This window comes from Tiliqua scincoides, chromosome 8, assembly GCF_035046505.1.
Source record: "Tiliqua scincoides isolate rTilSci1 chromosome 8, rTilSci1.hap2, whole genome shotgun sequence".
NCBI classification, from domain to species: domain Eukaryota; kingdom Metazoa; phylum Chordata; class Lepidosauria; order Squamata; family Scincidae; genus Tiliqua; species Tiliqua scincoides.
The window spans coordinates 60040141-60158810 of record NC_089828.1 but is presented as its reverse complement, the minus strand read 5'-3'; the positions used below and the strand labels follow the sequence as shown (position 1 = coordinate 60158810).

At 57.8% G+C, this 118670-nt stretch overlaps 7 protein-coding genes, 1 long non-coding RNA gene and 1 pseudogene across 15 annotated transcripts in view; 2 read left to right on the top strand and 7 right to left on the bottom strand.

Annotated features, from left to right (window-relative positions):
* Positions 1-2012: 2012 nt before the first annotated feature.
* FSIP2 (fibrous sheath interacting protein 2) lies at positions 2013-48947 on the top strand. Its single transcript, XM_066636497.1, has 29 exons — positions 2013-2120; positions 3121-3246; positions 4123-4284; positions 5714-5803; positions 6400-6539; positions 7410-7554; positions 8136-8246; positions 9348-9489; positions 10257-10358; positions 11363-11493; positions 12641-12701; positions 15542-16216; positions 16486-16857; positions 17995-17999; positions 18473-18542; positions 19084-19165; positions 19271-19307; positions 20804-22670; positions 22710-24335; positions 24402-25483; positions 25550-27617; positions 29291-37590; positions 38426-38674; positions 45121-45330; positions 45855-45949; positions 46613-46641; positions 46885-46940; positions 47644-47701; positions 48731-48947. Exons 1-29 carry the CDS (start codon positions 2013-2015, stop codon positions 48898-48900), a joined length of 18369 nt encoding a protein of 6122 aa, XP_066492594.1. The 3' UTR covers positions 48901-48947.
* A 3353-nt stretch (positions 48948-52300) lies between these two features.
* On the bottom strand, positions 52301-56176 carry LOC136659357 (protein maestro-like). Its single transcript, XM_066636496.1, has 7 exons — positions 55997-56176; positions 54863-55036; positions 54023-54169; positions 53688-53825; positions 53361-53463; positions 52922-52990; positions 52301-52500 (listed from the first exon to the last, which is right to left on the bottom strand). Exons 1-7 carry the CDS (start codon positions 56174-56176, stop codon positions 52316-52318), a joined length of 996 nt encoding a protein of 331 aa, XP_066492593.1. The 3' UTR covers positions 52301-52315.
* Positions 56177-56316: 140 nt separating this feature from the next.
* LOC136658416 (uncharacterized) lies at positions 56317-57833 on the bottom strand. The gene is made up of 3 exons (XR_010794789.1): positions 57740-57833; positions 56918-57052; positions 56317-56403 (listed from the first exon to the last, which is right to left on the bottom strand). It is a non-coding gene; the product is annotated as an uncharacterized lncRNA (long non-coding RNA).
* A 13920-nt stretch (positions 57834-71753) lies between these two features.
* On the bottom strand, positions 71754-71870 carry LOC136659509 (5S ribosomal RNA; annotated as a pseudogene).
* Positions 71871-79467: 7597 nt separating this feature from the next.
* MKS1 (MKS transition zone complex subunit 1) lies at positions 79468-91814 on the bottom strand. Of its 7 annotated transcripts, none has more exons than XM_066636097.1 (18): positions 91684-91814; positions 90645-90769; positions 89372-89439; positions 88038-88193; positions 87003-87100; positions 86734-86862; positions 86009-86113; positions 85801-85909; positions 85336-85392; positions 85157-85199; positions 84598-84660; positions 83913-83983; positions 83627-83696; positions 82247-82354; positions 81637-81770; positions 81396-81478; positions 80568-80665; positions 79468-80086 (listed from the first exon to the last, which is right to left on the bottom strand). In XM_066636097.1, exons 1-18 carry the CDS (start codon positions 91761-91763, stop codon positions 79989-79991), a joined length of 1695 nt encoding a protein of 564 aa, XP_066492194.1. In that variant the 5' UTR covers positions 91764-91814; the 3' UTR covers positions 79468-79988. The 7 variants fall into 7 exon arrangements, with proteins under 7 accessions (XP_066492194.1, XP_066492193.1, XP_066492200.1 ...); XM_066636096.1 differs by lacking the exon at positions 91684-91814 and adding an exon at positions 91098-91575; XM_066636103.1 differs by lacking the exon at positions 81396-81478.
* Positions 91815-92358: 544 nt separating this feature from the next.
* On the bottom strand, positions 92359-95404 carry BCL7B (BAF chromatin remodeling complex subunit BCL7B). The gene is made up of 6 exons (XM_066635847.1): positions 95239-95404; positions 94556-94631; positions 94349-94445; positions 94069-94239; positions 93765-93844; positions 92359-93335 (listed from the first exon to the last, which is right to left on the bottom strand). Exons 1-6 carry the CDS (start codon positions 95394-95396, stop codon positions 93243-93245), a joined length of 675 nt encoding a protein of 224 aa, XP_066491944.1. The 5' UTR covers positions 95397-95404; the 3' UTR covers positions 92359-93242.
* Positions 95405-98733: 3329 nt separating this feature from the next.
* TBL2 (transducin beta like 2) lies at positions 98734-104845 on the bottom strand. Its single transcript, XM_066635664.1, has 7 exons — positions 104662-104845; positions 103747-103877; positions 102051-102235; positions 101116-101267; positions 100820-100946; positions 100144-100296; positions 98734-99255 (listed from the first exon to the last, which is right to left on the bottom strand). The coding sequence occupies exons 1-7, from the start codon at positions 104768-104770 to the stop codon at positions 98799-98801; spliced, it is 1314 nt and encodes a 437-aa protein (XP_066491761.1). The 5' UTR covers positions 104771-104845; the 3' UTR covers positions 98734-98798.
* LOC136658788 (probable 18S rRNA (guanine-N(7))-methyltransferase) lies at positions 104671-112736 on the top strand. The gene is made up of 12 exons (XM_066635663.1): positions 104671-105132; positions 105614-105651; positions 106644-106739; positions 107862-107944; positions 108047-108143; positions 108261-108357; positions 109368-109418; positions 110188-110273; positions 110925-110970; positions 111446-111504; positions 112215-112304; positions 112419-112736. The coding sequence occupies exons 1-12, from the start codon at positions 105085-105087 to the stop codon at positions 112471-112473; spliced, it is 846 nt and encodes a 281-aa protein (XP_066491760.1). The 5' UTR covers positions 104671-105084; the 3' UTR covers positions 112474-112736.
* A 1898-nt stretch (positions 112737-114634) lies between these two features.
* The window catches only part of STX1A (syntaxin 1A), a 23827-nt gene continuing 19791 nt past the window's right edge, over positions 114635-118670 (bottom strand). Inside the window, exons 9-10 of one of the 2 annotated variants that reach the window (XM_066634960.1) lie at positions 115930-116040; positions 114635-115480 (exon numbers count right to left, since the gene is read on the bottom strand). In XM_066634960.1, the coding sequence (XP_066491057.1) occupies positions 115403-115480; positions 115930-116040 (189 nt within the window). In that variant the 3' untranslated portion in view covers positions 114635-115402. Of the gene's footprint in view, positions 115481-115929; positions 116160-118670 lie in introns of those variants that run through there. The other variant, XM_066634959.1, reaches the window with a different exon arrangement.

Genomic DNA, 118670 nt, shown 5'->3' with positions numbered 1-118670 from the left:
TTCCAGGGGCATCTGCTTTGGTGGCTTTGGCAGCTTCCAGTTCATAGAGCCTGTTTCTAGCCTGCTGCCCTTCCTTCCTCCCAGTGTGCCAGCCCCGCTCCCCTCATTACAACAGTTCCTTGAGATAGAGCTGGGCTGGGAGAGAGGAGGTATCCTTTTCAAGGGCCAAGTGTGACCTGCAGCAGCAGCTGTTCCTGGGCTAAGTCTTCTGCTGCACTGTGTTGGCATCACGTGTGTCACCCTCTGTGAGGTGTGGGGGTACATAGTGGACTAGAAAACTGGAGGAGAGTCTGTGGTCCAGAGATTTGGATTGGGAGCAAAGAGTCCTGGGTTTGAGTCCTCCCATGCTAGCCATGAATTTGAGACCTGACTGAAGACCCGATCCTGTGGTTGCCCTGTGCTGCCAGAGCACGTTTCAGAGACATGAAAGCTGGGCTGCATCTGTGCGCGGCCAGGCCAGGCCAGAACCCTGGCACAAATGGGCCATGGTGTGGTGCAGGAAGCTGTGGCTCCTGAAGCCTCCATTGGCATCAGTAAATGGGTGATGGAGATGTGTTTTGGGTGGGGAGGGCAAGGGGTTTTTTGGTGGGGAGGTGTATACTCCAGGGGTTTTGGCGTGCTCAGAGTTCTTGGTTCTCGAACCCTAGGGCCCTCAAGGACCCCTGTTCGGTAGTACTGCTACCACCCTGTATGTGCCAGTGTCTCAGTCCAAGGACACTGAGACCCTCTAGGCTTAATCCTATCCCTTGCAGGCACTGAGCACTTTCTTTACTTAAAGCCTCAGTCCTCAAGTTACTAGTCCTCAATGAGTATTTGGTAGCTTGCTGAACAGCTAGGCAGGATTCTGAACCCTTGTCCCCAACAGACAATGAAACAACTTAATAAAAGGATTTTTACTTTATTAAATACATAGGGTTACATAAAGTCACAAAAGGCAGCAAATGCTAGAGGCATAAAACTTCTAAGAAACATATCAGCATTAAAATAACAAAGCTAACTGGCTATCTCTATTATTCCCTAACTGTAGATCTGTAGGCTCCAGGTTACCTATGAGGCCACATGGTCCTAGTGGACCAGGCTCTCAACCTGCAGGATGTTGCACCCACAACCTTTTCCACCAAAAGACACAGACACACCCCTTGGGCTTTGTTCTTATACCTCTCAGGCTAACAGGATGGAGGTGACTCTGTACTTATTTAAACTGTCCAATCAGAAACTCTTGGGGACAAAATCTTCCTGAAGTGGGGCTGGATGCTAGCCCATTTAGTTCTCCCCTCCCCACTGGAGGTCCACAGCTGCATTCCCTCCTTGATGGGTGCCTTTCTGTCTGCATAGGTGCTACATTATTACCTCCCATTGAGTTGTTAATTTCGTTGGCTGTTGTTACTCACATCCTTGCAGCTAGGAACTGCAAGCCACTTCTCTGTTACTGGTTTAGTTGGGTTCAGGCTCTGCATGCTACTAGGCCTAAACTGTACATATCCATGACAGGAGGGCAGGAGGCTTGCGTCAGACCCGACCCCCTCTTTCCCAGGACATCCTGCCCCCTTTCTCTCCTTGGACCTACACCAGCAAAATGACTGGGACAGGTTGAGGAGACCCACAGAGTCCAAGCATCCCCTCCCACCATTGGCTGTGGTGTGTGCTCCATCTGTGCAGGTGCATCCGTGCCAGGATGGGGAGGCCCAGCTGTTTTCTGTCTGGAGCAGGCGAAGAATAGCCAGCACCCTCACCAGCGGATGAGGAGGGTGAAGCTTGGTTAAAGGTTTATTTCCCAGTCACGCAGACCCCACAGGGCTGTGCAAGCCTCTCTGGACCAAGGGGTGGGAGGGGGCTGTGCATTGCAAAGTTGTGTGTGAGAGGCTTGCCCGGAATGGAATGCCCAAGGTGTGGATCCACAGAGGTCTCCTTGGCAACTGCACCTGGAGGGTTCTAGAAGGGCCACGTGGTGGTGGCAGCGGCAGTTAGAGGCCAGGACCTCTGGAGGCAGCTACGGAGGCTGAGTCCTCAGGATGGCATACCCCAACCGAGGGCTGCTCAAGGCAGCCATGGGGCACTACCTGACCGAAAGTGCCCGAACGGCCCTGGAGGCCTTGGAGCCAAGCGAGGGTGTGGTGGAGGTGCGTGCTGAGCAGAGGCAGAGTGCCCTCTTGGAGCTGGAGGGGAGAGGGCTTCTCTCTGGCCTGGGCTCAGAGCAGATGGCGCTGGGAAGCAAGCACAGCCCTTGGCGGGGGGGGGGCCTTGGTCACTTGGAACCAGTCCGCCTCTGTATGTGGCTTTTGGTTCCCACCAGCCCAGCGGGTTGGCCAAACGACCAAACTGGATGACAGGTGTACCCTGTCCCACCAGGGACCAGCACCTGAGCAGCACCTGGCCCAGCCATGAGGCCAACTGAAGCAGGAGCCTCAGACAGTGGATGGGAGGGAGGTGCCGGTCTCTCCCTGCCTACTCACCTCCAGTGCTCCATCCACTCCCTGGATTGGGAAAGGAAGAGGGGCACAGAGAGGAGGAGGAAGAGCAGGGGGCTGAGCTGGAGCATTGGGGAGGGGGGGCAGCGCCTGGCCTGCTGCCTCAGGCGTCCAGGGCTCTTGGGCTGGCCCTGTGCAGCAGAGAGACCCCCAGTGTTCCTATGGTGGGACCAGCCGTTCCTTTCTACATGCCTGGGCTGCTTTGTCATGTGATTCTGGTCCCTCTCCAGGCCTTGCCACCAAGGGAGGCTACTTTCAACCGGAGAACACACAGGCTGGCCCCAACCAGGAAAAAAGCATTGGGGGGGGGCTTTCACCAAGTTTGCAGGGGCCGCACCTCCCCATTGGCCTTCTCTTCCACTGGAGATGCAAACTGAAATAACTGACCTTTGGTGGCCAAAGAAAGGGTGAACCTATGGAGACAGCATTGTGTAGTGGTTGGCTTGTTCGACTAGGGCCTGGGTGCAAATCCCACTCAGTCATAGAGCTTCTGCGGTGACTAGCTTCCCTCGCAGAGTTGTTGTGAGATTAAATGGGGAGGAAGGTGAGCCCAGTGGAAGAAAGAGGCGGGGCTGGCCACAGAGATCTCACAAAGGCTTCTGCGAGCCCCCCCTCCCCCCAGACCTGGTGGTGAGTGTGCAGTCTCTTCCAGGCGGGTCCTGGGAGGCAGATGCCAGCCGTGGGGCCCAACCAGATCCTGGACATGCCACTCTTCGCCAAGATGCCCTTTCTGCCAGGCTCCAACACCATGTTCTATACAACCAATCTGGGTGAAAAGGTAAACACTCCTGCAGGCTTGCAAGAAAAAAGGGGAAAGGCCACTTTCCCTGAGGGTCACCCACACTCTCCAGTACTGTGCCGGGAGCTCTGTCTTCCCACAGCGAGATCCTGGTTCTTACCGGGTGTGATTTTCAGAACATGCAGCACGTGCGCACCGGAGGGGAATCCGGGGTGGGAGCAGGGACCGAGTGTGCGGCCAGGGGTTTGGCGAATGAGGCAGCGGGAGGCAAGGCAGGGTGTTCCCTGCCCTTAGAAGGGCAAATCCTCGCCCCTTCCAGCGGCCAAGTGCTGCTGGGATACCTGCGGGCACAGGAGGTCTGCTGCAGTGCGACTGGCAGCACAGGGAAGAAGCACTGCAGCTCTTCCCATGGGAAAACCGCTGGACTGAAATGGATGTGTGGTTGCAAAACCCATGCGGGTGGCAATTCAGAGATGTGCTTTTTCACAGAACAACGGCCAGGCTGGTGCAGGCCAAGGTCCTGAGCATAGGAGGAAAGAAAGGGGCCCCAGTGGCTCCAGCAGGGAGGTGGAAAGGATGGGGTGCAGTCAGGAGGCTTGCCGTGGGGGGGGGGGACGGGACTGGGCTGGAGAAATGGGACTCTGGTGATGGCAGGAGGGGAAAAGGAGGAGAGAGGTACTCAGGGGCACGTGACAGGCAGGGGGCAGCTGCCTTCAGGCCAGCAGGGCTGCCATGTCCAGGGGGCTGGAGGAAGAAGGCGGGGGGGGGGCTCTGTGCTCTTCTCTCTTTCCTCCCTCCTCCTCACCACCTGGGGTGCCACAGCCATGCATCAGAGGCAAGAACGGGCTAGTCTGGATGCTGCGGCTTCCTGCTCCTGCTTTCAGCGTGGCTGCTGTGTGTGTGTGTGTTTTCCAGCTTTATCAGCCCTCTGCCACTTTTGATCTGAGCGATCCCTACTGCAAAATCATGGCACCCAAATACAAGAGCCTCCATGATCCACACTTGCGAGCCTACTACAAGCGCAAGGACAATTTGCGGAGGCTGAAGAAGGCTGGCCATATCACCGACAAAAACAAAGTAAGCCCTCTTTCTTTCTTTCTTTCTTTCTTTCTTTCTTTCTTTCTTTTCACCTGGATCTAAATATTTAAGAAGGCAACAAACAACATCAAAGAACAGCAAGAAAACCTTTAAAAAAGCACCCACAGGATTAAAATTCTCTTACAAAACCTCCAAAACCACCAGTCGTGTTTAAAAGCAGCAGCGGACACACTCTCAAAAGACAGCACTGCACAAGTGTCCACAGACAAAAGCTGTGTGCTTGCTGGAAAGCAAGGAAAGGAGTGGGGCGGAGCCTCCTTGGGGGAGGGCAAGCCAGAGTCTGGGTGCTACCTCTGATGAAGCCTTGCAAAGGGTAAGCGGAGGTTGGTGGAGACACATTGGAGGAACATGAATTTCACAGGGACTGGCTGGGGTCATGAGTCTCTTTAGAGGCTCAGCAGCCCTTTCGGAGGATCAAATGGGCTCTCTGGAGCTCTGATGCAGGTTTCCCTGCCTACTGCAGGAGGGCTGAACTGCTTCCCCTGGTACTCTGATCACATATCTGTAAGTGGGGCAGAAATTGCAGCACCAGCCTCTGGTGCAGATGGGAGCGTAGATGCTGGAACCTGAGATGGATGGAGCTGGGGGAGGATGGTGGGAGATCTTGCTACAGGTTGTGTACCCCTTGTCCAGAATTCTGAAATACAAAATATTGCAAAGTAAGGAACTTTTTTGAGTGCCAACCTGACTTTTTAAACTTTTTTGCCTAAAGAAATGAGATCAGAAATTGCGTTTCATGCACAAAATTATTTAAAATATAGTATAAAATGACCTTCAGGGTATGTGTAAAAGAGGTATATGAAACATAAATGAATGTTGTGTTGAGACTTGGGTCCCATCCCCAAGGTTATGTGTATGCAAGTATTCAGAACAATTCAAAACCCAAAGCATTTCTGGTTGCAAGCACTTCAGATAAAGGATGCCCAACCCTTCATTAACCATGCAGCTTGTCAGTGTTGAAGTGAAAGTGGGAGGCTGTGTCAAGCAGGGGCAGGCGCAGATGATAAGATAGTATTTAGAGCAAATGGTTTCTTCTGTATTGCGAGGTGAGCAATTTGCACTGCAACCCAATTCATGTTTTTACTCAGAAGTTCCCATTTATTCAGTAGTGCTTATTCTCAGGAAAGTGTATATAATATTGCAGCCCTAAGGTGGAACAAGTTTGGGATTGTAATTCTGTTTGATATGTATTGCACATATTGCGTTCGTTTTATTAACAAAACAAAGGATGCTGTCTTAGCAGATTTACTAGGCCTTGAGGAATTGCACTGAACTCCTTGAGGCTTGGTTTTGAGTAGGTACGGACAGGATCTGTTATTCCAGTGTTGTTTTCAGGCATGAAAGTGGCGTGGTTGGAAATGGATTTGGCATCACCTCATGACTTGGGTGTCTGATGTTTGTCGCTTAGGTTGTGTGTACCCTGAAGGAATTCAACGAATACAGACAGTACTTGACTTCCCTCAAGCTAGAGTTTGAGAAGCATTACATACGAGAACAAGTAAGTCCTGGACCAGAAACGGGGGGGCGGGCTGCTGGGGGGGTATCCTCCCCCATTCTGTAGTTTGGAGCCTCCAGTGACGCTCCAAACAGCCTGCCCAGAGCATGTCAGCTTCTTCTTCAAAATCCAGGGAATTCTGGTTCAGTGCTGGTGATTTAGGGGCCTTTGGCTCGCAGCAAATGATTCATGTGTCTTACCATCAAATAATAAAACAGGACATGAAAACCATACAGCAGCCATCTGCAGAAATAAAAATGTGAAAGCAACAGACTTCCCAAGGGGGTGATGCCACGGCCACCTAGACGCCATGCTTTATACCTGGTTCCCAAAGGCGGGGGACGGAAGAGTTCAGTCAGGTTTCCTAGGATGGTGTATACCATCACTTGCGGGGGCCACCACTGAGAAGACCCCACCTGGTGTCCTCACGATTCCTCAGGCAGTGGAGGAGTGTGAAGCAGGGCCTGCTAGTTTGTGCAGTGACAGGCTTTGGAGGCAGGTCTTGAGATAGCCTGGTCCTTGTGTGGTGAGTCTGCCCATCTAATGGTTGCCTGGGGACCCTGAAATCTCACCCTCTCTCCTTGCTCTCTGATGACCAGAAAATGCTGGAGAAACAAATCACGAAGCTCCAAGATGGCCGAGTACTTCCCGAGGCCGCTGACACCTCTAAATATCGCGACTGGCTGCTGAAGGAAGAGCGGCCAACCATCCAAGAGCAGGAGAATGTGATGCGGAACAGGTACTGCCTGGCTGGCGGGCTGCCCTTCCCAGCCAAGCACGAAAGCAGCACTTGCAAGACAGGTGCAGATCCAGCCTTGGCTGGGCTGCTCAGTCACTGTAAGCAAACACCTTTCCCACCCATCTTCTCTTCCACCTGAGGATGTGTGCGGAGGAGCCACTGCAACTCCTGCACTTGGTCCCTGCCGCAGCCCAGAGCTCTGCTTCAGATCCCCGGTCTGGAGGGCTGCCCTCAGTGCAGATGACTCCTTGCTCCTCACACCTGCAGGTCATGGGAAGACAGGGGTCACTCACTGGCTACACTTCCCCAAACCGCACTTTTGCTCCAGTTGGTGGGCACCTCTGCCCACTCCCCGGGGGGTGTGCCCAAGAGCAGCAGGCAGGGTGATGAACACGATCCTCAGCCACACACCTTGGCACAGTGCAAATGAGCCCGAGGGTGCCCATCTCGTCTTGCCCATGGAGTCCCTGAAAAGGCGGCAGCATAGCCCAAAGTGACTGTGGCTTCCTTGGCAGCTAGGCCAGGCCTGGAGGTCAAGGTGTGTGGGAACAGGCGGTGCTTTGCCCCTGCTCACCACAAAGGTGCCCCCAGGGAGGAAGCCTTCCTTTCTGTGGCAGGGCCAGGCTGGGTTGGTGGGGGCTGGTTGCCTACGCCTGCTCTGCTTCACTGTTTCTTGTAGAATTCAGGGAGCAGCAGCAGCCGTGGCTGATGTGCCACGGGGGGGGGGGGAGGACCACATTTGGTGAGTTGCCCCAGGTCTGGGTCTGGGCTGGCATCGCTCCAGATGGCCTGCCCCTTCCTGGCAAGGGCTGTGGCCCCAGCGATCCGGGCGACGCTCTGACTGGCTCCTCTGTCTCTTCTTCCTGACAGATATTTGGAGTTGATCAATCAGGAGCTGGAAAAATTGGAGCAACTGGCAGAAGAGAACCAGCGCCTGGCCTTGGCGCAGGATGACAAGAAGAAGCAGGGGCTGGAGAAGAGGAAGCAGCTCCTCCTTCGGAAGAAGATGGAGGAGGTAGGGGCAGGAAGGGGTGCTGGAGGAGGAGGTTCCGGCCAGCTCAGCCACTGCTCCCTTTCTGGAGCGGGGAGCCTCCTGGTGCCCAGCCCTTGAGGAGTGAGTGCAGCGAGGCTCCCTGCGCCCCAGTTCCAAGGGAGCAGTGCCAGAACCCTTCCTAATGACATCTGGTCTGGTGGTGCCTTCACCTGAAGGAAAAATGGCTTCTTGTTCTGCAGCGCACAGGGCTGGCCGGGTGGTGGGCAGACATTTCCCTGTGTGCTTCCTCTGCTTCTGCCCCCCATCCCCTGGAGTCAAACAGGAGGAGGGAACAAGGTGGGAGACCCTTGAGCCCCCTCCCCTCTGCTCCACACTTCCTTTCCATGCTGCTCCCAAGTGGGTGAGGGTGGCTGCTGAGGACATGCTCTGGGCGTGGGGGGTTAGTGGTGGCATCTGGGGACTGGGAGGGGTCAGGCACGTTTGCCCGGGCGCGTGGTGCGTGCCCAGTTTCAGCTGTGCCTCGAAGTGGCACAGAAGTACAGCTGGCCCAGCACAGCAGACCTGCCGGGGGGGGAGTGGCCTGGCATCTCTTGTCTTCCCAGGAGTGGCGTAAAAAGGAAGTGATGCTGCTGATGAAAATCGGTGCTGACGTCAAGCGAGAAGCGCGGATCGAGGAGCAGCGGCGGAAGAGCAAGGAGGACAAGCTGAAGAGGGTACGCAGGAGCCAGAGGTGCCTGCCCTCCTGCGGGAGTGGCCGTCAGCTCAGGGACCCAGCAAGCCACACGGGGCAACCCCAGTTCTGCTCCCTGGGGATGAGGGTGCTCTTCCCCCCTGGCTGGAGCTGCTCCCCAGCCCACCCCACAGTGGCCAGCCAGGTGTCCTCAGGTAGCCACAAGCAGGGAAGGAAGGGCCAGAAGCCTCCCTTGTCCCTTGTCCCTGGCTCTGGCCATTTGGAGGCAGACTGCGCTGGAGACGGGAGCTTCCTGGCAAGTCCAGTCGTGATCTCTGGATGTTTCTGAGCCAGGGCTCCAGGGCTGGGCCAGGGTTTCCACTGCTAGAGCTCTGCTGGAGGAGATGTGAAGAGAGTGTCAGTGGAGTAGCCAGAGGCATCCTCGGCAGCCCCAGAACGTCAGGCACTGGCCCCACTGATCCGAGTGTGCATCCACAGACGCGTCAGGCTCAGCTTTTGCTGACTGTGGTGTGGCCCATTCAGCACTGCAGCCCTAAAGCCGAGCGCAGCCCAGGACACGCAGTGCCTCCGAGCAAAGCAGGCAGGAAGTCACACTCTGGAGCAGCCCCAAGTGCAATCCCACCCAGGCCAGCGAGGCAGCTGTGAAGTGCCCAGGTCCTGAATGGCCCCCAGCGCCTGCCTCAAGAAGTGGATGCTGAGGGGCTCACGAGTGGGGCACGCCTGCTGAGAACCCTCTCTCCCTGCCCCTGCCCCTAGAGAGAGAGAGAGAGAGAGCTGGGGCAGCAGAGGGGAGGGCTTGGGCCAGGGCCTCTCTGCCCAACCTGGCTGCAGCCGTGGACTCCCCGGGTGGCCTTGGGCTGGCTAGTTCCTCTCCACCTCAGGGACAATGGAGGAGGCCAGTATTCCCCATGTCAGGGTTGTGCATGTGAAGCACTTGATGCACTTGGGAGCTCTGCAGAAAGGATGGTGGGGAGGCTGAGGACCTTCGGGGGGGGGGAGTGTTCTGCAGAAGAAACAGCGGCCTTGGCCGGGGTCCCAACTGGTGCCTGCCCTTGCGGCCCTGCTGCATGTGATGGGCCTTCCTTGGAAGAGCCGGCAGCCACTTCTGCCCTCTGCCCCGCAGAAACAAGCCGTGCTGGAGAAGAAGATGGCCCACCACCTGCGGAAGCTGCAGGAGCGGTTCCAGGGGGAGGGGCTCCTGCCCCCTGGCAGCACTTTCCCTGCAGACACCCTGGAGGACCAGGGACCAGAGGCTAAAAGGCGAGGTATGGGCACTGGGCTGGCCTGGCAAAGTGCCTCCTGTCCCGCCCCCCCAGCCCCTCACATCATTTCTCTCCCCTGCTGATGTGCCAGCATTTGGGGGAGGTTGATTAAAATGCGGGTGCTCAGCTTGCCTCTTGAGTGCTGAATGAATTGGATCCCCTTTGGCTTCTGATCCCTCTTCAAACCCCTGTGGAGGCCTTTGGCACACAGGCTGCGGCTACGTCTAAGTGCGTGTCACTGAACCAACGGCCCCCTTTCCTTCCGGTTCCCCTTCCCTTCCTCTGCTGTCTCTCCTGTGCTCACTCCTTCGGTCAGGGACCTCCCAGTTCTAGAGGTAGCCAATCTCTGCATTCAAGGGAGTGGCACCAGGACACAGGTCTTGCACGCTCCCGGAGGCATCTGGTGGGCCCCTGAGAGATGTAGGAAGCTGGACCAGGTGGGCTTTTGGCCTGACTCAGCAGGCCAAATGCTCTTCCAATGTTCTTATGACCTGTCCTGTTGTACTGCGTAAAGACGGGCCTGCTTCAGGGCAGCCTTGAAGATTCAGAGCCCAGTCCTATGCGTATCTACTCAAAAGCAAGTCCCATTATAGTAATTGGGACTTACAGGTATGTGTGGATAGGATTGCAGCCTCACAGCCCAATCCTATGCATGTCTACTCAGAAGTAAGTCCCATTAGAGTCAATGGGGCTTGCTCCCAGGAAAGTGTGGATAGGATTGGGCTGTCACTCAGCTGTTTCAGAAGCTGATTGTGTCTTTATTCTTCAAGCTTCCCTGCCCAAGAAGACCGCAGGAGGGAGTAACAGGTCCTTAGAGGTGGAGAAGAAGTCCTCTGTTCACATTGACAGCAAAGACACGGACTTTCCAAAAGGTAGGTAGTGTTGTTGGCTGTGTGGTGTAGGAGGAAATGGTGCTGGGAGCTCAGCTCAGAGGCCACTCAGGACAGAGTCATCATGGAGCTGCCGCTCTGTAGCCATGTCAACAGAGGCTGGTCTCCAGTGGGAGATGGGGGTGTTCCTCAGAAAAGGTGTCAGCCACGGGACGCATTTCCAAGGCTGGGCCGCCATGAAGCAGCTTCACTCCAGAACTGCCCAAACCACAGCAGGTTTTGTTGTCAAAGCTGGCAGTCTTGTCCACCGCGACACCCTGATGCGAATCGCGGTAGAAGCCGGCAGCCACAGCACGCTTTGTCCAGGCGTTCTCTGGAATTCTTTTTGGAGACTCCAGTTAGTGCAGTTGCCAGACTGGTGCACTCTAGACTTTTTGGTCTTGTTTTTAGATTTGATGTGACAATTTTGTTTTGTTTTGTTTCCTGGCAATGAAATTGCGTGGCCACGCAGCGGAAGCTTTTCAGGGCCTTTCCATTAAAAGCTTCTTCCTGGGCATCTTTTCCTCATCCAGTTGCTTTCTGTTCAGGGGCAGCTGTGGGGATTCATTGCCAGTTAACTGAGAGCCCAATCCTCTGCATGTCTACTCAGAAGTAAGACCCATTAAAGTCAGTGAGGCTTGCTCGCAGGAAAGTGCGGATAGGATTGGGCTGTCAGTCAGCTCTTTTCCCATAGGGCCAACTTCTTTTCACTCTATAAAATAGCACTATTTAGGTATCAGAGAGAGAAAAGAAACAAAAGAGTGAAACAAGGGATTCTCTTCTCCCCCAGGAAACAGAGGTGGACTCATGATTGACTGTTCTGGAACAGGAAACCATAAAAATGAGCTGAACGGGGAGGGAGCATGGAAAGGGGTTTTGCCTCTATTCTGCTTGCAGTTAATTGTGGAGAGGTGATGCCTGCAGGGCAGTCCGGTAGAGGCCGCTCCAGAACAGGGTGCTTGATATGTCTTGCCTCTGCTTCTCCTCTCTCACCCCTCCCTCCACAGATGGCGTTGCTGAACATGGGAGCCAGGGGTCCCTGGCCAAAGCTGGGAAGAGCCAGAGCCAGAGCCGGAGCAGACAGCTGCTGGGGTCAAAGACCAGCTGGGATCCTGTGCCAAGCAAGGGTTCCCTGGAGGTGAGCGTACCCCAGTCCGGCTGAGCAGTCAGCAGTGGTGCTGTGTGAAGGGGGGCTGTGTCTCAGTAGCAGTGCCCCTGCTTGCATGCAGGGGGCCTCCCAGGTTCAAAAGCCCCGGCAGCATCTCCAAGTGGGGCCGAGAAAAGTTCCTGCAAGGGAAGCCCCAGAGAGGAACTCATGGTCTGTCATGGCAGAAAGCAGCTCTCTCTCTCTCTCTCTCTCTCTCTCTCTCTCTCTCTCTCTCTCTCTCGCGTGCATACTTGCACAGCCCCCCCCCCCGCCCGTGCAGGAGCCAGGCGGGGAGTTGCAGCTGGGCACGAGGGGCCAGGCATCCCCCCCCTTCCAGACAGAGTCTCCAGGACAGGAAGGCTGAGCTGGCCCCAGCACTTGCTGGCCGCTCCACCAGCAGTCCTTCCACGTCATGGACGTGGGCGGGAGCTGCGCGGTTGGGGTGTCCTGGCTCGCCGCGTCCTTCCCTGTGAGGAGAGGGAATGTGAAAGGGGTGCAAGTGGGGCACATCAGGTGGCCTCTGGCATGGAGAATGCAGGCTGTGCTTTCTTCCTCTGGCCACTGCACTGGAGGGGGGGCCTGGGTGAGATGGAGGAGGTGCAGGAGGGGGTCCTTCATCACACAGAGCTGTCTCGTGGGGGAGATGACTCCTGGTTCAGAAGGCTTTGAAAAGGAACCAGGCAAATTTGGGGAGGGGGAGGAGAGCTTGATCCCCAGGCGTTAGCCGTGGCTGCTCCCACACGTCACCCTTTTAACCTTGCATTCTGGGAGTGGGAGGGATCGCGGTGCCTCTGCCGTCTTCTTGCCCTCCTAGAAGGAGGGAGAGGAAAGTGCTTAGAGACCCCTCCCCACCTTTCTGCAGCAGGGTTGCTTTGCCCTGATCCTGCACCTTCTCACCGTCAGCAGGGCAGAGATGCTGGAGAGAGGCAGTAGGGAGCTGCGGGCATCAGCTTACCCCCCGCCCAGTCCACTGCTTGCCGTGTCATTCTGCCGCCTGGTTTGGCCAGATGGTCCAGGCACAGTTCAGCAACCAGGTGCTTTGGGTGTTCAGAAAGGAAGACTTTGGTCTGGGAACAGCCTGGCCTGAAGTCAAGTTTCTCCAGTGAAAGGCCTCCTCCCCTCTTTTCTTTGACCGCAGCGAAAAGCTGTTCTAGGCGAGAAGAATCTGAGCAGAAAAGCAAGCCGAGACTCGGAAGCCGGTGAGTGGTGGGTTCCCCCTCGCTTCCCGCCAGCACTCCTGTCCCTGTGCAGGTTCTGTCCTTCCACTGGGCCTCCGCCTCCCTCCAAGTGCCTCCCGCACACACGTACCCGGGCTTGTCCCAGCTGTGCGCCTCATGTGCTGCGCCTTCCTGCATTGCTCCTCTGCACTGTGGTCAGTCTCGGCCAGTGCCCGGAATTGGAGCACCTTCCAGAGGAGTGGCAGCTGTGCGGCCTCTGCAGCAATGGGAACATCAGGCCCCTCAGGGCACTTCAGCCGATTGCAGCAGAAGACGTCCTGGCCCCGGGCCCGAAGGGGGAGCCTCTTCATCCAGCAGGCATGAGATCCTTTTGAAGAGAAGGTGGGATCAGTTGCATGATGAGAGGCATCGGGTTGGATCTCATCACAAGCTTAGAAGCGCTCAGATAAACATGGCAACAACTCACAGTTGGTGATAACGGCCTCCTAGCAATGCTGAGTTCAGAGAGGGCCCAGTCCTGTCCAACTGCCCAGCCCCAGTGCAGCTGCAATGCAGCCCCTTGGCGAGAGAACAAAGGTCCCCTTACCCTCTGGAGGCCTCCAAAACTACCCTCCCACCACAGGATGCAGAGCACACCCCAATGGCATGGCTGCAGCAGGGCAGGAAAGTTGGACAGGATTTGGTCCTAACTCTGTTATGTGATTCAACCCCCCAGTCTCAAGGAAGACCTCCTGGGATGGTGGCGAGTCTTCTTGCGCTCTGATTCCCCTGGCTCTAAGAGGTCACATCTGTTGGAAGTTTTTCTGCTAAAGAATTGCCCCCAGAATTTAGGGTCTGCAGCAGAATCTCCTTCAATCAGAAAGTGTGGAAGCTGAGTGCAGAAGCGTCACGAGGCTTTGTGTCACCCTGTACAAGAGCGTCACCCCATGATGAACCTCTTCCCATACCATACAGAATACATTCCATTGTCAAATGCAGTGACACCACTAGGGTTGGTGTCACACACACACACACACACCCTTAACTTTATTTATTTTAATATATAACAGTACAGGTCACCCAACAAACTAGTAACCAACAAAAAACCAGTGGCCCATTTGATGACATTAACACAGCTGAACAAGACTTCTAGTATTAACTCTAATACATGGAAATGACAGCTGACTCAGACTAACATCTGATTGGTTCCCTGCTGTGTCATAATATCACCTCATTGGCTCTTTGAACAATCAGTCTTACTTGTCAGTTTTGAGTTAAGAAAATCCACTTTTTGTTGCTTAAGGCAGTTGAGATTTCTTTTACTGGTGAATTGGCCATAACATCTGATAGATGTGTAACATAATGTCCATTGAGGCAAAAAATCAGAACTTCACATATAGGCTACTGGGTTCTGAGGTGTCTGCGACAGATAAGGAGAGAGATCTTGGAGAGCTGGAGGACAGCTTGATGAAAGTGCTGACGTAATGTGCGGCAGCAGCAAAGAAGGCCAATTCCATGCTAGGGATCATTAAAAAGGGGATGAGATTAAAACAGCTCATATTATAGTGCCATTGTGCAAATCAATGGTATGGCCACACCTGGAGTATTGTGTTCTGGTCACCACATTTTAAGAAGTGGAACTGGAAAAGGTGCAGATGAGAGCTGATTACTGGGCTGGGGCACCTCCCTTATGAGGAAAGGCTGCAGTGTTTGAGACTTATCAGTCTAGGAAAGAGGCACTTAAGGAGGTACATGATTGAGACATGTATGCACTGCTGAAACAGAGACGCCTGCGTTGGCTCGGTCATGTCGTGAGAATGGATGATGGCCGGATCCCAAAGGATCTCCTCTATGGAGAACTCGTGCAAGGAAAGCGCCCTATAGGTAGACCACAGCTGCGATACAAGGACATCTGCAAGAGGGATCTGAAGGCCTTAGGAATGGACCTCAACAAGTGGGAAACCCTGGCCTCTGAGCGGCCTGCTTGGAGGCAGGCTGTGCAGCATGGCCTTTCCCAGTTTGAAGAGACACTTGGCCAACAGGCAAAGAAGGAAGGCCCATAGCCAGGGAGACAGACCAGGGACAGACTGCACTTGCTCCTGGTGTGGAAGGGATTGTCACTGCCGGATTGGCCTTTTCAGCCACACTAGACGCTGTGCCAGAACCACCTTTCAGAGCGCGATACCATAGTCTTTCAAGACTGAAGGTTGCCAATATATATATATATATGATTGAGACATACAAAATTATGCAGGGGTTGGACAGAGTGGATAGGGGGATGCTTTTCCCTTTACATCACACCAGAACCAGGGGACATCCACTAAAATTAAGTGTTGAGAAAGGTAGGAGAGACAAAAGAAAATATTTCTTTACCCAGCATGTCATTAGTCTGTGGAACTCCTTCCCACTGGATGTAGTGATGGCATCTGGCTTAGAGGCCTTTAAAAGGGAAATGGACAGATTTCTGGAGGAAAACTCCATTACAGGTCACCAGCCATGATGTGTATATACAGTTTAAGATTAGCTGGTTGCTCATCATGAGGGCCGGGTAGGAATTTTTTTCTGTCATCAGAATTGGCAGTGGATGGCAGTTTCTTTGCCTACCCCAGGCCGTTGAATAATATAGAACACGATGGCGTTATTCACAAATGCACATTTTCCAAAAGGTATCCACAATTCTGGCCACTGGTGGTGCAGCCCCCTGAGGGCGTCACCAGGTGCGCTTCACAGCCCCAGTGATGCCACTGGCCTTGTTGATGGTTCTCCTTCTTCACCCCAAAGGCATTCCCAGGGTGAGAAGGGAACGTGCAGTGCAGCAGTCGGGCCCCTTTCCTTTCCCTGAGCTGTTCTGACTCCAGCACTGCTCTTGTCCTCCACTGCAGGCGAGTCTCTCCTGCCGTCCAGCAAAATGTCCTTCCCCTCCGCCAAGGAGGCAGTCTCCGTGGCTGGCACCGACAGCAGTGGCAACCAGGCAGCAGTCGTGGGCTCTGGTGAGGGGAGCAATACCACCAAAGTCACAGACGGAGGGGGAGCGTCAGCCTGTGGGTCTGCTGGGGGTGAGAGCAAGGCCTCCTATGGTGGATCTGCTGGGGGCGGTAGCAAAACCTCCTGCGGTGGACCTGGTGGCTGTGGCAGCAAGACCTCCTGCGGTGGACCTGGTGGCTGTGGCAGCAAGACCTCCTGCGGTGGACCTGGTGGCTGTGGCAGCAAGACCTCCTGCGGTGGACCTGGTGGCTGTGGCAGCAAGACCTCCTGCTGTGGCTCAACTGGCTGTGGCAGCAAGACCTCCTGTGGTGGACCTGGTGGCTGTGGCAGCAAGACCTCCTGCTGTGGCTCAGGCGGCTGTGGCAGCAAGACCTCCTGCTGTGGCTCAGGTGGCTGTGGCAGCAAGACCTCCTGCTGTGGGTCAGCCGAGGATGGGAGCAGGACTTCCTGCTGTGGCTCAGGCGGGTGCTGCAGCCAGAGTGGAAAAGGAGCTGGTGGCTACGAGTCCAGTGGCAGCAGCAGGCACGGAAACAGCAGCTGCACGGGCAAGGGCCCCCCCTCGATGTCGGCAGGTGAGTGAGCCTCAGAGGAGGTGACCCAGAGCTCCAGTCGTGGCATCTCAGCTGCGCGGCTCGCAGGGTCCAGCCTCTCCATGGGGCAGGTGCTGCAGAGGGGCTCAGCCCCAGCTGCGGGGGAGCTTGAGCCGTTCTGCTCAGAGAAGAGTGTGCTGGCACAGCTGCAGGGGAGCCCCTCTTGTCCCAGGAGGGGCCTCAGGGGTCAGGCTGGGAAGGACCATCCACTGGGGGCTGCACACTTTCCCTCCCTCCCTGCTTCGCTCCAGGAGGAGATCCACTGCACCGCAGCACAGTCCAGACGACCACTCAGCTGGCCACGTCCTCGGCCGTCTCCCAGCACACTGGCAGCGAGGGCTGCAGCAAGGCCAAGCACAAGAAGAGGGCCACCTTCCTGGTACGATCCTGCTTGGGTGCGGTGGGGCTGTGGACCGAAGGGCTAGGTAGTGTTCTGGTCAGTGCCAAGAACCTGGCTGGGCAGCAGCGAGGAAGGGGTGCTCTGGGAGACGGGCAGGCCCAGCAACCAGCGCACACAGCCCGCCCGCCTCACCCTGAAACCAGTTTCAGACTGGGCGGGGAGTTCCTGCTGCCACCACCCACAGCCATTGGCAGCAGGCTGAAGGAGGCTGCCTTCCTCCTCGGTGAGCCCTGAAATCGAGGGCTGGGGTGTCTGTCTCTTAGGTCAGATGGTAGCAGCAGGCTGATGGACCGGGAAGGTGCCTCTCCCGTGACCTGAGAGCAGGCGGGCAAAGCAGGCAGATGGAGGCTGAGAAGCCGCATTTCACAAAGCAGCAGAAAGAAAACATGGGGGGTGGGAGAGCTGGACGAGGGGGGAGCAGCCGCCCAGGCAGCCCATGCCTCGTCCTTCTCTGGGAGAACCCGGAGGTGATGTCACGTGATGTCCTGATGACACTGGCACTGCCCCCACTGGACATGACTGTGCTCTTCAGATACCTGAAGGGTCTCCTATATGTGCAGAAGAAGGAACAAATTTGTTCTCAGTTGCCGCTAAGAGTAGAACTAGAACGGCAAGAGAGGCGGTTTTGGTTGGACCTCAGGAAGAACTTGGTGGCAGTCGGGGCAGTGCAGAAGTGCACCAGGCGGCCAAGGGAGGGGACAGATACTCCCTCACCAAAAGCCTTCAGGCCGAGGCTCCACGGGCACCTGCTGGAGGTGGCCTGAAGGGCTTCGTACTACAGGCAGGGGCTGGACCTCGCCGGTCCCTCCCAACGCTAGAATTCTGTGACAAGGGCAAATACCAGCGTGACTCACTGGCTGCGGCCCCTGCCACAAGTCCAGGCTCTGGACCCTCACACCACTCCTGGCCAGCAGGACAGCAGCCTTCCCCTGGGTGTCCAGTGCTGGAACGAGAGACCAGGGAGAAGGCGCAAGGGGTGCCTGAGCCTGTTTCTTCCAGGCGTGTTGAGGGCCACTCTTGGGAATCGAGCAGGCTTTGCGGGCCGCCAGACAGGCTGAAAGCTCTGCTCCTGGTCTGCCAGTCAGCTGAGGAGGAGGAGGAGGAGGAAGGAGGGCCAATGATGGGCTGCAAGGACTAGAGCAGAGCTTGCTTGGCGGCGGCTGCTTCAGAGAGACCAGCAGCCTCTCCAGGGAGCTGAGGCAGCACAGGAGCCTTTGGGGGCAAGGAAAGCAGGGACACCCGAGAGCTGCCCCACAGCTTGGCTTTGGCTTTAGGCAGGGCTTCCACCCTTCCAGGAAGGGAGACTGGACTCCTGCAGGGACAGAGTTCCAACTGTGATTCTGCCTCCCGTGTCCTGCAGGCACAGTAGGTTGCTGCCCAGCCCCGCACAGCCCGTCGTCCTGCTGGTGCTCGTTACATAGGGGCTCGGCCCAGAGACTGCCCTCCCGCCATCCTCTTCCTCTGCTGCTGCTGCTGCAGAAGCTGTGGAGGCGGAGCCGAGGCTGGCAGGCCTCCCCAACCCCCTCCTGCCCACTTTCCCAGCGCATGAGGGGTGGGCAGAGGCAGGGCCTGGGCCTCCTTCCTTCCCAGCCCTCTGCCTGAGGTGAGAGGGGTTCAGCTGGCCTTGTGGCCAGGGCAGCCCTGTGCAAATAGGTCCCTGCCTCGAGGGGCTTGCAATCCAAAAGGTGACCCAAGGGAGGCTGGGGGTGCAGGGAAATAGCGGCAGAAGCACGTCTCTGGTAGGAACTGTGTCTCTGGTCCGCAAGTGTCAATTTTGTGGCTGTGGCTGCTGCGGCCAGAAAGGCTGCCAAGGGACACTCCTGTCTTAGTTTTGCCAGGGCGAGGCGGAGGGTCTTGCAAAGGAGAGGAGCTCAAGCAAGAAAAGGCGTGTCGACAGGGCCAAGACAGGTACAAACTGGACAGTCCAGTGAGTCGGGGGGGGGGGGACATGGGCAGCAGAGGGGCACAGCAGGCGCTTGCCTGGCGAGAGAGAGCCGAGGAGGAAGCTTCTCTGCTCTCTCGTAACACCACGGCTGGACTCGCCCACTGGGATGGGAGGGGGAGGCCTCTTTTCACCATGCGGAGTGTCTGGGATGGTGACAGCCACGGGGCTCCACACAGTCATGGAGGTCAATGGGTGGCACCCAGTCATGGGAGCCAAGTGGAGCCTCTGTGTTCAGAGGCAGTCTACCTCTGCGGGAGTTGCTGGAGGGGGCTCTTGCCCACGTGCCCTTTCTGTGGCTGCTGGTTCTTGAGGACTGGCTGCTGGGCTGGGTGGACCTGCTGCAGCTCTTCTCATGGTCCCCAGATAGCCCTGCGCCTCGGCGTCAGCGTGCAGCAGGGTCCCTCAATCTGACTGGGGGAGAGCTTGGGGGGTTAAATGGGGAGGGGCTTCAGCCCGAGTCCCTGACTCCCCCTCAGCCTCCATGATTTGTCTGTCCCCCTGCAGAGCACGGGGCCTCCACCTCGCAGGACAACGAAGACTCGGAGTCCTCCTACTCAGCCTACCTGCACCGCCTGCTCTCCAACTCGTAAGTCAGGATGCGCCAGTCAGTCCAAGTGCAGACCAGGAGCAGGGCCTGCTTCCGCCCGGCCTCAGCCTGACTCCGGCTTCTGTCTTCTCTTTTGGCTTTCAGAGACCAGTCGGTGATCCGAGAGAGCCTGAAGGGAAAAGTAGGTCCCCGTGTCACTCTCCGCAGAGCTGCTCACCCCCTGCCAGGGTGCTGATGGGTGGGGCGGGGGCCAGCAGCTCAGACTCCTGTGCAGGAGGGGTTCTCTGCAAAGCTAGTGGGTTGAGGAAAGCCCAGATTGAGGTTCTCCTACATGCTTGAAGCTGTGGGGGGGGGGAATATGGCGGTGAGCTGAATCGGGAGAGGAGGGTGGCTCTGGGTGAAGGGGCAGTTGATTCTCCCCTCATCTGAGATGTTTCCCCCATTAAGTCACCCCCTGAGTGCAGAATGTGCAAACAACTCGACATGCAGATAGACCGACCACCTGTGGACAATGTCGTGTGTGAACGGCCTGGAAGCCTCCCATCATGACCCGAACATCACAAGGCCTGGGCTCCATCGTGCCCCTGAAATCCCTCAAGTTCTGCCTTGGGGTTGCTGAGGCAGCACAATGGGGTGTTCTTTCCTCTCAAGGAAACACTCCCACCTTTGAAACAACAGCAGGTGGCTTGTTGGCGGCACGGCTGATCCAGAGGTGGCTGATCCAGGCGTGGTCCTCCTTTTCTCGAGGAGGCCTCCCAGGGCCAAAACGCCCCTGACTCAAAGGTCTTTGTCACTGTCCCTGAACCAGCCCCCAAACAGGTCACCCAAGGCAGAGCTTTAGGTACTAAAGACTGTTGCATGAGGCGATGTACCTGGTCGCTTTGAGAAGCCAGGATGTCCCTCTTTGGGTTACGCCTGTGCGCATGGGGGGATCCTGGTTTGCACAGTATCCAGCCCAGGGGTTTAAAGTGTTGAAGTCAGAATTGTTGCAGCCCTCAGAGTTTCAAAGGCAATTGGCTATTCTGGAAGCAAGGGCCCAGTCTTTACCTGTTGCTCCGCCAACATACTGTGCTTTGGGCTGTCGCAAACCCGACTCTGCCAGAGAGCGCGGCCTGCCTGCCTCTGGAAGCAACAAGTGGCCAGGTCCCCGTGGTGACAGATGTCAGCCTCCTGCCACTGCAGCTAAGGCTGCGCAAGGGCCGAGAGGGTGGAACAGGACAAGACGCCTGAACTTGGTTCAACGTCTTCTGCCACCAAAACAAAACTTTTCCAGTATCAGCACTTGCGCCTTGAGCCTGATCCAGTGGCAGTGACCTTGGAAAAGGCCTGGCCTGACCACCTCTGGCCCAGCCCCCCAGCCACACTGTGATGGGGGAGGCCTGGCCTGACGTCTTTCACAATGCCCCACAATAAAGACCGGGCATTTGTGCAGCGCCTTGGAGTATACAACACACTTCACACATGTTGTCTTGACACTGTCCTCACAGCCACGCTGAGAGGTGCGCCAGCATTCTTCTCCCATATTGTGGCTGAAGCTGGGAGGGAGCAGAATTAGTTTCCTCAGGCCACCAAGTGTATTCATGGCAGGGGTGAGCTTTGGCCTGGAAGAACCCTGCCTTGCAGCACTGTCTCTCTGCCCCACCCCACTAAATGTGGCCCCTCCTTGCTCTGCCCCAGGTGTCTGCTTCGGAGCTGAACAGCATCATCCAGAACATCATGACCTGGGTGGTGTCGGCAGTGACCAGCATCCTCTACCCAGCCCTCACAAAGTTTGAAGAGCGAGTCCGCACTAAAGCTTACACCATTTCCGAGGAGTCAGTGCTCTCTTCGGACAACTTCAGCAGCTGCAGCACCTGCAACGAGGACCTGCCCGAGACCTTCAGCAGCCTCCCTGTGGCATCCACGCGGAAGGCCAGCTGCACTGACACAAGCCTGAAGCCCACCACCAGTTCCCCCAGTGACCTACAGACCACCCTTGGGAAACCCTCTGCCAAGTCCTCGGTCACCTCCTTCACGAAGAGCATGCACGTGTCTCTGGAGGGCGACCCCTTCAAAGGGGTGTTCAAGAGGGGAAAGACGGCTGTCTTCCTGTCCCCGTCCAAGCACAGCGGGCTCCTCTCCACCACATCCAGCATGCGGAGTTCCAAGTCGGACAGCCACATCTGCCAACTGCAGAAGGGCAGTGCGGAGGCCCCCGAGAAACCAGCCACGTCCCACCACAGCAGGCACCGACACGCACAGCCAAAAGGGCTTCTTTCCAAGACAGAGACCATGACCACTGATACGGAAGGGGTGCCTTTCGGGGGAGGGGAATACAAGCCCCCCCACGGTCCCCGAGATCTGGGAGAGACCATCTGCCTGCGGGATCTCAGGAGCGTGCTGGATGACCTGAAATCTCACCTGACCCAAATGACAGCCGTTGTTCTAGAAGACATCTTCAAAAGGATACTAGGGGACTTCGGCTTCTCAGCCTGTTCCGTCTCCATCAGCCTGGATGTCCTTTTGGAAGCCGTCTCTGACAGCCTCCTTGGCAGCCCCCCCGGGGGATTGCCCGTGGGCACTTCTGTCTCACGAATCGCCAGTTTTGTGGCCAGTGACCTGGTTGAAAAAGTGCTCAACACGCTACACTCAACGGCTCAGAAGAAGTACTCTGAGACCATTTCCAAGGACGAGTTCTCGGCAGGGTGCAAGGCCATGTGCATTGTGGCGGCAGGGAAGCACCCCGCTCCAGACCTGGGCTTCTGGAGGGCACGGATCCCCCTCTCCTTTGAGGCCGTGTACGGCATTGCAGAGGAGATTGTCCACGCCATCATCGAGAAGCTGAAGGTGTTTGCAACATCGAGCCGCACAAAACTCTCCCAGTTTGAACTGTGTGCCAAAATCAAGGCTATTGGCATCCCTCTGGAGCAGGTCTATGCTGCAATCCCACCACACACAGTGGAATCGGAAGCAGCAAACGCTATTGTGAAGGACACCATCCGCAAGATAGTCTCCAAAACGGTGGCGTCTTCAGAGACTCACATTGTCCAGTATGTGGAGGAGATGATCACCAGTGTCTTGAGCTACATCCAGAGGAAGGCGAGTCAGGAGGGGATCCTCCCAGCCAGAGAGAGCTCGATTCTCCTCCAGCTCATCAATGACGTCTTCAATGATTTGAGTGTGGAAAACCTCCGGGTCCTCTCTCCTTCTGCAAAAGCCAGAGCGAGTCCTGATGCACCAGGTGGTCTCCCTGCCAGACAAGAGACGAAACCAGGTCCAGTCACCATCACCACGCTGCACATGTCTGAGAAGCTGCTGAAGAAGCCGTTTCCTCCTGTTAACGTCCCTGGAATGGTACTTTATTCAGAAGCTGAAATTGAGGGGAAAGAGAAGAAGGGCGTGGAAGGGGCTCAAGAGAAAGTGAGAAATGAAGGCTTTGGCCTGGAGTCCCAGCAGAGAAGCAGGCCTGGCCCCAAAGCAGCCTTGCAAGGTGAAGGGGCGGAACGGAAGACAGAAGGCGGTTTGGACAGTTTGGTCCAGGAGGCGATTTTCTGCTCTTTTGAGGGTCAAGGCAGTGCCAAGTTTCCCGCTGGCCAAACTCCAGGGAGAGAGCAGTCAACGACCGACGGACGGTGGACTTTGGAGCTGGCTCTGAAAAAACTGGAGGAAGACTTGAGGGACGGCGAACACTCTCCAGTCACCCAGACCGTGCGGAATCTCCTAAACGAAGTTTTCCAGCATATTTGGACCGAGCACCCAATCTGGCCACCCGCAGCACCTCCTCCCTCTCTGGTCCACATGGGCATCACCAAACAGCAGCTGGATGAGCAGCCAGCCCCCAAAGGCCAGCGTGGCAGTCCAGCTCCCGTCTCTGATGCAGATGTCATCATGTTGACAGGGGATCTGGTGAAAACCATCTTCCAGAAGCTGTCGAGCGCCACTCTGACAGACACACCCGAGGCCAGAAGCAGGCGGTCCAGCGTCATCATCGCCGACGACTTCCCACCGAGTCGGCCCACGGAAGCAGCCAAGGGCCAACCAGTGGTGCATTTCAGGAGCCCAGAGATGTCCTTTGAGTCAGGACCCACCAAAGAGGGTGCCACAGAAGAGCCCCCCGGGCCCAGTCAGCCTGACCTACACAACCCACCATCCAAACCAGAGCTGGCTGGTGATCTGGTGCAGACCTGCTTAGAAAAACTGGAGGCTTTTATCACCTCCAAAGTGGAATCTCAGTTTTGCTCAGACATGCAGAACCTGAAATCCTCCAGCAGCGCTCAGTTTCCGGCTGCCATCCACCAGGATCTGAGGCAGCTCCTGGCCACTCCTCAGGGGTCCCTGCCCAGCTGCTTGGAAGAAATGTTTAACTCCTATCACAGTCTGCTTGTCGCTGAAAAGGAGAAGACTGAGCAAGCCCTGCCCTTGTCTTACTCCAGCCTGAAAACATACGCCCAGGAAGTGGCCAAGAGGATGCTAAGAAGCCTCAAGCATGGGCTGGACAAGGAGGTGGAGAAGATTTTAATCTCTCCAATCGTATTCTCTGAAAGTATCGCCGCCAGCCAGATCGTCAACATGGTGCTGGCCGTCTTCAGTCCCCACGAACGCCTGGCAGACCTGCAGCAGGCTCTGCTGCCAAAGGAGAGTGTCTTGGAGAAACTCTTCCGGAAGAACCCGGCCTACAAAAGAGACATTCAGGGGCAAATCCATAACACGGTCGAAACCTTTCTGAATGAAATCTACCAGACCATCTTGCTGGAGTTGGGCACTTCTCCGTCTGTCTCTGGCCCAGTGAAATGCCCCAGCCCTGGAGTGGGAGAATCCCCTGCTCTCAGGACAGGAGGCGACTCCAGGAAAAAAGGCCCCTCCAGGCCCGCCGTCGCCCAGTCCGACGTCTCGCTGGTCTCCAATGACTTGGTGGATGTCTTGCTGGAGGATCTGCGTTCAGGCCTGGCCGCTGGCTTGAACACCAAGGGGGTGCTCTCTGGCCAGCTCCAGTCTCTACTCTATGATCTTCTTCAGAAGGCAGTTCAGCCTCTCAAGTATCTGATTGGCAGGCATCACTCTCAGGCCCCATCAAAAGCCGAAAAGGCCCATGGCAGAACAATGGCTGGACTTGATGCCAAGGAGCTTTTGGGTGGCCAGGAGTTCTCCCCAGGACGCCTCACAAAATGCTTAGTCAACGATGTTCTCCATCGGCTTGAGTCATTTGCGGAAGACAAAATGGAATCTGAACTGACTTGGCAGGAAAAGCAGCCCCTGCCTGAAGGCAGATATCCAGGTCTGCCCCCTGGGCAGGGCACTGCGGAGGCCAAGGCTGGCAGCTGCCGTGAAAAAGCCAAGCTAGCTGTGCAAAGCTCCCAGTGCAATCTGCGGCTGTGTGCGGAGAAGCTGACCTGCACCCTTCTGAAACTCTTCCAGAGAGACTTGGAACAGGAGATGCTGTCCTGTCAAAACATCCTCCCCTATGAGGAAAATGCCTCTGCAAATGAAATTGTGAATGACCTCCTCAAGATCTTATCTGTCCAGATCGCTTTAACAGAAAACGAAGTTCAGAAAAGGGTTGTGAAGAGGATTTTTAGGAGGAAGCCGCCTGGCCAGAAGGAGGGGGCCCCACTCTTGGCAAGAGTGGAAGACGTTCTCCATCAGTTGAGCCAGAGAATCTTGGGAGACCTGGGACATCTGCCCTCTTTTCAGAATGACTCCATATTTCTCAGTTCCGAGTCGAAGTCCTCCACTTACGGGGTGACGGAGGCCGTCTCTCAGGTGCATACTGGCAATTTCGCTGGTGAGATTGTTGACGGAGTGCTTGATAAGATGTACTCGGTCGTAGTGGATACCCTGTTTAGCTCCAGTGACTCAAAGCCAGAAGTGGAAAGGTCAAATAGCAAAAAAGACCCGTTGCCAGGTCAGGCGCCTGGTGCTGCGGGCAAATCAGACATCCAGAAGTTGACGCTGGCCCTGTCCCAGCTGCAGCCCCCACCGCGGACCTTGGGCGAAGAGCTGGTCCAAAACGTTCTGAACAAGATTGCCTGTTTTGCGGCGTCCAGTCTGGAGGAGGTGCTTCCCTTGTCCATGAAACAAAGACCACACGCAGTGTTTCAGAATGATCTGCAAGCTGGTGATGGCACCACATGCCGGCCAAGGGCCTTCTTGGATGATTCGGACAACTCGCTCATGCGGGTGAGCCTCTCTCGGTCTGACTTGACGGTGTACGCAAAGGACGTTGTCAACAAAGTGCTGGGCTCCATCATCGATGACTTAAGAAATGAAGACTATCATAGGGCAATCCTGCGGATCAACACCTTGTCCTCAGAGCAGATCTCCATCGCCAGCAGCCTGGTCCACTCTGTCGTGCAAGATCTGCACGTGGATGATGGGCCCGTGTCCCAGTTGCACAAGCAGACCTCCACCAGGCGCTACAAGCTGGACGGCCTTCCTTCCACTCAGATGTACTTTCAGTGGGAATCGACCACAAGAGACGGCCGAGGGCGACGCAACAGTCTGTTCTATGAGGACTTTGCCAACTACCTCAGGCAGGTGCTTCCCAAAGAAGGCATCTTGAGAGACATCTTTGAACAGCAGCCGCTGACGGACGCCAACATCAACGAGAACCTGAAGATGCTGCAAGTGTCGGAGAATATCGTCAGCGAAGTGTTGATGAGGATCCGCGATCTGGAGCCGTCGGTGTGCATCCTGAAGAGGACTTCTGGCGAGTTGAGCGAGAGACTCTTCTGCTGCGGTTTCAAACGGACTGAACCTTCCGGACTGTTCCATAGTGACTCCCAGGCAGAGATTGGCTCGGTTGCCAGAGATATTGTTGCCAGCGTGTTTGAAAATGTGCACAAATGTTTAGTGTGCAGCTTTCCTCGGACGCAGGACAAGGATGGCTTCTGGGGAAGGAGAGACTGGGCAGTCTCCAGAGGGCCTGGCAGGCTGCCCAAATACCGATTCACCCAGCCAGACTTTCCCTTCTACAACGTTTCACTCAAAGGGTCCACGGACATCATTGATAAAATAGCCAAGGAGACGGTGGAGTGCACCCTCCTCACCCTGGAGACCTTTGTTGCCCGGCACTTCAGGAGGGACTTTAAGTGCAACTTCTTGGAAATAGTGAAGTTCCCCCTGGAGAGCCTTTCTTTCGCACAGCTGACCCGCTCCTTGGACTCCCTTTCGACCCACGTCAGGAGCACCACCGAAACGACCGCAGAGACATTCCGCATCCAGGTGGGGGTTGTGGAGAGAGGGGGAGGGCTGCCCACCTTGGGGTCCACCCAGAACTTCCTGGACACGTCCAGGCTCGGCAGCAGCATCACCAGGGAGTGCATTGAGACGGCCATCCGGCAGGTGCAGGTGCTGCACTCCGAGCTGAGCGTCTACGCCAACAATGCCGTCAGCGGCATCCTGGAGATCATCAAGCGGACCCTGGACCGAGAGCTGATCCACAAGGAGGCGACCCTCTTCAGCAGCTCTTCCGAAAGTCTGGCACTGAGCGAGACCATCAGCGCCATGCTGGATCGGTGCAATGAAAGCCTGACTGAGATCACCTCTGAGCTGATGGTGGAGAACCTCCAGCTAGAAATGGCGGGGCGAGCCATGCCAAAAGACCAAAGCCTCATTCAGGACCTGGTGGCGTCGCCCGCGGTGAAAACCACCTCCAAGAGGTACCGCAGAATAGACACGAGGGACAGCTTCCCCCCGATCAACGTGCCCGGCATGGTGATTTACTCGGAGGAAGAGACCGAAGTGCGAGAGGAGGCTCCGTCCAAGTTCCCGTCTGTGCTGAAGTTTTCGGACTGGAGCGCTCGCGGCGTGCCAGAGAGGAACAAAGGGGTGCCCCCGCGGTCCAGGCCCCCTGGGAGGCGCCGGCAGGACCGGCGTCCCAGCAAGTTCAAGCTTGATTGGCTGGAGGAGGACTGGCTTCCCCGGCAAAGCTCCATTCCCGAGGGCAGCATTCTGGAGAAGCTCTTCAAGAAAGCGGCCGAGGCAGAGGGTGTGCCCAGGCCGCCAGGGCCCGCGACCAAGGCAGGGCTCCTCCACTGCCGCCCCTTCTCGCAGAGCCCCCCACACCCCGGTCCAGAGGGCACCTGCTGTTCCGAGCTCTGCCCCCTGAAGCTGGGCCACACCGCGGAGACCATCGTCAACATGCTCCTGTGCGAGTTTGGCCTGGAGAACGACCCCGTGGTGCACGCCGGGCACTGTGAGGCGCCTGGGCAGTGCTCCCCCCTGAAGGGCACCGCAGAGCCACAGCGGAGGAGGCACAGCCTGCTGAACCTCTGGGAGAAGAGGATGGCCAGCCTGTGGGCGGAGGACGGCTGCCTCTTCCCCCGGGGTGGGAGCACCTTGCTTTCCAGGTGGGAGAGCAAGCACTGCCTCTTTGGGGACCGGAGCCCTGAGCGGCTCAAGGAGCTGGAGCTCCTGGGCTATGCGCCCGCGCCAGACCCCTACGAGATCCAGCTGCTGGCCAACCACATTGTGCTGAGCGTCATCAAGGAGCTGCTCGCCCTGCAGCCCAGAGGTGAGTCTGGCTGTTCCTTGACACATCACATCATTGTGCCCCCCACAAGTGTGAACAGCGGGAGCGGGGGCTGGCAAAGGCCATGGACGCAGCCCTTCCTAGCTGGCCTCTGATTTTGTGTGGGGAACGTGGCCCTTCCCAAAGCGACGGGCCAGTGGTGCTGCCGCCTTACAGCTTGCTGGGGCATCTTTGGGCCCAGAGCCCTCTTCCCACAGCAGTCTCTGGTCTCAGTCCTTTGGACAGGAGAGGCGACCAGGCGGGGGAGGATCTGGGGAGCCTTTGGCATGCAAAGCAGGTGTGGTTCCTTCGCAGAGCTGTGACCCCCTCCCCAGATCCCTGCAGCCCAATCTTGCTAAGAACTGCCCTGCAAGGCCTCAGGCAGAGAGAGGTCTGTTCTAGCTCTGCTGTTCAAACGTCTTAAACTGTCGCTGCCGCCAGCCAGAGCCTGAACCCGGGACCTTCGACACGCACAGAGGAAGGGCCTCTCCCTGCTGCCAGCCACACTGTTCAATTGCAACCCACTGTGCCCAGCCCCTCCCCCGGGCCGGTCCACTCTCTAGGGAGGGGAGGGGGCTCGTGAGGCAGCTGGCGGGGGAGGTGGCGGGCTGGGGATTGCGCCCTGCAGCCCAGGCCTCTTGCCACCTCCCCACCCACTGCCCAGCTTGCCGCTTCACCCTGCACTCTGCCTGCTTGCTGAGCTGGAGCGACAGGAGTGTGGGGAGCGGCAGCCCCCTTTCCCTGGGTCCTGGTGGCCTGGAGGGTCATGGCAGGGCTTACGAGAGAAGTGCTGTCAGGGACACAACGCTTCTTTGGGCCTCTTCCCCTCGCCAATGGGTCGGTTTCCACGAATTCCGATCTCCCTGTACTGACACAAAATGTGAATGATCTTCACACAATATACGCAAACATTTTCTGAGATCCCAGGAAATTCTGGCTCTCCTTCTTTGGCTCCTGCCCCTGTTTTGACCCTGGGCCCAGGTACATTGTACTCCCTGCACCCCCTCTCATGGGCCTCAGGTCATGGCAAGGCGTGGAAGGCTGCCCTCCTAGAAAAGCACGCAAAACGGGTTTGGTTCACCTTCCCAACCTCCTTCCAGCCCATCTGGCCGTTTCTGCAATAGACTGGCGGGGTGGATCATAATGCAGAAGGGGGTGCAGAGGCAAGAAAGAGGCAGCATTGGGGCTGGGATGCTACCGCTCCCCCCCCCCCGCTTACCTGGCTGCTTCCTTATCCAGACTGGGCAGGCAGGCTTGGAGCCCAGCCTGTTCTGCGGAGACGGCTGGGTGGGCAAGGGGGAGGAAGAGGTGCCTGTGCACTGATGAACTCACAAAACAAAGCAAGGGGGTAGGCAATTAGGGGCCGCTCTGGGCTGGGGAGAGCACCCTGCAGAGATCAGGAAATGCCTCTCCTTCAGGAGTTACAGCACAGCAGCTTCCTCCAAGGCCTGCCTGTGTTTCAGTGACACTCGGCCCCCTACAGAAGGGCCATGGCTCCGGGGGCGCAGTCATCACTGGCTGGCATGCTGGAGGCCCCTCCAGGCAGGGCTAGAGGAGACCCTGCAGGTGCCACTGCCAGCACCAGCATCACAGCCGGGCTCCACAGCAAGCCAGCTGCACCTGGCGCTCTCGGCAACTGGGGAAGCTCACCTGCCTCTCTGTTCTTGCTTCTCCAGACTCTTTGGACTCCCTGCCAAGCTGGAGACAAGAGCTGCTGCAGTCAGAATCCAAATGGCTGCAGGAGCGGATCTGGCGAAGCGCCTGCCTGTCCTCCAGCCGGAAGCCCTCCTCCTGCCTGGACCTGTGCTGGGAGCCCCTGACCCAGGCGGTCGTCTCCAGCCTGCTCTCAGGCATCTCGGACCCCAGTGGAAGGCAGAAGGTCCGGGGCGAGTTCTTTGAGGGCGGCCTCATGGACATAGGCTGCCCCGAACATGGGCTGAGGGGCCCCCCAGGCCTCCCCTCAAACACGGAAGAGCTGGCCTCCCACATTGCGGACGGGATCCTCATCATCCTTTGCGAGAGGAACGTCCTGCAGGAGACGACCACCAGGAAACGGTTTTCAGGGAGGAAAGTCAAGTCCATCCACGTGCCGCCTCTCTGCCTGGCCAACTTTGATGAGGTGTATCAGCCGCTGGTGAGGGAAGTGGACACCCTGCTGGCCCTGGAGTTTGGGGCCAGGTCCAGGTCTGGGAGCAGAGGGAAGGCTGGGGGCACCCTGTCTGCTCACCAGCAGGTTGTGCCCCGTCCATTCAGTGGGGCTTCCAGGGGCGACTGCCGGGGCCCCGGAGACCTCAAGGGGATGACCTGCCTGTCCATGATGGGCCCTCTGGCCCAGAAAAGCCAGCGGCTCAGCTGCGTGGCCTCCAACCTGGACCACTTCATCCGCAGCCTGAAGACCAGCGAGTCGAAGCAACTGGTCAACAAGGTTCTGCGCATCATCTTGGACTCCCTGTGGCCCAGTCAGTCCCAGGGCAGCTTCATGGGGCCGTATCCTGACGCTGCCTCCCGGAATGTGATGCCTTACCGGGACGTGGACCTGACCTCGAAAAGGCACCTCCTCTCTTCCTCGGCATGCCCGCATGCATACCGGCTCGGTAACAACACGCTGGGCAGCAGCCTCGGCCTCTCCCCGAAATCTGTTGTCCTCCTGGACGTGGTCAGCGAGAAGCTCATCCGCACGCTGCTGGACAAATGCCTCATGACGGAGCAGTTCACAGGCACCTTTGCGTTTGACGAGTTCCAAGAAAACGAGCAGATCGGCGCAGTTGGGAAGTGCCTCAGTGAGGAAGGAGCCCTGGAGCCTCCCGGCAGGGGAATGAGGGCCCACAAGGTGGACTCCAGCTCTTCTGTGTTCTCCTACCACCTCAAGTACGCGGAGGAGCCTGAGGAGGAGCTTCTGGCAGCACCCGCTTCCTACGAATCGGCCCTGGACGTCTTGGCCCACACCCTGGTCAAGCCTGTGATGACAGAGCTTTCCCTCAGCATAGAGCATCCGGAGCACGTGGCGTACTCCAGGAAGTCCGTCGGATTCACGCACCCGTCCTCCAGAAAGCCGTACGGAGCCTCGTTTGGCAGAAGGCATGCGCGGCACGGCCGGGGCGAGAGCTATTCCTCACTGGCCAGGAGCAGGAGGCCGGAGCCTCTCGTGCCCATCCCAGGGAGGCACCCCAGCCGGAAGGGCATGCGTGGCAGGAACAGGACAGTGCTGGACACGGCCATGCAGCACAGGACCTCCAGCGGCCGAGCGGGGGCGGCCCCTGCTGGCAGGTCTCTGGGAGGAAGGGCCTTCTCCTCGACGACCTCCAGGAAGTCCTATCACAGGGAAGTGGTGCTTGCAGCAGGGCATGGGGACCAGCCAGCCTTTTCCACCGTTTATTCTGCCACCTTTCTGGAGGAGGTGATTTGTCAGCTCCTGATCAAGATCTTCTCTTCGCTCTGCACCAAGTATGACAGCGAGTCCTGCATTGACCTAAACGAGATGAACAGGCTCTTTGTGGACGCCCTGGTGGGGGAGCTCAACAGGGCTGGCGTGGGGGTCCTGCAGAGGGCCGAGGAGAAGGCCCACCTGCCCCGGGTGGATGGCCAGACCGTGCAGAGAGTTGTGGACTCAATTTTGCAAGAGTTTGGGTTCCAGCTGGCTGCTGACAGAGGTGTCGGGAGGGACATTGAGGCTTTGGCAGGGCGGGCGGCTGAAGTCATCCTGATGGAGATCCTGGATTACCAGCTGCCCCCACCCTTGTGCCGGAGGTTGCCCCAGAGTGCCTGCAGGCCAGTCAAAGCTGAAAGAATCATCCACAGGATTGAAGGCTGCCTCTGCTTCCCTGCAGCGCCAAGGAAAAGGCCGCCGCCTCCCACGTACATCACTGTTTTGTCCCAGAAGTACCTGGAGAGGGTGATAAACCGCCTGGTGGGTCAGCTCTTCCCGTCCTGTGACAGCGACAGCGTCAGTGCGCAGGAGCAGGACAAGGTGGAGCCAGGGGGGGTCAATCCGGATGAGCTCTGCTCTTACCTGATGAGAGAAGTGATGAAGTCCATTTCGAAGCACAAAATATGGGTGGCCCGGAAGGATGACCAGTGCCGCCTGCACTCTGAGAAAGAGACACAGCGCATGGTTGACTCCCTCTACCAGAGCATGCTAAAAAGGTCTGGCTCACAGCTGGCTATGCAGAAGGATGTGAAGAACCGAAGAAACTCCTTTGTGGACTCCATGACCAGCTTTATCATTCAGGAGATCACCCGCCATCACCTCCAGACCTTTCTCTCCAAAGAGGAGCAGCCCCCTGGAACCCCCGACGCTGACGCCTTGTCCGAGACCATCGTCAGGACTGTCCTGAGCAGCATCGGTGACCCCTCCGCATCTTGCGCGGGAGTTTTTCCAGCCAAGTTCTTGGAGGAAATGGTTTCCCGAGTTCTGTCCAAAATCCTCGGCACTTCTGGGAGCAGAAAGGCGGCAGGCAAAGGGCAGCCCGAGGACGAGCTGTGCAAGGTGGTGAAAAAGCTGGCCAGCTCCATCAACCTGCAGTTTGGCAAGACAGCAGGCCCCCCGGGGTCACCCAAAGGGGAGGAGCAGAGTCTGGCGGCTCCCTTGACCACGGTCATGGACGACGTGGTGGACTCTGTTTGCAGCAAGATATCGCGCCAACGAGAGGTGGTCCCGGAGGAGGACCTGGGCGCCCTGAGTGACAGCACGGTCTTTGACAGCGTCAAGAGGCTGATTGGGAAGGGCATTTCAGACTGCCTTCTCCACCCCTTGTTTTCGGGAGACTTGCCCAGCAGGGTTTCCCCCTCATCCCCAAGCGAGGAGGACGAGCTCCAAGATGCCCACGAGGAGGACGAGAGTCAGCCTCCCTTCAGCACTTTCCTGTCGTCAGGATTCTTAAGGGACATCATCACTGGGCTGCTGTCCAAGATCTTCCCTTCCGTGCCTCCCAGAGAGGCGACATCTGCTGGGGAGATCAAAAGGCTCCCTTCAGATTCGGACCTCGGCAAGCTCTCCAGCCAACTGCTTGACGATGTTCGGATGAAACTTTTAAAGCATGAAATTAGAGTCACCAAAGATGCCCCTGTGGACCAGTACGAATACTCGGAGGAAGATGTTCGGCATATGACCGACTCTCTTTGCAGCAAGATCATACAGAAGTCTGGCTCCCTGGAGGCCGTCCAGACTGAAGTGAGGAAGAAGAGTAACTCACTGATTGACAGGATTGCCGGCTTTCTTGTTGGAGAGCTCCTCCAGAAGCACGTTCAGCCTTTCGTGTCGGAACCGGAGGCCCCCACCTGGGACAGGGCTGCTGCGGGGGACTCCATGAGAGAGCTGGATGTGTGCAGAATGGCTATCAAGCCATGGGATCTAAGGCAGGCAGCCCAGGAGAGTAGGGGAAGTCCAACTCCCTCTTCATCCCTTGTCCAGATAATTCAGGAATTATTTTCAAGCATCTCTAATCGTTTTTCCGACGTTCCGCTTGGAGCAGCCAGGGACAATTTGGGGGACACGGCCATCAGGGTAGCGAAGTCAGTTGCCAACGTTCTGAGCAGAACTCAGCTCAGCGTCCAGGAGAGCCCTGTGGAGGACCTTGGCTCTCCACCTCCAGAGGGCCAAGTTTCGGCGGCTTGGAAGTTGCCTGACAAGGATGCATCGGGCATGTTGTCGGAGGATGGGAGGGATTCTTCGTCTTGCCAGATGACCACTCTGACTTTTGAGGAACCTGCAGACCACCCCCTTCAGGCAGCAGGCCCCCCAAATTTTGCAGAAGCGAAGTGTCTCATTCAGAAGAGGCTAATGATCGGCCCAGCTGGTCCCCTGGCAAGAGCACCGGTCCCCTACATCACAGTGCTGTCCTACCCAGTGCTGGAGGCCATCGTGGAGCGACTGCTGTCCCGGATTTTCCCATCTCCCCCAGATGACAAAGATTGCTCTTTTGGACCTGAGCAGAGCGAGAGGCTGGCTCAGCTCAAGAAGGCCATCGTGGTGGCGGTGCTGAAGCAGGCCATCTGGATCAGCGCGTACGGCAGCGAGGCCAGCATCCCGGAAGAGGCGGTGGAGAGCATGGTGGAGTCTGTGTATTGCGATGTGATCCACGAAGTCCTCTTGCAGCAGCCCTTGCAGGAGGACAGAGAGAGCCTGAGCAACCTGTACGTTACCAAGATAGCTTGTTTCATTGTGAACGAGATGTTCAAGTATCACCTTCGGTCAGAAGAGGAAGCGCCTCCCGTGGCTGCCCCTCTCGGGGACCTCCCCGCTTCCCGTGTGACGGTTTTCCCTTGCAGGTTCCTGGAGGTGCTGCTCTGCCAGCTTCTGATGAAAATCTTCCCTGACCCAGAGAGCATCGCGGCTGAGGCAGGGGGCTTGGCCGACTTCTCCGATGCAGACTTCGTGGAGATGGCCATGAACCTGAAGAGCTACGTCATCACTGAGATTTCGGCACACGAGATCAAGCTGGAGGACGTCTCGAGGCGAGTCCCAGACATGGACCAGGAAACGGAGGAGGACATTGCCAGCTCTGTCTACAACCAGATTTTGGAGAAGTCCGCTTCCCAGAGTGAGCTTCAGGAGTCTCTTGCTGGCCAAGGGAACGCTACCGTCTCCCAGCTGGCCAATCTGCTCATCAGAGAAATTTTGAACTTCCACCTCCACCCGTTCTTGAGTGGCAACGACACTGCTTCCAGCGGTGAGACCACCCCGCGCCACCAGGAACGCCAGCCATTTTCTCACCACATCTACTCGGCCATGTTTTTGGAAGACGTGGTGGTTGCTTTCTTCTGCAAAATGTTGTCTTCCCCAGATATTTTGGCCTATTCCAAAGACGCCAAGTTATCCGAAAGTGAAATGAGGGACACAGTCGTTGAACTGGTCAGTGCTTTAGTCAGTGAACTGAAAGCCTTAGAGGTCAAGGTCATTCAGAGTGGGGAGGAGGACCTGCCCTTTCCCCAGGTCCCAGCCGAAGAAGTGGTTGAGATCAGTAACTCCATTTACGAGAAGCTGGCTCAAGAGTTCGGCTCCGAGCTTGACGTCTTCAGAGCTTTTCAGACTGATGGCCCCCTGTTGGCAGAGAGGCTGGCCCCCTTGATTGTGAGCAGAGTCTCCAGGTACCAGTTCCAGCCTCTGTTCACTGGGGACACCTCCTCCTACTTGTTCTCATTTTTGGAAGCTGAGACCATTGTGGACAGAGTGGAAACCATCCTTCCGGAGACAACCGCGTCCTCCTCCAGCGGCACGTTCAGAGAGATGTTTTCCAAGATCCTGCACAGAATATTTCCATCGTGGTCCCCCCAACGTCCATCAGAGGAACTTGACCCGGGGAGCAGAAGTTCCCCCATGGAGCCCATGCAGGAGGAGCCAGCTTTTGAGGCAGACCACAGCATTCAAAGCCTTGTGGAAAACATTTGCAAAAATATCTGCCCCAAGTCCGGGCCTCTGAGGAGGAAGCGTGGGAGCGGCACAGCTGACGAGTTTGCGAACTTCACTGGTAAGTTGATAGCAGATCGCTGCACTCTGGAATCCCCCTCCCCTCCCAGCCAAACTCTCCCTTCTTCAAGGCTTAGCCCCAAACCAGCTGGATGGACCGTGCACCGCGTGAAACTGGGCGATGCAGAACTGCAGACTGCGCAGGCGGAGAGCAGGGGGGACGTTTATTCATCCTCCTTCTTGAAGGACATCTTTAGCGGCCTGGTGAGCAAGTTGCTGTCCTCGACTGCTAGCGTCTGCCTGCTGGAGAAGAGAGAGGAGCCTGAAGCTGAGCCCCCTGTGAAAACATTGGTAGAATCCATCCTGAAGGCCTTTGCCAGGTCTCCCGTGAAGGTCCTGCAGGTGCCCGAAGGAGGGCAGATGTCCCCAGCCGTGGGCCAAACAGAGATCGCCAAGATTATTCACGCTTCTTTGTGTGGCATCTTGCAAGATCGGGGTGGTGGAACCCCTGTCTGCACAGACAAAGAAAGTGACTCTGCATTAGCGGAGAGGTTAGCCAGCTCCATCAAGAAAGAGATTTTAGGCTACCAGATCCAGGGAACTGCAGCAAGGCCACCCCACGCCTCAGCCTCTAAGCCTTTCGAATTTGGAGAGATGGCCAGAAAGGTGTTGACAGAGGTGAGGAAAAGCAGCGCTCCATCCCAGGCAACTCGACCGCATCCACTTCTGGTGTCTCAGAGATTCATCCATGACGTTCTTGATGCCCTGTTAACAAATATCCTTCCTCTGCCTGCTGAAGCTCCTGCATCTCCCAACTCAGAGGACCAGTTTGCTGAATTTGATTTCATTCACATGAAGCTCCTGAGCAAAGTGATGGCGGAAATTGGAAAGGACAGGAACACCAAGGTCCAGTACCTTGAGAGGTGCCAGCCAAACCCCGTTGCCAGCCGGACTGTAGCCAACTCCGTCTACGGGAACCTTTTGCCAGAATTTGGGGACGTATCTGCCCTTGAGAAGTGCATCAAAGCAGGCTGCACTATCCTTTTTGAGAGGATTGCCGATTTTGTGATCAAAGAGATCTCTGGGAATCAGATGCAAGCGTACTTTTCGGAGGAGCTGAACCGGCAGCAAGAAGCCGAAGCGGAGCGGTCTCTTGTGGATGACTACAGGGGCGGCACAGAGTCGCCAGAGGGTGAGACTGTCTTGCGCTCCCACCTCAGGGGCTTGTCGTCCATAGTCATTGAGGAAGTTGCAGCCAAGCTGCTTTCCAAGATGTTCCATGCCATTCCTCTGGACAACATTGAGGCCAGCAGCATTTCCGCTATGAAGGAGGTGGCCAAAAAGATCCTTGACTCCTTGCAAGGGCTCATCTCGAAGAAGAGGCTGCGGGTCTGGCAGCAGGAGGATTTGGAGGACTTGGGCCTGGAGGACAGCCGTGCAGTTGGGGAGGTAGTCGATTCGGTTTACACGGACATCATAAAGCATTCGGGCTCGGAGACCTCTCTGTACGATGAACTGACCAACGAGAATGAGGACTTTGTCAAGCGCGTGGCCTGCGTCATGGTGAGTGAAATCTCCCGCCATGACTTCCAGTCATTCCCAGACTTGGAGGATGAGCTGCCCCGCCCCAGCACGGCCATCAAGCTGGAGACAGAGAAGATCATTCAGAAATTTCTGAACGACATGGAGATGGAGAAGGCCAAGAAGGAGCAGTTGGCTGCCCAGAGCCCCACCATTCCTGTGCTATTCATGGAGGAGATCCTCAGCCGGTTCCTGAGCAAAATTGTCCTTGCACAACAAGAGTTGGCCACAGCCATAAACAAACCTTGGTCCAGAATGGAAGTGAATGACATGGCTGACCAGCTGAAGGCCTCTGTGGAGAAGGAGATGTCAAGGAACAGGATGAGCCTAGTGGCTCCTGAGGACCAGGGAGCAAAGCTGGACCCAGAGGACGAAGAGCAGGTTGACCGGGTCGTCCACTCCGTCTTCAGCAATGTCCTGGAGATCTCAGGCTCCCACCAGGAGATGTGCAAAGACGTGACCAGCACCAAGGCCATCTTCCCTGAGCAGGTGGCCAGCATTATCATCAGCGAGGTCTCCAGCTGCAAAATCAGCAACCCTTACACCGAGAACATTGAGAACGAGACACTCAGTGCGCTGGAGCTGGACCGCATTGTCAGTAAGGTGCTCGCCCAGGTCAGCTCCCACACGGAGCCCGGGGAGGAGGCCTCCCTGTCCGAGCTGCCATTCCTTGCTGAAGATGCGCCCCTCCTGCCAGAGACAGGGGAAGTGCCTGTGAAAATTGTTCCGTACATCGGCCACAAGCCCCTGAGGATTGACCCGGAAATCCTATCCGACCACTTAGCTGTGCTGTCCATTAAAACGGAGCCGCTGGAGAAGCTGGAGAGGGCCTGCCTGTCCAAGATGGGCATGAGCCTCGTGGAGCTGAGAAGAGCCTCTGCCTCTGGGAAGAGTCTCACGGTGGACCTGGGGACTGTGGATCCACACAAGAAGAAGGAGCGGCGGCCTTCCCTGGACATGGCCGGGCGCCTGGACGTGAAGCCGCGGGAGGTGAGTGGGGGGGGCACGTCCACACCCATGCTGGCTTCAGGGCCGCATCCAGTTCTTCTGGCGCACTCTCCGCCAGAGGCCTCTTCCTGTGTGATGCAGACCCAAAGGCACCCCACATCAGCCCTTTCTCCGCTTGTGGTGGTTCTGTCTCATGTGCCTCCCTCCCCCCTTCCTCTTATCCTCACAACCACTCTGAGAGGTAGCTGGCCCGAGAAGGAGCCTGGGGAGCCTTGTGTGGGTGGCTGTCTCCCGGGCCGGGCTCTCACACTCACCGCTCGCCATGCCGGGCTGGTGTCCACCCCTTCCTTGTGCTCTTCTGGACTCGGTTCCAGATGCCAGTTTTCTTGCCTTGTGCCAGTTTTGGTGCCTTAAGACACAGCAGCAGAGCCAGCCTGCTCAGGAGGACTGGCAAAGCCCCCTGGCGGCCTCTCAGGGTCACAGGCCTTGGGACAGTAGCCCCCTCCCTCCCTCCCTCCCTCCCGCTCACAGCTTCTGCCTCTTCCACAGCTTCCTGCTCCACATGGGGACAGGGTCATAACCGGACACTTGCTCAGTTCGCCGGGGCCAGTTCCCTGTGGCACTGGCGGGAGGAGGGCTCTTTAAAGATGAACTAGTTGTAGAAGTCCCAGCTGAGAGCAGGAGACATTCTGGTGGGGACTCCTCTGGGACTCCCGGTCAGTGCTCTGCCTGGAAGCTGCCTGAGCACTCGCAGCCTCCCACTGCCCGCTTGGGGCTGTCCTGGAGGGAGTGGGACTGTCCCTTTCAAGGGTGCGGCTGGTGAGAAAACCGGCAGGGGACGCGTCTCAGAGGCCCGCTGTTCCCTCCTCCGGCTCAGGCTGTCTGCAGAAACTCCTTCCAATGCCTGACAAGGCCGGACATCACGAAGGTGGAGCTCCTGCGGGACGTGGAGAGCAAGCAGGACCTGATTGTCCGCCTGGTGGCGCATGACATCAGCAACCCCTACCACCGGGTGCGGTCTCTGGAGGAGCCAGACGGCGAGGAGCTGGTGCTGCGGGAGGACCGCTCCTTCTTCTTCGAGGTCCCTTCCGTCGTGGCGGCCCCCGAGGAAGGCAGAGTGCCTGAGGTAAGCAAAGGGCTGGGAAGGAAGAGCCTGTGTGGCATGTCCTATGCCCCCTCCGGCCAAGGGAGGCCTGCCAAGGCAGGGCTTCAGGTGGCTTTGCAGTGCCTGGGGAGAGTGCCTGCAAAGTCCCCCCAGGCCCAGCATCTCCAGGTGAAAAGGGTAGGAGGCAGTCGGGCTGGAAGGGCCTCTCCCTACCCAAGAGCCTGGCCCCTGCTTCTCGGCTGAAAGCAGCTTCCTTCCGCATCTCCAGAAGGCACCACGAGGGCTGAGCTGCAGGTGGTGGCCAGAGCAGGCAGGTGCTTGAACAGCTGTGTGGGAAGCTTTGCAAGCAGGGCCTGTCTGCGACCCACTGGTGAGCAGCCAGGAGTTGAAAGACATTTGCTCTCTGGCCAGGCAGGAGGTGCAGGAGCCAGCAGGACTCAGTGGGGAAGAGCGGAGAGTGGTTCTTGGGCCCAGGAGAGCCCCTTCAGAGGAGCAGCGGCTTCGGGGGCTGGAGGCGTGCTAGCCACGTGCTATTCATTGCCATACTGAGACAATGGCATACCCAGGGGGTAGTGGAGGCAAATGCTCCAGGTGCCAGGGTTGGGGGTTGTCGCCGTGATTCACTCCCCCCACCACTGGTTCTTTTGCGCGGTCGGGAACTCTGCTGACTGTAGCTGCAGGAGCGCAACCGCCATCGGCATGCTTCTGGGCCTCTGAGAGCCGCCCTCCTCTCTTCCCCTTTCTTTAAAGACGAGGAGAGGGGGCGGCCCTCTGATCGGTGGGGAACCACCCCGATAGAGGCTGCGCTCCTGCAGTCACTGTTGGTGTGGTTCCCAACTGTGTTTGAGGGCCACCCTCCTCCCCTTTAAAGAAGGCAGAGGAGAAGAGGGCAGCCCTCAGAATGGCCAGGTAGCCAGCCAGAAGCCAGAAGCGGTGCTTGGCTGCTCTGATTTTGGACAAGGTGCCCGCCACTTCTAGCTCCGATGGGACCTTTCGCACCGCTGCTAAGCAGCGCAAAAGGCTCCATTGAAACTTTTTGGTGCTGCTTGAAGCGGCACCCAGTAGGCAAGCACCACTTCCTGTAGTGCCAAGAAGCTCCAATGGAGCCTTTGCGCCACTCAGCAGAGGTGCAAAAGGCTCCATCGAAGCCTGGGCTGCCTCCTTTCTCCCCCCCCCTTTTCTTAAAGGAGGAAAGGAGGAGGCAGCACAGAATTGCAGTGATGTCTTCAGTGCAGTGATGGGGGGGGGGGCTGTGGCAGGGAAATTGCCAGGACTACCAGTGTGCTGAGATTCGTCCAGAGCAGTCAGTGTGGACAACGCCTACTGTCTTCGTCTGAATTCTCACTTCCCCTCCTCCTGGTGTTGCACACACTCTGGGAACTCTCCTGAGTCCTGAGTCCTGGGCCATGCCAGAAGGTCGGGGGGGGGGATCCAGGGGGTCATGGGAGGGCCCCACCTTTTCTTAGAACTGCAAGGTGGTTGCAACGTGGAGAGCAGGTAGCCAAGCATCACAGCAGGCTTAAGTCTTCCATAAGCCTAAATCATCCCCCCACCTCAGTCTGTTTACATCTCAGAGCAACAGGAAGGACCCCCGAGTCATTTTTCACTGTCCCTCTGTTCACTTCCGTGCTACAGGCAGATAATTCACAAGAACTTGTGTACCCACAAATATCCATGATGGTTGCAATGCAGCATGAATGTGCTTCATAGCTTCTCCCCCCTCCCCCCCAAAAAATCCCATTTCTAAACAAGAGCACATCATATGTGTGTCGGATTCAACACATTACAACACCAGCATTTAGTTTCTTTTAACTGGAGGCCCTTTACAGACGATACTGCTGTCCAGAATGCCCTTTTGTTATGCAAGCAGGTCTAAGCCTTCCAGGAATCCAGAATATGTTGCTTAGAGTCTAAGGATTTGAGTGACATCAAATAATGTTTGATTATTAATCAAACATTATAACATAATTATTAATGTTATAAACAAATCTCGGAGGCTTCTTTTTCCTTGTTGACCCTCAAAGAGCTTCTATCAGCAAAGGGGTTTCAGAAGCAGATGAAGTTGCTGGGCTGGATGAGTCAGTTTGTGGCGCGTGTCTGGCCAGAGGTCGCCCAGGGAACTTTGCACCCAAGCAGAGACTTGAACCCAGGTCTCCTCGGCCCAGTCTTCTTGATTCACTGCAAGACACTCAGGACACAGTCCTAACCCACTTTCCAGCACCGACATCAGGGCAATGCATCTCTGAGGTAAGGGAACAAACATTGCCTAACCTTGAGGAGACCACTGTGACTGCCCCCCAACTGCAAGATGCAGCACATGCCCCTCTGGCACAGCTTTGTCAGTGCTGGAAAGTGGGTTAGGCTTGCGTTCAGATCTTTACCAGCAGGTCCTGATCCACATTCTGCCACCTGGTCCAATCTCTTTCACAGCCCCACCCTACCCTTTCCCCCACTATAGCTGGAAGCCAGTCCAGGACAGCACTCTGCATGCTATGGTGGGGAGGGGGTGGTGTTCTCACAAAAACCCTGGACTGCCGACAAGCGGACTTCCCTCAGATGAGGAGGCTGGTTAGAAGGAGGTTGAAAGGGAAGGTAAAAAGAGTCCAGTCTTTACAGAGAGCAGGGAGGTTGCTCAAATCAACAGTAATAGAGGCCCAGCAGAACTGTATACCGCAAAGGAAGAAGGGCTCCACTAAATCCAGGAGGTGCCCGCATGGCTAACCAGCCAAGTTAGAGAGGCTGTAAAGGGCAAGGAAGCTTCCTTCCGTAAATGGAAGTCTTGCCCTAATGAGGAGAATAAAAAGGAACATAAACTGTGGCAAAAGAAATGTAAGAAGGTGATACGGGAGGCCAAGCGAGACTATGAGGAACGCATGGCCAGCAACATTAAGGGGAATAATAAAAGCTTCTTCAAATATGTTAGAAGCAGGAAGCCCGCCAGAGAAGCGGTTGGCCCTCTGGATGGTGAGGGAGGGAAAGGGGAAGTAAAAGGAGACTTAGAGATGGCAGAGAAATTGAATGAGTTCTTTGCATCTGTCTTCACGGCAGAAGACCTCGGGCAGATACCGCTGCCCGAACGGCCCCTCCTGACCGAGGAGTTAAGTCAGATAGAGGTTAAAAGAGATCTTTCAAACCTCATTGATAAATTAAAGATCAATAAGTCACCGGGCCCGGATGGCATCCACCCAAGAGTTATTAAGGAATTAAGAATGAAGTTGAAGTGAAGTGAGACACTTGGCCAACAGTCTGAGGCTAAGAGGCAAAGAAGGAAGGCCCATAGCCAGGGAGACAGACCAGGGACAGACTGCACTTGCTCCCGGTGCGGAAGGGATTGTCACTCCCGGATTGGCCTTTTCAGCCACACTAGACACTGTTCCAGAACCACCTTTCAGAGCGCGATACCATAGTCTTTTGAGACTGAAGGTTGCCAACTATCTAAGAATGAAGTTGCTGATCTCTTGACTAAAATATGCAACTTGTCCCTCAAAACGGCCACAGTGCCAGAGGATTGGAGGATAGCAAATGTCATACCAATCTTTAAAAAGGGAAAGAGGGGGGACCTGGGAAGGTATAGGCCAGTCAGCCTAACATCTATAACTGGGTAAGATGGTGGAATGCCTCATCAAAGATAGAATCTCAAAACACACAGACGAACAGGCCTTGCTGAGGGAGAATCAACCTGGCTTCTGTAAGGGTAAGTCTTGCCTCACAAACCTTTTAGAATTCTTTGAAAAGGTCAACAGGCATGTGGATGTGGGAGAACCCGTGGGCATTATATATCTGAACTTTCAGAAGGCGTTCGACACGGTCCCTCACCAAAGGCTACTGAAAAAACTCCACAGTCAGGGAATTAGAGAGCAGGTCCTCTCCTGGTTTGAGACCTGGTTGAAGACCAGGAAACAGAGAGTGGGTGTCAATGGGAAATTTTCACGATGGAGAGAGGTGAAAAGCGGTGTGCCCCAAGGATCTGTCCTGGGACCAGTGCTTTTCAACCTCTTCATAAATGACCTGGAGACAGGGGTGAGCAGTGAGGTGGCTAAGTTTGCAGACGACACCAAACTTTTACAAGTGCTGAAGACCAGAAGTGATTGTGAGGAGCTCCAGAAGGATCTCTCCAAACTGGCAGAATGGGCAGCAAAATGGCAGATGCGCTTCAATGTCAGTAAGTGTAAGGTCATGCACATTGGGGCAAAAAATCAAAACTTCACATATAGGCTAATGGGTTCTGAACTGTCTGTGACAGATCAGGAGAGAGATCTTGGGGTGGTGGTGGACAGGTCGATGAAAGTGTCGACCCAATGTGCAGCAGCAGTAAAGAAGGCCAATTCTATGTTTGGTATCATTAGAAAAGGTATTGAGAACAAAATGGCTAATATTATAATGCCGTTGTACAAATCGATGGTAAGGCCACACCTGGAATATTGTGTCCAGTTCTGGTCACTGCCTCTCAAAAAAGACATAGTGGAAATGGAAAAGGTGCAAAAGAGAGCGACTAAGATGATTACTGGGCTGGGGCACCTTCCTTATGAGGAAAGGCTACGGCGTTTGGGCCTCTTCAGCCTAGAAAAGAGACGCCTGAGGGGGGACATGATTGAGACATACAAAATTATGCAGGGGATGGACAGAGTGGGTAGAGAGATGCTCTTTACACTCTCACATAACACCAGAACCAGAGGACATCCACTAAAATTGAGTGTTGGGAGAGTTAGGACAGACAAAAGAAAATATTTCTTTACTCAGCGTGTGGTTGGTCTGTGGAACTCCTTGCCACAGGATGTGGTGATGGCGACTGGCCTGGGCACCTTTAAAAGGGGATTGGACAAGTTTCTGGAGGAAAAATCCATTACAGTTACAAGCCATGATGTGTATGTGCAACCTCCCCATTTCAGAAATGGGCTATGTCAGATGCAAGGGAGGGCACCAGGATGAGCTCTCTTGTTATCTGGTGTGCTCCCTGGGGCATTTGGTGGGCGGCTGTGAGATACAGGAAGCTGGACTAGATGGGCCTATGGCCTGATCCAGTGGGGCTGTTCTTATGTTCTTAACTACAATTCCCAGGAAGCCTTGCAGGTCTCTTGTTATCTGGTGTGCTCCCTGGGGCATTTGGTGGGCGACTGTGAGATACAGGAAGCTGGACTAGATGGGCCTATGGCCTGATCCAGTAGGGCTGTTCTTATGTTCTTAGGAGGCTTGGGAGAGGTAAGGGGAAACATTTTTTGTTACCGCTCTGCAAGACCACAATTGCCAATGGGTCTCCTCAGGTGTGCCAGCTCTTCAGCTGGTCTTTAGCTAGCGCAAGATGAAAGAGACAAAGGCCGTATGTGTTAAGGTTATGTTTGTATGGGATGGTTGGTGTAGGATCCCTGCTTTGTCCCAATGTGAGCAGGTTGCAAGAAAAACAGCGAATACAGCAGAGTACTTTCAGCAGATGTATTAGAGGAAGGGATATCACAAGTAGAGTAGTCGGTTAGCAGTCCAAGAGTCAGCACGAAGAGCAGTCAATCCAAGTATAACAAATCCAAATCAGTTTCCAACAATACACAGTCAAAGGTTCAGTCCCTAAGTCACTGTACTGTATTGGCAACCTTCAGTCTCGAAAGACTATGGTATCGCGCTCTGAAAGGTGGTTCTGGCACAGCGTCTAGTGTGGCTGAAAAGGCCAACATATACATGCAGTATCCAGCCTCCTCAGTCACTGGCAGCGGTTCCACAGTTATCTCCAACTACTCCCCACTGCTGCACTGGAAGCTCCGACAGACTAACCTTATGTAGTCAGCTTAGCCAATCAGCGCTGGCTCGGTCACACCCAGGGTGCCTGCTGGTTCTGCTGACTCCGCAATCTGCACCTGCTCCCTGAACCAGCTTGTAAGCTGTGGTTCTGCTTCCCTCAGAACTCGAAGCTGACAGTATGCTGCCTGGCTGGTTCTGGAGGCAATGGCATCCAGTGCAAGTTGCTCATGCAGGTGCCACCTCCAATACACCCCTAGCCCTTCCCCATGACCCCCACCCCCACCCCGCTTATCAGTGTCAGCAGGACTCCTCTTTGCCACCACTGTGTGTTGCCTTCTCCCCACTGCCTGTGACAGTAGCTAAGAAGCACAGGCTACGTGCGCTTGTGAACTGGCGTTTATGATGCTGGAAGCGTACGCTGCCACCAGAACCCTAGTTCTGGCAGTGGTAGCGCCACGTAGGATTGGGCCGCTAGGCTGCCCTGCAGCTGTTCCTCTCTGCCTTGAGACAGCCACAGACTGAGGCCTCCTTGGCATCTTCCACCCCTGCCCAGCCTGAACCAGAGAGCTGTGATGCCCCAAGCACGCTCACCACTTTGCAGCCTTGGGTTGCTCCGAACTGCGGCTTCTACCACCTACAGCTGTGGGTGGCAAATGGCCTGGCAGGCACCTGAGCAGCCCAGCCCAGCCCAGTGCAGCTGCCTTGAGGTGCCCCTTCATTTCCCTGCACTCCCACAGCAGCCCCCCAGCGAGCCTCACCTGCCCAAGGCCTCCAGCAGCACCAGCCGGAAACGGAGCCTCTCCCTGAGCAAGTGTTGCCCAGCCCTGACCTCCTCCAGCACCACCACTGGCCTGGCCCTCAAGGGGAAGCCCAGCCTGCCACCCCTGCCGCAGATTGAGGTCACCTCTCTGAGCCGGACACCGTCCACCAGGGACAAGGAGGCCACGGTAAGCTGTGCTGCAGGGCAGTGGGTTGGCTCCCTGGCAACAGCTGTCTGTCAGGGTGACCCTTTCGGTGGCCTTTGGCCTGCCTGTCACTGTGGCTGTCTTTGGTCACAGCAAGCAGCAGGAAGTGGCGCCTTTCTCCTGCCTGCAGTGCTGCCTCTGAGTCCATGGGTGGGAACTGACAGCAGCCACTGGCAGATGGGGCCCCGAGGAAGGGGCTCATCCTCACGCCAAGTCCTGTGGCAGGGTGTGTGGTGCCCAGAGTGCCACATGGCGCTCCCAGTGTGGGTGCACCACAGGTCCACGTGGGCTTTGTTGCGCCTCATTCTTTGGCGGTCCCCGTAGGTGCTCACAACAGAAGGCGCAAGCGTTCCATCACCTGTCAAGGTGGCCGACCGTTCATGGAAGGGGGGGGTCACCCTGCATTGCCCTCCTTGAGCCAGTTCACATAAGTCAGTCCCAGCCCCAGGGATTTTCTTTGCTGGTCGGTCCCTGTCATTGGGTGCTGATGATGCTTCCTCTTTCAGCCTGCCTCACAGGCCTCGCCAGCCACCTCTGTCACTGCCCAGCCGGCACAGACTAGCTCCTGGACTGAGGTGCCCCCAGCACTGACCACGGAGAGGTAAGTAAGGGCTGGAGCGTGCCTGGCATCACTGCTGCCTATTCTCAGGAGCAGACCCTCTTGATCCAGGCCTGGGCTGACCCCCACTGGTTTTCATGGGAGAGGAGAAGCCCAGGGCAGCTGGGGGGCTGCAAATGGAGGGGAGGTGCAGTGCGGTCCCTTCAGTGCCAGGTGCTCTGGGGCCACCGAGATTGGAAGAGTAGGCACAGTGGATCTCGCGGTGTAGGCAGATGTGCGAACAGCATGGTTAGGAAGTGTGCTTGCCGGCTGTGCCCAGACCGTTGATTCATGTGTGATTGATATGTTTGTTCATTATAATCTTTTTATTCTCCTCCACAACAGCTATTAATAATTAGATAAAATTATAGGCATTAAAATCCAGCAGCTGAATTGGGGTAAAGACACGAGTGTGAACACAGACCGGCCTTTGCCAGGTGGGGACTTGCTCCAGGGTGTAGGTTCCTGTGGGCTCTGGGCCCCCCCTTTGGGGTTGGTGACAGCAGAGTGTAGCGATGAGGGCTGTGCCAGAGGCCCCATGGAAAATGGGGGCCTTGAGGGAGAGGTTTGGAGGTAGGAAGGGGGCCACCCTACATGCAGGAGGTCCAAGGGAACCTCAGGGCTGCCCCGGACCACTCACCAGTCTTGGCCCTCTTTCCTTTGCAGTGAGGAGCCTGAGAAGACACTGGAAGAAGGTGACTGTGCGAGCCCTGCCTGGGGGTGGGGACTGAGGCGCACTCTCGGTGTCAAGGGACTGCTGGGTGCATGTCTCTTAAAGAGGGGCCCCCTCTGGAGCAGCCTTGCTGTTCACTTGCGTCCCTGAGGCAGGTGGCTGTGTGGACAGAGGAGCCCAGGACTGCTTTGCTGGAGTGACAGAGGGGGGCGTCCCCACACCCTGGGCACATAATGAACTGTTCCCCTCCCCCCTTTTTCTCCAGCTGCGGTCGACATGCATCTCACCCGTGACACAGAGACCATGTCAGGCCCCTTCGAGGTAAAGGGATTTTGATTTTCAGTTGCTGTGGCCCAGCAAAGAGGGACAAACACGGGCACAAGAACATCAGACGAGCCCTTCAGGTGGCAGGATCGGGCCCAAAGGGCCCCCTTCCCAGTCCAGCATCCTGGCTCCCACGGTGGCCCCCGTGGGGAGCCTGCAAGCAGGGCATGAACAGAGGAGCCTGGAACTGCTTGGGCTCTCCTGCTGCTTGTTCCCAGCCACGGCTTCTCTGAAGCACACTGCCCCTGTGTACAGAAGCTCCGTTTTAACTGCTTGACTGTACTGGACCAAAGTGAGTCTGTGGGGCCCCTTCCGGCCTGCTACACTAGCCCATCAGTTCCAGCCACGGCTGCCTTGGTAATTCAGAGGCAGCCTGTTAACGGAGCCTGGAGGTGGTGCTCAGTCACCTTGCACACTGGCCGGGAACAGACCTCTGGGCAGCTACAAATCTGTCTGAGCCCCCTAGAAAGCCATCAAAACCAGTGGCAGGAGGCATCACATCTCATGGCTGTGCTCTGACGCAGGGCAAGGTGGCTTCCTCTGGAAGGAAGCGTCTGCCTGGTCCCCTGCGAGCACGGCTGGCAAGGTCTGCTGTTCCTGGCACCAACAGGGCTTTCTGGGCACAGTGGTGGGCCGGCTACTGTGTCTGGGGGGGGGAAGGGGCTCCCATGATCCACAGGCTGTTCTTATCCCTCTGCAGATCACCTCGGTTTATCAGGACAAAAAAGTGAAGGATGCCATGTCAGGAGACACCACAGGTTGGTGGCCTGCCCCCCCCATCCACCCCCTTTCTTTAGTGCTGACCCAAGGCAGGAAGTGCCGCCCTCCTTCGTGGGGGCAAAGGTGACAGGGTGGAAGTCCAGGCTGGGTGACTTGGCCCAGAATAAGCAGCACTTCCCAGTGCAGCACTAATTCCAGATTCTTGTTCTGCCGCTGGACAAGTCACTGCATTGGGTGAGCCTCCTTCTCATCTGGGTGCACTCAGCATCCAGCAACCGGGGGGGGGGGGCGTATGTGCTCCTTGGGGAGGGAAACAGTCTGAAAGGCAAGCCCTGGGACTAGCAGAGCGAAGTGCAAAGTGCTCACTCCTGTGCAGAAAAAGGCATCCCTCCGCCACCAGTGGCCTTGCTGTGGTGTTAATGTGGACTAGAATCACAGCAACTGGAATTCATGAAAGGAGGTGGGCAAGAAAAAGCCCAACAGCCCAGCCCATCCCCGGGCATTGGAGTGGCAAGCCTTGCTTTCAGAACTTGTGTCTTTTGGGGGCTGCAAAGTAGAAAGCCGCAGGACTTTCCATAACAACTGATGCCATAAAAGACGCTGAAGATTTCAAGGGTTATTCAATCCTAGACCTTCAACCTGGTTTGCATCCAGAGGAGTCATGGGGTGGGGGGTGGGGGTCTGGAACATGCTGCTTCTGCTCTCGTGGTCTCACTAGTTGCTTCTGGCCATCAGTCACCCCTGCTGTGCTGAGCCCCCCCCCCACATCAAGGAGGGCACTTTCGTCACACAGGTAGCAAGAATCGGCCACAGTTTGCTCCCCAGAAGCGTGGCAGCCCCCAGGCCAGCTAGTGATGCGCAGCATTCCAGTGTGCACAGCTGAGAAAGGAGTGGGGGCTGGAACCCGTTTGGGAGGGGCACAGCTCCTGGTCTGTGGGCAGGCAGAGGCACAACCGCAGGGGACAGCTCGTGTTGGGCTGCCCTTCATTTAACCCCTTGGAGCAGGAGCACTGATGAGGGCACACCCTCATGCGGGGCCCTGATGTACACTCTGTTGGCCTCCGCAGAAGATGAGGAAGGAGAGGGCGGGAAGGTCGTCAAGTCCACCAGCTCAGAGGCCCCCGTGCCCACCCAGCACCGGTCGTCGGTCCTGGAGAAAGTCTCCAGCGCTTTGTCCAGAGTCTTCTCACGCACCTCCACGAGCAGCCTGACCAAAAGTGCACCCGCTCCAGACTAAGAGTCTGGGGATTCCCTTTCATGTAAGAGATTCTTCTTTGTGTATCTGAGAGAATAAATATTTTCATCACAAGTAAGGACTGGCTGTCATCACTCGCACAGCAAGGCGGGTTCCCAGGTTGGCACTCTTGGAACTGGTGGACTCTGTTCCCTGTGCCTGCTGGACGCCGTGGCCAGAGTGGGGGTGCTCCACCCCCTCTCATGGGGCATGTCTCAACACTGATCGAGTGTGTCTGGTGCGCATATGCAAGCCAGCCTCCAACAGATCAGCGGGTGCCAACATTTCCCCACCTGTTCACAGCCAGCGACAGATCTGCAAGTCTCCAGGTGAAATAATGTCTTCTCCAGAACTGTGTCCAGACATTTCTGCTCCAGCACCACCCTTGTGCACCTGTTCTTGGGGACCAGAAGAGAAAGGGATAAACACGCGGTCTCCCCAACTGTCTGGCCTGGAGGAGCTCCAGCAGGTCCCATCTGGTTGCCAACAAAGCTTGGTGTATGAACCGGGCCCAAATCCAGGGAATGAGGCTGAACAGGGCCAGATTAAAACCCATTTTTGCCCAGCCCACAGCTGTATATATCTGGTCCCTGTTGCATATACAGGTAGAAATAGCTTAATCTGGTAGCACAGGTAGCGTATGCAACGGGCCCACAGCTGTCTCCAGCGAAATCTGCAGCTCATGCTCTGATAACCCTGCTATTCACGTGTCAAGGGAGCAGCTGCACGGTTTGTACTCAAGAGTAACATGACACGAGCAAACAATTCCCAATTTAACTTTGCTGCGGACACAACCATTGGTGTCTCAGTGCTGGATGTTGCAAATGTGCCACAAAAGCATGTGGCGACAGTGGGGTGCACAAGGCATGCACGGCATGAAGACCCGCCCCAGCTTGCCGGAGAAGTGTGCACACTGGCACAAGTAAGTGCTCCAAGGGAGGGCAGAACAGGGTGGGCAGTTCAGGAAGGGTGGCAGCATAAATAAGTTTTGTGTATTGTACATATTTGTGTATTTTTTAAAATTTAGCACACACACACACCCCATAACGTATGTGACAGGCTGAGCCTGGCCCTGGGGCTGGACTGCTCTGGGTTTCAGCACAAACTCTAAGCACTGGCTGAACATTCCTTCCAGACAGTCACTCTGCAGTGAGCCTGGCCACCTCGTACAGCTGGGGCTCTCCACGGCTGCAAGTCTCAGCAGAGATTGGGCAGCCACTCACCGGGCTGTGGCAGTGGTGGGCAGCCTGTGTTGGCAGGGGCTGGACGATGTCGTTGCAGGTCCCTCCTACAGCCTGTGCGTCTGTGAAGGCCCTGGGCAGACAGCCTCCCAGACCCAAACTGCCAGCCAGTGTTCACGCTGGAGCATGTCTAAGGTGATGGCGCTGCTGCTGGGTTTGGCACCATGCCAGTGTGTGTGTGTCTGGGGTTTTGGAAGCGACCGGAGCCCAGGGAGGGCATTAAGTGTCCAAGGTGAAGCTGCATTTAACTCTGGGCCAGATGGCACCTCCTGCCCCAAGGGAGGCCCTGAGAGGGGCAGTGCCAGTCCCACTCCTAACATGCTGCGGGTAAAGCTTTCCTCTCACCTCCGGCTTGCACAAGGCTTGCCTCCAGTCAGAGCACCCCTCCCCCCCCACCTGGGAATGCCCACAACCTTCCTTCTACAGCTCCACAAGAGGTGGGGGAGCATGTCAAAGGGGCTCTGCCAGAGGGCCACTTCCTTCCAGACAACCTTGGATGGCTCTGTCTGCTGCCTCCACACCTGCCCGTTCCTCTGACCGATAAACCAACCATCAAGGCCTGAGGGGGATGGTAGACCCCCCCCCGGGTAGGGTCACTTTCCCTCACTTGTCCTGTAGGTGTTGAGACCACCCTCCCTGCCTGCCTCCAGTGGAGACAGCCACTGTTGAGGCCAGTGCTGCTCCCAGGGTGCCCGTGAGTGGGATCTTAGCAGGTGCTGGCACCAGCTGGACAGGGCCAAAGTCTGCTTGCTGTGTGCGGGGGACGGGCTCTCCCAAACATGCCAGGAAGTAAAGCTGTTGGGGTGGAACACCTGAGCGGAAAATGGATGTTTCCCTTGACATCAGAATAAGCAGACCAGTGGGGGGGGGGCGGCTTCAGCCACTGCAGCCAGAGTCCACCCAAGGCTTCTGCTGCCAGGGCAAAGGACAAGAAGGTGCCCTTCCCCAGGCACTGCCAGGTCTCTGAGGCCTGGCTGTTTCCATGGCACCCTGCCTCCCCCACCCCAAAGCAGGTGGGTCACATGATTACAGCCCAGGCAAAACTCCAAGCTCCCAAAACCCAGGTAGGGATGTTTGTGGTATTCTGGACCATCATATCCTCAATAACTCCAAATAAACCCCTCTGGCAAGGGCTGCCGGGGGGGGGGGGGGCTGATGGTGCCACTTTGCATGCCTACTCAGATGTAGGGGCCACGATGCTCAACAGGGCTTACTCCCAGGCAAGCGTTAGAGGACAGCACCCTTCACGTGCATAGGGGAGACATGTTCACACCAACAGCGCTCCTACCACCTCCTCCAAAGGCAAGCACAGGGACAGGCAGAGCACTAAGCGTGAGCTGCTGCTGCATAATGGCTGGTCCCCGAGTGGGGGGGGAGGGGAGGCACAGTGCAGGCCTTGAGAGATGCAGGTGCCTGGTGAGAAGTCGACTGTGCAGCTTTATTGCTCCTGCAGCTCCGCTCCCAGGGCTGCCTGCAATCGCAGCTGTGGGGCACACTGGGACATCCCCGCAGTCACCACACTTCCTGCTTTAGCAGGGTGGCAAGGAAGGAGCTGGGTCAGTGCTGTTCCTGCACCCCCTTTCCTCTTAGAGGAGTGTGTGAATGTGGAATGTGAAAGGCACCACGTCCTCCCACAATGCCCACGGGCACTGGGCCCCTTCCCCAGGCGGATGGCCTTTTCGGTGTCCAAGGCAGAGGCCTGCTCTCCTAACTATTTATGTTGGGTGTTGTCACTTCCTGTCCAGACCTCGCCTGGGCAAGAGAGCAGGAAGGGAGCAGCACAGCCCCGGCTGCATTTTGGAGCCTGCCCTTCCAAGGTCTGGAGCTGGAGCCACCTCGGCCGCTTTCTGTGGCATGCTGGCTTGTCCCTTATATGGCATCACGGCTAGGAGGGCCCAGGTGGATCAGGATGTGTGGGGGATGGTAGATGGTCATCCCTTTTGACCAGATGGCCACTGGCAGACCTGCAATTCGTCTACCGTCAGACGCCAGCTCCACAGCCGGCCAAGCAGGCTCTTTCAGTCCATATGTGACATAAGCCCACCCTTCCCTTGGCTGTCATCGTCAAGGCAGCAACGCTCTCTCCCTCCCTGCCCCGAGGGACCAAGACTTTTCCTGCTGGCAGCGCCAAGGCCTGTATTTGATTTCCAGACATCCTCATTCCCACTGCTTGCTCTTCAGGCAGGCCTGGGGCTCCCTTGGTGCCGCCAGATGAAGAACCAGCCAGGAAGCAGAGACCTCCCCTGGTGCCCAGTGGCCAGGCTCCCCAGGGTCTCCTTCCCTCTCTGCTGGGCGAGCTGGAGAGCTTCAGTGGCAGCCATCTTGACAGCAGTGCAGGGGCTGCCACACAGGGAGTGGAGAGCTGTGGGGAGAGGAGGCAGTGTTGGGGCGGGGACAGCTCAGCCCTGCTGCCCACCACACAACCACCAGGGCCATCTGGCATTCTTACCCTATCCCACCCCAGTTCATCCTGGAAATTGGGGGTGGGCTGGGGGTTTGGGAACTCTGGTGGAAAATCCTCCACATCACCCCACATGCTCAGGATTCTTTGCAGGCAGCCAGGTCAGCAAAGTTTGTTCAAGACCCACCCGGCTACGTGACCCAGAGATGCCCGCCAAGAGTTCATTCACCTCCCATTCCCAGAGTAACCTGAGGCCTGCTGCACAAGGCGGTCTCAGGAACGCGCTGGGTTTTCCCAGGACTCTCACCCACAGGAAGCCTCCGTTGGGCTCCTCCACCTCCCCCCCCTCCACTGGCATGCAGGGTTTGCCCCCCACACTCACACTGCAGGAGAGGGTCCAGAGGGTCCTGCTGCCCAAGGCACGGTGCTCCCACCATCTCCAGAAGCGCTCCTTGTGGGAGTAAAGAAGGGAAAGGCTTTGTCTGTCAGGGCCTCCCACCCAGCTTTAGAACAGGGACTGCAAAAGGGGTCAGATGAAAGAGGGGTGGAGCAGGGGGACACCTGAGTCAGAGAGCATCCACCTCAGCATGCCAGCGGCCAGGGCCAAACCACGGGGGAGAGGGCAGTCTGCTTTCATGCCATGCTTGGGGGCCTCACGGATGCATCTGGCTGGCTGGCTGCAGGACTAGGTGGCTCTTTTGGGACTGGTCCTGCAGAGTCTATGACGCCCCAAGAGGCAGAGCCTGCCACACCCAGCAGCTCAAGAGGAGCCAAAGCCGGGCGGGCTGGCCCCCTCTCCTTCCCCCTCCCTGCAAGCATACCTGAGAGCTTGCAAGCTGCCAGTCGGATCCCATCCCAGGCGCAGTGCAGGTAGCTGGGCATCTCCACAGTGAGTGCCTCCAGCAGTGCGGGATCCGTGTGGACCTAGAGATGTTTCAGAAATAAATGTGGCTGCTGGAGGGGCTGCGGCTCCTGCTGAGCAGAGCCTTGGGACAGGGAACAACGGAGGGAGTGATGGTGGGTGGGGAAGGGCCGCTCCTCAGCAGGGTGGGCAGGAGGTCCCTGGCAGCCCACAGCACTTTGGGACAGGCTGCCTGGCAGTGACCAAAGGTGGTGCCGTCGCATTCCCGTCTTGCACACTCACTCACCAGCTGGTGGCAAACCCTGCCCAGCAGGCCAGAGTGCTGCGCTCCAGACACCTCCTTGCATAGCGCCACACTCACATCATTCACGAGATCCTGCAGTCCCAGGAACGGGGCACAGGCGAGGAAGGCAGCGAGGCAGGCCTGGGGGGTGAGAAGGGGGGAGGACTGCTCTGGGGCGTGGCGTGCTGTGGGCCTTCCCACCCGCAACTCTGCAGCAGCCACTCCGCCCTGCCACCTGCAGCCCTCCAAAGCACTCACTAGCCCAGATACGCAAAATCACGCCTTCCAAGAGTACAGGACAACGCAGGGACTTCCCCCACACCACCCCCAGGTCCTACCTCGGCCACGGTGGGGCTTGGATCGCGCAAGTGCAGCAGGAGTGGGGCTAAAGCCTCCCTGGTCCAGGCCTTGCCCTGCTTGTGCGGAGTGGCCTTGGCTAGCTGGCCAAAGAGCTCAAAGGCCGCCGTGCGGACGGCATCGTCTGCCTGCAACAGAGAGGTGCTGAGAGCAGAGCGAGCGTCAGGGAGGAGCCTCCACTGACAGGGACACCCTGCCCAGGAATGTCCCAGATACAAGGGGGAAACTGTACCCAAGCCCAGGGCCGAAAAACAGGGCCAGAGCCAAAGGTGGGGAGTCAGAAGTTTCCTGGGATCTCAGAAAAAGTTTGCATTTTTGCACTGCGTGAAGCCCCAACTCAACTTTTGTGTAAGGCATATAGAGTGTTGCTTTCACCACTGCATGAGGTCTGCATTTGTGGCTGCCTTGACATGCATCCAGCGAGCAGGAAGCCAGGAAGAAGATACCCCAAAGCTCCCTTATTAAACCCAGAAAGCAAGCAGAGCGCAAGGCATCTCTGGTCAGGCCCGTCACAGAGAGTGGGCATCCCACACGCGCTGGAGTGGAAGAAACAAACTGTGCCCAGACATTGGCATTTCGGTTTGTTACCACCTTGTTTGCTTATTTTTGCCAGTCAAATATATTTTCCACACGTGTCGGTTCTCCTGAGCAACAATCAGAGACAGCCAGAGACGAGCCGGGGCAGGTGGAAAGAGAGGAGATGTGGGAATGCCTGTTGCAAAGGGCGGCTGGCTTGGGGGGCCCCCAGCAGGTCTCTGCTGAGACCCTGTGGCTCAAGAGCAGGAGGATCAAAAAGGGAGCAGCCCAAGGGGGGAACTCACGTGCCGGAGATATGCCCGGGCCTGGCCAGCCACAGCCCGGAGATCACGGGGTCTCCCAAGGTGCCCGCACACCTTTCTCAGGGCCCGCAGGCTCTCACAGACCACCTCGGGGTTGGCAGCATCACCTGCCGCTTGGAGCAGAGCGGCCAGCAGAGCTCTGCGTTGCTTCTTCACCTGCAGAGGAGCCAGCCAGCCAGGGTGACCCCTCCATGCCAGACTCTGGCGAGTGCTAGAGCAAAGACAACCCGCAGCTCCTGCCTGGGTGCCCCTCCCTCCCTGTCCCACTGCACCCCAGCACCCCCTCCCTCCCCCAGCGGCATCCACTGATCTCCCCTTCCTTCTGACCCACTGCCAAGCCCTCCTTTCACCCTTTTCTGCTGTTCCAGGCAGGAAGTGGCAAGTGATGGGGGGGGAGTGTCCGCCCGCCTATTGAGCTTCTCTCTTCCTCCCATGATACTAGGACTTGGGGGCTCCTGAGGAAATGGACTGGTGGCAGATTTAGAGCGGACCAAAGGAAAGGCTGCAGGGTTAGTGGTGGAGAACAGGTCTAGCCCACCTTCCCAATAAAAAAAAAAGTAGGGGGAAAGAACAATGAAAGCAGCTATTAAAACAACCAATAAAACAGAAAAAAAGAAAGAATGAGAAGAACAAATAGCTGTAAAATTACATTTTACAACCACCACCAAGTGCCAGGGAGGGCACCCACAGGGCCTCCTCAGGGAGCTTCAGAGGCAGGGCCCCACCACAAAGCGGGGCCCTGACCCTGGCAAAGGGGTGTGTGTCCCTGGCAGGATAGAGAGCAGGGCCTGTGAGGCTCAGTACAAGTTCTGGGCAGACAGAGATGGTCTTGAGGATGATTCAGGGGTGACTCAGCAAGAAGTCATCTTGATGTCTACACACAATGACAGCTCAAATGGAGCCTCCCTATACCTCTACAGTCTACCACTCCGGAGCAGGTGCTGGTCACAAAGCAGCCATGAACAGCCATTCCTTTCCTACCAGAACTCCTTGCTGCTAGGCTGGATGCCAGGCTCCTCTACTGTGGTCATGACGCTTTTACACAAAGGCAGGCATCTGGCACCTGCCCCTCCCCACAGGCTGCAACCGCCCTCCACGCAGTTCTCCCAGGCCTACCTCTTGCGGCGCTCCCTCTGCCACAGTGCCCAGTCCACGCACGGCCAGGGTGCGCAGGGTTGCATTACTGGCGTGGGCTGCAGCCAGCAGTCGTTGCAGGAGGAGGCCCCGCAGCTCTGGCTTATGCAGCAGCGGGTGGCCTGTCAGCTGGGGCAGAAAGGAGGACTGGGAATGTGGCATGGCAAAGGGGGAGCTATGTGGACTGTGGAGCACAGGCAGGCACGGGGTGGGGTGTGCCCACGTCGCCACCCATTCCATTTGTTTTGTAGCTGCCCCTCGCTCTGCGTCTCACCTCTGTGCAGAAGACCAGACTCAGGTCCCTGCGGGCGACGCTGGGGGAGTGCAGAGCAGGCAGGAGGCGGCGTAGGAGCCCATCAAGGATGGGGCTGTCGCAGTGTGCCAGGGCCCTGGGAGGGACAGGTGAGACAACCACGTGGCAGCTGAGGCATCTGCCCCCCTTCCCTGGACTGCTCCACACCCCTGCCTCTTTCACTGCACCCAAAGCAGACTCCAAATCTCCCACTCCTAGTTTTGAGCCTACTCCCACCCTCCCCCATTCAGAAGTCCCTGCTGCCCCCTTCCTCAGTGATGGTTTCAGAACAAGCATCTTTGGAGTGTCAAAGCTTCGCCAGACGAAAAGCAACAGGCGAGGGTTTGGCCCCTGCGCAAGCGCTGCAATGCTTCAGGTCCGCGGCAAAGCTGTTCCAAACCTGAGCTGCCGGCCAGCTCTGACCTAAGGCCTTGTGAACAGACCCTCCACTGGCTCGCAAGCTCTGCACGAGGTGTCCAGATCAGAACAGAAACAGCCACCCTGGTTGTGCTTCCCTGAGGGGTGCAGACTGCGGGAACTTCAGCAGTCGGGGAAAGAAGCATCATCCAACCCTCTGGGAGTTTTGCAGCGTGAGTGGGAAAGACCCTCACCTGGCCAGCAGGGAGGCACCCTTGAGGCAGCTGCTTGGCTGGGCCAGAAGATCCCAGGCGCCTCCTGTGTCCAGCTCCTTGGCCGCCTCTGGCACTGCTTTGCTGAACACAGCCTGCAAGACTGCAGCAGCTGCCCTGGAAGACAGCAGAGACCACGGCAAGGTCAGGGGCCACTGCAGCTTCCCGGGGTGCGGTGGCAGAGAGCAGGCGGCTCTGCTGAGGTGAGGAGGCTCCCAGCAACAGCAGGGAAGATTGAATGAATGGTGGGTCAGGGAAGCCAATGGGGGGGGGCTGGTGTTGGACGCTTGCTCTGCGCATACGTGGAGCCCCCAGGATAAAAGAGGGTTTCTGTGCAGCTCCCTGGCAGGATCTCTTCGAAAGGGGGGCTGAAGGGGAGAGTGCCCAGTTAATTCCCCCGAGGCCTGGCAATGAGGACGCCCAGCTCTGCTGTTACTGGGCACGCTCTGGAGCTGGACAATCTGCCAATGGCCCTGTCCCCTAAACAGAGAATGCGCTGGCACAAAACCACTTTGCAACAGGGGCTGGAGAAGTCTGCCAGCTGCTCGTTCTGGGAGCTGCACAGGAACTACTAGAACGACTCCACATTCAGGTGCAGCCTATCTATCTCTGAGCAGCACAGGCCGGGGAGCAGGGTGGGGACTGGTGCATTCGGGGGGGCTCTCGGCTTTGAGGCAGGGCCGGGGCTTGTTCCTTGCTGGTCCAACAATCCAGCAAGACTTTGCCGACATTCCTCACGTTCGCCACTGGGAAACCAGGAGGACGTCAGGACCCAAAGGAAGGGGAGGAGACGGGAGTCATCACCTGCCAGCTGCCCCGAGTCCAGTCCCAGGATCGCCATCCAGAACAGAAGCTGGCAGCTGCCCCTCGGTGCCTTGGTCCTCCTGGCCGAGTTGCATCAGCAGCATGTGCCCCACTTCTGCCAGCAGCGGAAGCAGGCAGGCACAGCTGACAAGCCCCCAGATCACCTCTCGGAGGGCAGCAAACACCTGGCAAAGAAAGCCAGTGGAGAGGCCAGGGCTGCTGGGGCCCATCTGAGGTCTTCTGGCTGCAGACTCATGGTGTTCAGCCATCTGGGGCAACTTTTGCCCCAAGATCGAAGCCCCATAAGTCCCTGGAAGCAGTGCAGGCCAAGTCACGGGTGGAAAAACAGTTTGGAGTGCTCCTCCAGTGGCCCTCCAGGGGCCCAACTCTGTTCTCTCTGGGGTTTGGAGACCCCATTCTCCCCCCCAACCCATCTGCCTCCCAACCTTGGATCCCCCGCAAAGGGAGCAGGGGTGGCTGCAGGCGCAGAGTGTCCCCACTTCCCCCGGCCAGAGGGCTCTCTCACCACCACGCGGCTGGGCCTTGCGCCCACCTCTTCCGCCCAGCTCAGCAGAAGCTTCAGAGTGGGAGAACCACGAGCCGTGCCGTGGGCTTTGAGTGTTGCCAGAGCTGCCCAGACGTCCCTCCAGGTCCTGGAAGCAGCACAGGTGGTGGTGACCGACTCAGAGGGGCAGAGAGTCTTGCTCTAGCAGCGCGTTGCGGGTGTGAGCCATCCAAGTCCCTGGCCTTTCCAAACGGCAGAAGAAAGTCCCTGCCTCCACAGAACTTACAATCCAAGGAGCAGACCCGCTGCTCCTCCAGGCAGGTGTCCTTCGCCCCACTCACAGGACAGCAGCACGAAGGCCACAGCCACCTCCTGCTCCCTCCCCCTCAGTGGCCCCTTGACAGCAGCCATCACAGCTCATAGCCTTCCAGGCGTGCATGTGCTGCCCTTCTTGCAAGAGCCTCCGTATTTGCTCCTCACCACAACCCTGTGAGGCTGTACTGAGAAACATCAACTGGTCTGAAATCAGTCAGTCAGTTTTATGGCTAAACTGAAGCCAGGTTCACCCCAACAGTGCCCAGCTGCCCATCCACCGCCCCCATCAGCTCCCAACACCAAGCAAGAGAACCACAAACTTCTGAGGAGCCGTTTCCTTTACCTCCACAGCCAGCGAGCTGTTTGAGAGTGACTACTGGAAGCAACTGTTACCCTGCACATGCCTGATCTCGGAAGCTAAGCAAGGTCAGGCCTGGTCAGTACTTGGATGGGAGACCGCCTGGGAATACCGGCTGCTGCAGGCTTATACCACGATCTCGGAAGCTAAGCAGGGTCAAGCCTGGTTAGTACCTGGATGGGAGACCGCCTGGGAATACCGGGTGCTGTAGGCAGGCTTCTACCATAGTCTTTCCAGACTGCAGGTTGCCAACCACTGGAAGCCAGGCAGGGCGGTGGTGGAAGTGACTGCCCCCCTCAACTGCCCCAGGCCTCCTCTGCCAGAAAGAGCTTCCAGGTGTTGTGGTCCTTGACACCAGTGCTCAGGAGGACAAGAGACCCACCCTTGGGGGAGCAGAACATTCCAGGGGGGCTCCCAATCTGGGGGGAGCAGAGCCGTAAGCTGGGGTGGTGTCAGGGGCCCACAGCCCACCACTCTTGCCCAGTGGTCTGCCACAGACCTGTCTTGGAGCAGAGGCTGGTCCAGGAGGGAGGTACAGACTGCCCGGTGGTGGTGCTGTGCCAAGACGCAGACAGCCCGGGCCAGGAGCAGGCGCTGAGCGGGGTTCTCCAAAGTTTGCAGGCAGGAGCAGGCAGTGGCCACCAGGACCGGGACCTGGACGAGGCAGAGGCGACAGGAGCTGCGCACGTCCTCGCAAGCACGTGACGCAAAAGCTAAATCAAGTCCCTCATCCCTTGGCGCTCAACATCTGGGGACTGACGCTTATCAGCAGACAAGCCCCACAGGGAGCCGCAGCAGGAGACAGGCCAGGCCCAGCCCTCCTCCCCCCCACCCTACCTTGTCCCGCAGCTTCAGGCCCTGCAGCCGCACAGCCACCTCCAGCCACAGAAGGGCGGTTGGGCCACAGGCACTCGCAGTCCCCAGGCGCTCCACCAAGGAGCACAGGAAAGGCAGCACCTCCTGCGGGGGCAGAGCACGGCTGACCACCTGAGAAGACAGGAGAGACTGCCTGACCTGGGGCCAGAGGGGCCTTCCACAGCTGCCGACCCCCCCGGGAGGATGTGGGGAGCAGCACTTCTATTCTGTTTCGGGGGGGGGAACAGAACTGGAAAGAAAGGGTCTTGCACTGCTAGCAGAAGGAAGAGGAGAACAGGACTGCCAATGCAGGCATTCCAAAGATGCAGTGAGCGTATAGGTCCCCCAGAAGAGGAATGCATGAGGCTCCCTCCCCCTGAGGAACTGCTGGTTGCCCCCCCCCCCCAGTGGCTTGGGCTGAGAAGTGCCTCTTCCCCCACAGAAGCTGCCAGGGTCCAACTGTGGCCTTGGCTCTGAGCTGCAGGCACACACCAAGCACCTGTTGCCAACTTCCACGAGGCTCTTGAGTGCTGAGAAACCCTGAACCCACCTATCGAAAGGCTTCAGGTCTGACTCTCTGGTGTGTGGTCAAATGCCCCCCCCCCGTGCAAGTGGCCCCACACACCGGCACAAAGGCAAGAGGACAGATTGCAAGAGCCTCCCCACCACAGCTTCCCTCTTACCTTGCCCAGTCTGGAAGAGGCTGTGTGCACCTCCCTGGCACTCTCACTCTGAAGCCCCTGCCAAATGCGATGCAGCCTCCACTCCAGGTCGTTGCTGGTTGGGACTGGGGGGGGCACAGCATTCAGTTCAGAAGAATAGTGATCAAGAACGACCTCACCTGGAGAGGTGCCCCCCCAGGAGGAGGCAGCAACAGGTGGGCAGCACCAGAGTTGGGCCCAAGGCAGGGCCAGAGGGAGGGGCACCACAGTCCTCACTTGTGAGCAAGGCTGTTGGGCTGGGGGGGGCGGGAGTCGTGAGAGTAGACCTGATGGGAGGCCACCCTTTGCTTGCACTTGGCAGTAGAGAAGGTGGGACCTTGACCCCCCATCCAAAGCATTCTGCCTCCCTCTTGGAGTGTCTCTGCCAGGGAGGGTCCAAGTCCCTCAACACCAAAACCGAACCCTGAGGACGTTACAGGGATTCACACAAGGGACACCTGGAGACAACCTGCCAGTGCACAGAAGCCCAGCCAGGGAGAGCCCCTCTGGCACTGCCTGCCCATCTTGCTGGCACCTGCTCACCTTGGAGGCTCCTCAGCAGGACGCTGATGCAGTCCGCAGCACCTTGGCGGACGGTGCCCAGCGCGTCGCCAGTGAGTGGTCCCAGAGCCCCAGCCAGGCAGCAGAACTGGCCGGAGGGGATCCTGGGCTGCAGAGTGGCGGCAGTGGCTGAGTCTCCAGGCTGGACTCTGCACTCCTGCCCCTTCCAGGAGGGAGCCACGCGTCCCAGCGCCACTACAGTGCCAGGCCCTGCTCACCAGGGAGCTGCTCCTCTGGCAACGAGACTGCAGTAGGTGGGCGCTCAGCTCCACAGCCCGGGCCCGGGCCCACTCCCGCTCCGACACCAGCCAGGAGCCCAAGAGCTGCCAACAAGGGAGGGAGGCCGTCAGTCCCTGCAGGACACCCCAGGAAAGCCCCTGCCTGCCCTCCCAGCGGGCCAGGCCAGGAGGGACCGCCCAGCTGTCCTCTCCCAGCTCAGTGGAGGTGCTCCTGCAGGCTGGAGGAAGCCCTGCTCCTGGGAAGCAGCTGCTGTTCTGCCCCGTGACCTGGCAGCGAGGCAGCTGCAGCTGGGCGGGGGTCCACTCGCCAATGAGGGTGGGAGGCGGGCAGGACCACCCCAGGAGCCCCTTTTGCGAAGCAGCCCAGCCACCCAGCGAGGCGAGAGCTTTCGCGGTGCGAAGGTGCTGCGGAGGCTCACCTGGAAGACGTCCTGGAACCAGGTGGGGGCGGCCAGCTCTCCGTCCTCCTCCTCCAGCAAGGTCTCCACCAGGGCGGCCAGGGCGCTCGCGGCACCGGCATGCAGGGCCTGGAAGGCGGCAAGCGGGCTCCGGTGCTGCTCCCAGGCCCAGCGGGGCGGCCGGGGCTGGGGGCGGCTGCTGCTTACCTGACCCGCCTCTCCAGGGCGCTCCGCGGGCGGCAGGGCAAAGGCGCGGCTCACGCAGGTCTCCGCCACGTCCAGACGCTCCCGGCGGCTCAGCCCCGCTGACACTGCGCTGTGGGCACGGGGCGCGCAGGGCTCACCACGCCCGCCGCGCAGGCCCCTCCCTCTCCGCCCCGGAGCCTGGCGCGCCTCCCCGTTCCGGGGGGAGAACTGCTGCCCCGCGGCCGCCTGCCCTCCATCCACCCCCCCCCCCGATCGGGGCAGTGAGGAGGAGGAGGAGGAGGCGGCCTGGCTGCCGGGGGGCTCCCGAGAGGGCGCGCCCGCAGGCGGGGGGAGGACCGCTCGACGGGCAGCACTGCCGGGGGAGCGGGAGGCCGGGCCGAGACCCACCTCAGGTGCCGGAGGGCAGTCAGCGCCTGCTGGCTGACGGGCGAGGCGGGGGCGTCCCGGGGCTCCGGCGTGACAAGGTCCTGGAAGGGAGACGGCGGCGCGTCCGGCTGGCTGGCTGCAGCCGGGCCCCGGGCAGGAGGGGGCGGGGCGGGGCGGAACACGCGCACGGCCCCTCGACGGTCCGCGGAGGGCCCCGCGACCCCCGCGCCCCGTCCCCTCAGCGTCTCCGGGCACGGCCGGGAAGGGCTCTCAACGCGTCCCCGTGGCCGCCCCGCCCCGCACTCACCAGCAGGCGGTGCAGCAGCGCCCGCGTCTGGGTCGGCTGGAAGCGCGCGCCGGCGCCGCCCCCTCGCCGGACGGAGCAGCTGAGCTCGCACACGCAGCGGGCGAAGCGCAAGGCCGGCTCGGCGTCCTGGGGGGGATCCGGGGGCGTCGGGCGCTCCGGGCACCGCGGGCTCCCCGTCGGCTCGCTGCTGCCGCGACGGCCCTGCGGTGGGAAGGAGCCCGGGCGCGGAGGGGTCCCTTGTTATTATTAGGATTATTATACTTTATTTTTACCCCGCCTTTCTCCCCGAAGGGACTCAAGTCAGCTTACAAAACAAGGTTAAAACAGTTAGAAACATAATTTAAAGGCAGATAAAAACATAACATATCATAAGAACAGTAGTCTGATAAAAACTAGTCAGGTAAGAGCATAGGGCAGCAAATTAGAAAAGGAGCAGGCCTGTGAACAGATGTTAAAATGTTAAGAGATGTTAAAAGATGTTAAAAAGGCCAGGAACTCAGAAGGCTTGTCTAAACAGAAGGGTCTTCAGTCCTCGCGGAAAAGTCTCAAGAGAGGGAGCAGTTATTAAGTCAAGGGGAAGGGAATTCCATAGCGTTGGTGCCACTACTGAGAAGGCCCTATTTCTTGCCGCCGCCCCATGTACCTCCCTAAGCGGCGGCACTTGCAAAAAGGCCTTCTCTGATGACCTAAGAGGACGAGCCGGATTGTACGGGAGTAGGCGATCTCTAAGATACCCTGGCCCAGAACAGTATAGGGCTTTAAAGGTAAAAACCAGCACCTTGAATTGGGCCCGGAAACGAATGGGCAGCCAGTGCAGCTGCTGGAGAAGTGGACTGACAGAGTCAAACCGCCTAGCTCCAGTAACTACACAGGCCGCTGCATTCTGCACTAGTTGCAGTTTCCGAACCGTCTTCTAGGGCAGCCCCACATAGAGCGCGTTACAGTAATCTAGCCTCGATGTCACCGTGGCATGGATCACCGTGGTCAGGTCTGCACGATCCAAGTACAGCCGCAGCTGGCGCCCCAGCCGAAGCTGAGCAAAGGCCCCCCTGGCCACAGCAGCCACCTGGGAATCCAGGAGCAGCTGCGAGTACAGGTGGACCCCCAAGCTGCGGACCTGCTCCTTCAGGGGGAGTGCAACCCCATTCAGAGCAAGTCGATAATCCAGCACCTGCATCGAGGATTTCCGAACCAGGAGAGCCTCTGTCTGATCCGGATTTAATTTCAGCTTATTAGCCCCCATCCAGATCCTCACTGCCTCCAGACAGCACTCCAGGACCTCAACCGCCACCCTGGAGTCTGGAGGAAAGGAGAGATAGAGCTGGGTGTCATATTGATGGCACCCTACTCCAAACCCCCAGATGACCTCTCCCAGCGGTTTCATGTAGATGTTAAATAGCATGGGGGACAGAATTGAACCCTGTGGCACCCGCACCTCAAGGGCCAGGGTGTCGAACAGGCATCCCCCAGTACCACCATCTGGGACTGATCCTCCAAGTAGGAGCGGAAGCACTGCAAAACAGTGCCTCCAACTCCCAGCTCAGCCAATCGGCCCAGTAGGATACCATGGTCGATGGTATCAAAAGCCACTGAGAGATCCAGCAGGACCAACAGGGACGCACTCCCCCTGTCCACTCCCTGGCGTAGGTCATCCACCAAGGCGACCAAGGCGGTTTCCGTCCCAAAGCCCGGCCTGAAACCAGATTGAAAAGGATCCAGATAATCCGCTTCATCCAAGACACTCTGGAGTTGAGATGCCACCAACCGCTCAATTACCTTGCCCAGAAACAGGATGTTTGAGACTGGTTGGTAGTTGTCTAATACAGTGGAATCCAGGGAGGGCCTCTTCAGGAGGGGGCGAACCACCGCCCGTTTCAAAGCATGTGGCAATGTCCCCTTCATCAAGGAAGAGTTGACCACCCTCCCTGTCCACTCAGCCAGTCCACCCCGGGCAGCTCTTATCAGCCAAGCTGGGCAAGGTCAAGAAGGCAGGCAGATGGCTTCACACTCCAAAGGGGTCTGTTCACATCCTCAGGCTGTACAAGCTGAAAACAATCCTGAAAAGAAGCTGAAAAGAATTGTTGGCTCTGCAGAGGGGGGGGGGGTTGGCGGCCCCGCCCACTTCGAAAGAGCCCTGCGTGGAATGTCTTCCTGCCCCCAGGAGGACCTCATTGCCGGCCCGGCACCCATGAGGAGCCAAGCGGCCAGCAAACCCAGACACCCAGTGCAGTGCAGTGCCCTGCCTGGGAAACGGGGGGCCTGGAGCTCCCTCCCCAGCCCGGGAGCTTCCCAGTTTCGCCAGGCACTGAGGGCCAGACCGGGAGGCCTGCCAGGCCAGCCGCGTGTCCTGCTCCCAAGGAGGCGCGGAGCCAGGCGGCACTCGGATTGCAGCTGGGAAGGGGGGCAGGAGCCAGACCAGCTGGGACCACTCTGGGTGAGGACACCGCTTCCAGCCCTGACCCCCACCCGTCACAGGGCTGTCCCGACCGGGCGGTTCTGGAGTCTGTGTGCACCGCTGCCCAGCTCACCTCCGGAGGCCTGCAGAGAACGTCGTAGTGGTCCAGGATCCGGGGCACGATCGCGCCTTCCAGCTGGGGCCGCAGTTGCTCCCAGGGGGCACGGAGGGTCACGCTGCTGTAGAGCAGGAGGAGGGCGCTCCTCACCTCCACCCTCCCTGACTGGGGCAGGCCCTGCGAGGGGGAGAGGCCAGCTGTCTCCCTGGGCAGCCCCGTGTCCGCAGAAGGGCGACTGCACCCCGTTCCCCGGACCACCTGTTGGAACTCAGGGGTGTGGGTGTCTTTTACTCTGGAGGCCCCTTTTCCTGCAGAACGTGTCTTCAATGCCCTTTTCTTGGAGCCACGCTCAGCTCTGACCCCCCTCCTGGAAGGAGCCCTGGGGGCTGTGAACCTGGCTGGATGGGTGGAGTACCAGTCTCTCCCCCTCCAAGATCTCCTGCTCAAAGCTCCTCAGGGCCTTCAGCGTGGCCATCAGTTGCCCCTCAGCACAGTGGCTCAGGCACCAGCAAGCACCCTGCATGAAAATGAGGAGGGTGAAGTGGCAGGACTAGTCACCCCAGCTGGGCTCCGCCAGCCCCCATTCTTCCCCCTCCCTCTAGCTCTTCCTCCCAGCTCTCTTGGCCTCTCTGCACAACATGCTTGTACCCATTTAATGCTGTGATCTTATATCCCACCCTGCCCAAGAATCCTGGGAACTCGCACTGAGCGAGGGTGCCATGGGAAGTTCTTTGCTCGCTACCCTGGCTCCTCCTCCTAAGAGCATGACGGTTCCCAGGGTTTCCTGCACAGAAGGGGTGGATACTGAAACTTGTTTCAGTCTGCCTGCTTCCTTGTCCACTGGTTTCATCCAGGATTATTCCAGAGTCACAACCGTTTTGATGCACAATTATTGTGTGGTTGCAGGGAGGCCCTGATACTTCCCCAAGCCCCGCTGGAATGACCCCTGCCACAAGCCTGCAGCCTGCCCTGTACAGTATCTGGTGGCTGGGGAAATGCTGCCCCCCTGCAACGCCCAGTTGAACCCCCTCTTGCAGTCAGAAGTGGGGGGGCGGGGCTGGCGGCAGGTTGCCTTTGGAGCTCATCATTTACTTCAAGAGACTGAGCTGCCCGTCCGCAGGGCAGCTGCCTTTGGTCCTCAGCCTCCCCTGCCCTTGGAACTGCAGGGTCCTCCAAGGCTCTGGCGGAGAAAGCCAGGCGCAGGGAGGAGGAGGGCGCAGGTCAAGGAAGGAGGCCCCTCACCTCTCGCTGGGCTCTGTCTGCGTAATCTGTGTGCAGCAGCAGGTCTCGGAGCTGCAGCACCGCCCCGGCCGCGTCCCCTGCAGCTGACAAGGCTGCGCCCCAGGCCTTGTAGAGGAACGCCTGGAGAGGGAAAGGCCAGAGAGTTGGCGACTGCGTCGAGACCAGGCCTGCAGTCGCCAGGCAGAGGAAGAGGGGGGGGGGCAAGTCCAGAAACCAGGCCACCCCCAAGTATATTCAGCAAGCACCTTTGGCAGCTGGAATGAGTTCTGTAAACGGCCCCCATTTGCATTCAGGCGGACTCTGCTGCCCTCATCTGGAGTTTATTTTAACCCCTACTCATTTCTATAGACTAGGAAAAAGAGAGGGAGCAACACCCTGATGTGTGCTCAGAACCCGGAGGCCCTCCTGGCACACGGGGGCTCCATCGCTGACCTGAGGACTGCACGTGCAAGGCCGTCCGAGGAGACCAGCTGCCAGGCAGGGAGTCACCTGGGCCAACATCCTCTTCCCAGACAGTAGTGCAGGAGGGCCTACCCCAGCATAAGGAGAGCTCCACTGGATCAGGCCAAAGGCCCACCTAGCCCAGTTCGCTGTATCATTGTAGCCCACCAGATGCCTCTGAGCACACAAGACAACAAGAGACCTGCATCCGTTCCCTTGCATCTGGCCCGAGCATCCTCAGGTAGGCTGCTTTGGCACAGGAAGGTTCCACTGCTGCCTCTCGTGGCTAACAGATGTCTAAGGACAGCCAGAAGGGCCCAGCTGGGGAGGGGGGATGACCCTGGATCCCAGCGTCCCATTTCCGACAGCGGCAGGGTGGGTGGTTCCTTTTGGGAAGCCCGGAAGCGATAGTGGTTGTCGACCCCCATGCACATTGCTGGCACCGACAGCATGCCTGGGCAGGCTGCTGATGGGAGACCTGAGTGTCCTCTTGCCCACACTGACCCTCTCCAGAGAGGAACCAGGGTAGAGGTCCATCTGCGTGCTCAGCTCCTGCCCCAGGGCCAGGCTCCAGCCAGCCTCCCGATTCCTCTGCAAGGACTTTTTCAGGAACTGTGGACACACACACAGGCGGGCGGGCGGTCACTGCAGGGCCTCCCAGGCGAGGAGGGCTTCCTCCTTGCGCTGCCTCTGGTGTTACCTCCAGGAGCCGGCCTTCCCATGCTGCCAGTTCCAGAGTGTACTGGCTGTGTCCTGCAGGGGGCAGAGAGGAGGCCCTGTGTCACCTAGGGGACTCGGCACCCACTTCGGACCCCCAGGCCGCTGCCAGAGTTTGCTGAGCGGTCCTGGAAAGGGGGGCGGCTGAGCGGATCCTTCTTATTTTGTGGAGCAAACTGTGCTGGGGCGTTTGGGGCCCAAAGTGGGAAACCGACTGCAGTTGATCATGAAAGTGAACAAAGGAGGGCAGAACACGCCCCAGGCTGAGAGCCCAAAGGCCGGGGGAGGTGGGCAGGGTTTAACCTCTTCCAGCCTCACCTTCCAGATACTGAAGCAAGGCAGGCACCTGCACCCCCCAGTCCTCAGCCACATCCCTGAAGACCTCTGGGTACAAGGCCTGGAGCAGGAGCAATGCCGCTGCCCCTCGCCCTGCCCCTGCAAAGGGGGAGACTGCCAGGCCCTGCGAGCGAGAAGGGACAGTATCTCCAGCACGGAAAAGTCCTGGCCGAATCGGGCCGGAAGACTCCCCTGGCCCAGTAGCCGGCTGCCCACGAATGCCCCAGGACGGGAAACCCACCCACAGGGCAGGGAGGGAACAGCCCTCCCAGCAAGTGGGGCTTTAAGGTAGACTGCCTCTGAACGTGGAGGCCTTGCAGACGAGTACTGAGCAAGTGTGCCCCCTCCTGGGGCCCTCAAAGGGGCAAGTCCCTCCCCAGCTCCACTTGTACCTACCAGGAGCCGGGCCAGCAACTCTGTGGCCTCTGGAGAATCCACTGGGAAGGGAGAGAAGAGAGCAGAGGCAGGAAGCCCCATAATTCGGGCCTGCTGCAGAAGCAGGAACTGCAGATCCAGAGCGCTTCCTGGGCTGCGTGCCTGCCCTTCCTGCATCCCAAGGCCTCGCTGAGCGTGCTGCCAAGCCAGCTTGGCCTGGCACACCAGGACTGGCACTCTGGCAGGGCCTCCTGGCAGCTTCACAGGGGGGAGGGGACAGCCCGGCTCCAGCAGCCACGGCCCACCTGCACGAGGAGAGGGGCCCCCAGAACCCACTGCATAGTGGCAGAGGACCACGGGACAGGCAGCTTGGGGGGCCCTCCTTCCCTGTGGGCTGCCAGGCACCCCAGGACCCACCTGTCTCCAGGCCGCCCTGCTCCTGAGCCGCCCGCTGCAGCCGCTGCTGAGACAGCAGGCACAGGGCACGGCACAGTGGGGCAGCAGAGCTGGTGTAGTGGGGCTGCATGAGATAGCGGACCATCTTCATCCACAGCTCCTGCGGGGGGCACAAGGGGCAGGGCTTGTTCCCTGAGGCTGGAGCGGGGAGGGGGGCCTGGCCTTCTGCATGCAGGCCGCTCCCTCGCCCCAGTCACCCATGAAGCTGCGAGGGTGGGTGAAGGCAGCTGCAGGGGCTGCGTGGAGAGGGTACACGTGAGGGGAGAACACCAGGCAGATGTGCAGTGCGGCCCTTTGGTTGCTGACTCTGACCACCCGCTCGGACTGCTGCCTCTCTCCAGAGGATTCCCAACTGCAGGTGCTGGAAGCAAGGCCGGTGCTCCAGCCACTGAGCCAGTGGCCCTTCCCCTTCCTCCTCTGCTATCTGTGCCCCCCCCCCAGGCCTTCCTTTGCCAGCCATCAGCCTCTTCCCCCCAGCTTCAGCAAGCTGCCTGGTCCACCCCATGACACCTTCTAGCCCCCCGGGGTCTGCAAGGCTGCCGCTGGAACAGAGAAATGCCGCAGTTCCAGGGAGAGGCAGTCGCTTTGCTGCCCAAAAGGGCTTATGCTTGTTCCCCCCCCCAGCAAGGGCCCTGGCCTCCCATGAGCTCCTGACCTGGCTGGTGCCCCTCCCCAGAGCAACTGCTGCCCGCAGCACCTCCAGGCTGGCTGCCTCCACAACCTTCTCCTCCAGTCCGCCCAAGGGGAGCCTCCGCACCGGGTGGCTCTGAGGGGGAGAGATAAAGCGGAGCTCTCTCCGTGAGTCTGGAGGAGTCGGGATTGCAGCTCCAAGACTTGCCAGCCCCCCCCCCCCGGCACAGAGGGGGCTCCTTCCCAGGTTGGGTCACAAGCCCAGGAGGGTCTGTTCACTTTGGTTCTGGGCAGGATTTCACTGCCAGGGATTGCATGAGGGGGGAACCTCTGCATGCCAAAGAGAAGTTCTACCCGCTGCACTGCAGCCCCCTGCCCATCACACCCAGGCTGGCAGCATCCTTACCAGTCGGTGGGCTGACATGGCCAGCTGCAGGGAGAGGTAGCTCAGGGGCCATCCTTCCACCCGCTCCAGGTAGCCGGCCTCCAGCAGCTTTCCAATGGCCTGGAGTGTCACCAGACGGACCTGGCAGCCAGAGGAGGGCGAGTGGGCCTCCTTGCAGCAAGCAGGGGCGAGCACCCCATCTGAGGGGGGCAGTTCACCATTCCCAGGGCAGGGGGATCCTTCCAGCTAAGCAGGCAGGACAAGGGCTGTTCTTGGCCAGTCCTGGAGACAAGCTGACAAGTCCTTTGGTCAAACCCCTGTCCTGGCACACAGTTGGGTCACCGGGCCGAACCCAGTCGGAAGTCTGAGCACCTGCAGAGCGCAGGCTGGTGACCCCCGTTTTGTCAGGAGACTGGCACATTTGCATGCAGGGGGTGAGTCAACCTCCTATGCTGAGTGCTGCAGCTGTCACAGAACAGTGGGAAGGGACCTGTTAGACCAGGGGTCTACAAACCCCGGCCCGGGGGCCAGATGCGGCCCGCAACAAGCCTCTACCCGGCCCGCAGCCAGCCTCTTGTCCCCTGAAAGCCTCTGGCCCACTCAGCTGTACATGACCAGAGCTGTGCTATGTCTGGTTGTGTCTGGAGGGTGTTCTGAGGGCCGGAGAGGCTGAGTGAATGAGCCCACTCATTCATTTATTCATGCATCAAAGTTCCATCTCTAATTTATTTATTTAAATTTTATATTTACATTTTTTTTCCGGCCCTCAACACCATGCCAGATATTTGATGCGGCCCTCGGCCAAAAAGTTTGGAGACCCCTGTGTTAGACCATTGAATTTAGCCCCTCCACCAAAACTGGCTGTCCACAGCTACCTCATCCCCAACTGATGCCTCTGCAGCAAGGGAGAGCCCCCCCCCCCACCTTTCAAGGCAGGCTCTTCTGCTCCAAATAGTTCAGACAGCCAGAGACAACTTCCTTGTGTCTCTCCACAATCTCCCTTGTAATTTCAGTGCAACGTACAGAGGTGCCTCCTACTAAGTTTGGTGCCCTCAGCCCAGCTCTGCCTACCTGAAATGGAAGAGGCCCTCCAGGGGTCCTCCGAGTCCTGTCCTGTCCTGGGGATGCTGCCTGAGGCCGAACCTGGGCTTTTGGCAGGCAGAGCAGGGCTGGCTGTGGAGGCTCCTGATCACCAGATGAAGCTACCCTTCTGACTGACCGACCAAGCCAGGCTTGTCTCCTGTGCCAGGCAGGGGCTCTCCTCCACAGCTGGGCTGGAGCTGCCGGGTCTCCAGGGATTCAACCAAGGCCCTTCTGCCATGCACAGCAGCCGCCTCCCCCACTCCCCACTGGGCATTAGCAGAATCCGCTCAACAGGGTGCTCTGGGGATGGGAGGTGCTCCAGAGCTTATCATAGGGGCACAAAAGCTGCTGGCCTCCCAGTCGCCAGAAGCTGTCCCTAGATTGGAGAAGGGCGCAAGAGGTGGCAACCAGGAGATGGGAAGCAGCTCTGGCCTTGTGGGCAAGGCCAAGAACTGACATGGAAGGGGCAACAGACTGGGGACAACGACGACTATGGACAGCTCTGATGACATGCTCTTGACTTTAGGCAGCCAACTTGGGCACCCGTGGTTGCAGGAGGTACGTGGGGCACAAGTGCATCCCTTCAAGACATTACCAGTCTCCAGCTGGCAGGTTTTCCTTACCTTGGCGCTGGCATTTCCCAGCACTGCTTTCACGGCCCGCAGGCAGAGGTGCCTCTTGCTCCAGAGCTCAGGCACTGTGGGGAGGAATTGAGGCACTCAGGGGGAGCTGGAGAGGGGCTGGCTTTTGGGTGCAGAGAAGGTGCCAGCCAGCATCAAGCCCCAGAGGGGCACTGTCAGTGCCACTGCTGAACACGTTACTGGACACCTGGCCTATAATTGGGGGGGGGGGGGCTTGAAAAAGCAGCAGCAGGCCTCAGACCCCCGAGCCAGGCCATGCATATGCCTGTGCCCCTCACCCCAGCAGGTATAGGGCAGGCCTACAGCACCCGGTATTCCCAGGCGGTCTCCCATCCAAGTACTAACCAGGCCTGACCCTGCTTAGCTTCCGAGATCATGATATAAGCCTACAGCACCAGGTATTCCCAGGCGGTCTCCCATCCAAGTACTAACCAGGCCTGACCCTGCTTAGCTTCCGAGATCAGACGAGATCGGGCATGTGCAGGGGGCAGCTGCCAGGCCAGAGTACCCTCCCCCCCCCAAGCTCACAGTGGGCGTCGATGATCTCAGACAGCAAGAGCAGCAGCTCCACCTGTACTGCATCCTCTTGGCTGCCTGTCAGTTTCTCCTGGAAGAATTCCATCAGCCTGGCGGGGTGCAGGCGAGCTGGGGAGAGAGAGGTGCAGATGCTGCATGTGGCTTCTGCCCCTTCCCAGGCTGCCCGGCCTCCCCCTCCAGTCCATACCCAGGCACAAGAAAATGGGAGCGACCTCCGCGTGGTCTTCTCTCCGGTCGCAAACAGGGGGCTGCCTCCATCCTTTTGGGCAGACCTGTGGGGAAAAGGGGGTGCCAGAAGAGGGCTCCCCGTCACTGCAAGCAGACAAGATGGGGTCTAGCCCCAGAAGCAGGTAGGCTGCAATGTCCTGCTCCGTTAAGTGTGGGCAGCCAGGAAGGGATTGCTCAGCTGCCTCCCTCCATGGCCAAAGAGCCAAACCTTTTGGGATTCTGCAGCTCCTGCAGCACCCCACTGCCAGTGTCCCAGTCATACCTGGCAGGTCAGAGCACCTGCAATGGGCTCCACGTGTCTCCTGGGGACGGAGTTGTTGCTCACAAGAGACACTTCCAGAATTTGGCCCAGAATCTGCAACCAGCACCAGAAACAGACCCTTCCTTTGGCAAGTGCCTCTGGTGTCTGGAAAGGCAGCCCCCCACTTGGGGTGAAACTGGGAAAGGGAAGGCAAAGCAGAGAGAGAGGCGAGCCAGGCCAGGCTGAGGAGCAGGCAGCCAGGCGGCTTCCCTGGGGTGGGGGGCAGAGGTGGGCATTTTCCAGCACACCTTCATCTTATTTCTCCTGCAAGATGAGATGAAGCTGGCTGGCTTGTTTCCTTATCCGTGGCCTGAAGACAGATCCCTGCAGGCTCTGGGCCAGCGAAGAGAAGCCACTCCTGGGTTCGGCATCCACATACTAGGCAGAACCTGCAGCAGCAGCCGGCCGGGGAACCCTTCCAGAGCCAGGCGACAGCGCAGGGGAGACCTGGCCACTCCAAGCCCCCTCACCTTTGTGATGCGAAAGGCCTCGGTGGTGACGCTTTGGTACTGCTCCAAGAACAGTGGGATGTCCTCGTGGATCTGGGCCTGGAGCTCTGCCCTGGGCAGCAGGAGGCTCAGCATGGGGTGCAGCACCCTCAGGACCGCCAGCTTGACCTGCCAGGGGGAGGGAGGGGAAGGGGGCAGAAGCAGAGGGGCGCCAGGCTCCAGAACGCTCCTCCCGCCAAAGAGGCAGGTTTCTTTCTACCAGGACCCTCAGGCTCGCTCCCCCCACGTGCCCCACAGCCCCTCTTCAGAGCCAGATACGGTCCCAGCACAGGGTCCGGCAAGCCCCCCTGGCTGGCGCCTCACCTGGACATCACTTTCGGGCAGCCAGGTGCGGGTGATGCTGACGTAGAGTGGGAAGAGGTAGGCAGAGAATTGCTGGGTGCTGATGCGGGGATAGGAGCTCCTCTCCCAGCTCCGCAAGTAGACCTGAATCGCCCCACACATCTGCTCCAGGGCTGGGGGGTACATGGGGGCAGCAGGGGGAGAGACAAACGAGGAGGGGGCTTGTTAGCGCCGGGCAGGACTAGCAAGCCAGGGCGCAGGAAGGGGCCGAGTTGCAGGTCACTTCAGGACCACAGGTGGGCCACACAGCACACAGTTTGGGGGCTTAGGAGGAGGGTCTGTGGTTTGACCTGGAGCAAAAGCAGCTCCCTCCGTTGACCACAGGGCTGAGCATCCACCCAGGCCAGCTCACCAGGGAGGACACTCCTGATTCAGAGTGCCTGAAAGACGCATGGAGCAGCAGCGTGTGCACAGAGGTCCTTTTCTGTCATCACCAACTGTGACTGACCACACCTCTCCTCCAAGGTCAGGGCGTCCAACTCAGGACAGCCGTTCTTCAAGGAGGCTGAACCCCCGGCAGTGCTCACAGCACAGACCCCCTGGAGGCCAACTCACCAGCCTTCTGTCCTCAGCGCCACCTCGCTGGAAAGAGCCTTCCTGGTCAGGGACAGGCAGAGCTGCCATTGACTGAGTTGCCTCACTCTGTGTTGTCTGCACTGACTGGCAGTCGGTCCCCCCAGAGGGGGCTGAGCAGAGAAGGGGGGGCCGCCCGGTGGCTGGGTTGGGACCAGCCCCACTGAGGCCGAGGCCTGCCGTGCTCACCTGTGCAGAGGGCCCTGCGCCTCTGGCCGTCCTGGATCCAGCGTGTGACAGTCTGCATAGTGGTCAGGGTGATGCCCAGGAAGGGGACGCAACCATAGACTGAGGAGGGAGAGGCCAAGGCAGGCAGAGGGTCAGGCAGGAGGGAGGGAGGGAGGTGAGAAAGGCCCGGGGCAGGGGCCAGGCTGCAGTTTGGAGTGGGTCTGTTACTTCCTGCTTTCCTTCTCCTTGGTAAGTCTTTTTGAGCCTCTTCACCAACATTTAAAACAACAGTCCACAAAATAACAACTTCCAGCCATGTGCAGGAGGTCTCTGAGGCCCTCCAGTCACAGGCTGGGCACCTACATATATTCCAGTGCATGGATGTCAAACCCACAGATGGGCGTCTACTGTACTTGCATTGAAGCACACCTGCCGTTCTGATGTCCATTCCCTCCACCCCACCCCTGTTTATCGGAGAGGACCTTCTGGAGCTCTTTGCAATCCGTTCTGGACTTTGCTACCCAGAAACGTTTTGTGCATTCTGTAAACTTGGCCACCTTGCTACTTATCCTCCACTCCAAGCCATTTAGGGACAATAAAGTTTAGAGGCACAGTCCTTCTCCCCACCTTTGCAGGGTGATTCAGGGGATTCAAACCCATAACCCGGGCACACCAAGCAAGAGACTAATCTCTAGTCCAGGCTGCCTGCCAGTGGAATGGAAGGGAGTGTCATGAGTCATGTGGAAGGGAGATCCACTGGTCGCACGTCACCAAAGGGCATCAGCCATACCGACAATGGTGGCAGAACAGACAGGAAATTCTCTCTTGATGACCTTGGGGGTATATGGGGTCTATCGAACTCATCTCACTCTCCCTGTTGGGGGCAAGCCAGGACAGAGGCAAGAAAAGCCCAAGTGACTTTCCACTAGTTTTCTTTCCTGGTGTGAGGGGCTGCAGAGCTGCTCTGAGGCTCCCAGGAAAGTCTGCATTGCTTGCTGGGGTGCAAGGGCTGTCACAGGGTTGGGCAAGTTGCCTTTTCCTTTAAGAGGTTCAAGCTGGTTGCTAGGCAGATTGTTCGCGTGTGGCTAATTGGTAAATTAGAGTCTAAAACCTGGGTGTGGGTTTGCAGGAGAGGGCAGCAGGAGGAAGAAAGCAAGTTGGGGTTAGCAGTCCTTGTATGGCACGGTGACCTTTGACCCCAGACTGTAACCCACATGTAGCAACACACAGAATGGTAAAAAGCTGCTTGGTGTTAAGAAGGGATCATTTTGCAAGTCTGATAGAAGCTGGCTGAAGCCTCAGCGCAGGGTGTTTACACTTCATAGCTCAAGAGATAGCAGGTGCTGGGCAGCTACTGAAGAGGAAGAGTTCACTCCTTGGCAAGGGATAAAGGCAAAAATTAAAACACACCGTATCTATCAGGAAAACTGTAACTACACTCTTGTGCTTTTAGAGCAAAAGCATACATATGTAATATGGAGACCAAGTGACCCTTGATACCAAACTGTACCCAAGGTAACTGGTCGCAGTAGTTATATAAAATTAAGCCATAGAAACCAAAATGCTTGGTTTTAGTAAAGCTTTTAAAAACCTCTTTGATAAAGGAATCAAAAGCTGCTTTACTGTGTTACAGAAAACCTTGGCTTTGCAAACTGGGCCCCATGATGTTTACTTTAAGCAACAGGTGTAAAGAATACAGGAGACTAGGCCAATTGTACCAGGTCACTCTAATGAGGGATGAGTAAGTGCCTAACATTCATGCCAAGAACCAATTTGTGATTTATCTTGCTTTCTACCTAAGCTTGAATATTTGTATCATACTGCACTCTGCTGGCGTCCAGAAACTTTTTACTTGTCTCAGTGATGAAATCCCACCTATTTCCATCTTTAATGCAAATATAACCTGAAATATACCTATGAGGTGAATTGTACCTTATCTGTGACCTATTAGGTGTTAATCCCATCTCTGATGGAAAATTTCAGCCAATGGGAAGTCTAGATTTTGGGACAAAGAGCCAAAATTGTACAAATGGTCAAAATCAATATTGGGAAATTGCTCTCATGCTTTGGACTCTAGTCTGGTGAGATGCCCATTGCTTGCAATGAAATAACAAAGCCTGCAAACTATCACCCTTGAGTACCGAGTCGCTTTCTTCAGCCTTGCGATGCTTGTGCTGGAGCAAGCCTGAAGGAGCATTCTGTGGCTGACTGGCCTGTCATGCTGGGAACTCTTAGTCTCCTGCTAGGTAAGCTAGCTGACCTTTCTTATTTTGGTGTGCTATTGTAAATGTATGTATGACTGTTTATGGAGCAACTAGAGCTTCCTTAAAGACTAACCTTTTAATAATAAAATTATTCTATTTTGAAGATTAAGCACAACACATTTTACTGACCAAAGGAAAGTACTTCAAAACAACCTGGTGCTTATGGTATTATAGGTGGACTACATTATCCTCAAGGGGTAGGTGGATGAGGGTGTGGGTTGCATCCTGCTCGGGTTTGGGCATTCCCCCTAATTTCTCCCTGACTCCTTGAGTGATCATTGTGATGGGGGCAGCTGCTGACCCGGCCAGGAGGCATCAGGAATCTCTCCCGAGCCGACTGTGGGGAGGGGGCCCACGCAGCCCTCCAGAGCCCCAGCCCTCTTACCGTTGCTGGCTGCTATCTTGCCCAGCGTGAGGAGTGTGAACTCTTCAGGCTGCCCGAAGGGCTTCAGCTGCCTCTGCAGTGCGGTCATGATGGGGTTGAAGTGGCCACGGGCCAAAGTGGCCAAAGCGTTGCTGGCAGCCAGCTGGAGCTCCCGAGGGGCCTGCTGTTGGGGAAGAGCCGGAATGGGTGGGCTTGCAGGGCAGCAAAGAGAGTTCCCTCTGAGCATGTGCAAAGTGGCACAGTTAGCGGTTGCCACCGTGCAAGACTCTTGGCATGTCTTTAACCCCCCACCCCCACAAAAGCCTGCCATCCTCTTTACCTCTGGGGAGGCCTTCAGCTGCTCGGAGGCCACAAGGATGAAGTCTTGCACCTGCTCCACCTGCAGGCCATGCTCCAGCATGGCCCGGAGGCTGCGGTAGGCAGCTACCTTCTGCCAGACAGATGCCTGCGGGGAGGGGAAGGGAGGGGAGGGGGTGGAAGACCAGGCCTCCTGAGCACCCCGGCATTAAGGGCAGAGAAAGAGCAGCCCAAAGGGGCAACTGGTCCTTGGTGATGTGGGGGCTTCAGATAGGGCTCCATTTCCACCCCCTGCCACGTGGCTCTTCAGATTACTTCCAAATTCTGCAGGCAGCACCAGATGAACTACGGCCCCACTGACTACAGCCTTCCCCTTGCAGTCCCAGCCAGAATGAGGCCGCTGAAGCCAAGGCTTGGCATGGAGGCTGTGATGCACGTGGCCCACGAGCATCGGGGTGGGGTGGGGGATGCCACAGCCAGTGGGATGCCTCTGTGACACTGAAGGAAGGGGAAGTCACGGCCCCGTGATTGCTGGTGGTATTGGGTGCCGCTTGGGACGGTGGAAGAGCAGCGGCTCCCCCTACCTGCTCCTGCTGAAGTGCCACCACCAGGAGCGGCATCAGGGTGGCTGGTTGGGTGCGAGCTGCGCGCACGAGGCGGAGCACCAGTACCTTCTGGCCTGTGGCCTGTGGGAGCTGCAGCAGGCGGTGGATGGGGCAGAGAGGACCTGGGTGGGCAAGCGGGGAGGGGTGCAGAATCCCATCAGGCCCACGAGAACGATGGGGGCTGCTCAGCCTGGCAGCCCCACAACGGGTGTCAGTCCTAAGTGGGGGTTCGGGTGAGAGTGGCACCCATCAGGGAGGGGGCTCTGCAGGATGGGCTCCTTGCGGTTCAGCCAGGTGGTCTTCCCCTGGGACAGCTGTTGCTGCTGCTTCCTCCCTGACCCCCCTCACCTCCACAGGCTGGTGTGCCGCCATCTTCCATGTCCTCCTCCTGGAGCTTCTGCTTTGGGCCCTTCGACCAACAGCAAGAGAGGCAGGAGTTGTGCTGGAGACAAGCCGCCTGCCCGCCCCAGCCCCTCACTCAAAGGGGGGCTCCCACCAGTGTTTCCTCCAACTGTCAGGCTTCCAAGCAATGCCTCCAGGATCACACCAGCCCAGGACACACCACAAACTGCACCGGGGGACCTCCAGCAAAAGAAGCTGCCTCTACTCCTAGTTCAGTCCTGCAGCACCAGAAATTTATTTTTCACATTTTTATACTGCCCTTCCTCCAAAGAGCTCAGGACGGTGTACACAGCTGCTCCCCTCCTTTTTGTCCTCACAGCACCCCTGTGAGGTAGGTGAGGCTGAGAGAAAGTGACTGGCCCAAGGTCACCCAGGAAGCTTTGTGGCTGAAGGGGGATTTGAACCTGGATCTTCCAGGTTTAAGTCCACCTCCTAAACCACTATAGCAGCCTGGCTCTTAATCAGGGATTGTGAGGGGCCTTCTCCCCCTTTCTGTCCCCACCCCCTGGAACTGCGCCTTTCTGGTCAGGGCAATCATTGCCAGCCATTGCTCTCTCCTGGTCAGCTGTACAGACAAGCCCATCAGTGGGAACACCTAGTCCTTGTGTGCTCTGGAGCTCCCAACTGAAAGGCAGTACTCCAAACCCCACACAGACATTGCCCACATTAGAACCAAGACCCACCTGGGGAACAAGAATGAAATTGGGCACAGTCTGTTTTCCTGAAAAGATTTAAGCTGTGCCTTTTAACGGAGCAGCCAAGTTGAAACATTCAGAATTTGAAAGGTCAAAAACGTAGCCCACTTTGGCAAAACCCTCGATGCAGCTCCAGCCTGGAGGAGACATCAGTCTCTGGAGGCCTGCAGGTTGTCAAACCAGCCCAACTCCAAGATGGGCTAGGGAGGAAAGACCCCACAGAAGGCTGAAAAGGCCTCCTTCCCACTCCCCACAGGGGTTTGCTCAGGGTCCCTTTCACCTCACTGTGCTTGAGGATGCAACCCGCTTTCCAAAGAGAGAGGCAGGGAGCTGAGCCTTGGACCATGGAACAGTTGCAAGTGGAGGGCTCTGTGACATCACTCGGAAGCAGGAAGATCCCTGGCCAGTCCCGGCTGACCAAGACACAAGTTCAACCTTTGACTCGGAAGGAGCACCAGGTTGCCCAGTGTTGCTAGCACTGCTTTTCAAAACACCTGAAACATGCTGTCAATGTCGAGGGAGGAGGCTCTCAGGGCCTGCAGGCTGATCCAGGGCAGAGGTTAGCACACACTCCCCTCTGTGGACGCACAGCTGAATGGAGAAAAGACTTGGCAGAAAGTACCCACTGCTAGGAGCCCAGGAGATCAGGCCAGGCAAAGGCGGGCATCAGGGCAAGAATACTGAACCTCGGGGGTTCCTGTCAAAATCACTCTCACAGTAGCGCCAGCAGAGTGAGGAGACATGACAGTCTACTGGACATCCCCGCACCAGAGACCAGGCAGAGCCAGGGCTAAAATATTTAAAGTTTATTTAAAGCCTGCCCAGGGGTTGTGCAGAGAAGACCCTCCCGACGCCTCTCCTGGCAAAGGGCAGACTGATCTTCCCTGGCAGGCCTGACGTGGGCAGCCCAAGCGAGAGTCCATGTCCCACTGAGCACTGCTGGTGGGGCCCGTGGCCACAGTCCATTTGTTGGAGATGCTTCAGAGCAGGGAGGGAGGTCCTGGTCAGCTCTCCAGACTCCAGCTCCAGAGGAGGGACACTCCGCAGCACCCCCGACCAAGTGCTGTGCAGAGGGAACTCCCAGCCAGCCAGCCAGGCCAGCTGCTGAAGGGAGCCTAGCTTCAGCCTTTGCTGGACTGTGGCTGGCCAGGAGGCGGAGGAGGAGCGAGGCACCACCCCTTCCATGTTGCAAGCACCTCCCCCCTCCCCCCCCATGGTGGGTTCAGGATTTGTTCAGCACAAGGAGTGTGTGGAGGGGGTCACTCTGCAAGCTTCTCCTGCAAGAGGTGCTGGTGGTTGCTCCGGGTGGTGCTCACTGCAGCAGGGCGGTGGCAGAGGGGGCACCAATGAGGTCCTGCGGGAGGCTCTCCCGGGCCTCCTGCATCCGGCGACGGGCCCGCTGGAATGCCTCTGCAACCAAGCAGGGGGGAGAGGGGGTGAGTCTGGAAAGTTAGCATGCCTGCCCCCCATCCCTTCCGTGGCTCAGCATGCAAGGAGACACTCCCCCCGTGCCAGGCAGGGAACAGCCCCCACACCTGGGGAGGCACACTCCACGTGCTCTGCAGCTGGTAGCCCAAATGCTGCACCAAGAGACAGGCAAGGCTGCTGAGTTGGTGTGCCTCCTTTGCAAAGCTGGCGCTCTTTCAATGGTCCAGACGCCTAAGGGCACAGCAGTGGCAGAGGACTTCAAGCTCATAGAGGGGCTGGGGATGCAGCTCCCTGGCCAGAGCCCTCAATGGCTCCGGATGCAAAGGAATGTCAGTGCTGGAGACCGGTATTAAACATGCACCCATTTAGGAGGGGCGATGGCAGCAACCCAGCTGTGCAAATGTGGCCACACACTCTCTTTTGGGTCTTGCTGGAGGTGCCCCCCCCCCAGTGGAGGCCTCACCCAGGACGCTGCCGAGGGAGCCCTGCTGGCTGAAGCCGCCCAGCCGGTCCAGGACACTCTGCATCTGCTTCCTCATGGAACTGGAGTCCAGGAACGCCCTGCCAGGAGAGAGGAGACAGCCTGCAGCAAGGGCCAGCAACTGTCCCACTCCACCCCAGGACGGCAGCTGGCACCTGCCTTTCTCGCCCCCGCTGCTGCTCGGGGCTTTGACCCTCCTGTCACCTGAGCCTCACAGGAGGACCAGCCAACCAGCCGCTGACTTTTCTCGTGCTCCTCAGAAGCAACAAAGAAGCTGAGCTGAGCAGGGCCCAGTCCTATGAGCCGAGGGGCCCAGCCTGCCCCACCGGCATGTACACTCCTAGACAGTAACCAGGATCCCTCCCCCCTGGCTTGCCACCCCTCTCTCTGAATAGCTCCAGCCAGGCGGGTGCCACAGGGCTGCCACATCCCCCCAGACAGTGACGCTGGGAAGGGATGAGAAGCAAGAGGGCCTGCTGAGTGCTCTTCCCAACACCTCAAATGCTGCCCCTGCCCTGTGGACAGACTGGCCTTGCTACAGCCAAGATATCACTGGCTCTGCCCACCCACCCACCTGCTGTTTCTGCACACTGTCGTGTCAAGGCCAGGAGTCTCTAACATGCTCCAAAGCCCAACATTTACAGCCAAGTGAACACGGGAAGGACCACAGTCCACCCCCCCCCCATTTCCTTAAATGACAGACATCCCGGAGAAGGAAAGAGGTTCTTCTCCCCACCACCACTGTCTGCCTCTTCAGAAGTTCCCTTCTGTGTCCAGCATTTTTGGAGGGGGGGGGGGACTCCGACTCACTTGGACTGCTGCAGGCAGTTCAGTCGGAAGGTGACGCTGCCCGTTGTCTTGGAGTGAAAGCCAAAGCGGCTCAGGCGGTCCCCCTGCAAGGACAGATGGATGTCGGTTCAAGGGCAGTCCCAGCAAGGCCCTCCCCGCCTCCACCCCAGAAGCCTCCCCAGACCGTCCTGCCCAAGGAACTATGGTGTGGGGGTCCCCCGACACCTGATGTCAGAGCAGCCCTGGCCTCCCAGCCACTCACCTGGAAGGTACCTGGCACCCTGGTGTATGTCATGTCCTCCAGCTCTGGCGATCCTCCAATGAAGTATCTCTGCAGCTCCGAGCAGGTGCCAGGCTCCACAGGGCGCCAGGTGGAAACGGTCACAGTGTGAGCCCCTGAGCCGATGGGGAAAGACAGCACTGCAGGTTTGGAAGGGATCCAGGGGCAGCTCCCAATGCCCAAGGTGTGCCATCCAAATGGCAAGGAGCATCACTAACAGGGTCCGGGGGCTGGCAGGCCAAGCTTCCCCCTGCACACAAGGCATGGGCCTCATTGCATCGTGTCGGAGGGTGGACTGGAAACTGGCGTGGGGGGGGCTCCCTTCAAAGCAGGAAGGTGGGAGATAAAATAGTTTAAGAGTATTGGGGGGGGGAGTGGCTTGCACTACAAGAGAGGCAATTGCCTCCTGAGCCCCCAGAAGTCCTTCTGCTCCCACCACTGTTCCAGCCTGCAGGGATCAGTGCACATCCTTGACCAGGAGGGCGACACCTGGGGCTCCTCAATGCCAGAACCCAGGTGCAAGCACACTGTCCTGCCCCCCCCCCAGATGCACACATGCAGAATTCAGCTGCATCTCCGTGGCGGTTCTCACCTGGCACGGCAGGCAGCACCACGAAGCCATAGCCCTCCACACGGTGCCTTTGCCAGAAATCCAGAGACTGGACAGCGAAATACAGCACCGGCCACTGTGGGAGGGAGCCTGTGGGGGGGGAGGGAGGGGCAGGTCAGCCAGGCTGCTGCGGACGCTCAGCTATCCTCCTCGAGAAGGGCAGAATCATTTGTTGCAAGGGCACCTGGATGTCTTGAGGCCCCCCCACCCCAAGCCTTGGGGGAGACAGAGAATGCCACCATGCCCCATTCGCCTCTCCCCCTGCCAGCCCAACTCCACCACCTGCAACGGCCACCTCATGGCAAGGCCACCTCCACCCATCCCTGTACATGCTGAAGCAGAGCCCCCAGGGGTCAGCCCTCACTGCCTGACTTCCTGTGTCCCCAGAGCTCTATGTGTGCCGCAAGCCTGCCTGGAAAGAGCTCTGGCGTTTGAGGTTGCCCCCCAGGATGCATGCAGCTCCAGTCTGTTTGAGCCTTCTGGCAGCTGACCACCCCCCCAGGCCAATACCTGTTCACCAGGCCCTATGAAGATGTGCCTCAGACCTGTCTCTGTGGGAGGTGAAAACCCCTGAGCACCCCCTTTGCCATTGTACAAATCTATGGTAAGGCCACACCTGGAGTATTGTGTCCAGTTCTGGTCGCCGCATCTCAAAAAGGACATAATGAAAATGGAAAAGGTGCAAAAGAGAGCGACTAAGATGATTACGGGGCTGGGGCACCTTCCTTATGAGGAAAGGCTACAGCGTTTGGGCCTCTTCAGCCTAGAAAAGAGGCGCCTGAGGGGGGACATGATTGAGACATACAAAATTATGCAGGGGATGGACAGAGTGGATAGGGAGATGCTCTTTACACTCTCACATAACACCAGAACCAGGGACATCCACTAAAATTGAGTGTTGGGAGGGTTAGGACAGAAAAAAGAAAATATTTCTTTACTCAGCATGTGGTCGGTCTGTGGAACTCCTTGCCACAGGATGTGGTAACGGCATCTGGCCTGGATGCCTTTAAAAGGGGATTGGACAAGTTTCTGGAGGAAAAATCCATTACCATGATGTGTATGCGCAACCTCCTGATTTTAGAAATGGGCTATGTCAGAATGCCAGATGCAAGGGAGGGCACCAGGATGAGGTCTCTTGTTATCTGGTGTGCTCCCTGGGTCATTTGGTGAGTGACTGTGACATGCAGGAAGCTGGACTAGATGGGCCTATGGCCTGATCCAGTGGGGCTGTTCTTATGTTCTTACCCCGGCCCTAGTCTTTGAACTGAAAGCCAGCCAGCCCCCCTCCCCAGTGGGACCTGGGTGTCTGGAGCCTGTCCTCTTGCAGAGCACACTCACCTCACCTCCAAAGGCCTGACTCACCTTCTGACTCATCCTCCTGGGTGAAGAACACCTCCAAGGTGAATGGGAAGGAGAAAAAGGCCACCCTGTTCTGGGAGTGGAGGAGGCAGAATCAGGGCCTGAGCACCAGATCCAAAGCGTGCAGGCACCTCAAGCTTCCTGACCCAAACTCGGCAGCGGGAGACTCAACTGCCGGCCTGAGTGCTGTAGCAAGGGCTGTGTCCCCTTCCGTGCAGGATCCAGCCCATGCTGCCAGAGCCCCAACCCTGTTCACACCCACACTGGGCAGGCGACCAGCCCCACTCACCCTGCCCAGCACCTTGGTGGCACAGGTCTGTGTGACGCCGGACAGCAGCTGGGACGGAGGGCAGGACCAGCCTAGGAGAGAGCAGCAGGGGGAGAGGTTGAGAGAGGGCTCTTCAGGGAAGGTGCTGAGCCAGCTGGGGGGCAACTCCCACACAACCCATAGGAATTTTTCTTCTTAATAAGGAGAGAAAGTGGCTGGCATGAGGTGGGGCTACCTGGACACTCGCCAAGCAGGGCCCTCGACTACCCACTCCAATGTGCAGAATATGTTGAGGGAGCCAAGGAATGTGCAGCCATGGAAATGGAAGGAGCCTGGGAAGCGCCCAGCACAGATCCCGGCCCCTGTCCAGAGAGAGGTGCTCAGGAAGGCTCCTCCTCACAGTGAGGCCTGCTGCTCTGTCACCTGGGGGCGCAGGGGATGGTGTCCTCCCCCCGGAAAGGGCAAGGCCAGCACACAAACTCAGGAACAGCTGCAAAGAGGCAACAACAGGAGCCTGCAGGTTGCAGAAGGGCCCTTCCGCAGCAGGATCTGAAGCAGCTGCAGAAGTGCTCCCTGGTCCCACTGGGGCCCAGGGCTTGCAGGCAGCCGACTGAAGAACCTGCGCCCCCTGCTTTAGATGAGGTGCCTCTTCTATGCACTAAGCCACCACCCACCCACCCAGAAGGCCCACAAGGTGTTCCCTCACGGCAGGGCAGCTCCAGGAAGAAGTGGATGTAGAGGTTGTCGTACTCATAGCCCTGGGCTGACACTGTGAGAGAGAGAGAGAGAGAGAGAGAGAGAGAGATGGAAACTGAGCCAGACCCTCCAAGCCTCTCCCTTGCTCCGAGAGGCCCTACTGAGGGCTGTCTGTACCCCAAGAGGCCTTGCAGCAGTTGAGCAGGCCGCTCGCACGTGCCTCTCTCCAACCTGGAGGCAGGCACACACTTGAGGTTCAGGATCAGCTTGGTCTCTGAAGGCAGTAACCAGCCCCCCACGTGTTCATCGGCAACCCCCCCTGAAACACACTCCACATGCCAATTGAGCAGGTCTAGAGGAGGCAGAAGAGCAGCCTCATCCGAATACCTCTGCAGCCTGCGGGTTCCCTGCCTTTGGGTCATGTGGCATGACTGGGGGAGGCACCCACAGAGACAGCAGCCCACCACTGGCCTTAGACAATCTGGAGAGATGCCACTGCACGTGTTGGTGTGTGCAGTGGGGGGGGGAGCAATGGCAAAGGAGACCGAAAGGTGTCCAAAGTCTCTCACCAATTTCACCATTCACAAGGAGCCGGAGAGCGCCAGGAAGAGTCTGCGGGGGACAGAGAGGGGGTAAGCAGGGGAAGGCCGGTGGCAGGCCCTGGGGCAGGCTCCTGCTGGTTAGGCAGTGCCTCAGATGCACTTGTGGCTGCCACAACCACGCCTGGTTCCCACAGAGAGTCACTCACCGTCTCAAAGTCGGAGCCCACGAGGCCGCTGAGGTACTCCTTGTGCCGGCTGTACAACTGTGGAGAGAGGCAGGAAGTGGAGGGTCATCTGAGTCCCCCCCAAAGGCCCAGCTCTGCCAGGCTCCTCCCTCCTGTCTGGGGCTACCACGGGAGGAACAGGAAAGCCCTTCCTTGGGCTGCTGGCCCCGCTGATGTCCCTGGCCGAGCACTAGCTTCTGCTTCAGGGCTGTTTTCAAACTGTCCTGCACCAGGAATTCCAGGCTTGCATCCACAGATGGAGCACCTCTGGGACTGGGCAGGCTCTGAGCAGCTGGGGAAGCAAGGCTGGGACTTCTGCCTCCAGAGGAAGCCCCACTCACAGGCCCAGGGGACCAGGCTGGCCAGGTCCTACGTCTTGACTACAGTCCCAGTCGGTCGTCCTGCGCTGCATCTCCCAGAGACGTCCGTCCCCGCAGCCACCCTTACATCCTTGAAGACGCGCTGCTCCCGCAGCTCCTCCTCCGGCTGCACCTGGGCTGAGGCATTCTCCAGGGTGAACTTCCACAGCTCCCGCTTCTCCCCTTCCAGCTCAATCCTGCACGGCCACAAACAACACAGGCACAGCTCAGGGATGGGGAAGTGCCCAGGGCCATGGATGTCCCTCCCTGCAGAGGCCCCAGCCCCGCTCGCTCACCTGTACGGCCCTTTGGAGCCTGTGAAGTCTGGCTTGACAGTGATGACTGCGTTGCTGTCCACCCTGATGGTGCAGAGGACGTGCTCATGCTCTCTGCACCCAAGCCTGTGGGGAGAGCGGCAGACAGAGAGGCTCCTGGTGGGTCCTGTGTGGACAGAGAGCACGGCAAACACCAGGACCCAGACTAGGAGCTCTGGTTGCAGAGGCAGAAGCCCCAGCCAGCGCGGGGGAGTCCTCTCTCCACCTCCAAGGCTGCCTTGGACTCAGACATACAAGTGGATGCTTGTTCCCCATTTGTGGAGTGGAACCCTGCCCGGACCATGTGCGCTCTGAGGAGAAGCCGCAGCAGCGGGGTAGGCCCCTGCTGGATGGGTAGAAAACTCCGGAGTCCGCACTTCAGCTTCTCCAGGTGGAGGGCCTGGGGAAGACCCAGCCTGACCAGAAAGCCTGGAGAGCTGCTGCCCTGGAGGGACCCCTCGCAGCAGCACCTTCTGCCCAGCCCCACCTGGCACCCTCAGGTGGGGACTGTTTTGGCCTCTTCCCCCCAGGCTGCACTCCCCCCTTCCTGTGACTGGCTCTCAACTTCTGCCACAGCCAGAGAGGCCAAGTGATGCTCCCCAGCCCATACCAGGGCAAGTGCTTGGCCTCTAGCCAGCCAACAAGTACATCTGGCCTCAGGCAGCAGGGCCAAATGTCAGTCCCTGCTCAGAGTGCTGCGGACATACCTGCCGTGGGGCCCCAGGTCTGCCATTATGTACATGGTCTGCACAGGGGTATTGATGACGTGGTTGTTCTTGATGAACTCCTCCGAAGGCTCCCAGGTGACAATGCGAGACTTCAGGGCACTCCCCTCCCTGACAAAAAGGACGTGGGAGACCACTGCCCACTGCCACCCCCGGCATCCAGAGATGCAGTGGGGCTGGCATACAGAGCTGAAGGTGGGTCTAGAACAGGCAAGGGGGTTGGCCCTAGGGCACTGGGGAGTGCTACTCACATGGGTTTGCGTTCCTGCCGCCTCCTCCTGACGTTGGCCATCCTCTCGGCCAGGTAGGAGGGGACCTCCTTGGGCGAGGTGGTGACCCGCTGGCAGTGCTGAAAGGCAAGGAGACAGGCCATCAGCCTCCCCTCCGCCCTGCACACAAGGAACACAGGTTGAAAGGGATGCTGGCCCGGCCCTTCCAGGAACGGGGAGGCTGCCCCTCTTGCTCCAGTGTGACTCTTCCCCCCACCTCTTGTGCAGCCGCTCCCCACTTTCATGCCTGTGTGCAAAAGCAAAGGCTGATCATGCAGGCAGTGGCATGAGTAAGGGTGGCAGGTCACCGCTGAGCAGCAGGTCACGGCTGTGGCCTTGCTCGCTGCCGCAGGAAAGGGTCAGAACTGGGATGGTCACTCCAGGGGCAGATGCCAGGTCACTTGGTCCTGTTTGTCTATCCAGGAGCAAAGAGAAGAACGGGCAGCCCATGCAAGAACACTGCCCCCCACTGTTGGGGAGCAACCTACCAGGGCCCTCCCACGTGCTCCCTTCAAGCAGCCCTTACCCGATCTGGAGCAGGCCCTTGAAGACTGAGCTCCCAGAGGCCCTGCAGCCCATCAAGAAGGGGGTTCTCAGGTACCAGGGAGGAAAAGGACCCCTGGGAAAGACCGGGGGGGCACTGAGGCTTGCCGCTGGGCTTTGCTCCCCATCCTCAGGGGGACACCCCATCTTTGCATTCAAAAAGGGATGCATGGGCCGCAGCCGCCACAGTGCTCAGAAGCCACCAGCAACTCACTCTCCCTGCAGAACAGGACAAGGGGTTCGTCACCTGTGGCTGGTACGCACAGGAAATGCTGGATGCAGAAGCCATTCTGTGCACTGCTAGCCTTGGTGAGAGGCCTCGCCCCTGGCCTGCCCGGCATGAGCAGCTCTGAAACTCTCCTTCCTCCCACCTAAGCTCAGCAAGGGGACTCACGACACACAACAGAAATCTGTACTCTGTGCCACAGATAAGGCACACCCTTCCATGCCCCCCCCCCCGCAAAGAACAGGCACCTCTTCCAGGTTGGTGAAGCGGTCATGATCTGTGTAGGTGAAAATCCGATAGTTCTTGCGGCCCCCGGACTTCTCCAGCTTCAGAATGTCCTTATGGTACTGTCGGTCCAGCGGGCTCTGGCAGGCAGCCTCATTCTGGTACAGGTCCATCTCAAACTGGACACAGCAGAGAAACACTGATTGGACTGTTACTGTCTTATTTGTGGGAATTCATCTCGTTCTTGAACAGAATTACAGTAAGTGCGTGAAAGTCTCACGTCACAGAGCAACCCTTGACTATAGCCGTGATAAATGCCTAGATCCCCCGCCATATTTTGTATCTTTTCCCCTTTCTGGTACACTTCAATGTACCCAAAGCAGGGCCAGCCCAAGAACCCAACACCGGAGGCAGCTTGCAAAACACCACCTCTTATCTGACGATGAGCCAGCCCCTGCTCCTAGCTCAGCCCGCTCTTCCTCTTTGTCCCCTTCTTCCTCTCCCAACCCAGGAAATGAGAGGAGGAGGAGGAGCAGTGGAGGCAAATGGGCAGACAGAGATGGACCTGAGGCGACCGCTCCAGTTGGCCTCATGAATGAGCCGGCCGTGCTCCAGAGGCTTCTGTGCTGGTTCAGCAGATTCAAAACGGCCAAGACATGCTCCGGCAGTACTCTCCGGCCTTTGCTTCAAAGGCCAGACTCAAAGCTGTGTGTGAACTGGTCTTCTCCATTCAGGCTTCTCCCAGGAACAAGAGCTCCAAGCCAAGCCTCCTACTGAGACTGGCATAGGCATGCCAATTGTGCAGCCAAACATGCCTGTCTAGGTGAAGGAGTGAGATGGAGTGGCCAGGTGGGTGCCACTCCTCCCATCAGGTAACTTGATGACATCATCAGCCCAAGGTTTCTTAAGGTCTAGCATGGGGGTGCTGGAAGGGGGGGACGGGGGGAGAGACTAGATGCTGGTTTACAGAAGGCTCACTCATTCACTCTCTGGGAAGTGCAGGGACCAGGAGCCCTGGGACAATCTAAGTAGCAAGCAGAGTAGACTGTGTTTCTTGCTAGAGGTACATAGAGAAATACGTTTGTTTCACTTGCTATTTCTACTCTAGGCCAACCTGCAAACTTCACCCATATAACAACTTGTCTGCTCTGCTCTTGAGTAGCATCCCGGCTCCCTCTGCTGGGTGCTGCTAGTTACTGCAACCAATTTGTTTGAATCATTGTTCATGTACACTCAGTAAAGTGCAGGCATTTTTCAACAGCTGTCTGTTATACTTTTTTCTATGGCGCAGGACTGAAATGAGCACAAGACACCAGATAGGTGCTACAGGTTCAACCACACCCCTCTGCCTACTGACCTGGCTAAAGAGTTTCTCCTGCCAACCAATCACAGCCTCTTCTGCCTCCTCCTCAGGACGATACCCACCTGAAACATAAATAGGTGACAAGTACATATGCCTTCTCCTGCCCTACTGCAAGAATTCAGTCAGACCAATCACCCTCTATCAGATTTATTGCTATGCAAGCCTCTTATGAACTACTCAGTTGAAAAGCAGTATAATAATAGTAATAATAGCCAGTCTTTCCCTTGCCAAGAAAAACACCCAAGTCAGCTTACAAAACATTCATAAAACATACATGCAATAACAAGCCTCTCAGGACAGTACTGGACTCAGTGGGAGCCAGATCCCCTCCCCCGGCCTGGGTATTGTGGCTTCTTTCCTCCCTTGGGGCTTGCAGATCTCAAATTGATCCTGGGAAGGTGGGGGGGGTGCCGATAGGCCAGTGTTGGTCTCCATGGGAGATGGTGCCAGGGACACCTCTTCATCTTTCCTCCCTTTAGTTTACTTAAAATTTATTTTAAGGCATTAACCATTTAATGTCTAATAGTTTATCTGCACTTCTATACTCAGCTAGCATGAATTGGAAGGTGGTGCGTGAGTTTCCTTAAAAATATATATCATGTACTCTGGACATGACAACCCATCCTTATGGATGAACTCTTATGAGAAGAGCTGAAACTGAACTTTTTCACCACCTGGAAAAGAACACTAAGTGCTTGCTGTGGGTCAAATCCAGTTCCTCAGAGGAGGGCGCCCTGCTTCCCCTGCCAGTCCCAAAGGAACAAGGGTGTAGGGGGTGCAGTTGGTGTGGGGCCCACCCCCTTCTCCAAAGGGTCCTCTACCAAAAGGAGCTGCTGATCTATAGAAACTGCTTGAGGTGCTTGCTGTAGTCCCAGAATCCTTTGCTTCAACCTCTCCATATGCAGAACTGTTGAACAGGGGAACGTACTGCTTTGCTGCCCCCTGGCAGGTGTCCTGTGAAGGCTAGAGCCCCAGGCAAGGCCTTGGTCTTGCTTATCAATTGAATAGCTTAGATCACTAGAGAAGACAGGAAAGCACCTAGCTGGACAAGCAACTCTAGAAACAAGAAAGTTAACTTATTAAAATCTAAAACATTTCATCAAGAACTTGTAGAGGGAAACTGTCATTTGCATGCAAGGAACCACCTGATTTGGAACCACTGTTTGGCTGAGTGCCAACTGGCTGGTTAGCTCCCACATGCCTGACCAAGCGCAGGTCTCAGCTCTCCGAGACCACTTGTCCTCATGCTCCAGCCAAGGGAACTCACTTGTGGTGCTTCGAGGGCCAAGGGCAGTCAGGTTGATGAGCTGCTGCTGCTGCCCAGGGTGGCTGGAGGGCTGCTGGAGCTGCTGCAGCAGGAGGCTGGTGGAGGTCACCTGCTGGAGGCGGACCCTGCAGGGGAGGAAAGAATGTCTGGAGTGAGAGCGAGAGTCCAGAAGGGCCAGGGAAGATCCCAGCAGCACAGACAGGATCAGCAGACATCAGCTCTCTGCTTCCAGGCACCGGAATTGAGGGTCGTCCCAGAAACGGGTGGTAGAAGGTTAAGAACAGACAAGGGGCTTTGGCTGCCCTGGCAGATGCCCTGTGCCAGGAAGTGGACGGGAACTATTCTCAGGACCTCTCAATGGCTTTCCATCAGAGTAACCGACCAGGTGGCCTCCTGGGCGGCCTGGCTGAGACAGGATTGGGGGCCCGAATGCTGCAGGGGCTGCACTCCCACCTGGGGAGGGAGCTGCTCCCTGGGCGCTCGGTGGGCCCCGTGCGGTGCAGGAAGCTGGACCGGGGGGCCTGTGCCTGACCCCGCGTGTTCTGTGATGGGAGCGGGTGCTCCATCCCTGGACGGCGTCCTGCCAGCTCCCACCCGGGAAGCTCCTCCGGAGGCGCCATCAGGGCGCTGCAGAGACCGCAGCTCCGCCTCCCCTTTCATCGGACCAGCGCCGCGACTCAGGACAGCTGGACGTGGGCAGGAAAGGGGCACCAGCGCCGACAGAGGGGCTGCCCGGAGGGGGCGCGGCGGCAGCCCCTCGGGCGCCGGCCCGGGACCCCTGCTCGGCTCTGCTCCGGTCCGGCAGACCGCGGGCCGCCCGCCCGCCCGCCCCGCGTAGGCGGGTCCTGCCAGGTGGCGCACGGGACCGCCTTCCGCGGCCCGGCTCCGGCACCACCGCGGGCGCGCAGGCACTGCCCGAAGGCTGGCTGGCTGGCTGGACCGCTGCCCCAGGAAGGCCCCAGGCTCCCCCGCGGGCCCCACAGTCCTCCCGCCGGCGGCCCGCCCCCCTCGCCTGGCCGTTGCGAGGACCCCCGCTGACCGGAGGCGCAGGTTGCGGACGGGGTCCCGGGAGCGGTAGACGGCCCCGCCCGTGTCCTCGTTCCAGGGCGCCTCCGCCATGCCGCGCGCTTCTGCGAGCAGGCCGCGTTGCCATGGTCACGGCGAACGGCGCCGCCCGAGGCGCTCTCGGCAGGGGAGGCGCAGCGGCTGCGGGTGGGAGGGGTCCTGCAGCAGCGCCGCCCCCAGCGGTTGCCTGCCTAGGCGGAGCCCCGGAGACGCCAGCGCCCCTCCTGCCAGACCCTCCGAGCAGTGGCGTAGCTGGAGGGGGCGGAGCACTCAGGCTGGCAGGGAGCCTCAGCGAGGTGGGCAAGCGGCCCTCCCTTTGGAGCCATTCCTAGCCGTACAGCTCCGTTTTGCTCCCCCGCCAGGGTATTTGCCCAGATGATCCTTGCCCTGGCCCACTGCCCTCCCGGTGCTCTGCTGGCCAAGGCAGAAGCGCCCCTCCCTTCCAGGTCTGCACTTGCTCCGCACCAGCTTCAGGGGGGCTCTCAGACTGGCCCTTGGCCCTGCTGCCCTCCACTCAGCAGTCTGGCCTGTGCACTCTCTGAGGCTGCCAGCATCGCCCCACCACTGGTGCCACAAGCCCTTCAGGGGACCGTCACCCCCCCCCCCGCCTGCACCTCTTCTTGTCTGGAGAAACAGCCACACACACACACACTATTTCAAATACTTTAATTTTAAAAATATTCTCTTCAGTGCTAAAATATCTCTTTGCTTCTCTGTGGCCACAGCACTTCCCACCACTGCTGCAGGGCCTGCGTCCCCACTTTGATTCCACATGCATATCATGCGGGAGAGGGAAGCAGGGCTGCAGCACCAGAGAGGATCCAGGCAGCCATGGAGCAGCAGGAGCCGCTGGGCCCCGTGGGGAGGGAACACTCAGAGGCAACAGGGGGCAACAGGCCCCTCTGGCACCAGGGAGACAGCCTTGCGCCCAAGGCCAAGCAGCTCCTGCCATCTCCTGCAACCAGGCCTGGGCTTCCACCAGTCTGCCAAGCTCCATGCCTGGCAAGCCCCCACCCAGGCTGTGGCATCCTCCAGTGCTAATGGCTTCTTAACCCACAACTATTGCACAGCATCCCAGCTGAACACCTACCAGATCCCACCAGACCTCCCCCCCAGGGAGGAAGAGGGTGGGCCTTAAGGCTGTCCATTAAGTGCTGATAAAGACAAGGAGGACTCCTTCTTCTGAGAACCTCCTAAGCCACTATCTGCCCCCAGGGGGCCCACAAAGAGCAGGATAAATAGGAAGAGTACAGGAGGGACTGCTGCCACCCCTCTGCCCTTAGGTGTGCAAATCAGGAGAATGCAATGTGGGGGGGGGGGGCTATGGCAGGCAGAGGGGAGAGCAGAACCAACCCAGCAGGGAGGGAAACAGCAAGCTGGCAGCTGGAGGAGTCAAGGGAACAGCAAGGTGATTCTTGGCGAGATGGGAAGGGGGGGAAGCTAATACCAACTGGCAGTCTGATGGTATCTTGGGGGGGCAGGGAACAACTCTTGGAGAGGAACACATTGCAGGGATGTGGGAGAGCAGACTGGCTAGCTCTCGGAGGCCCTGTGGCACACAGAGTTCTGATCCGCACAAAACCTCTTGAGTGGAGGGGCTCCCGACTCATCCTCCCCCCCAGTCACCTGCAGCAGAGGAAAAAAAAAAAAAGACAGGCTTGTCAGCAACATGCCATGAGTGATCCTGCAAAAACAACCCTGCCCCACACCACAGCCCTGCCAGGAGCAGTCTCCCACCCCCCACTGTGCTCCCATCTCCCATTTGGAAGTGCCAGCACAGCACAGAATTGGGGACTCTGTGCAGCCCCTTCACCACTTCAGTACTCTGAAGTGCAGCCACTAGCCCATTGCTAAGAGTTCAAGAAATTTTGACCTGGAGTGGCTGAACCTCTGGCAACAATCTGGGAGTGGATCTAGGAAAAATAAAGCAAGATCCACTGGGGGCAGGGAGGATCCAGGTCAAAAGGTTGCCTCAACATGGACTTTAGCCCCCCTCCCTGCAACAAGCCACCAGGTTTCAGGGTCAGTGTGGTGACCCTCAGCCCTTGATCTTACCTCAGCCTCCAGAGGAACTGGCTCTTCCTTGGTGAGGGTTGGAGGCTCATCTGCCACTTCTGAAGGAGGCAGGGCAGGCTCTGGAAAAAAGCACTGCTAGTGCCTCTAGGCTCCATGTGTGTGTGGGGGGCGGCGGCTGTGCTGCTGCCCACAAGCTTCTGCCCAAGAAGGGCCAGCGCTGCTGCCATTCGCAGGCCTGACCTGCCTGCACCCAGGGCAGTCCTGCTTTCCCCTGAGCATAGCATCACCAAGAGTTTGTGGCATAGGCGGCCTCCCTCCCAAGTGGAGATGCTCACTCACTCACCTTCCAGGGCCTCCTGCCCCAAAGTGGGGGGCTGTGAGTCATCGGCACGGAAGTCAGGGGCGTGCACAGGGCTCGTGGACTCACTCTGCTGGGGACTGGGGCTGGAGGTTGGGCTGCTGTCTGCCTTCAGTGCGTAGGTGTCAGAGAGAGAGCTCTGGTTGCTGGTCTCATCTGAAAGGCCAGAGGGAGAAAGCTCTGGGTGGGCTGGGCTCCAACTCGGCCACTGGGGAGCCTCCACGGGTGCTGGCCATTGTGCACGGAAGGTCCAGGTCTGACTCACCCTGGAACTCCAGAAGGAGCGAGGAGTTGGCTGTGGTTTCGGCGGCAAAGCCATTGGCTTCCCGCAGCGCAGCGCTGCTGGGCTTGGCCTTTTCTTTCTGGAGAGGTAGGAGGGAGAAGGGCGGTGAGTGTGCAGGTGGGACCCTCAAGTCTGCTCCTGAGGGGGCCGGGCAAAGGCGCCTCCCCGCCCGGCCAGAGGCCCCCCTACCTCTTTGCTCTCAGCCACCGGCACCCACTTGAAGATCCGCAGCGATGTGTCTCCCACCGTCACCCACTTCTTCTCCCTGCCTCGGGGCACAAGAGCGCTTAGTCTGGTCCCTGCGCAAGCAGGAGGCGTTTTCCTTCAGGTCCTGCCTGGGGAAGCAGGCTGGGCTGGGCAGAAGGTGGCGATCCCGACCCGTCCGAGAGGGACCCGCCTTGGACACGGGGGTTCGCTTCTGAGCAGCCGTGGCCGGGTCGGGCCAGGAGTCAGGCTCAGCCAGCACAGGCCTTGACTTCAGGATAGGTCTGTAGCCCGCCTTCCCCACTGCGCATGCGTGCAGCCGCCCTCAACCCGCTGAGAACATCTGCGCCTGCGGACAGGGGGCGCGCTGTCCCGAGGGATCCAAAGGCGGGCGCAATGCCGCGACTGGCCAAAAGGCCTGCCAATCCACGCCTTCCAAGCAACGCCCCGCGAGCCGTGATTGGCCGCTGGCTCGACCAATCGGAACGCGCCGCAACCCGGCCTCTTCAGCTAGCAGAATGTGATTGGCCGCTCCAGGCAAGCCCCCTCGCTCCGCGCCCAGCGCGACCGCTGATTGGCGGTTCCCCTGTCACCAAGGCCGCAGTTAGCCCGGATTGGCTGGAGTGCCCACGGGCCCCTCCCCCGCGTTTCCGCCTTCCTTCCCTCACCATTTGCGAACGCGCTCGATGGCCGCCATCACTTTTTTGATGTCATCCTTGGCCCGGCTGCGGGTCTCGGCCCGCACCGAGCGCCCCGACATGGCGTCGGCAGCGCCCGCAGCCCGGATTCCACAGCCGCCGCCGCCGTGCCCAGCCGGCCCGCGCATGCGCAGCCTCCCACGCCCGCGCGTCAGGCGTCATCACGCACGCCGTGGGTTGGGAAGCGCGGTTCTCTCCACTGCGCATGCGCGAGGTGCCTGAACGCCTGGCAGAGAAAGGTGTGAAGTGGCAGCGGCGGTGTGGAGACCTGCCCTCTGCACATGCCCAGGGGCACTCTTTTTATTGTGACATTCATCTGACGACTTTTTGTTATTTTGTAAAGAATGGAGCCATTCCGGGGGAGAGGAAGCTGTACGGCTCCGTTCCCCCCCCCCGAATGGCTCCGAAGGGGGGGCGCTTGCCCTCCTTGCCAGACCGAGTGCTCCACCCCCTCCAGCTACACCACCGGAATGGAGCCCTGTGAAATGGATACATAAACGCTAAGGGCGCCTTTCGCCCCTGGATGCAGCAGCACAGCCAGAGGGGGAGGGGCCGCTTGCACAGCGTGTTCAGCGCCTGCAAGACCGGGTGCTTTGCCCCTCTAGCCGCGCCACTCCCTGCACACGCTGCAGATGCTCGCCCTCAACACAGGCTGGACCAGACCAGAGGAAGGCCGGGCACACCACGCTCATCCTTTGCAGGGATCTGACAATGCCTTGAAGGGCTGTGGCATTTAGGCTCTGCTTCTGGGCTTTCCATTGGAGCATCTAGCTGGCTATGGTGGCGGGGGGTATGAAGAAGCTGCAACAGCGTGAGGTGAGCTACCAGGACTGGTCTCGCCGTCTTGTTTTCGACAGCACCGTGTAGCGCTGCCACATTTGAACACGTGATGGGTGCTCCTGCGCATGGACAGAGTGCTCTTAATTGTGTTAAACTGGCTGTTTCTGTGCCACTTTTCCACCTCCCTAGAGGCCCTCACAGTGAATTAGATTGTATTGAAAATATAATCAAATGAGAAAACTATTAATAATAAACAAAATAGAAAACTATTAATAATAAACAAAATAGAACTACTACATAAATAAAAGGCAAACTATATAAAAAAAGGGGAGTCCCCAACCGAACACTTGAGCAAACAAGAAAGCATACCACTGATATCCCCCCCCCCCAAAAGGAGGTCAACCAAACCCGCAAAGCAAGGGAGTTCCAAAGGATGGGGGCTGTGACAAAAAGGCCCTGTGAGATGATGCCTGAAGGGGGAGAGCATACTCATGCAAGAAGAGGTAGGCCTGGCAGCAGCAGGCCACGTAGGGCTTTGAAGGTCATCATCCACACCTTGAGTAGACCCAAGAAACACAGTAGCAAACACACAAAACTGAAGGAAGAGGGGAGTTCTGCTTCTGGGTGTGGCCCATTAGGCACAGCCATAGCATTTTGGAGAAGCCATAGCTTCTGGATAGTCTTCAAGGGTAGCTCCACAGAGAGTCCATCACACTAACCCAGTCTGATCATGACCAGTGCATGGTGACAGGGAGGTCCCCCAATTTCTTCCTCAGAATGTGTTCATCTCCAGGGGAAACCTTCCTAATAAGTCCTGCTGCCCTGCAGAGGTTTGAAGGTGCTTAAAATCCAAGCCCCACTGAGCCATGGAGTATGGTCCATGACAAAAGCATTAGATTACATCCTCCCACCCCCAAATAAACACACAGATCACCTCCAACCTGATCAGATACAAACACAAGTCCATTGCATATGGTTTGCATATGGTGCATATGGTATTGCATATGGTCCATTGCTTCTCCAACAAGCTGACGGAACATACCAAGATCCAGGTCTACAGAGCTTGCGTCCTGAGTACACTTCTGTACTGCAGCGAGTCATGGACTCTTTGCTCACAACAGGAGAGGAAACTGAGCGCTTTCCACATGCGCTGCCTCTGACGCATCCTCGGCATCACCTGGGAGGACAAAGTTCCAAACAACACAGTCCTGGAACATGCTGGAATCCCTAGCATGTATTCACTGCTGAAACAGAGACGCCTGCGTTGGCTCGGTCATGTCATGAGAATGGGTGATGGCCGGATCCCAAAGGATCTCCTCTATGGAGAACTCGTGCAAGGAAAGCGCCCTACAGGTAGACCACAGCTGCGATACAAGGACATCTGCAAGAGGGATCTGAAGGCCTTAGGGATGGACCTCAACAAGTGGGAAACCCTGGCCTCTGAGCGGCCCGCTTGGAGGCAGGCTGTGCAGCATGGCCTTTCCCAGTTTGAAGAGACAGTTGGCCAACAGTCTGAGGCTAAGAGGCAAAGAAGGAAGGCCCATAGCCAGGGAGACAGACAAGGGACAGACTGCACTTGCTCCCGGTGTGGAAGGGATTGTCACTCCTGGATTGGCCTTTTCAGCCACACTAGACATGTGCCAGAACCACCTTTCAGAGCGCGATACCATAGTCTTTCGAGACTGAAGGTTGCCAATATATATGCATATGGTATGGTTTGAGCCAGGCTCATGGATGCCATGAAATCTGAGCAAATGCACATGGGGGGACTGATCTCAGCGTGGACACTCAGGCTGCAAAGCAAAGGGAAAGCAATGCCACTCTCAGGCAGCTTAGGAAGGGAGGCTGTTGGGCCTCCACAAGGTGAGTGGCACCTGAACCTAATCTCTGCCCAGGTCACTTGTTGCCAGTGCAGACACTCCAAAGGAGGCGACTGCAGAACCTGAACAGGGGCATAGAGCACCACCACTCCTCATCCCTGGCCCCCAGCCCTTGCTGGCTGCTACGCTTGGAAACCTGGTGGGCAACACTGGGAGAGATAACTTTCCCCCATCCAGATTATATCTGCCAGGTTGGCTTCTTCACCCAGAAACAAATCTTGGAAGACAGGTTTGCTTATTCCACACCCTGGAGTTTTAAAAAGCACAATTCTAAGATCCAGGGGACTGTAGTGACCCCAGGCAGTAAAGGACATCATGCACAAGAAATTTTTGCATGTAGATTCTAAAGAAGCTGAGGACTTAAGACGTGCAGAAATGTGCAACAGAAAGATTTGTAACAGGAAACCTGTCGCAAGAAAGAGGAGTGGGCTGTACATGCAAGCCAGGAAGGAAAGCCCCCTTCCAGCACTTGCAAGCTTGCAGGATCTCACCACTCACTGCCCAAACACTCTCCAGCTCCCAAGGGTTAGAATCTCCCCCTCAGAATGCTGCATTCTGTGCCCAAACCTGAGTCTACACCATACGGGGACCTCTCTTGTAATGACTCGGAGCCGGCCTCATTCTTCTAGGAGAGCTTTGTGGGGAAATTGGAAATTTTCCAGTGCTGTGCCCAATGTTAGTGAGCAAAGCAGCCTCTGCCCAACCGAGCCTCTCACTATCACAGTTCCCAACATGTCTGAAGCTGCGCAAGATCTGGCCTCTCCTCAATCGGGCGGTGAGAGGCAATCCTCAGAGGACAAAGTGGTGCAAAAGATTTCTCTTTAATTAGCTCTCACCCTGCATGATTAAAATCCCAGCCCTTGGAAAGACTTAGTTGCTCTTGCCATAAATGCTGGCCAGGGCACCCTGAGCACTGGTGATCTGCTGCTGCAGTCTCTGCTTAGTGGACTCGTTGGTGGCCTTCTTCAGCAGGGCCTTCATCTCCTCCACCACGGACCGGTAGCCGACTGTGTTGTGGAAGACGCGGATGACCCGATCCCCGCAGGAGACGAGGAAGCGGCTGTTCACGTCAAAAGCCAAGTCTGTAATGGGCTCCCCGTGGACGCCCTCAAAGCGCTCCTCCTCTTCACCCCGCTGGGTCCCATAGACGAAAATGCTGGTGCTGCTGGAGACGGCCAGTGTGCGAGCATCTGGGGACAGTGCCACTCGGCAGGGCTCCAGCACCTGGCACTTGCCAGTCAGCAGCAGGTAAGGATCTTGCTGCTTCTTGTATTCCACGTCCGTGTCCCACAACTTCCATGTGCCATCCTTGGAAACTGTGGCCATCCTGTTCAGAGAAGAGGCTGCTAGATTATTAATGCGGAGAGAACTCTGCACAAGGCTCATGGCCTGCTGCTGGGAAGCTGCCACTTCTGGGAAGCTGTGCAGAATCTGTCAGCCTGTGCTCCAGCATCTCCTGCAGCACCTTAATGGAATCTGGCATAACTGAAGGTGCTGGCATGACCCTGGAACAAGGCCGTGGAAAGTTTAGGTACTACATGGGCTGAGACAAGCCCTCTTCTTTTACGATCTTCAAGATCAATCTAGAGGAGTCCCTCCCCCAACTGTAACTTTCTACATACAGAGAGGTGTTCTTGGTGCCTGAATTATGGGGAAGAGTCATGGGATCCTTCACAAAGTCTACAGCACTGCCCTCCAACACCATATCGCACCCCCCTACACACACACACACACCAGCAGCCTTGTAAAAATAGAAGGGAGCCATAACAAGAAGAGAGACAGGCCAAGAGCACCCTTACTGCTCTTCATTGCAGAATTCTGAGCCCACCCAGAATTCTGAGCACCACCCAGGAATGCTTCAGAGCCAGTTGTAGAGGCGGGGGGGGGGGAGAACTCTGAAGCCCTTCAGCATCAGTAATATTTAACTGACTGTCACTCACCCTGATTAATCTTAGGGAAGTGACAGGCTTGACACTGAATAAAATAACCAGCCTGGAAAGGTCCACAGAAGTGCTCTTGCAAGATAAGCAGCCAGGTCAGGCAGGGGCCCTCTCAGGCCCAGCTATCTACAGCGGAGAAGGCCACTGTGGAGGGAGCCTCACTACACCCAAGGTCCCAGGTGCACTCCTTAGAGCAGTGAGGAAAAGGAATGTGCACTTGTGAGGGATTTGGGGCAAGGGCCTTCAGTCCAGGGAGCTGACAGATAGTCTCTTACCGCCGGGAATCGTTGGAGAAAGAGAAGGAACAGACACCTGCCGTGTGCCCCTTCAGCTCAAAGGCCCTTGTCACCTCTTGGAAGTCTCCACTTTTGCTGAAACACACTTCCCAGACCTTCACATCTGGAGTGAAGCCACACGATGCAACAAACCTAGAGGAGAAGGAAGCAGTGCACAGTCACAGGCAAAATGTTTTGTCCCCAAATCAGAGGGGGCTTAACCAAACAGCCGCCTTTCATTTTTCAGCTTTAGCTTGGGGAGTTGCACCCTGCCTGTTTTGTAAAACAAAGCAAAATAACTAACAGGTTGAAAACGGAGACTGAAACTGCCAACCTATGTATGCATCCCAGGGCTCCAGTCTCACCAAACTCAATGGGACCCAATTCTGAGGAAGCACAAGCAGGGTTGGACTGTACCACAAATGATCTTCAAGCAATAATACAAAAGGTCCAGGAAACCAGTCAGCAAGGAGGCAGCAGAAAAGCCTGGATATTGTAAAGCAACTACTGGATGCCGCCAGAAGAGGTCACATTTTCCAAGCAGTAAAACGTTTGCTCAGATGGGCTTCCCTGGTGGGGGAACTCCAGACTCAAGCTGCTGCTTCCCCGTCATCCATGACTCTCATGGAACGTGGAGGCCAAGACCAGAGTGGGGCCTTCTCGGGGTGCTCCTCACCTCCCACACGGGGACACAGCCGCAAAGGCGTTGTTCATCTGGTTGGTGTTGATGCTGGCCAAGACTTCTCCTTTCAGGTCCCAGATCAGGATGGTGGTGTCACTGGAGGCTGTCATGATGAACTTCCCTGGGCAGGAGAGAGAAGAATCAGTGGCTTGCCCAGGCTGGTGCAGCTGCTGGTATGTGAGCGACCAGGTAGGGGTCTTTTAAGGGAGACAGTCCAGAGGGCAGGACTGGGCTGCGCAACCCACTCAGTCTCTGCCAGCCAGAAGGAATGCCAGCCTCTGCCAGGGTACCTGTGTCAGCCACGCCGATGTTGATGACAGGGGCTTTGTGCTGCTTGGGGAACTCCTCTGGGGCTGCCAGATAGGCAAAGCTGCCGTCCTCCTTCTTGGTCATCCTGAAGACTTGGATGGTGTCACCGTTGGCCAGCCAGACAACAAAGGCTCTGAGTGAAGGAAGGAGAGTCATTGCCTGCAAGCAAGACAAGGAACAAGCTGCTGTGCCCTGCAGTCACACCCTCTTGCAGCCCAGGAGGGCTTCTGCTGGCAGCACAATGCAGCTTCTGTGTTCGCTCCTGACCAGGGCTGGTTGGGAATCCATTCCTCCTCCCCCCTCAGTGGGCCCTCCCCACTCTCCAATGGGCCAGGGAAGCACCAGGTAACATGAATTCTGTTGTCGACATCATGCCTGTGGAGGCCACCAGGCCTCTGCGTGCAGTGGCTACAAGTTGCATCATGACTACTAATGCCCGCTCTGGCTGGCCTGCTGAGCTCCTGCCTCTCCCCCACCCCTGCTGCAATCCTGCTGCAGCTCATACACAGCTTGCCACATTCCCAAGCAGCCAAGACATGCTGACAGCCTCTGAGGAGGACCCGGGGAGGCAGCCCCATCCAGACCCACAACCAAACTGAGCAGCGTTGCTTTTCGCACACTCTGCAGGTAGAAATGAACTTTCAAGCACCAGGAGAGTCTCACCAGACCAGCCCACAGGTATCACGGCCAACCTCCTGCATCCTGGAACAGTCAGCCAGAGATGTCCAGCCAGAAAGTCCAGAAGTAGGGCACAAGCATCCCTCCCACCCCGCTGTCAGAGGTAGCCAGAGGCACATGGAATGCAGAGGTACCACCTTGACTGAAACAACTCCCCCTGCTACTCCTACTTCCCCTCCCAGTTTCCCAGAGGAGTCAATCAGGGGCTCCCTTGCTCTAGTCCGGCACACCTTCTCACCTGGAGTCTGGCCAGAAGCGGACGAGGGTGGCGTGGTCTAGCTCCACGTTGGCCCGCATACAGCGGTGCTCCCGCTCCAGGAAGTCCTTGGTGCTCCAGATGCGCACTGTGCGGTCATCAGCACAGGATGCCAGGTACTTCCCATTGCTGCTGAAGTCCAGACAGGTGATGCTTCCACTGTGGCCCTGCAGAACACCCAGGGGACTGGCTTTGGCCTCATGACCACCACACAAGAAAGAAGCCCCAGCGCATGGGCAGGGGACGCCGTGTTCTGCTGAGCAACTCTCCTCGAGGCACGCAGCACTGACTGGCGGCAGCTGTGCAGGGCTTTGGGCATAAGCTTCTCTTGGCCGAGACTGGACTGGGGGAAACATGTGCAGACAGAGCCGGGACTCTGCTGCTGAGCAACAACCCCCCCCCAACATGTTCCAAGCAGGGGCGATGAACGACTGACTACAGTGCTAAAAAAGCATTTGAATTTGGCCCATAACATTGCGATGGGGGAATGCAGAGCCAGACAAGTGGGCAACGTCCAGTCTTTCCAAACGCGGCCAACAACTGTGGGGACCTGGAGCCTGAAACTCCACCTACTTCTCTCCTCCATTTCTCCCTCCCCCACCTGCTTCAATTCTCTTCACGAAGCTGTGGGTTAAACTTACCTCCTATAAGGATACCATGCCCCCACTACATTTTTTGCTTATTTTGGAAGATTTGTAGCCTCCCAGAGAGACTGCCTGGCAAGAGCCACTACCCTGGAATCCCCACACCCCGAGGTCCTTGATTTGAAAAGCCAGTTCTAAAAATCCATGTTGGAAAGTGATGGACTGATTCGTCATCGTGCCTGGGCTGTCCCAGGGACAACAGCTCCTGGTCCACCTTCCTGCAAAGACCAGCATGTATGCCCACCAACTGGAAACCAAGCTCACTAGTCTAGGTAAAAAGGTGGGACTGAGTGGCTAGGTGGTTTCCTCTTATCCAACGAGATGGTTCTCTGACGTCCTCAAGCCTAGATCTCACTGACAGGCAAAGGCACATGCAGCAAAACCGTGTTTTAGATTTCAGTAAGACTGAGGGCCCAATCCTAACCCCTTACGTCAGTGCTTTCCAGCACTGGCATAGCTGTGCCAACGGGGCACGTGCTGCATCCTGCAGTTGGGTGTCACTCACAGAGAACTCCTCAAAGTAAGGGAATGTTTGTTCCCTTACCTCGGACCTGCACTGGCCTTATGTCAGTGCCAGAAAGTACTGACATAAGGAGTTACGATTGCGCCCTAATTTTAATAAGTTCATAAGGACACAGCAAGAGTCCTGCCGGATCAGCCCAAGGGCCCATCCAGTTCAGATTCCTGCATCTTGCAGCAGCCCAGCTGATGCCTCTGGGAGCACACAAGATTCTTGCATCCTGTTGCCATACCCTTGTACCTGGTGTTCGGAGACAGCCTACCTCTAAAACCCAGATGCTGCATGCAGCAATCACGACACCGAGATGGTCTTTTTTTCCATAAACCTTCTGAGAACAGGCAGGGGATTAGTTCGATCGCTCTCCTGCCTCTACTTGATACACGTCCAACTACGAACTGGAGTCATATGTCCAGGAGGAATCCAAGCACAGGACAGCTGGCTCTGAACACAGGTGAGGCCAGCCAAGTCTGTTCCCCAACCCATGGGAGGTGGCATGGCAGCCACGGCAGCTCACCTTGAGAGCCGCAGCCAGGAGCGGGTGTGCAAAGGAGTGCTGCTGGGGCTTCTCCTTGCGGATGCGCTGCTGCTGCTTCTGCCTCTTTGGGCCTGGGGCTTTACTGGCCGCTTCACCGTTCAGTTTCTGCTCTGTAGGAGCAAGACCAAAAACACAAGATCAACTTTGCCAAGGAACAGACGCTGCCTCCCAGGAGCCCTGTGAAGAGCCAGGAGCTGGCAAAGCAGCTGCCGGCCAGACCCAAGCAAGGCAGGAGTCCGTACAGGGATGATGAGCGAGGAGGGGCTGCCAGCCAGTGGCATAGCTGGAGGGGTGCAGAGTGCTAAGCTTTGCAGGGAGCCATTCTGGGGGGTGGGTGCAAAACAGACATGCACTCACAGGGCACAGTGAGGCTCCCTGCAAAGCTTAGCACTCTGCACCCCTCCAGCTGCGCCACTGTCCAGCCGGCAACGCAGGGAGCGGTTCAGAGCTCTCCATACTTGGTGCTCCGCTCGCCCCTTCAGTGGGCAGCCCGGACACCCCCATCAGTCCTGGGAGAGCCACGCAGCAGCCCTAGTGGGCTTACTCAGAGCGGTGGCGTAGCTGGAGGGGGGGTACGGCTCTCTTCCTCCCCTGTACGGTTCCGTTTCCCCCCCGCCGGGAATGGCTCCGAAGGCAGGGGCCGCGTGTCCACCGCGCCGAGGCTCCCTGCCAGACTGGGTGCCCCGCCCCCTCCAGCTACGCCACCGACTCAGAAGCCACTCGGCGGGACCTGCTCAGCCACCGCACTCTACAGGAAGCGTGCTTGGGACTCCGGCGCCCCGCCCCCCGCACGGAGCGTCTCGACCAGGCCCCGCCCCCAGCACGGAGGGCGTGGCCACCCAAGCCCGACAGGAGGAGGCGCGGCCTGGTCAAGTCCCTCACCGTTTTCCGCGCGCGCGCCCGCCTCTTCCTTCCCGCCGGGCGTCGTCCGGCCCAGCAGCAGCCACAGCACGAGGGCTCCGAGGAGCAGCGAGAGCCCCACCAGCGCCACCGCTTCCTCCATCGCGCGGCCGCCGGAGCCACCTCAGCAAAGGGGGAGGAGGAGCTACCACCCGACCAACCATCGGCAACGCCGCGACGTGCGCGTCCCCGAAGAGGCGTGCGTGGAGGGCTCTCACAGTGCGCACGCGCAGCTCGAGCACGGCCGCCAGGGCGACCTGCGGCTGAAGGGCGGGACCGACTCAGGCACCGCCTCCCACGGTGGAAGGGGCGGAGTCCTACTGAGCCAATCGGCGGACGGGGTCCGCAGACGGGTAGTCCTCTTGGCCAATGGGCGGCGCTGCGCTCCGCGTGGCGTAGCAACCACCGGTGGAACGAATGGCGGCCAGCGGGAAGAGGCCCGAGCACCGCGGGCCCCCCGAGCTGGTGAGGATCGGGTGGGCGGGGCCTGCAGGTGACCCTGCGGCCCCGGACCCTCCGCGCCTGCGGAACTCGCGGCCACGAGACGCTCGGCTGTGGGGGGAGGCCGGTCCGCCAGTGTCCCCTCCGGGCGGGCAGCCGGAGTAGAGCCGGCCTCGCCCTTCTGCCCTCCCGGGAGCGAGCTCCGCGGGACCGTGCTCGGCGTCCCAGGCTGGGGGGGCGGAGCACTCGGGCTGGCGGGGGGGCTCCCTTCGGAGCCATTCCCGGCGGGGGTAGCTGCTGTTCCCCTTCCCAGGCGGTGGCGTAGCCGGAGGGGGGCGGAGCAGCCAGCCATTCGGCTGTGTTTTGCCCCCCCCGCCTAGAATGGCTCCAAAGGGAGGGACCGCTCCGCCCCCCCAGCTACGCCCCCGCTCCGGGGCAGACTCTGGGGCTGCTGCCTTGGTGGGCTTCCCAGCGGCCTCACCTCCCGTCTCCGCTTCCTTCCCAGTTCTACGATGAAGCCGAAGCCCGGAAATACACACACAAGTAAGACTGTGCAGATGCCACGGATCGGCCTACTTGTCTGCAGAGCCCGGGCGGTGCAGGGGTTTGGGAGCTGGCCCTGGCAGAGCCGGGCTCAGATCCCCTCGGCCACGAAGCTTCCTGGCGGCCTTGGGCCAGTCGCACTCTTGCCTCACTCGCCTCGCAGGTTGTTGCGAGGACAGAAGGAGGGATGAATGCTGCACACCACCCTGAGCTCCTCGCAGGAAGGGCGCTACAAAGTGTGGACTAACATTCTGTATGTTGCTGTTCTTAAGCATTGCCTGAGACTGAGCCAGGGTGTCCCTGCTGCGCGTGAACGAAAATGCAGACAGCGCAGGCAAGGTGCTCCAGGCTGAGGCAGGAGTTCCTGTGCAGCGTGAACAGGGGCTGTGCCTGGATGTCCCTCAATTCGGCACAGGGAAAAGGGCTCAAGGAGCGTCTGGCAGAGAAAAGCAGTTATCAGAATAGAGCCCAAGGCTGGCAGTGATTAGTTCCTGGGTTGCAAAGCACAGCCAGGGAAGGCCAGTTCCCTTGTAAGAGAGAACAGAACCATGGGTGGGAGTGAAGAGTTGAAAAGGAGGAGGATTGGTGAGTGTTGTGAACGTAGGTACAAACGCGCTTGTTAAAACTGGGAGTGCACTGGGCAGTAGAGAGAGTGTGGTCCAGCTTGCCACAAATTTTTGTAGACTCTACTTGGCCTTTCGTGCTTTTGGACACAAAAAAAGAACAAGCAAAAAGGGGGGTCTGAGTACCTGAGGCAGTTGTTTCTTGCCATGGGTTCTGTGGTGAGCAGCTGTTTCTAAGCTGGCCTAATTTGTTGAGCATGGAACATGGGTTGTTCTGGCTGGAGATCTAGAAGAGGCTGGGAGTTCTTTTGGGTATCCCCCCCCCATTTCCTGAGTCTCAAACAGCCTGGCAAATATCCATGCTTGAACTCCACTGCATGGGTTTGTTCACCTCTGTTCTTCCCCCCCCCCCCCGCTTCTGCCTTCCAGTTCACGGATGGTTGAGATCCAGTCACAGATGACGGAGCGGGCTGTGGAACTGCTGGGTCTCGCAGAGGACCGCCCTTGTTTCTTGCTGGACGTAGGGTAAATTGGCTGCTTTCTCTGTCTCTGAATCATGAGACCCCAAGGCATGAGCACTCAAGACTTGGAGGAGGCTGATCTGTTCCTGGGGAACAAGGTCAAATAGCACAGATGTGTCTGCAGTAGACAAATTCTTCAAAAGCCAGTTCAGTTTTGTTAGCCTGGCAGGGAACTGAAAGGTCGCTCGCCTCAGTAGAGGTTTGGGACTGGGATGCTGAACAGCATGTGAAGCTGCTTTGCGTGAGTTGAGCCGTTGGGCCAGTTCAGTAGTGCCTGTCCTGACAGGCAGCGACTCTCCAGGTCCTCAGGCAGCCCCACCTGAAGCTGCTGTCGGGAATGGAGCTGTGGACCTTTCCCTAGTTGGTTCAACTCGTATTGCCCCAGAGCTCCCAGGATTGCCCGCTCTTGTTAGCAGCACTGCTTCAAGAACTGAGACAAGGGACAAGTTTCCCAGTCCTGCTGCTTTAGCTTCTCTCTCTCTCTTGAAATTACATCCAAGACCTTCTGCGTGTGAAGCACGTGATCTTCTGCTGAGCCACAGCCCTCCCTCTCCCCCTATCAAGAGAGACCATACCTGCAACCTTGCCTGGTCTTTGGGGGGTCAGGATCTCTCTCTGAGGCAGGGTATGAACACCCAACAGCCAGACTCTGCTGCATACCACAGTTGCTCTGTGCCCACTGGGGACTTGAACCAACAACCCCTGTAATGACTGCAGGGCCAGGCACCAGTGCAGCGAGCCGCATTCTGCCCTGACCTCGTGAAGCCTTTTCCTTCCTCAGTGGTGCTTCTCCGTGACTGGCAAAGTGTCAGCAATTGCAAGTGTCGTTTGCCTTTTGAAAGGTCAAACCTGAAGTGCAATCTCAGAACACACCATGATCTTTTCTGGGCTGCGTTGAGCGTGATGGCTGACTTTGTTTTCACTGGAAAACTGATGTGGCTGGTTTTGTTTGGATGCTGCTTTGGGGAAAATTGTATAAATGACTCCCTTGCACGATGGTGGGTTTATGGCAGCCAGATTTTATGAGCCAGGGGCCTCACAGATTGCCTGCCTGCAGCTCAGGAGTCCCCAAATCCTCTGGCCAGAGAGGACAACTCACTGGTGTGCGTTGTGTGCTTCCTCCCAGTTGTGGCTCCTGTCTGAGTGGAGACTACCTCTCAGAAGAGGGACATTGCTGGGTTGGCCTGGACATCAGCTCTGCCATGCTAGGTGAGTTGATCCTCGCCCGCCCGCCCGCCCACCCACCCCTCAGTCCTTTCTGCTTTGGACTAGGTTGGGCAGGAACAAGCTTGTGTCTTTTATTCTTAACAGACGTGGCTCTGGAGAGGGAAGTGGAGGGAGACCTGATGCTGGCTGACATGGGCCAGGGGATTCCGTTCCGGCCGGGGATGTTTGATGGCTGCATCAGGTAGGACAACAGCTTGGCTGGCGAGGAAGAGCTGCAGCCTGGCTCTGTTCAGGGGGAGGATCTGGTTTCCAAGGCGCTGGGCCTGGCAGGCTGCTGGACACCCCTTCTGTCCTGCAGCATTTCTGCGGTGCAGTGGCTCTGCAGTGCTGACAAGAAGACGCACAGTCCTCCCAGGCGGCTGCATCGGTTCTTCTCCACGCTCTACACCGCTTTGGTAAGTGCTGCTGCCCCCTTCCATCGTCTTACTCTTCTTCCAAAGGAGGTGGGAGGTGCTGCAGAGCTGCAGCTGATTTCTAGCTGCCACCACCCCATGTGCCAGGAGCTTGTGCAGACGGATGGAGTCTGGAAGCCAAAGGACAGTGTGATGTGGCCTTCATGCAGTTTCTCTGCTGAGCTCAGACCACAGCAGGGCCTGGGGTCTTTCCCAGCCCTGCATACCTATCTGGAGATGCTGCTGAAGGACCTTTTGCTGGCTAAGCTGGTGCTCCACCTGCCCTTCCCCAAGGAGGCCAAGAGGGCAGCTATCAGTGGGAGCAACAAGGAGCTGGGAGGTGATGGCAGACCCCTTTTTTTGCACCTGCTGGGGCTTCCCTCTTTTTGCCTAACCTGTTCCTTCTGCCATCAGGAGGATAGGTAGGCGCAGGTCCCTGACACCTCTGATCTTCGGGGAGGCAGATGCTTTCTCCAAGACAGCCAAGCTGGAACACACACAAGCATCCTTGCATTTGGTCCTAAGAAACCTGCCGGTGATGATCTTACTGGTCATCCCACTGGATAGTTTGCAACCACCTGCCCTGGTCCAGTGGGCTTCAATGCCCCCTTGGCTGTTGCACACCAGTCCCAGAAGGTGGGCTGGCTGTATCATTGTCCTGGCTGGATCCAGACAGAGAAAACGGCGACTGCACACGCCCTGCCTGCCTGTGATGTCCATTGGCAGTGGTGCTGAATTCAGCTTATCTCTTGGCATTTCTTTTCCCATCAGATGCAACACTGAGGCTCTCCGTAAGGGAAATTGATGGGGAAGGGGAGCGAGGTGGCACCATTGCTGACAGGGCTTCAGTCCCGCAGCCTAGGCTGTAGTTGCCAAATTGACCTGGCAGCCACCACCCCTGCGGTAGGAAGAGGCTTTCTCTGGTTCCATGTGCTTCTTCTTGGTGTGCTGCAGGCAGCCTGGGTGCAGAGTGCCTCTCCTCAAACTCTGCTTTTCCCCTCCTCTTCCCCCAGGCCCACGGAGCCCGTGCTGTCCTCCAATTGTACCCGGAAAATGCTCAGCAGGTGTGTCGGGGGGGGGGACACAGGCTTAGGTGTGACTGTGACAGAGTCAGAGCTGCCACAGAGAGGGAGGGAGGTGCTGCCCTTCCCTCTGAAAGGTTCTGAGCAGGCCAGCAAGGGCTGCTCTCAAGCCTGGAGGCCCCCAAGAACTCAAGCTTTGCTTGTGTGTGCAAAAGGCCAACAGGTCTTCTGGGGGAGCTGCCTAGGGAGACTGAGTTCAACACTGTTGGCACTCTCTTTCCTTTTGCCTCCCTTTTCCTGCAAGAGGATGATGTCTGGGTTAAAGTGAAGCCATCCCAGAAACCTTTGCTTCTTTGCTTTCAGGAGAGGGGCGCATAGCACTCATATATATTTACTCAGATGTAAGGCCGATTGTGTTTAGTGGGGCTTTCTCTTGGGTACATACGTATAGGATTGCGGCCCAGTGCTCCTCACTCTGGTAATAGTCATTTGAAGAAACTGTTCCCAGCTGGTGAGGACACAGGGGAGCTCACTAGGGGAAGTGAAGGTCTTTGTTCATTGTCTGCTCCAAAGTTTGCACCTGGTTATGAAAGGCAATAGGAGTGTCTTTCGTGCCTGAGCTGGTAGTCCTCTGATCTCCTGCAGGAGCAAGCGGCAAGGGTTTGTACTAGAAGTGAATTGTCTTGAGGACTAGCAGCTTCGGATACTTCGGGGGTCCTGTTATGGGACGGAGCCTAGGCCAGTTCAGCTTAGACCAGTCCAGTTACTGTGCGTGTGCATGCCTGCACGTGTTCTCTCTCTCCTCCTCCAGCTGGAACTCATCACCACGCAAGCCATGAAAGCAGGCTTCACGGGCGGCCTGGTGGTGGACTTCCCCAACAGTGCCAAAGCCAAGAAGTAAGTCCTCTGTCAGGAGGAATGGGGGGGGGCTCTTTGGGCTCGGGAGAGGAAGCCAAAGCTCACAGGACCAGGACAGTGGGAGGGGCTACCGTAAGCCAGCCTGTTCTTCGGTTACTGTGAGAATCCTCTGTCCAGCAGGATGGTGTGTCCTAGACCCAGACCTTTCTCCTTGGCCACAGAGCGCTATAGACAGAGGGAACTTCTGAACACCTCCTGTCCAGTTCTCTATGGCACTTGGATGTACCAAAGCTGCATCCTGGGTGGTTCTCTGGCAGAGCCTGTCATCTCCCTACAAGAGGCTGCCCTTCTGCAGAGTCAGACCAGAATGGGTCTGCCTGATGGAGCCCCATCCCACTAATGGGCTGCAGGTCAGCAGCTCTGCCCCACCTGGAGCCTGCTGGGCTCTTCTCACTCTTGACCACAGGGAGGAGACCCAGATCCATGCCAGGGCACAGGCTGGGTGTGGCAGTTCAGCCCTGCTAAAAGAACTCGCGTGGCAGGGCCAGCTTTGAGACCTGCTGCTAATTCAGTTGATGGTCCATGGTCATTTCTATGGTAGCTCCTTATGCCCCTTGGAGGGGGGCCTGGGGTCGCTGGTGCTAAGCAAGAGGTGTTTAACCCCCCCCCCCCGGTTGCTTTTTCTTCCAGGTTTTTTCTCTGTCTCTTTGTTGGCACCAGTGGCACACTGCCAAAGGTAACGGAATAGTGTGGGAATCCTGGGGGTGAGCCACGAAGGGGTGGTGCCTTTGCCTACAAGTGGTGTGGGGACACGTCCAGGCAGATCCTCTTGCCTGTTCCCGTTGCTGCAGCAAGGAGGGTCGAAGGAGATGCTTGATGGCTCCCCACAGCGTCTGACTGCTTTCTGACTTTTGTTAACAAAGTTGGTCTTCAGCCGCCATCAAAGCACAGAGCTCCCAGAAGGTTGGAGGAAGCAGACTTGCCTTTTCCTGAGGGGCAGGACAGGTTGGAATTGGGCGTGCTTGAATTTTGACCACTGTAGTCCTTGTGGTCAAGGAGTGGGGGCACTTCATGTGGAGTAAGCCTCTTTGCAAGCTGCTGCTTCTCCAGGGGGAGCCATGTGGAACTTGGAGCTCAGTCACACACACCCCTGGTCCTCGATGTGTGACCTTCCCTCCTTCCTGAGGCTACCAGAGGGTTTTGTTTTTCAGGGCCTGGGTGCTGAGTGTGCTGGGGAAGAGGCAGTGCAGGCCAAGTTCACCAGTGAAAGGTATGGGGTGCAGAGTTGCTGCTTTTGGGGGGGGGAAGCTGAAGGATGGTTTTAGCTACAGCTGGACTTGAGGAAACTGGTCTGCTACATCTGTAGGTTTATTTGCAGAACACGCAGACTCCACTTTTCAGCTTGCATTTTTACCCCAAAGCACAAGTACAGCTGCTGCTTAGAGGTTCTGTCCCTGCCTTCTTCCAGAAGCTGAGGGGAACAAAGAGTTCTGGTCTGAGGCCCAGGGCCAGGCTGCTTTGTGTTATCCTCATGCACCCCCCCCATGCTAGACGGCCTGAGGGCGGAGGCTGGACCTGGGCCTCCTGTCCTGGCTGCCGCAGGGCATCTGAAGGAAGAGGGGCATTGCAGGTGGTTCCATGAGTCAGAAACGTCTCCTCCACTGGAGCAGCTGAGGGCAACCCCTGCCACCCTCCGCGGCTTGTGGGGAGACTGATAGCAAGAGCCTGAGGTGCATCGTGGGGGTGACCAGCAGCTTTGGGGTGCCCCCTTTTCCTGCCTCTGACATCCTGCCGGCAGTCATTCTCTGCCTGTCATACTGTTTGGGGCCTGCACTTTGCCCAGGGAGATGGGGGGAGGCAGGCTGACCTTTTCGGGGAGTGCAGCAGGTCAAGTAGGGGAGGAGACGGAGAGCTGCTGAAGCAGGCCAGGGTGGTGGTGACTGGGCTGGTATCTGACTGTGCCCCCATCTCTGCCTCCAGGATGCGATTCAGGAACGCCAAAGGGAGGTCAGTCAAGAAGAGCCGGGATTGGGTTCTTGAGAAGAAGGAGCGGCGGCGGCGGCAGGGCAAGTAAGTGGAGCCTGCGTCAGTGGCTCGGCCTGCAGAGGCAAAGCCTCCTCTCCCCCCCCCCCCCGGCATTCACACCACTCTGTGTCCTGACCTCAAACTGTCTTGCACCTGCAGGGAAGTGCGGGCAGACACCAAGTACACCAGTCGGAAGCGGCGGCCTCACTTCTGAGGCGAGTGTGAATTCTGCTGTCCCCCAGCCCCTTGGCTGCAGGCAGGCACCGCCTGGGGACGGCTACAAGGCTGCCTCCTTAAGCTGCTCAGGTCTGCTCCTCCTCTTTGCTGGCTCTGGGTGCCAAAGAGGGTGGAGCTCTCCTGGGCTCCACCCAGCGTTTGAAGAGCTGCACCGCCGTGAGGCCCTGTTGTACTGTAGGGGAGACACTGTGTTTCCAGGCAATGTTGAAGAGATAATTAAACTGCAGGAGGCGCCTTTGACTTTTGGCAGTCTTCTTCTCCCTCCTCCTGTGCAAAGTGCAGGTGCAGTGGAAGGCTGGGGCAGGGAGGCCGGTTTTCCCTGTCAGAAGGCTAAACTTGGTGGGGTGGGCGAGGGAAGCATAAGCAGAGCCTCACTGCTTGGCGGGGGGGGGGGGGATTCTCAAGAAAGGAGGAGTGTCCTGCTGCTTTAGCCAGATGGTCAGACCAGGCCCTGGCTGCCAGCTGGGCCTTTCCTCCTGTGTGCAGGAGGGCACAGGGTCTCTTGGGTGCCAGTTCCTGGCCATTGCAGTAAGCTCAGAGGTGGGGCGGGGAGGGAAGTGCAGCTGCTGCCGGAACCTGAAACGATGGGTGTTGCGTTCCATGTGGGATGCGCGCCTTGCCCCACCAGTTCACGAAGGAGGGAAAATGAAACTTCACAGGGATAAAATACTTTTATTTTACATAAAATTACATCCATGAAGGAAGCTGTTTTTCCACCTGAAGGATGGGAGAGGGGACTAAGGACAGGCAGACTGGAAAGAGAGGAAATGGGGGGGGCATTTTAAATCCACTGAGACGGGCAGCAAGGCAGAGTCAGGGGCTGCAGGAAGACAAGGGCACTTGGTGCACACAGCACAGCAACTGGACAACTCCAGGTGAGCCTCTACGTCAGCCATAGTTTGACGACATGCCCACCCCAGCAAGGGTGTGGAATACTGCATGGGGGGCCGTGGCAGTGTAGAGGCCTCGCGGCCAGGTGGCTGCTGCCTTTGGAGAGCTTAACGGCGGCCTGGAGCACAAACAGCACCATCAACATGCAACAAAGGCAGTGGTGATCAGATGGAGGGAGGCCTCCAGTGGCAGCTGGTAAACGAAGCCTCTATTACGGTGCAGGCACAGAGGAAGCTGGTCTAGGAAGCAAAATCTAAATGCAGGCAGATACTGGGCTCTTGTTTTTACCACCCACGTGCCCCTTGCGGGAGTGGGGTGGGTGGGTGGGAGGGAGTGGAGGACCACCTGCCAGCACAGGGCTGGCATCTGGCCCCTTGGCTCCCAGGTGCTTGTGGCCCTGAACTGCTGTGTAGCTCTGCAGAGGGACAGGAAAGCTGAGAGCATCTCTGCCATGGAGCAGGATCTAACCCCTGCTCTCCCAGGACCTGTTCCCTTCATCCAGGGGGCATTTCTGGACAGCAGCTGTTCCCTCCCTGACCAGTCAGCAGTGTAGTCAAAAGCACCCCCTCTATCAGCACTGCTCCCTCTGCAAGCAGCTTTTTGCCGGGGGGGGGGGGAGCCAGCTGTGGTAAGAGACTGCTGGTGACATGGACCTGCTGGAGGGGGCCACAGCACAGCTGGGCCAAAAGAGGAAGGGCCCAGGAAGCTGAAGGCCACTCTCTTTGGGGGCTGGGTGGGGGTTTGGCACTTGCTGTGTTGCATATATCGCCACCAAGGCGGAGAAGGGACTCACATGGGCTGTTAGACTGTACAGAAGAGAAAAGGTGGCCCGTGGAGCGTTGGGAAGGGTGGGCACAGCCAGGCCACAAGTGTCAGAAGCCCTGGCACTTTCCAGCCTTAAGGAAGGCTGCACGGGGGAGACTGGAGGGTCATGCATAGCTGAAGCTGCACACATGCAAGTGGTTCCAGTGACAACAGGGAAGGGCATGCACATTGAGGGCGGGCACAGAGTAGGGAGCCTGGGTGCGCAAACCTGCGTTCACAGCAGTGGAGGTTGGCAGGGGAGGGCCATGGCCAGCACAAGGGCATTTGCTGGCAGTCACCTGTAGTGTCAGTCTATCAGTCCCAAACTGCCACAGTGCCCAGAGCCGGCTGCCCTTGCTTAGTTTTGCTGGCTCTTTGAGTTGGTGTGAAGCTCCCTCCTGACCACTGAAGAATAAGTCTGCAAGTTTAGTGGGGGTTGGGCAAAGGAAGGAAGGCTTCTTCGTCCTGCTGGGGCAGGCAGCCACACGGGCCCTGGCTTGCATTCTGAAGGAGGCAGGACAGAGTCCCCAGCCTGGGAGAGAAGGAACAGCCAAACAGAGGGAAGGGGCAGAAGTGGGGCCTCCCAGCAGGTTGGTTGCAGGAAGCAGAGAAAGAGGACGTGGGTAAGAAAGCCCAGCTCAAGGCTTGGAGCGCCTGCCTGCACGTGGGCCGAGAGCTGCAGCTGCCACAGCTGGAGAGGGGAAGACTGACGAGGCTCGGCACTTGCAAGGAGAAGGCAGAGCAGCCCTTGCATGTGAGTGCCCCCTCGCTCTCTGGGGCACTAGTGGGAGAAGACCAGAGGTGGGCCAGCTCATTTTGCAGGGGGTGGGGCAGAAAAGATGACTTCACTGGAGGGAGAAAGGTGCCCCCACCCCAACGGAAAAGGGTTCAAATTCAAGATCCAGAGGGACAAGAGGAAGTAAGGGGGGCTGCAAAGTGGGGCTCCTGCAATGCGGCTACCGAGTTTCCACCAACAGGCAGGGCAGCAGCTCCTGCACGCTCTGCCCCCACAGCACTAGCCACCCCCACAGTACCCAACACGCAGCATTCAACACACGGTCATGCATGAGACAGAAGTGCTGGTCAGCAGATATTGTCCGTTCCCCACCCCCAATGACAACCGCAGGCCTTGGGGGGGCCAGAGGCAGCCCCACTGGGGCTGGCACCGCTTCAACTCCGGGTGTCCACAAGACAAGAGTCTGTGCGACCTCCTAGCCGAAAATCCCACCAATGGTGGAGGCAATGACGATTCCTAGCACCACGCAGCAGATGATGATCATGATCTTCTTCTGTGTGGGGAAAGAAGGCAAAAGTTACATCAGTGACCTGCCAAGGGTGTCTCTGAGCATGCAAAGACGGCTGTGGGGCTTATCAAAGAGCTGGGGTGACAAGACCCCCAGAATGCTGGTTGCATGTTGGGTCACCTGCAGCGGTGGATGCTTGGATGGTGCTACATTTGGCCCAGATTGAAAGCTGGGCTGCAGTGTGTCAAGAGAGACACCAGAGGGCGCCTTTCTCACTAAAGGAACAGCACCACTCCCAGGGAGCAGGTCCAGCAGATGGAGGGTGCAAGCCCTCAGAGCTAAAGGTGCCCCTCTGAGGAAGTACAGAGTGCACTTCTGCACCACAAGTCACAGCCCTTGCGCATATATCTGACGCCAGGGCTGGCAGAGGAGCTTCGGCAGTGGCCCCCACCTGTGCTGAGCGAGACCCCAACAGTGGGCAGAGCTGCACTCACCCGACGGGCCTTGCTCTGGTACTTGACAGCCTTCTTCGTGTCTGATACGGCCCGCTCCACGTAGTCCACGGCATGCTCCACGTTGTACTCAATGCGGTCAATCATTTCTCCCTACACACACAGTGGAGGACGCATGGGGGCAGTTGCTTTCAGGACTCGTCTTCATGGGCCTCTGGGTGCTCCAGCTTGCCTGACTGGGACGACCACGCCCAGCCAGCTCAGCACCCAACCTGCCGTCAGGAACAGAGGAAACGTCACAGAGTGGAAACTCCCTCCTGCTCCCCACAGACCAGGGACATTCTGGGGTGGCTTACTCCACACCCTAAAAAGGTTTCATTTGGCCCCTTTGAAGCTCCCCAATTTGTCAAGTTGCACCTTCAGCCCTTTGAAAATGTTTTAGGTGAACCACTGCCATTTTTAGCCAGGACAACCACGTGCAGGAGGGAGGAACTGGACAGAGAGAATCTGTGGCCGAGGAGAGATTCAAATTCCTGGCCCCCAAGTCCAGTGCATCATCCCTGGCCCACCTTGCAAGGAGCGAGTTCCCACCGCCTTCTCACACAGAGACCTATGCTCTACCTGCTGGGGGTCCACGGTTATGGGGAAGGCTCTGGCTGCACAATGTCTCGTTTGTCCTTGGCAGAGGGGCTGAGGCCAGAGGAAAGGGGTCTGGTGGACTGACAGCAGGGGAAACGGGTGTGCACACACAAGAACATGCTCAGGAAACGGTAAAACACCCACTCAGTGGAAGCCATCAGACAGGACAGAGGGACAGACGCAACCCAGCAAGAGGGGGAGGGGCGGCCCCACACCAGGAGCACAGAAGCAAAGCACCACAGATGCCACCATGGCAGAAATCAAGTCCTTTCTGAAAATTCAGAGCCACCCTGCAAGACTGGTTGTGCTGAGGCCTCTGCCCCTCCCCCCCAGTTCCCTGGGACGTTCTGCACTGGAAGGAAGTTCTATCCAAGACAGGGAGCAGACGAGGAGCTCCAAGTGCCACAAAACCAGAGCAGCACCTCTAGTGTTGGATGCCAAGGGGTGAGCAGCAGCCCCAAGTGGAGGTTGGGTTGGTGGAGAAGCTCTCACAGGCCGGTCATGTAGCAGCCAGGACCGCAAGCGGTGCTGACTGAATCTCTCCTGCACAGCCTCAGGGTGAAGTGTGCACACTTGGGGTGCTGAGAGCCAATGTTCTCGTTCTGCTTGCTCTCCAGGGCAACAAAGGCTTGGGCAAGCAGGCTGCACCCCCCCAGCCAGAGCATGTCCAGCAGCCTTGTCTTGTGGCGCCAGAGGGGCACGTGCAGGGACCTGCCCCCAGTCACATTCTCTTGGTCTCTTCCAAATCCTCCACACTGTCAGGAGTTCGAGGAAAGAGTCCAAGGGAAATCTGGACCACCACATTCAAGGGGTTCTGGAAGTGCAGAAAAAGCTGCAGTAGGGTGGAGCACTCCCAGGTGGAGGGAGTGTGCACACTCCCTGGTGTGGCAATGGCAGGGCCTGCCCAGGTCCAGACAGTCCTCTGTGGTGCCTCAAGAACTTGCACAAGCTCTTCTGAGCAGAGGAAAGGGGCGCAGCTCTGTCTGCAGGCTGCAGATCTCCAAGAGGCTCTCCTGGCCGTGCCCTAAAGCAGTTCAGCCACCGACCCATATCTTTTGCTACAAGTAAGTGAACCTGCAAAGCAACAGCCTTCCTGGCCAGCCTCTCCCAGCCTGGCCTGCTCTGACCAGCAGCTCTCCAGGTCCCGAGGCAGAGAAGGGTCTTAGTTGGTCTGTGGAACTCCTTGCTGCAGGATGTGGTGACGGCATCTGGCCTGGATGCCTTTAAAGGGGGATTGGACAAGTTTCTGGAGGAAAAATCCATCATGGGATACAAGTCATGATGTGTATGTGCAGCCTCCTGATTTCAGAAGTGGGTTGCCTCAGAATGCCAATGCAAGGGAGGGCACCAGGATGCGGGTCTCTTGTTGTCTTGTGTGCTCCCCGAGGCATTGGGCGGGCCACTGTGAGATACAGGAAGCTGGACTAGGTGGGCCTGTGGCCTGACCCAGCGGGGCTGTTCTTATGTTCTTAAACTACAATTCCCAGGAGGCCTTGCAGGTCTCTTGGTATCTGGTGTGCTCCCTGGGGCATTGGGCGGGCCACTGTGAGATACAGGAAGCTGGACTAGATGGGACTATGGCCTGATCCAGTGGGGCTGTTCTTATGTTCTTAAACTACAATTCCCAGGAGGCCTTGCAGGTCTCTTGTTATCTGGTGTGCTCCCTGGGGCATTGGGCGGGCCACTGTGAGATACAGGAAACTGGACTAGATGGGCCTGTGGCCTGACCCAGCAGGGCTGTTCTTATGTTCTTAAACCCCCTTCCCCTGCATCCTTAAGCAAGAGATGCTGGCAGGGCCTGGACCTTCTTCAGGCAAAGCAGGGGGGCTTCTGCTGAACCAGGCACCTCCTGCCTTGCCTGTCCCAATCCAGGGACATGGCTGGGGGGGGGGGGCAACCACACAGCAAGCAGAGCGACAGATGTCCCAATCCAGCCACGTCCCCTGCTGCACCCAGAGCTCCCACTCCCCCTCTCAACAGCACAGGCGCATGCGTGGAAAACAACACAGGGCCATGCACCACAGACATGCGGCAGGGGCTCCAGCACTGGAAGAGGTGGACGTTACCTGCCAGTTCCTGACTGCCCTTATCCAGGTGTACATGATAGCATGGGGTGGGGGCAGAAACAGGGGTCAGGAGGGGCT

Coding starts and splice junctions, on each gene's coding strand:
- LOC136658788 (XM_066635663.1), top strand. CDS start 105,085: ATGGCGGCCAGCGGGAAGAGGCCCGAGCACCGCGGGCCCCCCGAGCTG. Junction 105,652..106,643: donor GCCCGGAAATACACACACAA/GTAAGACTGTGC, acceptor TCTGCCTTCCAG/TTCACGGATGGTTGAGATCC. Junction 112,305..112,418: donor CGGCGGCGGCGGCAGGGCAA/GTAAGTGGAGCC, acceptor TTGCACCTGCAG/GGAAGTGCGGGCAGACACCA.
- BCL7B (XM_066635847.1), bottom strand. CDS start 95,396: ATGCGCGGGCCGGCTGGGCACGGCGGCGGCGGCTGTGGAATCCGGGCT. Junction 94,240..94,348: donor GCTCCTTCTGGAGTTCCAGG/GTGAGTCAGACC, acceptor CTGGCCTTTCAG/ATGAGACCAGCAACCAGAGC. Junction 93,845..94,068: donor GGGGCAGGAGGCCCTGGAAG/GTGAGTGAGTGA, acceptor GCTTTTTTCCAG/AGCCTGCCCTGCCTCCTTCA.
- TBL2 (XM_066635664.1), bottom strand. CDS start 104,770: ATGGAGGAAGCGGTGGCGCTGGTGGGGCTCTCGCTGCTCCTCGGAGCC. Junction 103,878..104,661: donor GAAGGAAGAGGCGGGCGCGC/GCGCGGAAAACG, acceptor TTGCTCCTACAG/AGCAGAAACTGAACGGTGAA. Junction 102,236..103,746: donor TCCTGGCTGCGGCTCTCAAG/GTGAGCTGCCGT, acceptor GGTGTTCTGCAG/GGCCACAGTGGAAGCATCAC.
- LOC136659357 (XM_066636496.1), bottom strand. CDS start 56,176: ATGCCACATTCCCAGTCCTCCTTTCTGCCCCAGCTGACAGGCCACCCG. Junction 53,826..54,022: donor CAAGCCCCACCGTGGCCGAG/GTAGGACCTGGG, acceptor CTCACCCCCCAG/GCCTGCCTCGCTGCCTTCCT. Junction 52,991..53,360: donor GGCAGCTTGCAAGCTCTCAG/GTATGCTTGCAG, acceptor TACTCCCACAAG/GAGCGCTTCTGGAGATGGTG.
- MKS1 (XM_066636096.1), bottom strand. CDS start 91,264: ATGGCGCCTCCGGAGGAGCTTCCCGGGTGGGAGCTGGCAGGACGCCGT. Junction 88,194..89,371: donor AGGAGAAACTCTTTAGCCAG/GTCAGTAGGCAG, acceptor TGCTGTGTCCAG/TTTGAGATGGACCTGTACCA. Junction 80,087..80,567: donor CTCCCTCGGCAGCGTCCTGG/GTGAGGCCTCCA, acceptor GCTTGGTTGCAG/AGGCATTCCAGCGGGCCCGT.
- FSIP2 (XM_066636497.1), top strand. CDS start 2,013: ATGGCATACCCCAACCGAGGGCTGCTCAAGGCAGCCATGGGGCACTAC. Junction 18,543..19,083: donor TGTCGACAGGGCCAAGACAG/GTACAAACTGGA, acceptor GTCCCCCTGCAG/AGCACGGGGCCTCCACCTCG. Junction 27,618..29,290: donor GCTCGCCCTGCAGCCCAGAG/GTGAGTCTGGCT, acceptor TTGCTTCTCCAG/ACTCTTTGGACTCCCTGCCA.